Source organism: Amblyomma maculatum, chromosome 3 (genome assembly GCF_055883805.1).
Source record: "Amblyomma maculatum isolate TAMU_Amacu chromosome 3, ASM5588380v1, whole genome shotgun sequence".
NCBI lineage: Eukaryota > Metazoa > Arthropoda > Arachnida > Ixodida > Ixodidae > Amblyomma > Amblyomma maculatum.
In genome coordinates this window covers 167,336,645-167,480,823 of record NC_139346.1, presented here as the reverse complement: position 1 = coordinate 167,480,823, position 144,179 = coordinate 167,336,645, and the positions used below count along the sequence as shown (strand labels likewise).

General features: G+C 45.1%; 5 protein-coding genes, 1 non-coding gene and 1 pseudogene across 8 annotated transcripts in view; 3 read left to right on the top strand and 4 right to left on the bottom strand.

The window, feature by feature from the left end:
* mib2 (E3 ubiquitin-protein ligase mind bomb 2) overlaps positions 1–1,530 on the top strand; it is a 47,306-nt gene extending 45,776 nt beyond the window's left edge. For both annotated transcript variants that reach the window (XM_084598532.1, XM_084598531.1), the window contains exon 19: positions 1–1,530. This exon is cut by the window's left edge and continues 2,393 nt beyond it. The gene's annotated coding sequence lies outside the window, so the exon portion shown is untranslated.
* Positions 1,531–10,215: 8,685 nt separating this feature from the next.
* Snap29 (Synaptosomal-associated protein 29kDa) lies at positions 10,216–16,679 on the bottom strand. Its single transcript, XM_084598533.1, has 4 exons — positions 16,371–16,679; positions 15,707–15,808; positions 15,027–15,348; positions 10,216–11,820 (listed from the first exon to the last, which is right to left on the bottom strand). The coding sequence occupies exons 1-4, from the start codon at positions 16,647–16,649 to the stop codon at positions 11,654–11,656; spliced, it is 870 nt and encodes a 289-aa protein (XP_084454659.1). The 5' UTR covers positions 16,650–16,679; the 3' UTR covers positions 10,216–11,653.
* Positions 16,680–17,421: 742 nt separating this feature from the next.
* Positions 17,422–29,895, bottom strand: LOC146196795 (uncharacterized). The gene is made up of 8 exons (XM_084597078.1): positions 29,794–29,895; positions 28,974–29,031; positions 27,022–27,113; positions 26,236–26,265; positions 24,701–24,805; positions 23,887–23,934; positions 22,422–22,475; positions 17,422–17,643 (listed from the first exon to the last, which is right to left on the bottom strand). Exons 1-8 carry the CDS (start codon positions 29,893–29,895, stop codon positions 17,422–17,424), a joined length of 711 nt encoding a protein of 236 aa, XP_084453204.1.
* Positions 29,896–44,828: 14,933 nt separating this feature from the next.
* Positions 44,829–91,300, bottom strand: LOC146196794 (beta-mannosidase-like; annotated as a pseudogene).
* Positions 91,301–94,413: 3,113 nt separating this feature from the next.
* TRNAH-GUG (transfer RNA histidin (anticodon GUG)) lies at positions 94,414–94,485 on the top strand. The gene has a single exon. It is a non-coding gene; the product is annotated as a tRNA-His (tRNA).
* A 5,037-nt stretch (positions 94,486–99,522) lies between these two features.
* LOC146196792 (uncharacterized) lies at positions 99,523–118,069 on the bottom strand. Of its 2 annotated transcripts, none has more exons than XM_084598530.1 (8): positions 117,733–118,069; positions 111,373–111,544; positions 108,377–108,570; positions 106,110–106,266; positions 104,938–105,038; positions 103,465–103,621; positions 102,918–103,018; positions 99,523–100,608 (listed from the first exon to the last, which is right to left on the bottom strand). In XM_084598530.1, exons 1-8 carry the CDS (start codon positions 117,794–117,796, stop codon positions 100,394–100,396), a joined length of 1,161 nt encoding a protein of 386 aa, XP_084454656.1. In that variant the 5' UTR covers positions 117,797–118,069; the 3' UTR covers positions 99,523–100,393. The 2 variants fall into 2 exon arrangements, with proteins under 2 accessions (XP_084454656.1, XP_084454655.1); XM_084598529.1 differs by having other exon boundaries at positions 99,523–100,611; positions 117,733–118,062.
* Positions 118,070–131,060: 12,991 nt separating this feature from the next.
* LOC146196791 (E3 ubiquitin-protein ligase mind-bomb-like) lies at positions 131,061–142,463 on the top strand. Its single transcript, XM_084597077.1, has 7 exons — positions 131,061–131,145; positions 132,482–132,636; positions 134,262–134,388; positions 136,233–136,454; positions 137,629–137,810; positions 140,051–140,160; positions 142,255–142,463. Exons 3-7 carry the CDS (start codon positions 134,326–134,328, stop codon positions 142,461–142,463), a joined length of 786 nt encoding a protein of 261 aa, XP_084453203.1. The 5' UTR covers positions 131,061–131,145; positions 132,482–132,636; positions 134,262–134,325.
* Positions 142,464–144,179: the final 1,716 nt, after the last annotated feature.

Genomic DNA, 144,179 nt, shown 5'->3' with positions numbered 1-144,179 from the left:
CCAAACAGTAGCGGTTGAAGTCATTTTCACAGCATGCTGCGTAATACTGCATCTATACATCCAAGAGGAGTTGCTGTTTAAAAAAAAGTTCTTTGCCGATCATTTTCCGAGTCATATCCCGTTTACTTGCACTTTCATAACCTTCAGCAGTAAAGCATTCATTAGCAGTAGTTTCTTCTGTTCTTTGCGGCAAAGTCAGTGACAGCAGCTATCATCCTGCCACTGATCTTACATCACTATTGGTGGCCACTGGCTGAAAGTGATTGCGTTTAGTTAGTTTAAGTGTTTGGAGGAGGAGTCCCTACAGCGCTAGAATCTCATACTTACACCATGTTTCGTTTTCACAATATTCAAGGAAATTTTGACTATTCATCTGGGGGCTTCGGGAAGGCGGGGGGGTGGCAAGTTTTTGTGTTGATTTCATAATTTAATCGTATGCTAATCATGTGGCAATATCTCACAGATGGTAGATTTTCCAGTAAAGTACCGTGGCTAATTGAGTTCGAGAGGATGCCATGTTATGTCAGCGCATTACTGGAAATTGTGTGTTTACGGTTTGTGTTCGCATGAATTGCACAAAAGGAAATGTGCATGGGTTAAAATGAATTGTGCATAGACACCATGTTCTCTGATTGAATTATCTACTTTAATCCTGCTGTTATGGTACAGTTACATGTATCGAAAATATAACATAGTAATTGGACTTCTAAGGAGTGTTACTGCCCGCGAAAAGAGCGCTTCTTTCCTAAACATTAAGGCCTGCTTACAAAGCCTTTTAGTGTGCGTCGTGTAACACTATATTTAGTTGCGATGTTTCAGGAGCTGCAATTTTGTTAATTTATTTCAGTTTGATTGTGTCACACCAATATACCTCACACTAGATAGCGCACTTTCTTTTATGACTATTTCTCATGAGTAACTGAAGAGAAGGGGTTTGCGGAGCCTCTTCCAAGCGCACAAGCGCACACCCCTGTGAGAGCCGGGCGCCAGGCCGGGGGACGCTTGTACCCATTTTTACCAGTGGGTGTCTGGCCTATAGCAGCTGTCAGATTTATAAACATCTTTTGTGCGTACTCTGCCTGCTTTATTTAATTTTGTTTATCCCGGTAATGCCCAGGCAGCGAATTATGAAGTTATGAAGTTTGGTGTTTTGTCACTATTGGTGTATTGTCTCAACACTCTAGAGATTGCATACTGGCCAATTTAGTTATAAAAATATAAATATGCTTCATAAGTGAGCAAACTCTAATTTCTCACTGTCTAAGAAAAATATTTAACTGCTCAATGCTGCCATTACAGCAGTAATCACGTTAGAATTTCAGGCTGTGTTGCGATTAGGGTTAGGTTTAGCAGTTATAAGCCAGGAGGACTTGTCGCAGTGGCTTAGTAGCTTTGGCGTTCAACTGCTCATCCCAAAATCACACAATGAAATCCCAGTTGTCACGTTGAAATGCAAAAATGCCCGAGTAATGCTCGACATTGGCACACTTTAATGAATCCCGGCTGGTTTAGGTTAATTCAGATCCCCCCCCACTAAGGAATTTATAGCAGCCTGTTGGTTGCCTTGCGACATTAAGCCCTGCATACCTCGTACCAATACGATATACCTGGAGTTCTCCAAAGTACCTGATGGCTACTACTTTAGTACTTTGACCATTAAAAAGTATCTTGGCAAAGGCTGTTTTAGTCATGAAAGGAGGGATTTATATAGCTCTGCGCAACATGAATGAAAACTGGTCATAACAGCTTATATCATGCATCGTGCGCTGGGCATTACAGAGACAGTTTTGTTTTAAGAGTTGCTTTTTCCTCAACCCTTTTCCTTTTCATTTTCAGTGCTCAAGGAGACGTAAATGTTTTAAAGTTAAAAGCAGGCGTAGGTTTTGTTGAGCTACCAGAGCCAAGAAAACTTGTTGGCCACTTTGAAAACAAGTTGGCATATTGCATATTGAATTTCTCATCAGAGCTTATACATGCCTTATTGCGTGGAAGGATTGAGCATTATGGCGCACGAGAGAAAAGACTACTTTAACTATGGTCATGGGAAGACCCACGGCCAAAACATTTTGCAAGGTATGTGAAGTCTTAGTGTAGATGAAGATGGGAAAAAGGTGTGATACAGTTTAGCACAGGAGCAGAACTCCCTGTGCTGTTCGTTTGTGGCTAGCATAAATTTGTCCCGCTCAATAAGGGATGCGTATGTAAACCACCTCAACTGCTGCTTCAAAAAGGAAAAGTGGGGATGTGCAGCTCGCCTTTTGCAATTAGGACCTTTGTCGGTATGTACACGTATACAAGCCTCCGGCAGGCTTTTTTCTAGTGGAATGAGTGGTTTATTGACTAGGTTAGAATTCGACGGCTGGCATGCACAACTCCATGTCACATTTTAAGCAGTGCTAAGTTGCTCCAGGCCACAAAAAAAAAAAGATGGTCACACCAACGAGGCGTAATCTGCATTGTTTGATTACGTATTGCGCGTGTCCAGTCACATTGGACCACAAAATAATGGTATGTAATGGATATTGCTCAAGTTCTCTCTGTTAGAAGGTCAAACATTGCTTTTTATGTCTTAAATTGTTTTAAGCTACTGGTGTATTAAGCCGTTTTCAATCGGTCTAGCGTCAATTCTCATCCTCAGAGCGAGCCTTTGGAGCGTGCTATCGCTGTATCATTTAGCGTGCCCAGACATTTTTCTAGCGTATAAAGTCTGTTCAGCTTAGGCCTTTACAAAGTATATAATACTTGTATGCGTGGCGCAGCCTACGCATGCCAGTAACGATAGCTTCGTGGAGTCTGCACGATTTTCTAGTATCGAAGCGAGGATCATATCATGTATAGAACGAGAGCACAGTCCTGTTGTTTGCTCAGTAGAATGTACAAGAGTTTGCGGATAAAGTAGAGCGTGGTCATCTGTCCTACTTGCAGTGTCTGTCTACAACACTAGCCTAAGCCACGATTGGAGCCTTATATGAGTAGACAGTAGCTGGTAACAGAACAGGCCGTTCAACATATTTTCCTCTACGTGGCCTCAGCGGGTTAGAAGAGAGAGCAGGTTCCTGCACATATCTTACTCTCGCTTAGCTTTTTTGCAAAGGCCACTTACGCGAGGCACGTTCCTGCTAGGTGTCTCGTTTTTTGTTTTTTTTTAATGTGCCGTAATTATTATTTTAGCTTTAGCGGGCGTGTTGTACTTTATGCAGTTTTTAGCAGTATTTTAACACTTTTGAAGTATCGTGTGGTAAGAGTTTCTGCGGCTTGTTTATGCTTGCTTTGCGCATAGTTAGCCGTATTCTGGGAGCACGACAGCTCTTGGCACACCTCTACAGTGACGTGGTGACAGTTTTTTTTTTCTCCTTGGCACCTAGTTCTTATCTTTCTGTCTGTAAATAGGAAAGTTTTAACATAAATAAGAGACGTGGTGACAGAATCATCAGCAGTGTTTGTTGTGTGAATGTTGTAGCTGTCGTAAACTGACCCCTTCGGCTTAGCTTCATTTTGTATGCAAGAATTTTAGTGCCTGCCTGTGTTTTGTGGCAACATATTTGTGTGTATGTTTGTCAATGTTTGCACGCTTTTGATGGTTGTTTTCACACTTGCTGAAGTAACGCTGGATTTGTGTTAATCTTTCCATCAGTGTTTACTCCTGCGTATTTGGCAACTCTACCTATAGGCAAAACTGAAGCAAGATCATCATTGGCATGTTCGGTGGTTAATATGTGGGTTGTTTGGCAAGTTAGGCAAGTGCTGAATTAGGTGCAAGATTGTGCTTCATGACTGAGGGTTCAGTATTTTTGGCATTACACTCCACAATGCCTTCTGGCAATGGAGTGAAGGCTACAGGCACGAACCACACCCTCTCTTCCTAAGCGGCAGAATACGGTTTCTGCTTGCCATATTATTAGTGTTCAATTAATACATTGTGTATTGTCAGTATCCATTATTCAAAGCACATTTCTAAAACAGCTACCCATTTTCAATGATGAAAGTCACGTTAAAACCAGTTTTCTTAATTATAATGCATTTATTAGGCACATCTATTTTTTTACTTTGGGGAAGGCAATGCACCAGGCAGCTAGGTAGAGCATCATGCATTTGAACTGTCAAGAATAACGGTTTTGGATGCTTATTCTCCCTTGTAGCCTTCCCTTCGTTGCCAGAAAGAGCTGTCGCCAAATGTAATACTAGTGATGGCTTGATTATACATTGTTGTAAACTTCCACTTATTCTTTTTTGTTTTGCTGTTGTTTTGGCAAAATGAAAAAAAATTTTTACGCTTTAATACATTTTTAAATATTCGTCTTGAACTGAGTGCACAGATTCCCCACTGCATGAAAAACAAATGCAGTAAGCTCTTGTAATGGACTCACTGCACATATGTTGGTAGGAAACGGGCACACTGCCAGCAAAAGTTTCGTCAACAGTATCTACAGTGCTGCATTTCTGTCGGAGTGTCTTGCAGCACTTCTTGCTGTTTGTAGTGTTTAGAGAGCACAACTGTTGCTGCAAAATTATATTTGGAGCCTGATGAAGTTGTCTTTGTGGAACATTTTTGCTATCGTTGAGTTGTTGTGGTAATTTGAGCCGATGATTGTACTCGTTTCTTGGCTGTTTGCCTTTCTCATTCCTGTCATGTCAAAGCACTGGAACAGCGTGTTTTAGTCTACAGTGTTCCGTTGTACACAAGCACCGTCTGTTCTTGCAATGCACCGAATGCTCTTGCTTCGCCGTTTGCGTAAAGTTGACATTTTATCGAGGCAGGTTGAGCCATATTTCATGCCCAGACATGTGCCGTTTAGCTTCAAATTATCCAATAATCGTTTCCGAACTATGAAAACAAAGCCCAACGTATATGTGTTTTCCGATTATGAAACGCTTCTTTTTAACGGAGGTCACTGAAAGAATTTGGTTTAAGCTAGGGCGGTCTTATAGCTGCCACTTGGTTCAAACTCTTGATGTCAATTAAAGGGACACTAAAGAGAAAAATGAAGTGGGCTTGCATCGGTAGAATGCCAGCCCCTGGTTACAAAAAAGCCACTCTTACTGAAAACAGAGCTATTATAAGGTAGTAAAGAGGAAGAACAGGAATACAGGTATCGCCACCACAGCCGAAACGGCCGAGGCACGAAACTACAAATCACATGACGCGCAAGGGATCCCGGATGCTGACAAATGCGAATTACGTTGACCGTTTGAATGCAGTAGTCAGCTTTGTCTTGAATATGATATGCTTTTATCACATGTAAACGACGGCGAAAAGACGAAAAGACAACGTAAATGTTGCAAGGCAAATATAAAAATGTACTCATTTCGTCCGCTTGTCGGTAGATGCCGCTAGTCTCTCAACTAACACGGCGCAAAGGCATCCACTTCAGTTTCGGTCATGTTCCGGCTTAGGCACTTCGTGCGTGCTCAGGTAGTTTGGTTTGGGCCTGCGGCGCCTGAAATACGAGCTCGGAGCAGCAGATGCGCCTACCCTAAATGCGTATCGAACGAAGATCATGACTTGGCACGCACCTGCGAACTATTCTCTGCTCCCCGTGCACCAGCAATCACGGAGTCTCCTCTTGCGTCATAGTGTGCGTCATCCTACCCTACTACGTAGTAGGAGAAAACAGTTTGAATTCGACAGGTGGGAACAAAAAAAAACTCAAGTTCTTATCGCAATATCTCGGCAATAATTCGATTTTTTGCTGCCAAATATGTGGCGACAGTGTCACCAAATGTTGTTTATTAGATTTTGATAGCATATTTGGGTGTCCTTAGTGTCCCTTTAAGGCTTAAAAACTCCATGACCATTATCTTAAAATTAGTGGTTGTTCAGCCTGGGCTTAAAGATCTGCTACAAAAATACTGCACTGACATGCAGCAGTTTGCTTGTGATGACAGCTAGTGGCGGTAATACCCGTTTCATTTTCTTTTTTACCCTTTCTGGCCTACAAAAGCTCCATTATCAGTGGGAGCGGCACTTGTTTCTTTTTTTTAATTACAAAGAGTTTGTCAATAGAAGGCCAACTTCAGCCCTTCAAGTTTATTTTGCATACTAAGCTACCCACTCGAACCAAAACCGGCGTGAAAATATTTGAAAGAGAGTTGTGTGCATGTGTTTGTGTGCATTTTGTTGTCACAAAAGACTTGTGCGTACTAGCCTATTTAAGCGACACCCATGTGATATCCAGTGGTAAACGATCACCTTTGCGACGACGACCATTTGTACTTTGTGTAGAAGTGTACCAGTGGCTAGACCCAATTAGCCCTCGCCCCCATTTTGAGGGTTCTCTCAGGTTGTCCCCCTGCCCCCCCCCCCCCCCCCCCCGTCCTCCTGTCAGACTTTGTCACACACATATAATATTCGACAGGCCCTTATTTAATGCATAATAAACCTCAAATTACAAACTTCCTTTTGTTTCACTTCATTTGCTAATTGATGGCCTTGAAGGTTGGTGCGTGTTCGAAATTTCACGCACGAATGACTGTTGGCTGAGTCGTATTTATTACCTCAATTTGATGCCTTTCAGGCGACAGACTGTCAACCAGCCGTTACATCTTCACTGGAAAAGAGCCTCTCCTGATGTGAATAGGCACATCTCTAGTTGCATGCATCATATTTCAGAGCATTTTCAATTCTTTTCGGTGAAGGAAAATTCGCTGTAAATGTCTGGTCAAGGCGAGTATCGAGCAAGCTGACAAAGCGTTTAAGTAAAACCCCGCTATAGTAAACTTGGATATAGTAAAGTGAAACTGAAGTCCCAGTTCATTTTCCATAGACAACTGTACATTTTCCCTATTTATAGTAAAGACATTTCGGTGAAAATTGGTTAAAGTGCGCCTGGCCGCGGCGACGACTCCCATGATACGACACCGCCGCCCGCGCACTGCCAAGAATCGCGAGTGGCTTTACCACCTGGCTTAGCAGCTTTCAGGAGAAGCCCACTTTACGAAGGCCTTGGAGCCATGAAGGAAAGCAGGCAGCGCGTAGGGAAAACAAAAGTAAAGCTGTCTACAAACATGGAAAGTAGGCGGCGCAGTCTATTCAGAAAGTAAAGGAGAGTAAATGTGCAGCAACAAGAAACGGGAGAACGTTCACAGCACTGTGCAGCACGAAGCATGAGGCAGCGGAGGTGCAGCGTGTGTGGTCTTGCAGTACTTGATTGCCATGCGCATTTATCATTTATTGCCTTTTAAAAGACAGAAACGGCAAAAAGTAACACTGTTAATGTGAAGCTTTGGTTTTCACATGAAATCAAACTTGGTTGTATTTGTAGCCACAGTGTCCATGCTTAAGAAGATGTAAATAATTTTTATAGCTGAAAAAAATTGCACAAAGTGATAAGAGAGAGATGAAAGGTATTTCAGTGTTTTTTTCGTTAAGCAACAAGACATATTCAGGTAGTAGGCATTTTAATTACCAGAAAGCATCTTCAGGACCATGTCATCACCAACAACTGATATAGTAAAGACTCTGATTATAGTAAAAAAAAAAAAAAAAAAAAAAAGATTTTTGCTTGACTTTGGAGTTTAACTGACACTTGGGCTTGTCGACAAACTGCAGTTTTAATTACCGAGCGTAGACTGTAAAATACACCTTGCTGATGGAAAAAATGGGAAATGCAAGACCTAGAGTAAGAATGATTTGAAACTTCAAAATGCTAGGATTCTCAACAGGATGCGTTAAGCACTTTGTTGCAAGATGTGTCGCTGATATGACGAATGACGTGCAGTATTATTGTAGCATTACTACACAACATTTGCAGTTTTTTCTGGACTGTTGCAAGGGCAAGCTTATGCAACAAAGCGACGAGTGCTTTGCACTGAAAATTAGCAATGCTTGAAAAAAAAAAAAATTGAAGCAAACGTGCACAAGTCTGCAGCAAAGCAGCTCGTCTAGTCGCGACACTTTTGTATTACTCAAAGTGCAGATTGCAAAAAACCTTCCATGCCTATGCTATGACGGGCCATTAAAGCACTGTTGCAGGAATGCTAAATATTGCTGCATTAAAATACTAGAATGCTGGAGTACTATTACCAAGGAAAAATATCACAGCAATGTACAAAACCGCACTAGCATTGTTCAAGCGGACAAGTGGCGTGAAGCGCACGACTGAACAGTTCTTAGATCCAATAAGCCTACAATGCTAATGGACCAAGGCTAGGGGGGAAAAAAAGGGAAACTACGGGGCCGGTTTATTACAAGCACTGCCAAGGAGTGTATGCTAAGGTATATTTGCTAACTACAACCCTACACAGAAATGAGTGAATAGTGGGATTATGGCACTACGGATTAACCACATTTTAAGTCGTGCATGAATATAGTTTGACAATAACACCGTGTTTCATTCATGTTTTGAGCTATCATTTAAATGCATAAAAAAAGCTAAAGTAAGCATTTCTACAATGGAAGAATGCTCTGAAAAACCCAACTCTACACACAGGAAACGTGCAGCAAAGTGTAAAGAAGGCAACTGGTATTTCAGCTCCACTTTTTCAGTGCGACGACGGTGCATTGGAAGTTGATACAATGCGACATAGAGAAAACAGCATCGACGCAGGATGAAAGTGGAGATTACAGAATATGAATGCTCTACTGTGTCTGCCTCTCTTGATATGTCCCACCATTTGCTTGACATGAATCACCTGCATTTTACAGACAGCATTCACACTTGCGACTTGCAAAGTTGTGCGAACATTTTGATCAAAAAGCTACTGTCGAAAACGGTTGAAAAGCAACAGTCTCAGCCAATCGCGTGTTGATATTCCGGCCTAATGGCTGTTGGTCGCAAGCCACTAACCGATCAGCGGCACGGGTTAAGTGAATGGAGGTTAGTTTTACGTCCGGCTTCTTGTTGCTTGTGAACAGTCAAGATCGAAAAGCCTTGCCCCAAACAAGATTGCTCTAGTTAACCCACGCAACAATTTTAATTTGTTATGATGACAGCTGCCACAAGCCACATCTTTTACTTTCATCTAGTTGTGCTTAGTGCATAAAAAATGATTTATGAAAGAATACCTGAATTGACACAGTGGGACAAAAACTTTCCAGGGGCATTTTACTTCGAACTGTACGCTTCTCTTGCGCCTTGTAACGCCATCTCATACTCCATACACTTGAATAAGTAGCCTTAGTCCAAAATATACTCTGTTCTAATATTTTTACCAAAATAGGCTTGCTTCAAGCAATGCACAAGCGTCTTCTGTAATTAGAAAGCTATGCTGCTGCCACTCCTAGCACTGAGAGCAAAATAATTTGGCCTTTATGAATAGGGTACCATGTTCTAATTGGATAGAGACCACTGTCACCACAAACAAAGCTTTTATGGGCAAGAACAGACCTCAAAACGAAATACAGGTCTCAATACTATCTGCTTTCTTAGCAAGTGTAATGCTCGAGTTGACAACACTCTTTTGGTGTTGGTTCCAGAGACAGTCATTCACTCCAAAACGCTGTCAATCTGTGCTTTTGATTCGAATGGCGGCAAGTATGTCTCTTGCTGCTGGATGAACATCCATTGCGAAAATGAGCCAGAGAATAAATTTTTGGTGCGAGCAATGACTGGATAGACTTTTCTCATGTCAAATTAAAAACAGCATGAATCTATGGACATCGTGATTGGACTTTATTTTTATGCTGTAACTCCATTTGCTCCTTACTCAGTACATACCATCCTGTTATACTTCAGTTGCGAACACAGGCTTTAAAGAAGCTAGGTTGATGTGAACTATAAGTGTTAGTAGCTGATGAAATAACTTTACAGCGGCTTAACCACTCTCAGAATTAACCATTACTCTTGACAGTATTCAGACAACACAAGGTATTAAAAGCCAGTTTCCAAGTTGAACACATTTCTTGCTGGCATGCAACTAATATATGGTTGGTTGGTTGGTTTATGGTGTTTGTCATTTCATAGCGACTCAGGTTATGAGACGCGCCGTTGTGAAAGGCTCCGGGAATTTCGACCACCTGGAGTTCTTTAACGTGCAGTGACATCACACAGCACACCTTTTTAGGGCGCCTTGCTTTTTGCCCTATCGGAAAGCAACCGTTGTAGCCGGAATTCGATCCCACATCCTTAGGCACAGTAACCGAGTGCCCTAACCACTGCACCACTGCGGTGGGGCGCAACTAATATATGGACATTCAACAAGGCAGTTATGTGCACGAAATCACCAGAGCAAAAATGACCCAATCAATTACTTAATAAAAGGCCTTGGCAACATCGGTTCAAATAATTAAGGCACAAGGGCACTCTTTATATGCAATCTTATCAAAAGTACATTCAGCATTTTTTTTCCCCAATAACCCTCAAAATTCCTCTACCTTCTGGAAAACGACCTTATGCTATCATGTACCTGCACATTTCTTAAGGAGGTTAAGTTCATAAATCAAATGTGAATATCATAATTCTAGGCACCTCATAACTTGTATTCAACCTTATTTTGCTCAATACGCAATTTTTTTGCTGTGCTATGCCAACAGCGATATAAATTTAGTCAATGAAAATTTCCTCTTGAAACCTTTATTCATTTATTAAATACCATATTGTGGCCTGTAATCCATGCGTGTAATTCATGTTGTGGCCTGTAATCCAATATCCATGCTTGCAGAAAACAAATTTTTTTTTATGCTTTCATTTTTTGCAATAATTGCCTGCAGATTTATCACAACATTCTAGTTCATTGCACAGATAGATTAACAAAAATAACGGAGCAACACATTGTTCTTTAGTTCTCAAGTTAGCCCTGTTAGTGTGATAAGCAAAATAACTTCTGGAGGAGAGACAGTATGTTTAAAAAATTTACAGAAAAATTTTTAAGCTTTCACTAAAGCCATCACCTAACAAAATAAAATAAACATTTTTCCTTCGTGACTTGTATCACATGAGAAGATGCTGCTGAAAACAATACTCAGCTACACACATCCATGCCAACGAAAACAATATACTCATGGTCGTGTTCAGCTCAAACTACAGTGGCTAAGAGTCCACTGACTAGACAGAATATCACCATGAAAATGAACAATCAGTCGATCTCACTAGTAAACCCAATTACAACATGAAAACCAGGAACGCTATTGCTACAGCAGTATAAATATATGGTAAACGCCCTTTTTTTATTTTATTGTCAGGCCTTTCAGGACTTGTGATAGTTGATAAAACCAACAAGGGCTATTCCATCACATTGACAAGAATCTGAACAGACAACTGAAAAGGCTATTACCACCTCAAACCTCATGCTTTCAGCACAAACACAGAAACACATTATTTTCTTTTTGTACTGTGCAGAAAAGTCGGCACATGAAAACAACAAAATGACAAAGTTTTATTCTACTTCAAAGGTTGCTCTTCTGAACATCACATTCACCTTTACCCGCCCTTAAACATGACTCGAGAGTCGAATCTGGCAATGTACAAGCAATCTCCACCAACTCTCAGCTATTCAGACTATTTTATTCAATACCCACACAGTCTTGTTAACCTCCTTCGTGTTGTGAGCACAACATGAAATTATACACTGTGTATAGGCTTTTAAAGTGCTCTAAGCTTCTCAAACACCACCCATGCACTCGCGCAATGTTGTGACATTTCTTGTGCACAGCCCCGCCGTGTTTCTTTGCACCAGTCAACTTCAGCAGCATCTGAGTTATTACAAGCAAGATGCTTCACTTCTTGAGGATCCGTTTGATCTGGCTGTTCTGATGCACCACCGTTCCTTCAGCCAGGTCTGTCTTGTCGGTCAGCTTGTCCAATAGCTCATTTTGGTCATCAAGCTCCTTGCCAAGGCCTCGTGCCAGGAACTTCAGTCTCCCGAGACCGCTGTCCAGCTCAGCTGAAACAAAATGACAAACCTTCAGCAACCGCATTATCATTCATGAAGTGTCACTCCAATGTTATTTTCAAACATATTATACGGCCCCTGTTTTACTCAGTAACAGTAGTGCTGGTGTCATAAGTGCGAAGCCTCCATCCTCTAGGAAGAGTCATCCCAGAGTTGTCCGCTCAAGTTTCAACCCATATAATGCTGCAGTGGCGAAAAATGCACCAGCAAAGAAGTCAAATTCAAGGACGCAAGAAAGCCAGTTTAGAGGCATGCATGGGCCGAAATTCTGAGCCCAAGTCCGATGCTGCAAACCCGAGCCCTGCTCGACTCTGAAAAGGCCCGAGTCCAGCCCGGCACTCAGATTCAAGGCCCAGGCTCGGACCAGCCTGGCATGCTAGAATTGCAGCTGAAGCCATGATACAGAAGAAAATAATTTCAGAATAAGTTTATCCAAAATCTTGAAATGCTTGGTTCTCACTTTTGAAATGACAAACTTCCTGAATATATAGAGGCACAGCACATACATAGAACCAACTTATTCTGCAAAAACAAGTTATGCATTGAGCTGAGGCATTTCCGGCGCTCCTGGATAATGAACCCGGTATCGCTGAAGTTTCTTTCGGTGCTATAACTTGTGGCTGGAATGATTACAAGGGGTTGATTTTGCGGCTAAGTATTTGGTGAGCTCGCCTGGCTCACCGTACGCCTTTCATGTGAACTTTTCGCTACACAAGAAAGAAGAGGAAACTTTTGCACTGCAGATGGTTTGAGCTATGTCCCGCTTCAAACGAGGCCATGTCGAGGCAGGAGTAAGCCACAACAGAGCCATTTGATAGGAAACAGCATGGCGCGAATCTTTAAACGGAACCAGGGTCATCCAAGTGGAGATGTGAAACTTGAAACTAAAAAGCCCACAAGTGGCCCTCTACTCAGTCACTGACGGCTAACAAAAATCCGTTCGCGGCGAGGAAGCATGGTGGAAAGGTGGGTCGACTCCGGGAAAAAACCATGATGCTTTTGCGCGGAGAGGATGTGGGAAAATATGCATTCTAGATGCTTATCACGCTATGGCTGTATTCGCACTTTCGCAAAAGTTGCATGCGTTTGTTACTGAGTATCCAGCCTGGCCCGGTCGACCCGAGACAGATATACCTTAGCCCGGACCCGTCCTGAGTCTTAGAGAGGGCTGCGAGCAGCCCGAACCCGGCCAGATACGGGCCAGCCCAAGCCTGTGCACAGCACTAAGCCAACTGCTCGCTCATCCATCACCATCCTCGACCTGACGACCCACCCAACCTCCACGCACACACTTTACCCTCCAGAAAAACTCAATTGTGTCTTTGATGTCTTGGCTTAGAGTAAAAGCATCAAAGTAACCAACAAAGAATACAAATACCATCACAGCTTTCTCGCATCAAGTTTCACCGTCGTCATGCCAATCTGCTTTGTCCTCGGTCTCACCAAAAAAATGACATTGTACTGAAGTAGCAAGATTAAAACACACACTCAAGGTTTCAGGGTATAAAGCCTGAGCCCACTCAGCAGCATCAAATGAATCAGGCCTGAAAATTCACCCGCAAACCAATGTTTCCATGCAAGAAAGCACATTGTACGGTACCTTTGAACAACATGATCACCTCAATGAAACATAATGTGTGCTTGTTATCATATGAAGCCACATTGATTGAGCTGCAGCTGTTGACAATGAAGTGTAGAATGCAAAAGATTTTTGAAACTGAGTGAGGTGTTCAAAATAGCAGACTGCTTTATCTATGGTGGAAGCTAACTGAAACCTGAGCTTAATGGGCAGTTTCATGTGTTGTCCTATGGGTACTATTTTTGGCTAGTGCTCTTCTACATGAGCAGGCTAATATTTCCTGATTGCAATGGCAACAACCACATATCCCATTAAATGTAAGGATTACAGGAGGGAGTTTCAATGCTCAAGTTTCCTTCAGCGTAAATGGTTACTGTGACTGCTGCAGTAAGCCTTTGCGAAAAACTAAGGAATTGAAAACGTAACAAAATTTCAAACAGCGAATATCATCCTATTCGATTATTCAAACAAAATAAATAGTGCTGATTCAAAATTACTGAAAATGAGCTGGATACACTCTCAATTTTTCGAGTAGTTCTCAAATAATTGGCACAAATTTCACGAGGCCTGGCACAGTTTCTTTCAATGACGAAGGGTTTGGTGCAGCAGCGAGGTCCATTCACGTTATGCCTTTAATTCTCATGCATGACTTCTCAGATCAAAGTACATGGCAGGCCTCAGGCAAGTTCAAAAAATTCTGCCTTGATGCCCTAGAAGGCCATAGCTCATTTGTAGCTGTTTACCTGTCTCACATCCAGGTATGTGCCTCTAGTTTGTTGTCTTTTGTCAATAGCAAAAGGTAATTTTTTTCCAAGTGTAATTTGATGGCAATACAATTAATATGCTGACCAGTTGCAAACTCTCAGCATAGATTAATGCTCCAATCTTAACAGTCGTAGCTTTAACTTCATAAGTTAGCACCGTGCCGCAATTACGCCACTGGCACTTCAGTGTTTCGCACGATTGCTCATTTTGACACGACAGCGCTGAGGATCCTGCGTCACAGAAAATTTGGCAGCAACGGCTTCGTTAGCGTCCAGCGAAAAATCCAGATGTTACAATAAAAATTAGGAACAGGTCACGGATATTTGGATTGATGCCAAATTTTTTAGGGAGGTCCCTGTAAGCTGAGGAAAGTAAATAAGCTTAAAGAAAAATTCAGTCAATTTGGATGGTGAGAATCAAAGCCTTCGGACCATGCAATGGGCACAATACTCCTAAGCCACAAAGAGCCGGTGGTTTAAGTTGAATAAAGGTGAAACTGGTGAATGCATGATGTGAACTGGCCCTGATAACTGAACTGTGTTCTATATTTAAAGGTGAAGCATAACTGTCCCCCAAATTTCCATACAAATATTTTCTTCGTACTTAGTGCTATCAACCTTCAATCCAGTTTTTAGCTATGCTATTCATGTTTCATTCAGCAGTGAATTCACACTGTGCGTATTTGAGTTTGTTTGGAAAAGGTATCACTGACACCACAACATGCAGTGGTAAATTACTTGCGATTAACATAAAACAAAAATAAAGCTCCAAATCTTCAATGGTTTAAACCTCGTCAGCCAACCATGATAACACATATGTATGCACCACCAAAACAAAAATGGATTTTCCATACCAAGGTTAGAGTCCAGCTTCTGCTCAATTTCAGCTGTGCGACTTTTGTATGGTGCTTGTCGAGTAGGAGCCGCAAAGTCCTCTTTCTCATCTTCAAAGCCAGCCCCGAACCCAGAGGTGTCCAAGCCTCGAACCCGGAATGCAGGGTGAGTGGATGGCCTTGAGGCACTGCCGTCCTGTTTCACTTTGTCCAGTGTCTTCTCAAGCTCCGTTGTAGGCCTCTCTTCTTCCTCATCTCCAAAACCAGCAGTGGCACCCGCATTTCGGGAGGCATCGGCACTGTTGCCACCACGAAAGTAGCTCTTGATGCTTCCGAAAATGCTCTATGGACAATACAAATCAAAGCAGTAGAATCGTGAATTCACTGATAGCCTCTATATTAATAGCTATATTAATAGTATATGCAGACAATGTTTCAAACTATGTTCCTGCAGAGTGATAAAAGCTGCCAAAATTACCGCAGCCCATGTCACAATAGGGCACAGCCTCGGTGAGAATACTACTACATGCATTACACCGTGTTCACATTCACAAAACAATATGCACAGAGAATGTATCCGTTACGCACTGTCGGTTTATGTTGTGTCAGTTAATGTTTTTCTTTGTGTGCCACGGCAGTTATGTCGTTATACTGCAAGTGGATCCATATTACTGTGGTAAGGTCGCTGCAACGCCACTCACCTTCATAGAATTCAGGTGCTTCTGGCTGACTTTGAGATTCGTGTTGATGGTGTCGAGCTTGCGGTCAACATTCCTCAGCTGTTCACCCTGGTGCGCTAATTCCTATCGAAAGAAAAAGGTCAAAAAGGAAGAAAAAAGGCGGCAGAATGCTGTTAGAGTAAATCAGGAACACCGCTGTGCAGAGGAAGATGACGAACACACTTCATGTAACCTGAAACCGTCTCGATGGGTGGTTTAGCCATGAAGCAGAGGCGTACTTCGAAACGCTAGCTCTCTGGGAGTAGCCTTTTGTTAAGAACCCAGCGAAATCACCCATGAGCGCACAGCACTGGTTCCCGAGTACACAGTAAGCACTGAAGGCATTCGCACAGTGAAATCTGCGCTGTGACACGGGCAAGCCACAGTATTTCAGCAGCGCCAATAAAAGACGGCAGCACCTAACCACAACACACTTCTTAAGCCGGCACATAAAAATGCCACAGTGAGTGTGCGTGGCATAATGGAATGAAACACCCAACACGAAAGAATGATTCATAAGGTGTTTACAAATGCAAATGAACAGCTGACGAACATCTGCGATTGACAGCGACCGCTCCGTTCCGCCGCTCCGCCGCCTATTGTTAAACTAGATCTCAGAACAGGTGCCAACATAAGGAAATCTCACCTCAGCGGTGGCTATGCCAACTTGTTCCGTGTCGTAGAGTACACGCACGGCGGAGTTGGAGCTTTGTAGGATGCTGTCTTCCAGCTGCTGACGTTCAAGCAACAATTGATCCCTTTGCTGTTCCCACTGGCTATTCCGCGCATTTTGCTCAGCACCAAGAGAGTAAGGGGAACTAGCTTTCTTGGCGCTGTTGAGAAAAGTAAAGTCGTCCACATCTTCTTCCGTTTCATCGTCTAAAAACGGGTTTGCAGCCACCTTGCCTCGTCCAACGTTCGCCATCTTGGAGTGCACTAATCACGTGACCAATTGGCACGTGACGTTACAGCAGCGTAGCCAGCATGCCAGCTCATCATCAGGTTTCCCGACAATTCTGACGCAAACCGTTCTGAAAGATTTCTCAAGACGCGCGGAATGTCGACAGTATGTATATAGTATGTATCAAGTTCTGTGGAGTCCAGAATATTGACGTGCATATTAAACGCACACTAAGGCTTTAGCATGAAGTGCATCCTTATTAAACCTAAATTGCGCTCGTGATCAAGTGGCTTTATGCTATTTTACTTTCTACTAGAGGAAAGAGGGGTGTCCCAAAAGTAAAAAGGAAACTGGGGTGCCATTTTGTGAAGGTCTGCGGATTATTTTAGATTGCGCTGGCGGTGCGCGCTCTACACGTTTGTAATGGTTATGCCTGTGAAAAGCACACGTGCTTTGCATTATTTCAAACCTCATGCACGCCCGGGCGGAAAAAAAAGACGCATACATTTCCAGCTGGAGACCACGCTTTTCCACCTGGGAACAGGTATAATACCTGTTAAATTTCCAGCTGGGTGATTGAACCGGAAATCATCTTACAGTTTCCAGTTGGAAAACTCAAACTCCCAGTATAGCTCGAGCTATGACCCCCCCCCATGCTCTTTCAGGTTATTCCTTGTGGTGGAGTGATTCGGCGACCGTGGAATTAAATCCAAGATTGCCAAGGGAATCAATTACATGAGCAGCTTTTAAACAACACTTGTACGTAATTTACTTCAGAACGAATTGACGATGCAATCTACGATGCAAGAACAGCGGCAGGCGCCGGTTGCGACTGAGGCAGCTGTGTCGGTCGGCACGTCTGGGCAGGCTGGGGTCCACTTTTAGGCACCGCATTTTGAACGACGACCACAGCTTGCTGAAACGGCACCAACGGGTTGAGCAAAAAGATAGGCCCCCTTGTAGGCGGGTTAATCTTGCATTCTTGGTAGAAGAGGTAGATATGATACAGGATGAATCCCTGCAACAATGGAAGAAGTTCGAAACTGAAGGTCGAGAAGGGGAGCAAACGGGAAGAGTTGGTGCACGTTCAATTCACACACCGAAAAAACGATAACGCGGAAATAAACATCCCAGATGACGCAATCGACGATGTTATTTAGCTTAAAGAAAAAGAAAATGAAGAGCTCGACCCTAAGAAATGCAAGAGGTTTCGGAAAAGGGTTAGAAACGTGAATCCAGACGAAGCACTGGACGGACACCGACCATCTTCACAAAGCTAGGCCCTGCATTAAGGCCAAAACATGTTTCTAAAACTTGTAGCTGCCCGGCGAGCCTCCTGCATGTCCATGTGTTCTCTTTCCGCCTTACTACTACTACTACTACTACTACTACTAATACTACTACTACTACTACTACTACTACTACTACTACTACTACTACTACTACTACTACTAATAATAATAATAATAATAATAATAATAATAATAATAATAATAATAATAATAATAATAATAATAATAATAATAATAATAATAATAATAATAATAATAATAATGTCAAGGGGCGACGAGGAAGCTCTGTGCTCACGTGTGGAATGTGGGGAGCGCAAGGACGACTTAATTAACTGGTTCAGAGGAAGGGAAAGGCGCAGTATCTGCCACACTTGTGTCTGTGGACACCTGAACCGCGCCGTAAGGGAAGGGAGGAAGGTGGGAATGAAAATGGAAAGAGAGAAAGAGGAGCCGTAGTGGAGGGCTGCGGGGTAATTTCGACAACCTGGGGATCTTTAACGTGCGCTGACATCGCACAGCACACGGACGCCTCTTCGTTTCGCCTCCATCGAAATGCAGCCGCCGAGGTCGGGTTCGAGCTCGGGTATTCCGGACAGTAGTCAGGCGTCTTACCACTACCACCCCGGGCCCAAGGACGACGAAGTGTGTGTAATTCGTGATGGGCGCCGCTGGATGCCGCTGGCCTGAAGTTGTTCGTCTGGTCAGCTACCCCTTTGTAAATATCTGTAAGTACATCTACTCTGTGTGCGTGTATCTACGCTAATAATAATAATAATAATAATAATAATAATAATAATAATAATAATAATAACAATAATAATAATAATAATAATAATAATAATAATAATAATAATAATAATAATAATAATAATAATAATAATAATAATAATAATAATATTTCGTTCACAACGAAGGAAAGGCGTAGTATCTGTCACACGTTCTGTGGACACCTGAACCGCGCCGTAAGGGAAGGGAGGAAGGTGGGAGTGAAAGCGGAAAGAGAGAAAGGGGCGCTGTAGTGGAGGGCTCCGGAGTAATTTCGACCACCTGGGGATCTTTAACGTGCGCTGACATCGCACAGCGCACGGACGATGTCAGTGCTCAAGATGAATTCATACTAAGAAGCTGAGTACTAAGTAGCAGCGGTGGCGTAGCGGTAGAACATCCGCCTCACATGCAAGAGGACCGGGGCTCAAATCCCGGTGCCGCGCAATTCTCCACCGGATGAAAAAAAAAAAAGAAAAAAATCCGCGTGTCGATGGAATTGCATAAATAGGTTTGGGGTGCGACCTGATGCCGGTGAACACCTCCGGCAATGCACTCCCTCACCAGAACAGGAGTTGGCCACCCTGGTGCAGTAATTGGCCCCAACCTCCTATGATAAGCTCCATAAAACCCCGGCCCTCAATCACCAGCGGCTGCGGAACAACTGACCACGGCGGCGGTCAGACCTGTGACGCAGCAGGGGGTGCTAAGAAAGCCTGGCTCCGCTGGACAGGCCGCCATTGGAAACTGACCCTGGCAACGTTTAATGCTAGAACCCTAGCTAGTGAATCTAGCTTAGCAGTGCTGTTAGAGGAACTATAGAGGGCATGAAATGGGATGTCATAGGGCTTAGTGAGGCATATACTGTACTGAAGGATGGGCATGTACTGTGTTATCGAGGCTTACCAGAGAGGCGACAACTAGGAGTAGGTTTCCTTGTCAATAAGTATATAGCGGGCAATATAGATGAATTCTATAGTAATAATGAGAGGGTTGCAGGCATCGTAATTAGGCCTAATAAGCGGTATAAACTGAAGGTTGTACAGGCCTATGCACCTACATGTAGTTATGATGACCAGGCAGTTGAGAGCTTCTATGAAGATGTAGAATCGGCAATGCGAAAAGTAAAAACGCAGCATACTGTACTAATGGGCGATTTCAATGCCAAGGTCGGGAAAAAAACAGGCAGGAGACAAAGCAGTAGGTGACATGGCATTGGTTCTAGGAATAGCAGGGGGGAGTTACTAGTTGAGTTTGCAGAGCGCAATAACTTACGAATCATGAATACCTCCTTCAGCAAACGGAAGAACCGGAAATGGACATGAAAAAGTCCTAACGGAGAGACTAAAAATGAAATCGACTTCATAATGTGTTCGACCCCCGCCATTATGCAAGATGTAGAGGTAATCGGGAAAGTGCGATGCAGTGACCACAGGATGGTGAGGTCCCGAATTAGCCTAAATCTGAAGAAGGAACGCAACATATTAGTAAGAAAGAAACCCATCAACGAATTAGCGGTGAGGGGGAGGGCAGCAGAGTTTAGGATCTCGCTACAGAATAGGTTTTCAGCTCTAACTGAGGATGGCGACATTACCCTAGAGGCAAGGAACAATAATTTCAGAGATATCACTACTGAGTGCGCGGTAGAAGTAGGCGGTAGGATAGTTAGAGAGGATACCGGCAAGCTGTTTAAGGAGACGAAAGATTTGATTAAGAAACGCCAGAGCATGAAAGCTTCCAATCCAACAGACCAGATCGAATTGGCCGAGATATCAAAGCTAATCAATAAGCGCAAGGTGGCCGATATAAGGAAGTATAACATGGAGAAAATTGAGCATGCTGTAAAGAACGGGGGAAGCCTTAAAGCGGTAATGAAGAAATTGGGCATAGGCAAAAACCAGATGTATGCGATAAGGGAAAAGGCGGGCAACGTCATCACTATAATGGAAAAGATAGTCAAAGTAGCCGAGGAGTTCTATACAGATCTCTACAGTAGCCAAAGTAGTCAGGACCGTAATGAGATTGGCGGTAGGGAAAAACAGTCAGACGTTCCACCAGTGACGAAGGACGAGGTCAAGAAAGCACTAGAAACTATGAAAAGGGGGAAATCAGCTGGAGAGGATCAGATAACTACAGATTTGCTGAAGGACGGGGGGGATATCGTGCTAGAAAAACTGGCCACCCTGTATACGCAGTGCCTGGTGTCATTGACGGTACCGGAACCATGGAAGAATGCAAACATTATCCTCATTCACAAGAAAGGGGACTCTAAGGACCTTAAAAATTACAGACCAATCAGCTTATTGTCTGTTACGTATAAGGCATTTACTAAGGTAATCGCTAATAGAATCAGGACAACCTTAGACTGCAATCAAGCAAAGGATCAAGCAGGGTTCCGGAAACGGTACTCTACTATCGATCATATTCATACCATCAATCAGGTGATAGAAAAATGCTCGGAATATAACCAGCCCTTATACATAGCATTCATTGATTACGAAAAAGCATTTGACTCAGTTGAAACCTCGGCGGTGATGCAGGCATTGCGAAATCAGGGGGTAGACGAGCCGTACATGAAAGTGCTGGAAGATATATATAGTGGCTGCACAGCAACCATAGTTCTGCATAAAGAAAGTAACAAAATTTCCATAAAGAAAGGTGTTAGGCTAGGAGACACAATCTCCCCAGTACTATTCACAGCTTGTTTAGAGGAAGTATTCAGAGACTTGGAATGGGAGCAGTTAGGGATAAGGGTAGATGGAGAATACCTCAGTAATCTGCGATTTGCTGATGACATTGCCTTGCTAAGCAACTCGGGGGATGAACTGCAAATAATGATTGATGACCTAGACAGGAAAAGTAGAAAGGTAGGCTTGACAATCAATATGCAGAAGACTAAGGTAATGTTCAACAGCCTCGGGAAGGAACAGCAGTTTACATTAGGTAGCGAAATACTGGAAGTAGTAGGCGAATATGTCTATTTAGGACAGGTAGTAACCGCAGATCCGGACCACGAAAAGGAAATAACAAGAAGAATACGATTGGGATGGAGCGCATTTGGCAAGCACTCGCAGATTATGACTAGCAGCTTACCGGTATCGCTCAAGAGGAAAGTATACAACAGTTGCATCTTGCCTGTACTCACCTATGGGGCTGAAACGTGGAGGCTAACCAAGAGAGTTCTACTTAAGTTGAGGACAACCCAGAGGGCTATGGAACGAAAAATGGTAGGGGTAACATTAAGAGATAGAAAGCGTGCAGAATTGGTCAGAGAAATAACTCAAGTTACCGACATTCTAGTAGAAATTAAGAAGAAGAAATGGACATGGGCAGGACATGTAGTGCGAAGAGAGGATAACCGATGGTCGCTGAGGGTAACAAACTGGATTCCAAGGGAAGGAAAGCGTAGCAGGGGGCGGCAGAAAGTTAGGTGGGGGGATGAGATTAAGAAGTTTGCAGGGGTCAAGTGGATGCAGCTAGCACAGAACCGGGTTAAGTGGAGAAATATGGGAGAGGCCTTCGCCCTGCAGTGGGTATAATCAGGTTGATGATGATGATGATGAATTAGCTGAACGTCCCACCTTGGTGTGAGTGAGCAGAGTACTGTGTAATAAATTGCTTTCAATGAGTCAACAGAGACTGATACAAGGGATCTCTGGGCGCCACGGAGAAATTTGAAACGTGTCAGTTGGCATGCACGATCCTCCCTTGAATTTACTATACTGGAATTCTGACTCACCTTCACGGCGGCAATAATGATGTACAAGAGGGCCATCTGCAGGAACGACTGATTCTGTGAATCCAAAAAAAAAAAAAAAAAAAAGACCGAGTAGTGTTCGTGCGAATTGAAATGAAGCCTATTGCCTGTAGTGGGTGCGAAGTAAAATTTTTCTCTTCACCCCTTCTTCAGCCCATTAGCCGAAAGCCTTGCGTACAGGCCTATTCGACGCAGAATTAACACAGCTGCCCGTGCTTATAGTAAAAGTTCTCTGTTGCTCTCAGACCCCGCACAGACACATACAAGGGGGGATGTAGAAATCCTCCATTTCCAATCCCCCTCCACCTCGTTTAGAATGTAGGGACTGCATGAATATGAAACAGCTGACAACGTTCGGACTAATGTTTACTGAGCATATCGTGAACTCTCGCCGTTTACGCTGGTTCGATTTCACTCAGCCAATCGTCCGCTAGAGATTTAAAAATTGGAAATCTTTACTTATAGCCTGCCAAGCAGACCAATCTTACCGTTCAAATATTTTTGTTTCATCAACTTGCGGTGCAGTTTTATTCTTCATTATCTTTCCTGTGCTTCCATGATCGCTTGCTTCAAGTGTAATTAAAACTCGCGCTTCTTGTATAAAGTGTGATGGAAGTAAATTTCGTTGCAAACGATTTATTTACATTTGTTTACTTCTACCGAGTAACCATCGCGACAGTCCGTTCAGATTTGTTCAGAACGCTACCTTATTTGTCCTCGATGTCAACAAGTACTGTAAAATAGTACTTTCGCGTAATATCATATACTTTAGAAATTCACAGTTCCCTCCGGACTTTTCAGTGGAGCGGACACACGCGCTCGCTTTTCTACGACTCGGCCGTCCCAGCTCGCATCGATCGCCAAGTACCTCCTCCCCCTCCCATACAACATAGTGACCAGAGAGAGAGAGAGAGTTCCGATGCTTAAGCCGATTGTAAATAATTTGACATCACATGACATCCAGCACACTGCCATAGCGTGTGGATTGCTTTTTTTTTTTTCAGGTCCGTAACGAGAGCAAAAAAAAACAAAAAAAAACAAGGCATTTTAAAGTGATTTATACACCCCATACACAAAACGATGTGGAAAACAAGCAGCGGTTTCTCTTTCCCCCTCTACGTTTCCTACTTCACCCGTGCCCAGTTCACTAGAGAGCCCACTTTGATGGAGCTAAACATTAAGCACTAGCTGATAGTGGCGCCATCTAAGCCGTCCCTAAAGTTTTCACTACCGCATCATTGAATGTCCAGTAAATTTTTTTCTGCTGTACTATACTGAGACCATAGTCACTTGCCCCAAACAAATGAAGTCACTGCATTGTCAAACACGATAAAAGCGTCAAATATGCTATCAGGCTCAACATGCCATCCCCCTCCCCCTTTTTTTTCTCCCGCGGCGTGTGCATGCACTACCGTGTTGTGCAACGCTATATAGCCTTATCACTCACGCGCAGGGCCCATGCTTGGTCGGTATCCTGCGCTCCTTCCACGCGTACCTGAAAAAAGATGCGCCCATGTACGACTGGCAGGCATCAATGTATCTCAGTGAAACTGGCTAGATTAGGTATAGGTTTACCCAGTTCAACGTTCCAAAGCCACTGGGGCTCCGAGAGACACCGTAATGGAGGGCTCCGGATATTTAGACCACCCGGAGTTCTTTAACGTGAACTGACATTGCACAGCACACGAGCGCTTTGTTATTTATTCGCGTTAGCGCACAAAACCGCGACTATTCGACAAAGATATATGTAGCGGAGTGATAATTCCGCATTTCCCCCAACCTGCCGCTTTTCGTGTAGGTTTCATAAAACCGCATTTCACTCTTAGTATGCCTGCTAGCAGATATGATAGAGGATTGAAAATATTACAGACTGTTAGATTAAAATAACTCGAGCAGGCAAGTTCGAGGTTAAAAAGATTTGGCGATAGATTGCTTCGCTGATAAAGATGTCAATCTGTGCGCTCCTGACCACCGCGTCTATCTGTGCCGATATATGAACAATGCTTACTCACAGTGCCTTTATGCCGTCTCTCAGATCATTGAAGTCGCAGCGCCTTATAGAATGGTTTCATAGGGTGACAGGCGTATTATAAATTGCGATCGCGCTACGAAGTTATCATCTGTGACCACTTAAGTTTAGCACTCCTGCAACTGATCTTTGCAAGGCACTGAACATATGCACTGTTGTGTAACTAAACTTTGGTTTTAGTTCCACATTAGCAGATGTGAGTTCGAAATACGAACGGGCAATTTGGACTTACGTTAGTGGAAACGTAGCGAGCGGCCGCCAAATGGCCCGCACAGCAGACTGCGATGGTTCCGATATTCACCATTATGAATTTGCGCAGGGTATCCACCACTTTTTCCTGCAGATAAGGGGTAACGACAGGAAGCGTCTGTTGGATTCTACGAAGAGAAGAAATTCTCCTGATTCACCAATTTTTCCTTGTTACTCTCGGTTACCTAAATGGTTAAATAATATAAAAAGGAGAATACAGGGATTGGTGACTTTCGTCTTGCTTTTCATTATTGAACCGGACCACTACAGCAGTGCGGCAATCTGTTGAGGCGCTGAGTTCCATGTTGCAGTTTGGTTTATAATTACTTTTTTTTATTATCTTTTTTTTTTGTGTGTGTGTGTGTGGGGGGGGGGGGGGGGGGGGTTAACGTCCCAAAGCAACTCAGGGCACGAGAGACGCCGTAGTGGAGGACCCCGGAAATTTCGTCCACCTGGGGTTCTTTAACGTACTCTGACATCGCACAGCACACGGGCGCTTAGCTTTTCGCCCCCATCGAAAAGCGGCCGCCGAGGCCAGGATTCGATCCCGCGCCCTAACCACTACGCCACTCCAGCGGGGCTGTTGCAGTTTCGTTTTGCTGAGCTTTCCTTTTTGTGTCATTGTAGCTAACCCTAGTCTAACCAGTTGGGTTAACCTTTTATATGTTCATTTTAGTGACACCTGCTTAGCAATCTCGGCCTCGGCGGCAGCTTTTCGATGGAGGCGAAAAGCAAGGCACCCGTGTGCTGTGCGATGTCAGTGCACGTTAAAGAACCCCAGGTGGTCGAAATTTCCGGAGCCCTCCACTACGGCGTCTCTCGTAGCCTGAGTTGCTTTGGGACGTTAAACCCCATAAACCAATCAACCAACCAACCAAGCCAGCCACTTGAGCGTCAAACCTTTCGTGCTAAACAACCTTTTCAGAGCCCACGCTGTTAACCTGGCACCGCTGTGGTGCCATCGCGCGTCTCACGGAAGGTGAATACATTACATATACTGCGCAGCTAAGAATCCGAAATTCGGGCGTTTGCTTGCCAATAACTGTAAACGTCCAAATTATTCTTTTTTTTAGGTTTGTACTGGCTCTGTTCGTTTTACGAAATTATTGTGAATTTGCGTCGATTTTCGCCTGGCTGTCTTGGATTTCTTTAGCGCCCACATATCCGGCCAGAGCCGAGCACCATGCGACTGAGACACGCGCATTTGCGCAATACTTTGCCCTTTTGTCCACAAAATCCAACCAATGTCTCTCACAAGGATATATATCAGGGCAGCTGCGCGACCTATTTAACAGCTAGGGCATGTATATTAGTTGGTTAAGTTAACCGAAGAACACACAGGAGTGATACAGTAGTTTAACATGGAAGCACGCGCAGTCAAACGCTACTCAATTCCCCATTTTACAGCAATTTTTTTTCGCTAAAGAATCTCGTCAATGACTGAGAGAAAATGCGGCTATCAGCGAAAGGTATACAACAAGAAAGGAGGCAATAACATAATTCTATTCAAGCACTTACAGGAGTTGGACCAGCAAGCGCGGTGTCCGCCTGCGAAAAAAAGAAAAAGAAAAATTATTTCAGGTAATCAGTTCACTAGCACGAACTGCCTCGTGTTCATAAAGTTTTGCTTCAACATTTTCGTTGAAGGTGATAAGAAAAAGAAACAGCAGCCGATTCTTGGGTCATGAATATTATTAGCGGAGCCTACGCACCTCCCTATTTTTCTCTAAACAAAAAAAAAAAAAAAAAGAAATTAGTGATAAGCTCCCACTAACCACAAGTTTCTAGATGAGGAAAGTAGATGATGCACAAATACCCCCCCCCCCCCCCCCCCGTTTATTTTCTCTCTTTCTTCTTGGCATCCAGACTTGCAGCTCAAAAGTGGCCGTGAATCTCTTCCTGTTTGCAACTGACTGCAAAAGATAAAGTCTCGATTTACTGCTTCTAACATTTCATGGCCTTGTCAGACACCTTGCCTCGAAGCTCGCCCAAGAGTAAGTATGGTTAAGCTAGGAAGCGAGAATGACAGATTGTGTCATCGAATACCCTTCAGGACGTTTAGTGTTCGTTCGTACCCAAAACAAGCTATAAATAGTAATATCTGCGGGCGGGCAATGAGCACGCTTTTAGACGCGGACGCCTTCAGGCACAGCTATGGCTTTCTAAAAGCTTCTGAAATTTTTTATACATTAGCGCCGTCATTAATTCACCTTCTGAGAGAGAGAGCAGTTGCGACATTTATTTTTATGTTGGTTATGCCTTCTGCCGTCAACTCGCGCGTCTTGCTTCCTTTGGTATACGTACTGGCACTTGGAGCACGTTGAACAAAATGACGTCAGATGCCAGACTCACGGCCGACTCGGCGCCGAGCAGTAAGTCGTAAAAGAACCCCGCGCCTGCACGATTCACAGAGATAAAAATGAGCAGCCGAGAAAACGTACAGCATCAGAGCACGGAACAAGCACAAACAATTAAATATCACTGTGGACTCGGTACATAGCGACAGCTCTTGTCAGTGCTCATATTGTATTGGTTATTGATATTTATCTTCGCTGATAGAGCCCATGTGGCGTCACTGTAGTGACGCCACTGTGTTCGGACTACTCAGCGTTGAACATTGCATTGACGTAACTACACGATGGCCAATGAGCTTAGGTGAAAACGATACGCGAAATGCCTGCCTAACATCTGTCTCTATGAGAAATTGGCTAATGCTTATCGGCAGACATAATTGTGCAGCGATGAGATTTGCGAGACTATGGAGTCGAGGATGCCGTCACAAGAGGGAACACATTGTTGTCTCTGCCGTCAAATGTCAAGGTCGAAGGTAAAAGGTCAAGTTGTGGCACACCAGAGGTGGTACCATATGGCTAAGCTGTATATACCACAACTGTGACCTCTGGCTCGTTGAAGGATAAACGAACGCCCAGGTTAACATTGGCGATACATGCCTTATAGTGAAGCTTTTGCCTCAAAATCATTACGTGTTGAAGGAATATTTAAAGCTACACCAACTGCAATGATCCGATTGATATGAAGTGAAGAGTAATGCGAAATAATTGTGGGCAAGTTAAAAAAATATTGATACGAATTCCTCCCGATCGATACGGTTCTCCCCAGGAATCGTTCTCTATCTTCAGTAGCCAGCACAGCTAGTCTGTCTTTCACTGTCTGAACACGACCGGCAAGATTAGTCATATAGTGTGTGAAGTGTAATGTCGTCTCGCTGTCTCGAAGGACGTCTCGTACGGGTAGGCGGGACTTGAGTGTGCTAATCAGACTATGTATCTTTTTACTGGAGCAAACGAAAAAAACAAAAAAACAGCGAGATTCTAGAGTTGAAGGAAGCCACCCTCATTCCTCCTCTCTGGACGCCCATGGTTGGCTGCATAAATGGTAAGCATTAAGGAAGCTCTATAATGCATGAGAAAAAGAGCACCACTATTGCATCACAGGCGCTTGTCATTCTACCCATGTCTAACGGGAATAGATAAATTGCTGTCACCAGCATAACCTGACAGCCTGCACTTCAAAAAAAGAAGAAAAAAAAAAAAAGAAATCAAACAACAAGAAATAGTTGAGGGCCTTTTAGTATCAATTTTACGCTTTAATACTTGGTGTCACGTCCTCATGATACCTTTCTCCATTGTCTGTGTGATAAGGAAGCGTACGGGGCAACCATCTTGCCGCTTAATGCGTACTTTGGTCGACTAATATATAGGTTTTCAATCCTAGATGTGACATTACTTCCACACAATCTTAATTTTCGATACCGCATATTGATTGAGTTAATTCTTTTTCCATCCAGAAAGAAATATAGTAAGTGCAGTGACTGATGTGGTTTGGGTTTTTGTATGGGATGTTTGCCGCTTAAAGAGGAGGAGGTCTCCATGCCACTCCTAGCATTCCTCAAGACCATTCCTGGCCCTGTGTGCGATACAAAAAGAGAAGCTTGTCGTACAGCGCGATCACTCCTACTTTAGCTGTTGTTACTGCAGGCGGACGGGGGGTATTCAAGCTGAATTCAAGCAATCATTAATTTTATCACTGTGGAAACGAAGGGCATTTATGGTACCATTTTACCTGAGTGGAGGTGCCTTGAGCTCATGTGCGTTTATGTCCAGTTTCGTACGCACTCAGTGTGCTCATGGTTTAAATGATGCGCAAAAACAACAGCAACAGAAATTCTGCAAAGTTTAATCAACAAAACAGCAGCGAGTGCTTATTGTCCTATGTAGGCCATGCATTATACGTACCCGACATATTCCTGTAGTAGCCGAAGACGTAGAACGTGATGGAAAAGAAATTGATCCCCTGTAGGGATAATACCAAGGAAATAATAACAGCGGTCAAGAGGAACAGGTATAATCACTAAAAACCCTCATCAGGTTTCGGCTCTTTCGTAAAAAAAGTATGTGACTCGCGCTCAGGCAATGGTTGTCAGGCGGGCACTTAGGCATAGTGATCACTGTGCTAGCTCAAAGGCGGGAAAATATGCCTACCGAAGCAACAAAATGACTTGAAAGGTCCAATCCTGAAATCCGTTAAAACAATGCAGCAACGAAAAGAAAAAAAAAAAATGCTTGATCACCTGCTTTCGAGCTCATTGGTTGAACGTTATACTTTTGGGCTGGCGTGAAGTGACGAATCAGAAGCAAAAGAGAGAAAGAAATTGAAGTGAGCGACCTCGAAAACACGATCCTTCGAAAAAAATTTCTCAGCCCTGTAATGTCTGTGCAACGCAAATGTTGCTCGGAATAGCAGCTGGAACTCCATGATCTGGTTTATATGTCTCATATAAAGGCGTATTGATAAATTATAAATTCAGCAGTGTGTCGACTCATTCTTCCTTGTAACGGCCAGTTCACGCTTTTACGAGTGTAATGATAAATAATGAGTCGCACTTTACTGCACCAAGACAAGTTGCGTAGAGAAACACTGTGGAGCACGGCCTTATGTTCATGTTTTGTTGGTAGTGTGCACACTGTTCGAAATCTACCCAGCTATATCCTAACCAAGACTGGCATGCACCTGCGATAGCACCAATGAGTGTAAGTACTCGGTGCATACACTTACCATGCATATGACTAGAAGCCAGACAACGTGCTCTCTAGTGAGTCTCCGGGCGGTGATGTTGTTCACGACGTCTTTGATACTGCGCCCTTGAAGATTGTTCATGGTGTCTTACCGGCAGAGACGGCCCGTTTGGTTTCTTCTACGTCTTCGTCATATAACCACGCACAAGAAAAAAGCCAGCCACGCAAGTGTAGTTTCTGGAAAAAAACTGTTTGCCTGCTTTTCTATAGTATGCCTTATGAGAAGTTTGCGAAAAAAAAAAAAAGCATAGTACAATCGGAAGAAACAAATCCCTAAGTGTTCGGGATGAACAAAATGGGGCTTCACGTAAAGGTTGCCAAGAGTGCTGGCGACCGTTTCTTTTCTGGGTTGTCTGCGAGTACGTTCAGCAACATTATCAGCTTTTTTAGAATGAAGTAGGGTGTCTTTCTAGAATGACGGGTGCTGAAAAGGAAAAACAAAATGCCCTAAGAGAAATAGATGACAAGAAAGTTTCTTATCACCCACGTAATAGGAGCACTCGTCAAATCTACAGGGTCGACTTCGAGCTTCGTTTATTCTTGTTTCGGAATTTTCCCTCCTCCTTTTATGCTCCAGAACTACAGCGAACACAATAAAATTTCGGTACATACACGAGACTGCTTAACGTGTGAGAATGCGAAAGCATTAACAACTGAGTTATAGCAACGTGTAATGTTTGTGCCCACTCTATACCTTACCGTACGTTAGAAGTAATGCAATGTAAAGGGCTGAGTATCGCTACGTTGCACAAACTATATGACTCCTGAGTCATGACTGTTTAAAGCGTTATGTTTCACCGTTCTTGAGTATACATTTCCTTTAACATACGTTCTGGTGCCGTGCACCTGCGTGGTGACGTAATCCGAATTAGTGACACGGACGGGCGCCTCGGGCCCATCAATCAGCGCCCAACTGTGTCATATGCCAACAAAATAACCACCTAACAGACGCATGCGTGTGTGGAAGACCACGATATACGCTGCCCAACTTGGCAGGAGCGACATAGACATCAAGCTCCGCATTAACCCTGAGCTCTTCAATACTACCAGTTGCGAAACTTCCCATAGGGCCCGTGTATAAAAACACGGAGGTTTGATTGGTCAAAATTCAGGCGTATACGAAGAGTGGCGGCACTCGCGGCCATTAAACGAAACTGCATATAAGTTGCAAATTTTCGGATTGATTATAAATGCACAATGACCGGAAAAAAATAAATATGTTCAAGGGTTTCAGTAGACCGAATTCTTAGACATAACAGCCGTAGGGGTAATTAAGGTGAAAAAGAAGAAAGAAAAAGCGTAATTTCCAGAAGGCAATGCATTCATTCACTCATAAACCTTTGTTCATGAGGATGACCTGAGACCTAGAGGGGAAGAGGGTGGGTTAGGTGAGGATGAGGGCGCCAGACTATGACATGAATATATAGGAGCGTTGTGTAGCGTTCCACTTGGAGCTGCAGGCTATTTCTTCCATACAGCCAGGACCTGAAGGACATTCATTGATATGTAAAAGGAACCTAAATGTAAAAGGTACGCGCGTACGTACTTCGGAGGCAAGAAGAAGTAGATTGCTTAAAGTTTAGCTACAACAGTTACGATTCATGCGATGAGGCACGGGGCGTACGTATGCTATTAGAGCCAACTGCCATGACAGACAGTGCGGAGACAGGAAGAATTGTGACAATAAAGTATTACCTGAAAACTCCTTCGAAAAAGCGTCGCCTGACGTAACCCACAATTCAAAAAAGGGTATAAAAAAACTACGCTTGCGCTTGGTGTTGGTATTGGGGGCTGTCCAGTCTTCGTAAGTCTGAATGGGGTGAGCAGATGTGTAGCGTGCGCGGAGGCCAGCCGTGCCAAGACAGGTCCAGATCAAGTGCTGCAGGTCAACGGAGTCAGCAGGGCAGTTGGGGCAGCTGATCTTGGTTCGGCGCTATTGACTCAGGATGTCCGGTGTGTACGCTGCACCGGCTCGCGCCTTGTGAGTTAGAACTTGGGCAGGACGAGATAGGCGGGAAGGGATCGTAGGAGTAATATCGGGGACAAGGTCCCGCAACAAACTTCTCCGCTCATGTTTAACCCGCGTGATGACAGAGTCCGGTATAATGAGGGAGACGGGAGAACAGTAAGGGTGGTCGCAGTTGGACGGGCCCACATTAAAAGTTATGCCGCCGGTCTTCCTCTAGCTGCGCGCCAGCGGCCTCGTGAGCCGTCCTGTTTCCGGTTCCTTGTGCGTAATGTCCAGGTGTCCAATGAATCCGCACCGAGACTTGTGAGGTCTCTCGCAGGTAGCGGCAGCGCTGTTTGATGCGGTGTTGCATTGAGGTCTTGTAAGAACGGGTTTGCAGAGTTTTTATAGCCTCTTGACTGTCGGTGTAGATGTGGATGAAACGATCTGTTCCTTTGGTGTAGTGTTGAAGGGCCTCGTCGATGGTCGGTAACTAGAGTTCAGTTGCGGACCAGTACCTGCGACCACTGTGGCTAGTAGTGTGCAGCAGTGAACCCTCCTGGTAGTAGGCGGTGGTTGCAAACGTGATGCCGGTGTCATCATCATGGTATAGGGCGGCGTAGGTATAAATGCGGAGACCGATTTGCTGGTCTTGTGTATCAATTATCTGGCGTTGTCGGTGATATCTTCCTGGCCCTTTGGTGTTGGTTGGAAGGGATTTTGGATCCGTTCCTAATGTTTCTGTCCATGGTGCTGTAAGGTCGTCCAGTATGGGCAAGTGAAGGTTTGCTTCGTCAAAGATTGGAGTAAGAAGGCGGTGCCCGTTGGGTGTGTCGCAGTTGGAGAACTCCGCTTAAAAATGTGACTGGTTTTAGTACACATCTTTCGGATTTCTGTGAATTGTCGCCCCATCTAGAAGTGGTCAACAGACCCTTTCTGCTATTGCCATTATTGTCTTCCGATGCGCAGCAATAAGTGCATCCACGCGGTGCTAGTGGATGCACTTATTGCTACGCATCGGAAGGTAATGATGGCAAAAGCAGAAAGGTTCTATTGACCACTTCTAGATGGGGCGACAATTCATAAGAATTCGAAAGATGTGTACTAGAACCAGTCACATTTTTAAGCGGTGTTTTCCAACTTCACGCGCCAAAGCCCTCGCTGCGGACGCGGCACAGTTCCCCGACCAGACAGCTTTCGTGGATGCAGCGTACATACCGGGAAAGCATGCCTACTCGGTAGCAGTAGTCGACGGACACGGGCGTACGCGCAACTGACTCACACTTTACACCAAGAAGCCAGAAGTAGCTGAACAAGCAGCGATAGCACTAGCTCTAAAAGACTCGGACTTCACAACTGTATACAGCGACTCTAGAGCAGCCACTCGAGCTTTCGCCAAGGGTGGGATAGACAAGACGACGCTACGGATCTTAGGCGGAAGTAACATCACCGATCACTCCATCGTATGGTTCCCGGCACACATGGGCAGCTTAGGGGGCGGCCTGCGGAATCTCAGTGAGATCGCACACGAGGCGGCGTGAGGACTCATCGAACGCGTCCCTCCGGTTTCCCCTGCTACTCCACATACCGAGTACAGAGATCAATTATTCACGTACAACGAGCTCACTAAGCACTTTTATCTAGGCAGACGACCATTTCCCCTCCCGGATAAGATAATAAATTAACCCGCAGCCAATCAGTCACGTTACGCTTGCTCCAAACGAACTCATACCCCAACCCTGGCGCATGAAGCACATCGACCCAGACTACGACGGACAACATGTGTGTGAACGGTGCAGTGACCGTGTAGACTTAAACCATATGCTGTGTGGTTGTGCATCGAGCGACGCCTACGCCAAGAACAAGGAACGTTGGGACAAAGTTATAAAAAGGGCTTCACTACATGATCAGCTTCGGGCTGTCCAGGAGGCCCGCGCGGCGGCGGAGAGCTTCGGGCTCTCTGTGCCGACGTGGGAGCTGCCCTCTACACCTGGCGCCTAGCCGAGTGTCCTCCAGGACCCCTACTGTGGGAAATAAAGTTTTACCAAACCAAACCAAACCAACTTGTATGATCTAAAAGCTCTGGCTTTAACCAAGACACACTAACGTGCCTTCTAGTCTAGGGACAGCGTGTTTGACTGGGATCATAAGGGTCCTGGTGTGTTCGATGCCCATCTCAGAGCTGATCTCGTGACTTCACACAAACATTCAAGCAATAAGTGTCCAAGCCGTCATTTCATCTGCTCACTATCTCCTGCTGGAGGCTTGCTCGGGAGGGCGTCCAGACATACTGCCACCCAGACATGCCGGTGACAGGCTATGACATGTCACCGGCCAGACACCATCTGCCTGGCGCACGTTGTGGATTTTCTCCAGCTGCTCCAGCGGCGGAGCTAGTTACGAGGGACAACGGCGACGACGACGCGAAACGCAGGAACAGGCGCCAATGTGCTGCGCTCTAAAAGAGGTGCCGTAGTTGAAGGCTGCGGAGCAATTTCGACCATCTGGGGATCTTTAACGTGCACTGACAGCGCACAGCACACGGACGCCTCTCCGTTTCGCTTCCATCGAAAAGCAGCCGCCGGCGGTCGGGTTCCAACATAGGTACTCCGGAACGGTAGCTGGGCATCGTAAGGGAATGATAGGTAACATTAAAAAGTTTGTTTTTTCAATTTTGTCATTAAAAATAATACATCTTAACAACATGCCATTGAAATTACCGGCTGAAATGAGCAACAGATGCGGTTTAAAAGTCGCGCCAAACATACCCGTCGCCTTTGTAAAGGTGGGCTGGCTGAAAGTATAGTTTTTTTTTTCTTTAAACGATTTGCACGTAAAATTGTTATTTTGGTCCGACATTAATGAACTATACTTCTTTTGCCTAGTCCTTAATTTTGCTAGCAGACATTCTTTGAAGCATTTCAAACCTATTCAAACCGTGCTCCTGCGCTTTTCTAGCGGGCTTTCCAAGTGAGTGGGTGAGTCAACATTATTGTCCGACAGAAAAGGCTCTTTTCTACCCCAGGTACTCCCCTCTAGAGGAGAGGCGCCTTGGGGAAGGTGAGAGTCCGCTTCAGATGCTGGCCAAAATCTCCTGTATCTCGACGGCCTCTTCAGCCAATCGAACCGCTAGCAGCTGGTGTTCCGGGGTTGGGCTTTCCAGCAATGCCTCCTAGGTTTCTCTACTATCAATTTTGTTTGCCCTGCCTGGGAAATGCAAACACTCCCATAACATATGGTTCAGGGTGCCCCTCTGCCCGCAAATCCTGCAGCCCTCATCTTCAAAATTTGGGAATATATATTTATTTAACACCGGATTTGGATAAACATCTGCTTGCAGACGCCTCTATGCCGTCATCTGTTTCCCACCTAGAGTCTCGTCTGGAGGGGGCAGTTTCAAACGCTGATTGGTTGGCTGCACAACTTTTATTTCCATCGGAAATGGGCCTCCTCTTCTCCGCCCCCGGCACGCGTACCGGGGAAGACGGGGAGCCGTGCGCCCGCGGATTAGAGGCCGGCAGGTAGTTTTATAATACTGCGTCACATCATAATACGACAGCAGACGCCCTTCTCTGTTGTAGCCTTTCTCAGCTTGCTTATTCTGACCTGTATTACCTGTATTACCACTCTGTAGGCCTGTATTACCACTCCCACTACCAAAATTTTGAATTGCGGTTTTACTGTCGCTCAACACATACGTGGCCTTTGTGTCGACGCAAGCAAGAGCTATTGCAACCTCCTCTGCCACATCAATATCATCACTCTCAATCGATAGTGCCGAGATCGAGCCCCCTCTCCCGTCAACCACAACCGCTAATGTGCCTTCTCCCCTTTTTCCGCCCGCCGCATCTACAAATACGACTTGCTACCTCAGCTTCTTTGAATATATGCGTTCCAGAGCCTCAGCCCCTTTTCAGCCTTCTCTCTTTATTGTACTCCGGGTGCATGTTTCTTGGCAATGGGGGGACTCGAATACACTCTCGTGCTTTCCATCCTATGGTGGCCTTCCATGCTCCTTCCTCTAACCGGATTCAGCCCCGCTTTTTCCAAAATTACCCTCCCCAGCCTTGTGGTGCTGAGCCTTCCTAGCTGCGAGACATTTACCGCCTCAATCAGTTCCGCAAAAGTATTATGCATTCCCATAGCCAACAATCTCTCTGTGGATGCCGCCATAGGCAGAACCAAAGCCCTCTTGATGCACTTTCTGATACGCGCATCAATTTTGCTCCTTTATGCCGTCTTTAAGTTCAAGTTAGGTGTCGCATAGCTCACTCTACTCGTAATAAAGGCCTGAACCAATTTAATCAAATTTTTCTCTCTAAGATCCCCCTGTCTTAATATTCTCCTAAAGAGACCCAAAGTCTCAAAATGCATTCACGATACCGTTGTACACATATATCCACTGTGCGCCAGCTTTTCAAGTTTGGGCTTATTCTACCTATTCCTGCCCCGCCGGGGTGGTGCAGTGGTAAGACCGCCGACTACTGTGCCGCAGTACCCGGGTTCGATCCCGACCGCGGCGGCTGCGTTTCGATGGAAGCGAAACGGAGTGACGTCCGTGTGCTGTGCGATGCCAGTGCACGTTAAAGAACCCCAGATGGTCGAAATTTCCGGAGTCCTCCACTACGGCGTCTCTCATAGCCAGTCGCTTTGGGACGTTAAACCCTACAAACCAAACCAATTTGTTGCCTTACAAATATTAGAAATTTTTTAAAGTAAAATGTGGTCATTATAACTCAATAAATGTCGGTGTTCTTGATGCCTGCCCAATCATAAAACACATAGCCAAGTTTCAAGATTCCTGTCTTAGCACTAACTGAGAAACGTTAAATCATGACTACGAATGGGTTACAAATTGCCAAGTGGGAGCGATGGCAGCCGTGCAGCAATAAGACAGATGAAGACTTGCAGAGAAAAATATATTGAGGAATCCCATGTCTTGAAACGAGCAGAATTCGGCGGCACCGACAGCGGGGAATACTATAGGCGACCATCGAAGGTCAGACTGGCCTTTGCATTTGACAGCGCTGAATTTGAAAGGTGATGAAGAACCTTCGAGATAAGGCGTCTAACAACGCCTACGAGTCTCGGACATCGCAAAAAGGGTGCGAGAGGAAAACCTTTGTGGTGACATAAAAAAATCGTAAGACACGTTCCTGCAGCTTTTAGTACAAGGAACATAAAAAAGAAACAGGAAAACTTTGAGACAATAGCTTGGCAGAAAATAATTTACTACCCTTCAACCGATTTGGTAAATTTTTAGCCTTATGAAGCAACCGATAAAGTCTTTCAAACCGAAATCATGAATCTTTTTTTTTTTTTTTGCGATAGGCAACGTGAAATTTTATTCTGAAACTATAGATTTACTCGAAAGTTCATTGTCGACCCGCCGGGCATTTTGTGCCCACTGCACGTCTTTCTCTGCACAGTAGCGATGAAAAAGAGAGCTCCTTAACACACGGTTTTTACCTTGTTTTACAGCCAGCCATAAAGCGTTCGTTCTTCAGATGACGTCGATTATTTGGGAGTTTGTTGCTAGTTCACACTACTTACCGACTGTACCGCAGAGCATAATCTCACATTTGTACATATCTCCGTCGAGAGGAGCACCCTTCGCGCGCCAACTTCGGACTAATACTTTCCCTCAACAGGCACTCGTTAAGGCGCAAATTTGACTAATCTCCTTGCCTTTTTGTGGCGACAGGAAAAATTCCCAATCCCTGCCATTCTGCACAAGAATGCTCCAATCCCACCGCATTAAACTTCAAAGTCCACTCATCCCTGTCGCAGTGGGAAGTCACGCAGACTAACGCGGATCTGGATGACCATGGTGAATTGATCATCCGACACGTCCGGTTCGCCACGGCAAGTGGGACCCTAGGCTAAGAGCTCCATCCCCTGGGGCCCTTCGACCTAAAATCATAAAAGTTCTTTTCGGTATCTCGGTCTGTACAACTGAACGTTGAAAACGATTACTTTTTTTACAGGTTCTGTGGTGGTGACATTAGGGACACTTACGCCAATGTGATGCAATACTCTACAGGACAACTCAGCCTGTCTCTCTTGACCTTGACACCAGAAAGTGAGTGCCCCTCCCCTCTCCCATCTCTTAAACAATGCGAATCACGTGGCTCACAATTGTACGAACAGCATTAGAGCAGAGCAGAGAGCTCACTGTGAGAAGAATTTTAATTATTTAATGTCAGTTCGTCAGCAGCTAACCGCCTCTCGAGAAATGAAAACGATATCAGGAATTGTTATACTAAATTATATATCAGGGTGACTACTGCCCGCGAGTCGCGCGCAACTCATCGCTGGTCCAAGAGCGACTGGAGACTCTCTGCGATTTGCACACTCCCCTTCACCATCTTCTGACTTAGTTGCTTCCTACTGCAATCATCTCATTGGAGCCAAATCTCAAGCTGTTCACGAATAGGGCAGCGCAATTGAGAGGTACAGTCACTGCATGAGCTCCTGTAAGTGCGACCAAAAATTTTTCTCCAAGGATTGCTTTTTATGGGTCTTTGCGTATGCCTGTGTGGTCATCCCTGCTTATATAAGGCTCTGGCGCAGCTTCGGAAAATTGAACCTTTGTGCCATGCTGCGCTACGCAATAACGAACCGTGCCGAACAGTACTGAACCGAAATGGACATGCCGCGCCGCGCCGCAGGGCAGCGCACCTCAACACGCTGCTCGGCGCCCCACCACACTGCTGCACATCACTAATGGCCGTGCCACGCACCGCATCGGACCGATCTACAATACCACATCACTCGGCGACGGTCTGCACCACACACTGCATGCATCTCCATTCCAGAGCGACTACGGGGATAACCCTCTATAGGGTCCTGGCACTCCCCTGATGGGGCTGGGACAGGTAGGTCACCGCCGCTTGCGGCGGGGGCTAGCCTGCCCTAGAATTTTTATCTGTTATAGGCCGTCATTGCACCCGCCACCGTTTCGGTGGTGGACGACGGCTGTTGTTGCGGCGTGCGTATTTCTCTCCCTCTTCCTTTTCTTTCTTCTCTATTTTCTCTTCTGTCTGCACGAGGCAGCGGAGGTAGCTCAGCTGTTGTTGTTGTTGTTGTTGTCCAAATAACTTATGGCACATACCCACAGAGGGGGATCGGCCAAGAATTGGGTAGCAAAGAATTTTTTTTTTTAATATACTTGCATAAAAAAAAAAATGATTTGAGGGGTAGAGCAAAGGAAACAAAACGGGAGATAAGTGAAATATAAAATGAAAAGTGGTAACACTCACGGGAGATTGACACTACAATTTTAGAGCAAGTGATGTTTAAATATTTAGCAAGGCAAACGATTTGAGTCCAGTAAAAAATTTTGCATGGCAGTTAACACAGACCTGTGACTGTGCCCAAGGATTGTGGCGCCAAATGATAACAATGTCGGGCTGCTTAAACTAAGGCCAAGCTGTTGCAATGGCCTTTCCATCAACTGCTTTCTCAGCGTAGTAAAGCGGCGGCAAAACAATAAAAAGTGATCTAATGTTTCTTGTTCACCGCAAAATGCGCAGACGGGAGACAGTGCCAAACCAGACCTGTAAAGATAGAAATTTAAAGGTGGGATACGGCATCGCAGCCTTGTTAGTGAAATCTCAAGTTGCCGTGAATGACATAATTTTCTATTCCAAGAATAATTTAGATGCAGGTAGTCATCAGATCTTAAAAGATGTCCATTTTTCATATTTAATAGGACGTTTCTTCGAAACCTCGCTGCGGTGATGTACGCGTTCGCCGGAAGGATAGATAATACGGGGCCATTAAGGGACTCTTTTGCCAAATTGTCAGCATATTCATTTAAAGTCACATTGCTGTGGCCTGGAACCCATACCATATGTACAATTTTCAAATGTCTAGGGATCAGGGAGACAAAGGTTTTTACTATTGCAGAATCCACCGACGAAGAGAGAGATGAACACAAGGATAGAGAGTCGGAAATTACTGCCACTTTAGAAAAAGAGGAGTCTAATTTTCGTAAAGCGAGTACCACCGCCAGAAACTCTGCCTCAAAAATTGGGGTGAAGTCCGGAAGCCGGACAGAAAAAGACCAGTCTAAATGTGGACAATATATACCCACACCCGCCTTTTCATTACTTTGAGATGCGTCAGTAGCTACAACTAAACTAGCAGAAAGACTTCTTAAATGGTCTTCTAATAATCCGTTTAGAATAACGGATGATAAGTTTTTAGCATTATTCGGGAATATGTCGTCAAAGACAATTTTAATAGATGAACCGATGGTTTGTATGGGTAGAATACTAGGAAGGGAAACATTTAAAGGGTCCAGCAAATTTTTTGACCATAACAACCTGCGGGGTGTGAAATTTAGACCAATGGACACCGAAAAAGGAGGTCGGTTGACAGCAAAAAATAGACATAGATCGGTGAAACTCTGATTCATATATCCTTAAGTACGTCTGAACGGTTAGAATTTGTAATCTATATATCAAGGGTGGAATCCGGGCTTCAAGGTAGAGCACATTGTTGGCAACAAATTTTGGAAGTCCCAGACACAACCTAAGTGCTTCTCGCTCCAACAGAACTAGCGGTCGAATTTTATAAGTTGCTGATCCAGAAAACAAGACTGAACCAAACTCTAAAATTGGACGCACATACATAATATAAATCATTAAAAGGACATCTCTCCGCATTCCAGACCTGGGACGACTAATTCGGCGCAACATGCCCACGGCCCGAGCTCCTTTCGTAGCAATATGGTTAATGTGGGGCTGCCATGAAAGATTATCATCATAAGTGACCCCTAAATACTTTAATGATTTAACCTGTGGTATTATTTGCTGCTGATACATTACAGGCAGACTTACAGAATCTTTTATGTTAAATACGAGGACTGCGCTTTTGTTGACATTTAATGTGAGACGCAAGCCACACAACCAATTCTCAATAGAGTTTAGGTACGTTTGCAAGTGGAGATAAAGGGATTGAATATCCGATGCAGTTGCAAAAAACGCAATATCATCCGCATATACGTAAGTGCGAACGTCATAATTAACTGGTATTGAGCTGAGTAGTATGTTGAAAAGGACTGGTGAAAGGACTGCTCCTTGCGGCACTCCCCTGGCTTGCTTATATCTGCCAGAATGGACGCCATTTAGTGCACAGTAAAACTCTCGGTTTTGGAGGAATTCAGATATCCAGGCTACTAAATAATGTGGAAACTGAAGAGATTTCATTTTTTGCAATAGAATGCTATGCTCAACGCTATCATAGGCCTTGGCTATATCTAGCGTTATCAAGGCAGCGTACATTTTTTGGCGTCGCGCTAAAAGAACTCGACTTTCGAGATCAGCATGCGCATTCCAGATGGAACACTTTTGACGGAAACCAATTTGGCAAGGGCTGAGGATATTTTCTTTATTCATGAATTCCGAAACACGTATAAGTATGACTCTTTCAATTAATTTTACAATGTTTGATGTTAATGCAATTGGTCTAATATTATCAATGGACAAGGCACCGCCTTTATTCTTAAGTAAAGGAATTATTTTGGCAACTTTCCATTCTGGGTGTATCCAAGCATGTTTAATGGAATAATTTACTAGCTCTAATAACGTCTGAGGTGACTCGTCAAAAAGAATTCTTAACATTTTTGAAGTTACTTTATCAGGACCGGGAGCAGCGGCTGGTAATCTCATAACTATAGGAGAAAGCTCAGAAACGGAAATTTGGGGATCATAATTAACTGGTTCCATTGGCATTACAGGTATCGAGCCCGAAGGAAGTGCAGACGAGAAACGCTTCTCCAGTCCTTTGGCAATTGTTTCAATTGTGTCTATTGCTTCATGTGGAGTCAAAATGAAGGAATGTAGATTTTGTGCGTGCGGAATCTTTTTCCGCGAGCGTAAAAAACCAAAAAGAGCAGTTCGATTGCCAGATTTAGAAAGGAAATCAAAATGCTTAGCATCATACTCGTCCTTCGCTTTTGCAACTGTACGTTTAAAAGTAGCAGCAATGAACTTGTAATCCTGCCAGTTTTTCGGGCACTGGTTGTGGAGAAGCTTTTTCCATGCCGCCTTTCTACGTCTGTAATCTCGGGAACAATCAGCATTCCACCAAACAGCTGAAGTATTCCCCTTTGAGCTCCGTACCAAGATCTCAGACTTCTTACGGCAATCCTCAATCACCGAGCATAGGCGTTTTGATTTTTCTTCTTCATCCGTGTTAGTCAATGACTCAAGATTAGAGCGTAACGTTGACTGAAAGTTATTATAGTTGATAAATGACTTCAACTGAGAAGTCGCTGGAGTTACAGGGTGATTAACCTCAAACGCAATCGGTATGTGGTCACTAGAGGTGCCACAATCAAGTGTCGACCAATTATTAACGAAGAGACTGGGAGAGGTAAAAGTTAAATCTAACACAGATTTACTGTGTTTTCTTATAAATGTGGCCGAACCCGAATTTCTAGAGGAAAAGTTATTATTTGTTATCCAATCCCAAAGACGCTTGCCACAACTATCTGTCTTGTAGCCCCATGACACATGATGCGAATTAAAATCACCAGCCAGAAGAACTGAGTTTCGACAATTAACTAATAGTAGATCTAGAGGTTTTGTATCTTGTACACCGCTAGGGAAATAAGCATTCACTAAGGAAAACGGACAGTGCCCTGGAATTTCAAAGTCTAGGGCCAATAACTCACAATCTATAGAAGATAACTGGAAAGAAATCTTAGCCCTGTGACAGAATTTTGTACAGACAAATATAATTAAACCTCCTCCTTTTGATTGGCGATCTTGTCGGAATGAATGATAATTTTGTAAATAGAAATGCTTTTCGGCTGTTAGCCAAGTTTCTTGCAAAATAATTATGTGTGGATTATATTGAGAAGAAATGTAAACTAAATCTGTTGAAGCTGTTAGAATTGAACGACAGTTCCACTGGATAACTCTTAGTGCCCCTATGATTGTGGAATCTTGGCAGCCGCAACTGCCTGCCCCAAAATATTATCCTTTGGCTTTAATGTATGCTGATGTTTCTTTGATTTTGGTTGGGACCGCGGAGAAGAATGATTGGACATGGGAGACCCACACCGTTTTAGAATTCTCACATCTGATTCTACCATCTCTGCGTCATCAATGTTTTCATCGTCATCTGGGAGAGCAGCCTTGTTAGGCGAAGCAACAGTAGTGCTTTCAAGCAGTTGAGAGCTTTCAGAGGGCATATTTGCTATGAAAGGGGCTGTTCCTGATTGCAGGGCTTGCGTTAGCTGAACTGCCAGAACGTTAGAAAAACACTCTGTGACAGTAGCAACTATTCGGTCGACCATTTTATTCATTGATGCTTCCACTGCAGTCATTATCGCCTTTGAGATTGATGCATCCATAGGCACACCTGATCGGGCTGACACACCTGCATAACCGTGTAATCGGTCCTTAACTTCTATTACAGCGTCACGACGCGAACAGCGTTTTCTATCTATTACCTCTAGAATTTGCAGCTCCTGTTTTCGAGATGGACACTCCAAGGAGTTTGCAGCGTGGGCTCCACCGCAAAGGCAGCATTTGTCGTGTTGTTGTGAACATGATGACGAATGATGACCATCGCCACATTTTGAACACCGCACGGAGGACTTACAACCACGAGCACTGTGACCATATCGCCAGCAATTAGTGCACTGCAGTGGCTTAGAATCAAGAGGATCCACACGGAAGATCAATGGCCATGCTTTTATCTCTGACGGGCATGAAGTTCCCGCAAATGTGGCAATCACCGACTCTGTTGGTACCCGCGTATTATTAACCTCCCGGCTGCAACGGTACACCGCTACCACACCAGCCGCCGAGAGAAGGTCGAGGGTCTCAGCTGGAGTTAAAGAAGAGTCTACTCCTCGGACTAATCCCTTTGTGCATGCAAGATGAGTAGGGATAAAGCTGCTCACCTGAAGTGATCCAAATGAATTGCATTTAAGCAGATCCTTCACGCAATTGAGGTCTGGAGATCGGCACAGTATCCCGCCACGCCCAAACTGCCTCACTTCTGTGATCGAGTCATACAGGGTAGAGGCTGCCTGGAGAGCAGCTCGAACAGTCCCAGGGTTATTCATTTTAATAAATCCGCCATCCTTGGGCACCAGCGCCACAGGAATGTTTGGAACGCCAGATCGTTGGAACGTTTCCAGAGGTAGATCGTGAGGAGTAATGAAAGCCGACCAGGGGGAGCGCCCCTGGCCGGGAGACTGCGTAGACATCACTTTATAGTTACAATCTCTCTGCGAGCGTTATATCAACACGGTGAAAAGCGCAAATGCGCAGGGGAAAACAGAAAAAAGAGGACTAGCCGCCCGATTCACGCCTTCTGCTCGTAGCGGTGCCCTAATACTAAGCCTGGTGGTGGGCTTATGTTGCAGATCACCTGCAACAGGAGCTCCTGCAATCGGCGATGGGGATATTCTTCTTCCTCTATTTGAGACGCGAGGCGCCTGTTGAGCCACCAATATTCAATAGCTCAGCTACAGAGCCAGTAGCAGGCCAGTGCATTTTCTTTTCCTTCTTCCTACAGCCACAACAACAACAACCACATTGCTCGGCGCCGCTCCGCACTACACTGCATCATAGCGCTTCGCTCCATGATAACGTTCATCACTGGTCCATTTTTCTGCCTATACTAATGACAAGAAAGCTGAGACACATTCCTTGAAGTTTTCAAGCTCGTAAAAGCTCTTTTTGCAACAAAACAGAGCAACTCATAGATGCAGATGGATGAAAATTGGTCCTCGGCGCCTGCTTAATACACTTGTCTTACGTTTTAACTTTCGTCCTGCAGTCCAGTTGCTGATTATCAGATGTTTAGACTATAGAGCTGTGCGAAAAAGCTGTGCACAATCGCGAAAAAGAAATTTACCGACTGCCCTTTGCGACTCCTGTGCCAGAATGGTGTGTCTACAAAGATTTAAACATAGCATTTGCCTATAAAATTTGTTCCATACGCATGACTATTCGAAAAGAGATAGGTACATTTACTAACCACATAAAAATTTATCAACCACAAAACACTTTCTTCTTTAGCACAGTCATCGACTTGATTCATTGCGGTTCAAATGCAGCTTCCGAGCCGCAGCCACTCATGCAGTCTGCCAGAGAGTTCACCGTAAGTGTGGTTTCAAGCACGGCTGAGGTCACATTTTCACGCGTGTAGAAATTGACAGTCGTCACTGGGTCTTTGAGGACGAATCCGTTGTCGGAGAAGTGGCCGCTAATGTTGCGCGCACTCAGCCACACAAAGAGGGCGGTGCTGTTCGTCTCCACCTGCACGCTGAATAGTTTGAAGCCATGCTCCGACGCCGAAGTGTCGGGTCCGACGACAGACGTGACCTGAGAAAAGAAGTTGGTAAAGTACATCAGTCTATTCGCATTTAATCTATGTTGCGAATAAGACTGTTATTCGTTTGTTTCTTTGTAACACAAGTAGTGAAAACGGAAACGAGAAAGTGAAGAAAAGATGAAAAATTAGAAACTTTGTACGGGGCCGGTCGTCAGGTTTCATTGTGCCAGTGTCCCCATGGTTTCGTTTTTCCTTTGTTTGATGGATGAATGCAAAGAGCACTTCATTCGGACCACTTTATCTCCCACCAAGCTACCGAAAAGAACCAGAACAAAACAAAATAAGTATGAAATTGCTCTTTAGCCGCGAACTGGCGTGAGTGGTGGCTTCTATGTCATCTTTGAGTTGCGTCAATCTTTTTTGAATACATATTCGATTGATTTCTATGTCTGACGGCTGGCCTGCTTTTGAGCCACCAATATTCAAATCACCTTTGATACCGTCTATCGCCAGCATCTATCCAGGGGCATGAGAAGGAGGGGAGGGGGAGGTATAGATGTGCACGAATTGACGTCTGAGTAGATGCCGCTACAATGGGCGCTGTTGAGCTCAAATATGCGTTATTATATTACAGCTCACTCTTCTTGTGGCGGCGACCTCTATGCTTGCCGCCCCGCGCTTGTGGTACCGCTTCCAGTTCCTGCGCCTATCGCCAAAGCATAACCTCTTGCCGCCACTCCCACCTCTGTGCTTTCTACGCAGAATATGCTTTTATTTTTTCGTTTCATCGAGCACATGCCGTCTCGCCTCTTCCTTTACATGTGTCCCTTTCTGTCTTTTGTTTCTATGGCCCACACACCCCGCCCAAGACACTAGCCTGTGCTCGGTGTTCATGGCTTGCGCTTGTAACGAATACGGGTGAAGTAGGTTATACCATCTCCTGCTGTAAAAGCAGGACATTTCAAGCCTTGTACGGAGACCATGAAATGATACGAGGAGTAAGATGTGTTCAGTACCAACTGAGGACAAAGAGAGCGTTAGCACATAGGTCGTCCACGCGTTGTTGCTACAGTTTTGGTTGTGACTAGTTGCTTCAAAGAAAGGGTTACTGATCCCATATGTAGATGAGGAAATAACCCCTTTTCGGTGACCAGCAGGTTGCTTTCAAAGTTCTAGTCAATAAAACGCATTGGCAACTGGAACATTAGGTATTTTAAACTCTGCAAGGGTACCTTTGTGACATAAACATTTCTGTAGGGTCCGAAATTTTCGCCTGTTAAATACTTCTTTTGTCTTTTGAAGTCTAATTTCACAGGCAACTTTAAACCACGCCGATGAGTGCTTTGTTCGTGGCTTTGAACTCGGTTGAACGCCATGCTCTTGCAACTTCCATATCGCCATAAATATGTTTTAGTTATCTGGGCTACTACGTTTGCCTGATAGTTATAGTTAACGGCACTTTAGTCTGTTTTTGCTTAATTTCATTATAGTTGGAAAAATATAAGCTTCATTACTAAAAAGAGGCGAATGATGTGCTGCCTTTTCTCGACATCATAGTTGAATGCATCAGCAGCAGCAAGAGCCCGTGTTTATATAAATTTCGACTATTCAGTTGGACCTTCGAGGTGCCTCTAAGTGATTACTGTCACAGAGAGGAGTAAAAAAAAAAGAACTGAATTCCAGCGCTATTAATGCACACAGCATCACAATTAACCTGCCACAACATCGACTTATGGAAGGCCGCAGCGCTATTAATGTACACAGCATCACAATTAACCTGCCACAACATCGACCCATGGAAGGCCGCAGAGATAGAAAGCTTTGTAAGGAAGGCGCACGTGACAACATTGAGAGAAAGTCGTTTCACCTACTTCACCTGGAGACTTCAGAAACCTAAGTTACGAATCGCTCCTTGTCACTACTTATTTTATTTCACTGGAAGCATGACTGACTTACGGGAATCTAACCATTTTGTTTCTGTTTGCTCTTTATTTCGTGGTTGGTACCCGGTTTTTAACAGATGCATGCTACTTGTACGGTCTCACTCACCTGACTGATATTAGAAGGAATTAAATTATGTAATCATCTGAACTGCATAAACGAACAAACGCGACGAGAGAAAAGAACCAGAACAAAACAAAACAAGTATAAAATTGCTCTTTAGCCGCGAACTGGCGTGAGAGGTGGATTCTATGTCATCTTTGAGTTGCGTGAATTACCTCCGTGCGTAGTCGCCACGAATATCTGCAAACCTTCGTGTATATATGAACTCATCATAATGCATGTATCCACTTCTCGTGCCTATAAATTTTCAGGTCATGATTCATGGTTATGATTGTCTGAGCAATCGAACTCTTCAACGCCAAGGACAGTTCAGTTCAGGCGTTCAGTCGTGTCCGACTCTTCGTGACCCTATGGACCATGTCACGCCACGCTTTCCGGTCTCTCACTATCTTCTTAACATCACATAGCTTCATCTGCAATGCCTCGAGAATGCCATCTAACCATCGCGTTCGCTGCCTACCCCTTCTCCGGCGACCCTCAACTTTTCCCAACATCAAATCTTTCTCCAGCGACTCCTCTCTTCTCATCAGATGACCAAAGTAGCTGAGCTTTAACTTTAGAATTTGACCCTCCAATGAGCAGTCAGGGTTTATGGTCGACAATATCGACTGATTTGATCTTCTGGCAGTCCAAGGAACTCTTAAGAGTCTTCGCCAGCACCACAATTCAAACGCGTCAATTTTTCGGCGGTCAGCCTTTTTCACAGTCCCACTCTCGCATCCATACATCACAACTGGAAAGACCATAGCACGGGTTATACGGATCTTGGTTGGCAGACTAATGTCTCTGCTCTTTACTAGGCGGTCAAGGCTAACCATTGCTCTCTTTCCCAGAAGCAGGCGTCTCCTAATTTCATGGCTGCAGTCTCCTTCCGAGGTAATCTTGGCGCCCAAGAACAGAAAATCTGTCACAGCTTCCACTTCTTGTCCATTGATGCTCCAGGACTTGGTAGGGCAAGACGCCATGATCTTCGTCTTTTTAATGTTCAGTTTAAGCCCAAACTTCTCACTCTCTTCTTGTACGCGCATCAGAAATCTCTTGAGATCCACTTCACTTTCTGCCATTAAAGTGGTATCATCCGCATATCTAAGGTTGTTGATGCGTTTTCCAGCGATCTTCACTCCAGCTGAAGACTCGTCCAGACCGGCCTTCCTCATGATGCACTCTGCATATAGGTTAAATAGGCAGGGCGACAGTATGCAGCCTTGCCTCACCCCTTTTTCAATCGGAAACCAATCAGTAAGACCATGCCCAGTTCTGACTGTGGCCTCTTGCCCTTCATAAAGGTTCCTGAGGAGACAGATGAGGTGAATTGGAACTCCCATCTCTTGGAGAGCTTGCCACAATCTGCTGTGATCTACGCAGTCAAACGCTTTCGCATAATCAATAAAGCAGAAGTAAATGGGTTTCTGGAACTCTCTTGCTTTTTCCATGATCCAGCGAAGGTTGGAAATTTGGTCTCTAGTTCCTCTGCCCTTGCGAAACCCAGCTTGCACGTCCGGAAGCTCCCGATCCACATACTGCTGCAGCCTACCTTGCAGGATTTTTAACATCACCTTGCTAGCATGCGAAATAAGCGCGATCGTGCGGTAGTTGGAACAATCTTTGGCACTGCCTTTCTTTGGAATGGGGATGTAAACTGACCTCCTCCAATCCTGTGGCCACTGCAGGGTTGTCCAAATCTTTTGACATAATGTATGCAGTGTGTTAACAGCGTCGTGGTTGAGGTTTTGAAGCAACTCAGCTGGAATACATTAATTCCGCTAGCTTTGTTCTTAGCAAGGCTGGCTAAGGCCCATTCAACTTCACTCTTCAGGATGCCCGGCTCGAGATCAGTAATCACAACCGTCCTATGTTGGGTTTGCACATCCGGGTCCTTCTTGTACAGTTCTTCTGTGTATTCCTGCCACCTCTTCTTTATCTCTGAGGCTTCAGTGAGGTCCTTGCCTCGTTTGTCCTTTATCACGCCCAGCTTAGCACAGAAGCTTCCTTTGATATCTTTGATTGTCTTATACAGAGCTCTTGTGTTCCTTAATTGGCTGTTGTCCTCAACTGCTTGACACTGTATGTTCAAGAAGGCATTCTTATCTCTCCTTGCTATTTTCTGAAAATCCGCATTGAGAACCTTGTATCTTTCTCTTTCCCTCATACCTTTTGCCATCCTCCTTTCCTCAGCTATTTGCAAAGCCTCTTCAGATAACCAGTTTGCTTTTTTGCATTTCTTTTGCTTTGGAACTACCTTAGTAGCAACTTCTTGTATTATATCACGAACATCAGTCCACATCTCTTCGGGCTCTTTGTCTTCTAGATCTAATTCTTGAAATCGATTGCTCACTTCCACAGCATATTCTAATGGAATCTGATCCAGATCATACCTGAAAGGCCTTCTAGTTTTCTGCGTTTTCCTCAATCGAAGCTTAATTTTGGCAACAAGAAGCTGATGATCGGTGCCACAATCGGCCCCAGGCCTTGTTTTTACTGCTTGTATAGCGCTTCTCCATCTCTGCCGGCAAATAATATAATCGATCAGATTCCTGTACAGACCATCCGGTGAAATCCATGTGTACAGGCGCCTCTTGTGCTGTTGAAAATGAGTATTCGCTATGGTCAGGTTGTTTTCTTGACAGAATTCTACTAGCCTCTGCCCATCTTCATTTGGCTCACCAAGACCGAACTTGCCTGTAATTCCGGATATTTCTTCACTCCCGACCTTAGCATTCCAGTCTCCTATGAGAAAAACGACGTCTGATGATGGGGTGCGGTCTAAAATGCATTGTAGGTCCGCATAAAATCTCTCAACGTCAGCTTCTTCAGCAGCAGTGGTCGGTGCATAGACTTGGATAACTGTTATGTTGAAAGGGTGACCTTGGATCCGAAGTGAAATCATTCGGTCGTTTTTGGGGTTGTACCCTAGCACTGCTTTGCCCATTCTTCTGTTTACTATGAGAGCGACCCCATTCCTTCTCTTGGATTCGTGCCCACAATAAAAGACATAATGGTCGCCGGAGTTAAATTCTCCCATTCCGGTCCACTTGAGCACGCTGATACCCAAGATATCAATGTTCAATCTGTCCATTTCTCGCTTGACGATATCCAGTTTACCTTGCGTCATAGATCTTACATTCCATGTTGCTATGTGATATATCTCCTTGCAACATCGGACTTTCCGGTCGCTTCCCGACACATCCACAACTGAGCGTCCTTTTGGCTTTAGCCCAGCCGCTTCATTCGTCCTGGAGCTACTAGGAATCGCCCTTTGTTCATCCCCAGTAACATGTGGGACGCCTTCCAACCTGGGGGGCTCATTTTCCGGCGCCATATCGATAATGGTATTGTGACTGGCCATAGGGTTTTCTTGGCAGGAAATACTGGAGTGGGTTGCCATTACCTTCTCCAGTGAATCACATTTTGTCAGAACTCTCTGCCGTGACCTGTCTATCTTGGGTGGCCCTACACAGCAGAGCTCACGACTTCATCGAGTTTCGCAAGCCCCTCCGCCACGACAAGGCAGTGATCCATGAAGGGGAACGCCAAGGACGGTGGTTGCTATATTTGACGCCTACTTTTTAAAGTTGTTGTTTGTTTCTTTGTTTGTTTGAGAGGTCAAATAAAATTGGTAAACATGGACACCACTCGAAGTTTGCCTTGAGCTGTGTGAATTCCCTGTTTAAAATTTTTTCAATTTGAAGTTACCACTGATGGCAAATTTTGGGCGATGTCCACTTACTGAGGCCTGCATGGACGTTTTGAGACAACTAGCCTTATCACGGCAGCGAATAGATCTATCTCCAGTGGCATTCTCATAGAAGAAAGAAAAGAAGATAAAAAACAAGTGTTTCTGTCTTCCTAACTGCCTGAGTTGTGTAAAACAACCTTTTCTCCATGTTCTGCTACGCTATGCCCTATGTAAGTGACATATAAGGAAGTAGATTCCTTTACACGTTTGCAGCGCTATTTTTTTCTTCTAGAGCTGTGAGCGAACATTACCATTCACTGCTACAATTCGTCTATATTTACAAAATGTTTGCTGCGCTGTCGAACCCACGGTAATCTGAGGCAGTCAGAACGGCACCCTGCACAAATGTGTTCCTCCGCTCCCGTCATTCAACGACTGGTGTCTCTGCTGTGCGTACGAGACATCACTCGAATGAATGGACTGATGCCATAATTGTAAATGGCGGGCTGTGCTTTGCAGCAGGCCCCCGGGGTGCTGTTTTCGTACTGTGGAACGCTTGATGTACTTACTTTCCATAGAAGGCAAAATTATTTTTACAGCTGCCTAAATAATAGCTTCAAAGATGCTTCAACACCGCCTAACTCTCTGAGGGACTGCATACACTGTGCTTCTGCAGATTTTATTGGATGAGATAATTGTTGGTTCCGCATTGCTGCAAACAATTTGTTAGAGTACAGAATTGCTCTGCCAGAACCGCAGAACCAGAAAGATCTACGGCTAGATGAATTAGGTCTCTACCAAGTAGGAGGAAATCATATCATGAGAAGAAGACAGAGTTCAGCGATGTGGCTATAGTTCGAAGGCAGTAAATTTCGTTTTTCGTATGTCTTCGCACCCGAATATATTTGCTAAAAGTATCCTCACAATGCACGAACATTTTGCTTTTCCGTGAAACTTTTATGAATTAATGAATCACAATAAAAAGTAATGCTTTACTCGTCACTATACATATAATTTGTCGCCCCTTTTCTTTCGCTCGCGTTCTTTAAATGTCGGGGTCTTGCCATTTACTGATTCTTTTTTTTTTTTTCGCCTACGCATGTTGCTTCCCACTTAGGTTTACAGCTTTTGTAACCATGCTCTGCACAGGACAACGTCTCTTGAATCTGGTATAAAAGTTACGTTGCAGAAATGTCTTTGCATCAACGAACAAGAAAAATCAGATATATTCTGAGTCTAAGAGGCCTTGCTTCCGTACTTGGAGAGATGGGTTCGGCAAGCAGATATGTTTTAAGTCGGTCGGAAGCAGAAACGTGTCCGGCGCCAGTCGAAGCCCGCTCTCAGGATCGGTGAGCGTGAACCAGAGGAAGCAGGCGGATTGGTTGCAGGTGGGCTGCATCCAGAGGTCGGTCATGCTGTCGTCATAGACGCCCAGCGAGGCTGCCTGGGGCTGCGTAGGAAACGAAAAAAAAAATCAATATACAGGCTCGGTACCACATGCCAGTGCGCAGTTAACGCTGCGTAACCTAGATTTGAACTTCCTTTAAGTAGGGTAAAAGCCATTTGTGCCGAGAACTTCTTTTTCGGCGAGCCCAGACAAAGATTGCAGATGTGACTGTGGGTGCATATTTTTGATTTTCGTGCAATAGGCGTTTTTGGGACATTTATCAAAGATCCCGCAGTCGAAAAAAACTAGAGACCCGTTTCAAAAATACAAAACATTCAGTAGTTCTGTCGTAAACGTTAGATTCTTCTGTAGTTCTTTAGAACTTTTCTGTAATGGTGTAGTTTTATCTGTAGTAGTTTTCGGTTGTCCGTAATTCTGTAGCACTTTTCTGTTGTAACTGCAGAAAATTCTTATGTTACTAAAGAAAGTTGTGCTGTGACAACAGGTTTCTTGTACAAACCGCACAAAAATTGTGTCGTAACAACAAAAAAATTATGTAGTTTTTTTTTTCCGACTGGGCCGCACTGCTTTATACGGTTTAGTCACAGGACACGTGACCTGACTTGGTACGTTCAAAGAGAGCCATCTCATTCCAAAGAGAGCCATTCGCGAAGAGTGCTGCCTATCTACGCACGAACGATAAGATGTCAAGCCTCACACTTAATATCGGCGAAAGACTGGAACTCGTTGTCTAATAGTGCAGTTACCCAACCTGATTTGGGTAATATTCAGACAAAACTCTCAGCACAATTCGGTTGCCTATGGTCACCTTCTGTCCTTTAAATATGGTGTAGTTTGGTTTCTGGGGTTTTAACGTCCCAAAGCAACTCAGGCTATGAGAGATGCCCTAGTGGAGGACGCCGGCAATTTGGACCACCTGGGGTTCTTTCCGTGCACTGACATCGCACATCACACGGGCGCCTTGCTTTTCGCCTCCACCGAAAAGCGGCCTCCGAGGCCGAATTCGATCCCGCATCCTTGGGAACAGTAGTCAAGCGCCGTAACCACTGTGCCAGCCAGGCGGGGCAATCAGGTAAACATGTGCCTGATGTAGGGTTTAGGAACACCGCTGAACTATTTAAAACGCATTTTTTTTCTACTGAATGTCGCTTTCGACGTGTGGAAATCATTACACTAAGTGCGCGATATCCGTCTCCAGTCGCACAGGATAAAAATAGACTGTGATTTAGCTCCGGCTAACCCTAGTGTGAAGCGATAGCTCCGGCTCCTCTGGCTCCTCGATAGCTCCTCTATATATAATTGAGATGGACGTCAGCGACCATGTGTCTCGCCCCGAAGCTGCTCACGCGTTAAGCTACTTTCCACGTCAGCTGACCTTTGACCTTTCACCTCGACCTTTGGTGGGAACATAGCTACCCAACGTGGTTGGGACTGAAGTTCCAACTTGACCTCGAAACTGTTTGAAGGTCATCGGAAGCACAAGGTGACCTTGGCTTTACCTCGCGTAGTGAAGAAAAAACGAGCGTGGCAGCATTGATTGGACTTTCTTATAGAAGTAAAATATTAAGAACTACGGCTGTTTCAAATGCAGTGGAAGAAATAAGCATGGCGGTATCTGTTACATGTATCCGAGAATGTGTCTGGAAACAGCGGTGCCGGTGGCAGCATATATATTTTAAGAGGTAATAAAAAAAGCAGTGCACAGCATTGCAGGAAGCTGCGAGTTCTGCACAAGGAATTCTTACTTTTTAAATTATGCGCTGTATAACGTTGAGTCCAATTTAAAAAAATGCTGTACATGCACTTCAGTGACATTTACGTCTCTGGCCTCCCTTCAATTCATCTGCAGCAAGAACCCGCCGTGGCGGTGCAGTGGTCACGGCACTCGACTACTGTGCCCAAGGATGCGGGATCGAAGCCCATGGCTGCGCGGCCGCCGCTTTTCGATGGAGGCGAAAAGCAACGCGCCAGTGTGCTGTGCGATGTCTGTGCACGCTAAAGAACCTCAGGTGGTCGAACTATCGGGAGCCCTCCACTACGGCGTCTCTCATAGCCTGAGTTGCTTTGGGACGTTCATCTCCATAAACCAAAGGTTGGGAAGGTGGTAAAGGGTGGCAGTTCTTGATTCTACGGGGCGGGACGGTAGGTCAACGCCGCTTGTGGCGGGGGCTAGCCAGCCATCGAATTATATCTGTTGTAGGCCGTCTTTTCACCCGCCACTGCTTCGGTGGTGGACGACGGCTGTTGTTGCGGCGCACGTATTTGTATCCCTCTTCTTTTTCCTTTCTTCTCTATTTTCTCTTCTGTCCGCACGAGGCAGCGGAGGAGGCTCAGCTACAGTGCCAGTAGCACGCCCGTGCCTTTTCTTTTCCTTCTTCTTACAGCCACAACAACAACAACGACGACGACGACGACGACGACAACGACAACAACAACAACAACAACAACAACAACAACAACAACAACAACAACAACAACAACAACAACAACAACAACAACAACAACAACAACAACAACAACAACAACAACAACAACAACAACAACAACAACAACAACAACATAAACCAAACCAAACCAAACCAAACCAATCATCTACAGCAAGCTTTGCACGTCTTCAGAATTTTTCGCGTGCGACATGCCATACTGATGTATTTGGCGCATAAGGTCAATGTCCTATTATTGGAAAGGGCTGACAACTCACCACTGTAACGCTGATAAACGTAGTTTGAAGCGGTGTGAACGACGACCATTCATACTGCATTATGGATAACTGTGCCTGCTTGACCGCCATCACGTTGTCGTTGACAAGGAATACTCTCAGCGTGTCAGTCCCTTCCACGTACGGAGACACGATGGTGGGGCTGAAGAACTTCTTGGCGAAGTAGTGAACCATCTTCCACCGGCCCCCGTATTCTTGCCGAAAAACAAACATACGAAATAATTAGCTGCTCAGCAGATCCACTCAAATGTGAAAAAGTAGTAAGTGCTAATTTTTAGTACTACAAAGCCTAGCTTGGTGTTCCAGAAATTTTACGCGAAGAGTTAATACAGCTCGTTCCACCGTAGAGCTGCTGGCATAAAAATGGGATTTAAAATTAATTAAATTGGTTCACAGGAAAGGAAAGGTGCAGTATCTGTCACACTTGTTCTGTGGACACCTGAACCACGCCGTAAGGAATAGGAGTTGTTGTGGCTACATACCGGCGAGAAAGTCGGCGCTGTAGACAATGTAAGAAGTGCTCTGGACCGTAGGACCTGGTGCTCAGCGAAGGGGAATGAGGATTCGGCACGTATATCGCTTCCACTTATCCGCCGAACATATACAACGTTGTTCATCTTTCAGTAGGCGAGCAGAAACCGGCGCAATACAAGCCCGAAGCGAACAAACGTAGACGCTGGCTTGGTCTTCTTACCACAGCTTCCAATAAGCCTCCTCGTAATGATGGTCAAACATTTTTTTATCAGTTACAAACCGCCATAGTACAGGTGTCCGGAGAACCAGGTATGAGCTTCTCACCGATGGAGGACCAGGAAGGAGCCTGCCATATGTCATTCAGTTGCCAGTACAGAAAGCCCATGTTGTGGCCCTTGCCGTCGGAGAGGTAGCTCCTCCAACGGCGAAACGTCTCGGCGGCGGTGCGAATTGACATCGCCTGGTTGATCTGCGCATGTCCGGTGAACACCTCCCTTGAGGGTAAGCGTCTCAGCTTTAGAAAGGTTAACATGCGATGTCAGTTACATAAGCGCACGCTGTATTCTCATATGCCACCGACATAACTCAATGCCAACTTACGCCCTCGCACCTTAACCTGCTTTTCTACAGACACATAAGATGAACACAAAAAAGACACGGTTGATGGTACACTTAACACGGCCCAATCTGATCTTAGTCTTCCTTTGTCCGCGTCTTTTTCGCAGCAGTCTCTTATGTTTCGACTATGGGCCAACTGGCCCGAATTGAAATTTTCGCTAGAAAGTCATGAGGATTACTTACCGCGTCAGAACGACTGCAGGTGGGTGCGCTAACGCAAAAAATAAAGTAAATAAAATTGAAGCCTATCCTTTTGTTGAATGTAGATTTGAACCTAAATTCCGGTAAAAGAGAGGGCTCCCAGGTTTTGAAAAGTCTCACAGAATTAAATTTAAGTGAGAGCCGCAATTGATCATTATTATAGCTCGTTCCTTTAGTTTGTGGGTGTGTTTGCGCCTACTATAACAGCTTCTGTTCTTCGATCTTGGCAGCGTACACAGTATCTCTCTGGAGCGCTTTGGCTGCTTGAGGAGCTCCCGCCAGCAGTATTTTTTTATAAGTAGACTGCGCCCTCCGATTCCCAAGTTGTGTTCAATGAGTTACGTGCCACATAGTTCAGTCCTATACCAATAGGGTATATGATTCAACTATGTGGTAGTTCGTGCAGCGCCTCTCATTGCTTCAGTGCTTTACACGTGCCTTAGGATTAGTCCGTTCTCCTTCGGCCTTGGGGACAATCTCGGAAGTCCTTATTACCTTCTCCGTTCGTGCGCAGCTACATAAATCTACCGCTTACAACATGGCGAGCAATTTTCTTCCTGAACGAATCCAATGCATTGCACAGACAGCTACGCCGGAAGCAGTATTGCCTCCGAGCGCTTTGAGAGTGGGATAATGCTGATGTCCAGGATATAGCCTGCTCTCAACAATAGCTAAGCATAACTTTAACATAACATTTAGAGGCGCTGAAAGTACCAATGGAAGAACATGAAAGTAGTGATTTAGCTCCTGTCAAGCGTATCATCATCATCATCATCATCATCATCATCATCATCATCATCATCATCATCATCATCATCATCATCATCATCATCATCACCACCACCACCAGCCTGACACTAGCCACTGCAGGGCGAAGGCCTCTCCCATATTTTTCCGGTTAACCCGGTCCTGTGCTATCTGCATCCACTTGACTCCTGCGAAATTCTTCACATCATCCACCCACCTTACTTTCTGCCGCTCCCTGCTACGCTTTCCTTCCCTTGGAATCCAGTTTGTTACCCTAAGCGACCATCGGTTATCCTCTCCTCGCACTACATGTCCTGCCCATGCCCATTTCATCTTCCTGATTTTCACTAGAATGTCAGTAACTTCAGTTATTTCTCTGATCCACTGTGCACGCTTCCTATCTCTTAAAGTTACCCCTATCATTTTTCGTTCCATAAACCTCTGCGTTCTCTTCAACTTAAGTAGACCCTCTTTGTTTGCCTCCACGTTTAAGCCCCACAGGTGAGTACAGGCAAGATGCAACTATTGTATACTTTCCTTTTGAGCGATACTGATAAGTTGCTATTCATAATCTGTGAGTGCTTGCCAAATGCGCTCCATCCAAATTTTATTCTTTTTGTTATTTCCTTTTCATGGTCCGAATCTGCGGTTACTACCTGCCCTAAGTAGACATATTCGCTTACTACTTCCAGTACTTTGCTACCTAACGTATAAACTGCTGTTCTTTCCCGAAGCTGTTGAACATTACCTTAGTCTCTGCATAAAGTGTATAAGGGTCTCAGAATAGACGCTACGGGCATGAGAGAGAGTTCTGAGACATCGGGAAAATAAGCTTTTCTGCTTGCGATAGTGCTGGCGCGAATGGCGCCGGAGTTGTTACATGGCAAAATTATAGCGCGAAAGCGCTAAACAGGATGCTCAGAGCCTGTAGCAAAGCCCTCTAACATCATCTAACGTTTTCGTGTCCACAAACTGGCCGCGTGCAGTGGCAGCGGCGCCCTCTCGGTCTCGCGTGCGCCTGGGCAAGTACACCAGCTCCCGAAAGAGAGTACCCGTCCAACCGATGTTGCGGAGACAACATACAAATATCGCAGCTGATGTTTTCGCTCGTTGTAATCAGATTTAACTACGTTTAACCTCCGCGATTTGTTTGTGCTGCATACCATTAGGACGGAAAGTTTCGCGTAGTTTTGGGTAATCATCGCTCTGTGTTCGGGCTTAAGATTTTCCTTCAGGCGTTTCCTTCCCATGCTAGCGATCTGTGCGCTCGGTGTGACGGACATTTTTTTTTTCGGCGTCATTTAAAAACTTGGCGTGCACGTCCCTTCGGTCGAAATGGTACCTAATCAAACATCCAGTGTTGCACAGCCATTGGTTTGCTGTACAGCTACGGTGGTGTCCGGTAACCAGACGTAGGGAACGAACAGGCGCCAGACGGCAGCTCAGGGTAGACTGTTTATTTGCAACAGAGTGTGAGCGTAGGGGTTCGAGAGAAGAGAGAGAAAAGTGGTGATGATGATAGCACGGGCCGAAGGAAAAACGAAACTGAAACTTGTGCAGGATACAACAGCTACCCTTTCCCCCTTTATTGGTCCTGTGCGAAGGCGCACATGAGATACCATTTTAGCTGCTTATTTACTCCCCCCCCCCCCCCCCCCCCCCCCCCAATAAGGAGAAGCGCAACAAAAGTGATAGCGAGCAGTGAGGTTTCCTCCCACGAGTAGGTTGCGGCAAACTTACCTGACTGAGGTATGATATCCTGTGATAGCCTTCATCCCCAGTCCTGAAGCTTGCACACTTATTTAAAGCATCATTGCCAAAGTGGTCATGTATGGCGAGTAGGATCCTCTCGTTTCCTAAAGGAAATAGAAATGCGCCCTCATGTTTACCCTGCTTCTAGCACAAACTGAAGGTTATATTTGAAAATACTTGTCAAATATTTCTCCTTAGTGACAACAGCACAAAAATTTGTCAGCCGCTTATAAACCCGACATAAGAAAGCTGCGCTAGAATAATGATTTACTCTCGACGCCGAGGTTTGACATGCTCGACAAAATTTTTATGTAGGGCAAATGCTGGTGGAGTTGTGTACAAGGGAGGATGATGCTTTTTGGAATGCGGAGGTCTATGACTGTGAGGTGGCGGTGCACGGTGCCCCCTAGTTAGGGGGGGGGGGGGGGAGATCTGATTGGTGGTGGTGTTTTTGGAAGCCAGCCACTGCGTGTTTGAATTCGGATTCACTCTAGCTTATTCGCGTTATTGCTGCATGGTTTTCTGGTGTGCGGAGGCCTCGTGGATGTTGGAGGCAGGTGCACCATAGAATAATGGCGGGTGGCAATTTTGGAGGGCACAGCTGGGTGGGCAATGGATGGTGCTCTGAGAGGATTCAAGTCGGTGGGAGCGGGGGTACGTTCGTGGCGAGAGTGAGTGGGCCCTCTCTTACGCCTACACTATATGTATGCATATGCATTCAACACCGATAAGGGGAGACCGAGATTGATTAAGGGGAGAAAGTGAGTTTGCCGAAATACCGGAAAAGATAAAAATGCAAAGGTTCCTAAGACGAGCAACCAGTGGTTTGGTAGGTGGTCTCCCTCAAGGGGGTCACGCAAAGAGAGTCCTCGCTCGCTATTGCGCTCACACCTCACTGAGGTTCACTACACATCGTGAATATTTTTTGTATGCTGTGTTAGTGCGGTTAATATATATCCTTTACTATGTTATGTTTTCATGACTACACACCCTTCCGAGACTTTGTTTATTTTGCTTGGTTTGGCATCGACGTATTGGTATCAGTAGTACGGCGCAACTATAGAGCGTTTACAAAGGGAACCATGCGGAGAATTGCTACTGTGGGAAGAGGAGGGTTACTGCGCTATTAGCAAGATTTGACTAGAGCAGAGGAACGTGCAGTCAGAAAGCAGTATTAGCAGTCCATTATCCTATCAAAGTTGTTGCTCAGCCACTTTCCTTTCCTTGATTTTCAGCGATCGCTTTTGAAGGCCCGTTCCTGAGTTTCGTGTCTGTGTAGTGGTCTAGCTGGAGTGCGTAAGCGGATGCTGGAGGTGCAATGACTGTTGCTGACACAATGAAATTTAGGGGAAGAAGAGCGCCGGTCCTGTGTTTTTGTGTTCATGCTCGTCTTTTCGCGCTGCTTCCCCTAATCGCACTTCTAGGGTGTCAGCCTCACAAGCTTAGAAATAAAGCTTACAAATAAAGCCTTATAGATGTAAACAGGACTGAGTCTATTGGAAATAGAGAGTCATGGGAATCCTCCCTTCACAGCCAGGAAGAACAAATCCAAAAACAAGTCATCCGTCAAACCCAGGCCGCCGCCGGAAGCCAAGTGATTCCGGCCGACGTCCAGGGGGGAGATGGACGGTGAAAGGGGGAGCTGCGTCTCACCCGATTATCCGTACTCTCTAACGGGTGCAAATAAAGTGTCCTCTCTCTCTCTCTCTCCATGGACATTACAATGGCAAATTCATCGTTGAGGAGAAGTTTGTACGACGATTCCCCTTACTCTGCCACCGCGGTAGTGAGAGTTAGGGCTGCGCAATTTACATTCCCTGCTGTCTTGCTTCGTCCAAGAGCAGTGACGTGCGAAGCGGCCGTTTCTTTTATTATGTTTATTCCAAATACCTTACAGGCTTTATTGCGGAGCAACTTATACAGACTAGAATCAAACATAAAAGTTAGACACCAATGAAACACAGACAGTAAAATGAATTAATAGCTCAAAAACAATTTGAAGATACAGTTGATAACTTCACCACATGCAAAATATCAGTAAGGAGAAGTATCTATCTACCGTAAATCAAGAATTCTGCAGCAAAATACAGAGGGGAATTGCAATTGAAAGAGGTGCCGTGCACAAAAAAAAAAAAAAAAAATCAGTGTGACAGCTGAACGGAATCAATCGTAAGCCACAATCACGTGGATATTTGATAAATGGTATCATGTCCAGTAATGACCATGATACCATTATTGAAATGATAATGGCAGGGAGATATGTTCCAAATGACCTGGTCTCACAAGCTTGAGATCCAACCCACTGAGTCCAAAATGTGCGCCTGAAACTCCTATCTAATATAAACGTGCGGAACAGCAGAAATTTAATTTCATCTAAGCAGACCTCGGACGGATATCCAAGGATGAAGTAATACCCCTATCGCCTTAAGTACAAAGGAACCTTCCAGGGCAACCCAAATAGCACTGGGCCGCTGAGCACGCCGGCAACTATACGGTAAGACAATAACAAAATGCGAAATCGATCTTGTACCAGATTAGTCGCGAACTCTGAACATGCTTTGGCGGTTTAAATCATTCTGGAGACAACTATGCGCATGGAACACATAGTTCGTGCGCCTCAAAATAAGCAATTCGTTTTTTTTTTTCGGTCTGTACCTGTCTCCCTGGACGTAATATCAAGATAAGAACCCACCGGATACTTGATGTTGTCTCATCGCCAGGAAGTCGGAGAGAGGGAACGTGATGCTGTCCGCAGGTGCGACGCCCACGTACGCATCCCTGGATGGGTACGACTGCAGACCGTGTTCAGACACGAACCGGGCTATGGGAAAGGAATCAGGTATCCAGGCGTCCCCAGAGTATTCGTAGAAGTGAACTGCAGGATATGTCAGAAACAAATGTTTCGCTGTGATTTAAGTTTTGCAGATCGAATATTGCCGTGAACCGTTTGAATCTTTAACGGTTGCTTTTCAACAGCCACTAGCATGCTGACTCATCACTTAGCGCACGGAATGATCTTGCACTTTTTGTGTGTTTATGTTCGTTGTCGCGAGAAGGGGTGTTATAATTTTTTTTGGTTGTTGTTGAGCAAGATGCGTCGAAATGTATCGCGAAAGGTCTCAGCCACGCGCGTCAGTTTTTACAATGTTCTCGGCTGTGCTAATCGCACTTTGCGCCTTTATTTAGGCTTTTCTGAGCCGACTTTAAATTGAACCCTGACAAGTGCACCGGGAATTCGTAGATAGATGACTGCCGAGCACTCTTGCTGCTATTGCCACGGCGGAAGTAAATGGTGGCTAAGGCTGGGACTAAACTAGGTTTAGCGTGACTGCAGCACGCCACAGGTCGGGAGGCCGAACATTTAAATAAATGAATTATAAAACTACAAATTAAAGAGCTATAAAAATATGTTTTACCTTGTTTTATGGAAGAAGTTGTGGGTTTCCGCAGCCTCTTTTAGTGTTTCAAACAACGCGCGCTCTTTCATATTTGTATTGGTGTTTGCCCGGGCAGCGCGAGTGCGCATGAGCGAGCTGTCATTCGTGGAGGCTGCGTGTTATCGGCGCAGAAACGAGGGTAGATAAGCGCGGCGGAAGCAAGGCTCGCGGCTTTTTTTGCCCGGCGGGAGGCCAGCGAGCGTCAGGGGCCAGCGGGATGTACATGGGCGACGGAACGAAGACCCGCCTGGACGAAGACGGAAGCGGTGCCTGCAGCAATGGCTTATTTGCGTGAGTGGATGCTACGCGAGGAGCAATAGAGAGATTTAGCATACCGTGATCCGCGATCCGCCACCGTGACCCTCTACCGCTCATGGGCGGGGCGTACAAGCTGATTGGTTCCAATGCGGCAGGTCTATGTGCCGATATCCAGTATGTGGCGCCATCTATCGGCATCAAAGTTATCTGGGCATGCGCAGTGGAACGCGCGGTGGCGGATCACAGTAGCGGATCGCGGATCACGGTGTGCTAAATCTCTCTAATGTTTATTGTACCGCCGTTAGCTACCGCTCGCCCCATTCGCGCCGCAGTATGTTTTGTCTTGCTCCGGTAAAGTCTTGACCCTCGGTTTTATTCTTGACGGCCCATTGTCGCGCGTCTCGATCGCATGTTTGCAGCGTAGCGGCGCCCGATGTTCTTTCCTTTTTTTTTTGAATGCTTTTCCGTTTATCCGGAATAAATCGGCGTTTTTAGGAGAGACTGGATTTGTGAGTCGTCGGGCGAGAGCATGGCTCCCGGACTCGTTTTCTGGAAGGCGGAGCCTTCAAGGTAAGCTATTTCAATAAAACACTTTTTTTTTTCTATTTTTGCTCCACTCTTGTTGCTTCCCCATTTATTGTTGCATCGGCATTGCAACATTGCTTGCGAAGGAGTGAACTAAGCAGTTTCTTATCGCTGCTATCACGCTGTCAGCGATGATGGTCCCGGGAATGGTACGAAGTTTGCTCGCTTGTCTAAAAATGTGCCGGCTGCGAAGTTTTTTCGTCTTGCATGCAAGTTATTTCTCAGCCATTTTTGTTAGGTAGGATGCTTACCAGTTTTCGAGTCTGTCATTTTCTCTTTTTACGAGCGGCCAGCGCTAAGCCTTGTTGTGACGATGTGGCATGCGTTTTGTTTCTTTCAAAGCGGACCACGGAGCAAGTGTTACAGATGCTGCGCTTTTCTGTTTCTGTGAACCAATTATTATTATTATTATTATTATTATTATTATTATTATTATTATTATTATTATTATTATTATTATTATTATTATTATTATTATTATTATTATTATTATTATTATTATTATTATTATTATTATTATTAAAACATGTAAAACAGCTCGTGGTATGCTTAGGTCTGACGCACTGTGCAATAGCGAGGAGTTAGTACCGTCGGTATCGCACTACATTGTTTCCCCCAGGACTTTCCCACGTGAGCTCCCGTCTGTCTGCATTTGTAGTCCCACACGTGGGCGCATTGGTAACTTACATGGTCAGTGCTGGCTTTGTTGTACATTTTGGTGGTATGCTTCACCACTGTATTTGTGGGCTTAATAAAACACTAATATTTTCGAGCTGTACTTGTTCGACACTCTATCACCAATCGTGCGGCTACACCAGCACTTTACAGGTCATGCTGCACAAGTATGCTCAGCCTGTCCCTTTTGAAGAGGTGCTAGTTTGCTCCTTTCCTATGCCGTGTTCTTACTAGTGGATTCGAGCAGAATGTAATGACAAATTTGGCGAGCGCTGCAAGTCGCCCTTAAAAGAACGCCTTGAAAATGCGGCAGGGTGCATCCAGAAAAATTACACTTTATAATTTGCATCAATGATATACGTAGTCCTCACGCCATTCAACGTCACCAACTTTAGTTGCCCCCCCCCCCCCCCCCCGCCCCCCAATTTTTAGGGAGCGCTGGAGTGCCCATAAGCCTCTATGTGTTGAACGTCTATGGAGTCTTTGTTACCAGTGCATGCATACTTTGCTATTTCCGCCGCCAACTGCTTAGTTCTTTTGAAGGAAAAATCAGCCCCAATGGAGAATTTAAGTGCAACTCCACTCTCCTCATTTGTCGCCAATGGAATTGTCATCATTACGTGACAGTATAGAACACGTAAAGTGATTTCCAGGGGTAGTGAGGAGGAGAAACAAACATGACACGTGCCCTCGAAAGTTGTACTGACAAAGCGGGACAACAAGTGAGAATATGTGACAATTTTGTGCACCTTACAAACAAAAATCTCAAATAAAAATTACAGGCAATGCCGAGCAGTTTCTCGTGGCCGTAAACTGCCTTGTTGAGAACTGTCGGAAGATCGATGTTGTTCAGGTAAGCCTCCGTTTCAATGGGGTATGGTGTGTTAAACTTTACGGAAATTTAATTTTATATTTAACTGTAAAAAATATGCAGAGAGAAAATCCATGCACCAGTGAGTGCGAAGGAGTGATCCGAATCTCTTAAAAATGGCTTCAAACGCCCCTTGCCTTGGCATGTAAAAATGGAACACGCGAGCGTTTGCTAACACGCCGTTTTTCATTTTTTTTCCGCAGATAACACACACACACGCACGCGCACACACACATCATCGTGAAAATCATGGTCATCACTCAATTCCTGGCCAAACGAGATGACCTATGACTGCAAACATAACGATTAAGCCCCTAGTGGGAAACCCTGTATAGAAGGCTAACCAGTATTCTGTTGCTGCAACGCCGTTTAAAGGGCCACTGTCCAGGGAAGGCCCTTTTAAGAAAAGGAGCCCAGTGTTTCGATCAGGTACCGGAGATAGTCTGTGCAAAATTCTACAGCGACACGCGCGCCGCAAAGCATCGAAAATACAATTCAAAGCTCCCTCATGCTCTCTTTTGAGAAGCCAGCTTCACCGCTCCCTGCGCTGGCCCGACGGGACCCGATAATGACGTACGTATCGGGAACGACGTCCATTGGTCCGTCTAGCTGACTGACGGGAGAAGGATGGGTGTCTACCGCTCGCAGCGCGCTTTTCCCTCGCCACGGCCAGACTGAATCCAGCGGCGCGCGCTCCTTCGACCGTTTTTTTTTTTTTTTTTCGCGCTCGCGGAGAGCCACGCCCCACCTCCCGCCAAACGCGGAGGAGGAAGGGGAATTTGTATTGCGGAGGCTAGACGACCTCGGGCAGGAGAGTGAAAAACCTTTGCGAGGGAACGGAAGGAGAGAGGCAGGATAGAATCGGGTGATTGCGGTGGCTGTAACTGCGTTATTAGTTACTCTTTTCAAAAACATTTTGCGGCCTTGCGTTCCAGGGGCGAAGTCTCACAGTCACCGTGGAAGAAAATATTTTCGACCGGAGGGTGGACAGTGGGCCTTTAAGGCAGAAGAAGCTGCATTCAGCAATGGGTGAAATATTAGTCCATGCACTTACTGTCACCGTATCTTTCGTTGTTTGGGTAGTCAGATATCCAGCTCGGCTTCGGTGTCATTCGGCCGTTGCTAGGGCTCGACGACAGGATTGGACGCGACTTGTCGTGAGCCTGGACCTCCGGCATGATGGTCCTAATGTACAGCGCCCGGTAGTCTTCTTCGACCGGTCCAGCCGCCGACCTGCAAATGGTTACGTACCATCGACATTCTTAAGCTGTTCTAAACCACTGGTAAAATTTTGGAATAAATTGGTATGAACTTCCGAATAAAAAGCGTAACAAGATACACTGATTACAGTAGTTTGAATATACCATGCTCTCCGTGCTTTCTTTTGTGCATACCTTAAGAGCCTTATCAACGTCGATCGTCACACTGATGTAAATGCATCATGAAGAAGCGTGACAGTTAGGGTCTAGAAGAGGTAGTGGGAGTGTACGAACCATAGGCGAATTCAGGCGCGGTTGCACATTTGTTAGCATATAAAATTTTCAGTTCCTCTACAAGAAGCTGTCAACGGGTTGAAGAAGAATGACAAGGTCTACAATTTAAAGGGGAATCTCGCAGTGTTCTTCTATTTGTTGTTTACTCTATTCCTGTCCCTTTACCCTCAGTTAATCATGGTGTCAGTTCAGTTCAGTCGTTCAGTCGTGTCCGACTCTTCGTGACCCTATGGACCATATCACGCCACGCTTTCTGGTCTCTCACTATCTTCTTAACATCCCTTAACTTCATCTGCAGCGCCTCGAGGATGCCATCTAACCATCGCGTTCGCTGCCTACCTCATCTCTGGTGAGCCTCAACCTTTCCCAACATAAAATCTTTCTCCAGCGACTCCTCTCTTCTCATCAGATGACCAAAGTAGCTGAGCTTGAACTTTATAATTTGACCCTCCAATGAGCAGTCAGGGTTTTAGGTCTACAATATCGACTGATTCGATCTTCTGGCAGTCCAAAGAACTCTCAAGTCTCCGCCAGCACCACAATTCAAACGCGTCAATTCTTCGGCGGTCAGCCTTCTTCACAGTCCAACTCTCGGATCCATGTATCACAACTGGAAAGACCATAGCACGAGTTATACGGATCTTGGTTGGTAGTCTAATGTCTCTGCTCTTTACTAGGCGGTCAAGGCTAGCCACGGCTCTCTTTCCCAGAAGCAATCATGGTGTACTGGCCAACTATGATGCTACATCTACTTTTCGGAACCACGTAAGGGTGCCCTGCTCACTGAACAAGAAAAGGCACCGTTGCTACTTATGTGCGCAGTACCTGATGTCATGAGTATGCGTAAGAGGCTGGCATTTTCTCCACTGTCCGAGTCATCGTATAGTTGTCGTTGATAAGACGTGTACAAAATATACCGGCCGTTTATGGGAACTCATGCCTATCGCTCATGCCTCCATTGCATTCCGCTTTTTATTCTTTGCTATAATATATCCTGCTCCGACTGCCAATAGGCAGTTGGCCGTATTTAATACAACAAACAAACAAATAAATAAATGTAAATTACATATGTTGTGCAAATATGTGGCGACGATATATTTAAACCCTTATGCCGAAGGGCGAACTTGCGCAATAAAAAAAAATGCTTTGCCGGTTCAGTGTACACAGAACACTTACGCCGATTCGAAATGTGCAGATCCTATATCAGTCTTGGCCAGTGGTCCGTGAAATTAGAAAACGGGTTTAAAATCTTTCGCTTCTATGTATTCCTATGGGCGTTAAGCCTACATTTCATCCCCAGTCTCCTGCGGCGTCGCGAGCGCCCCCTTTGTTTGTAAACACGGTGTTAGTCTATGTATGTATGTATGTATGTATGTATGTATGTATGTATGTATGTATGTATGTATGTATGTATGTATGTATGTATGTATGTATGTATGTATGTATGTATGTATGTATGTATGTATGTATGTATGTATGTATGTATGTATGTATGTATGTATGTATGTATGTATGTATGTATGTATGTATGTATGTATGTATGTATGTATGTATGTATGTATGTATGTATGTATGTATGTATGTATGTATGTATGTATGTATGTATGTATGTATGTATGTATGTATGTATGTATGTATGTATGTATGTATGTATGTATGTATGTATGTATGCACGTGAACTTAGGATCCGCAGAAAGACCCACAGGCGGGAGCCATTAACCCTGTCACATCGCGTCATTAGGGACTAAGTTTTTCCCCAGTTCTGCTGTATGGTGTGTGATGCCGGACATATGAATAAGGTCATGTCGGAATCCTTCACCGGTAAATATACTCCAGCCTTGCGTTCGTCGCTTCTTACAAACAGTGCTTTGTGGCTCTTAAAGAAAAAACGTCGAGTTCCGTACCAGAATCTTATGGTGTCTTCATTTTCATTATTGGCTGCCCAGACAATAATGGATGGATGATGCTGAAGGCGACGCACCTGAAAAATAAAAACGTCAATGTAATGGCATAATGCTTTCTAACAGGGGGCAGTCCTGCCACTACCAAACACATTACTTCCGGAACAAGAGATTCACGCAAAATGGAAGGCAGTTAATACTAGTGATAAAGAAATATGTTATGATCAACTATACTACTTTCAATTGAAACTGCAGTCGGTAATAGCTGATCGCTTCTTTTTAGTGGCGAGAAAATTCTTACAGATGAGAGGAGTATGACGCAATGCAGAATTAGGAGTCATTAAAACATTGGACGGGGTGTCGACACGAAATCCGAACATGACAACTTCATTATGCACAGGGTCGACCACTCTTAGGTTGAGCACGCGAACAGGTGGTCGCTCTCTTCGAAGGGTCGTTGCGTCCGACACGTCCACATATTGAAGCAGAATGCAAAGGGTGTTGAGAGACCTTGAGACGTGGTGCTTCGCATGTGCTGTCATTTCGCTTCATTGTGCGAGCTGGTTGGACGTACGGGGGCTCCGAAGAGAGCGGGCACGTGCTCGCGTGTTCATGCAAAGAGTGGACGAGCCTGCACCTATGGATGCCCTGGACTAGAAATCGAGATGCGTTGGTCGCCTTGGTTAAATAGATGCCCTATGTGTCATTGTGTTGTACCACGGGGTCTGACAGGACTAGTTACGTATTATAATAGGCTGGTAATTAGTGACGGCAAAAAACCGCTTTGACATCTGCGAAACGGGTTTCCAGGGCGTCCCAAACCATGCGTAGCGATTAACGCTATCGTGTCGTACGCCTAAACTGGACGCTTTTTTATTTGCTTTGAATGTCCTCGGAGCGGAAGAAAATAGGCGATACATATGCAGTATGCGGCTACCTCATCTCACTCCGTGTGGCTCTGATAATACAATGCGCCCACACGGACATGCATATCGCACTGTCAACTCAATAACCCTCAGATAAAATTGTCACATGCGTGTTCCGGCGACAACCTTTTTTTTCCTTCATAAGAAAAGAATAAAGCCATTTAGTACGTGTCCTGTGCCATGTGGCGGCACAAAGTAATTCGTTTACTGTCAGAGATTCCTTGTAATTCCTGGTAATTAATAATAAGAAGGGGATGACGCTCCACGTGATATGTTTCGTGTATCAATACATCCATGAGTGTCGGACCAGCCTTGTGATAAGCGAATAGTTACTTATTGTTATCCATCGAAGCTCAGTCATGCGGCTACGAAAGGAAACTTATAGTTTCCACAGAGATTGTAATTGAAGAATTTGTCTTGATACGGGGTCGAATCCGGATTCACTACCTACCTCATCGGAGAATTCGCTCTACCGAATCAGTTATTAGAATAGTTCGAACCCCGAACCAGAACTAGGTTTTTTTGTTATGAAGTTTCTGTGTAGGCTGTACAGCGTTCTTTTGAGCTGAATTATTGAGTTTGAATGGGCGTCAAAGACAGGCTACTCTATTTGACAAGCCCACACATCCCTCAGGGATTCTCCAGGTTTCCCACTTGGTTTATTTGGACACTTATTACAGTTGCCAATGCAGTTCGGGTAAGAGGAACTGCAAAAATTGGGCTTTAAGGACGATTAATAACTGATATGGTAAGCAACTCTGTGTAGAAGCTCAAAATGAAGGGTGAACTTTCCTCTTCCCACAAGAAGTAGGAAGTAGCAAGCCCATAATAGCAAAGCACCCACTACATAAAATGGGCCGAAGTATGCTGCCGAAGTGCAATATATATCCATCCAAAGGAAGGCACTAACGTAAATAAGCAAATAAATGTGCTATAGGCACGCTCGAAATAAAGGAGCGCTGGGTTGTATTTCAAACATCACCGGTGCTTCAGTGCAGAGCTCATTGATGTCTTTTGATTTCCCTTTTAGTTCAGGTTACTCACATTTTGGATGGTGAAATAAATCCCTGCTCAAAGCCAATGTGACTTGGGTTTCGTTACAACCACAGCACAAGTGCAGAAAGCCTACAGTTAAGAATAATCGAGACAATCAGAAAAGCTCCGCAATATAACACCATAGAATGCCTGCACAATTCTGGGGCATGAAAGACGAACAAAACAAAAACAAACAAATACGCAGACAAACAAACGATCAAGCAAGGACAATTAAAAGCATGTGCAGGATTTTCGCAGAATATAGAAGAGCCGAAGAGCGAGAACACTTCATAGAATCATATATCAAAACGAACGAGCACATAAATGTGTACGGCTACCTCCGCACTAAGAAACAGTGCTATACGCGTGCACAGTGTTTCATTAAAAATATAAAGCCCATGGAATTTGCTTTAGAGCCTTGCAAAAGAAGTAGCTGCACATCCCAGGTATGCAATCTCGCAGGGGACGAGAAATCGCGTCCTCGCACTTCTAGAGCTGAGGCAAACACCTTGGGCAGTATAATTTTAAAAAATGCTGTACATAGCTACAGAGGAGGTTCAGGAACAGCGTAATATTCTCCTTCCGCCAAAGCAGCTGTCACCAGCCGGACGCATGTTAAACTTCTTGTCCAGGAATAATTAAGGACAGGTCGCTTCCTGAAGGGCGTCTCACCTGTTGCCCAACTTCAGTGGCCACATTCTGCAGGAATTCTTTTTCCGAGGGATATTGGCTGACAGAGAACATCATGTCCTGCCAGATGAGGATGCCCAGCTGGTCAGCGAGGTCGTAGAAGTAGTCGCTCTCGTAGATGCGTCGCTCTCGTAGATGCCGCCACCCCACACACGGAGCATGTTCATGTTTGCCTCCTGCGGTCCAGTAGTACAACTCTTGATCGCCTTTCAAGCCAATGTTCTCCCGTACAGCAGCGTTATACAGATCAGGCGAGTGGATCTTCCTCCCCTGAAGCGCTTTGCTGCAAATTTCAAGCAGCGCGCAGAGCAAGAAGCTTTCGAACTCACTGCAGGCAATTTTCTTTCACGTAACACCACGCCACAAGGAACTTAAGGCGTACTGTAGTCTCGCGATCTGAATTGGCTTGCTTATAAATGCTGCCCATGCAATACATGATCTTTTCTTCTCTTTTTTTTTTTTTGCAGGGGGGGGGGGGGGGGGGGGGCTAGAACGCGTTTACGCATGGGCTTCCTACATCTTTGCGCTTGTGTTCTCCTTGGACAAAATATGCAAGTCGTACTCGTTGCCGAACGCTCTAGTGCTCTGTAGATTTTACTGCGGGAGATGTACTCTGCCTGACGGTAATGATATCCATCATTACCATGCATATGTGAGTTTGTTAAACTTTCGCTGGAATTAGATCTAACAAGAATATTGCTTCTATTGTGTCCTGCTGGTCGTAAAGGGCAAGTTCGTTTTTTTCTTTATCCTGAGCCCAAAGTCATAAAACCGTTTCTCTTTATTTGAGCATCCCGTGCTTATCCTACAAAACTTTCCAATTTCTTTCACGTCTCCAAGAGTGCTTGGGGCGTCTCCAAGAGTATCTCGAGACTTCCTCCACGTCTTTCTCTGCTTTTTCTTTTTCTTTTTTTCTTCTCCATTTCTCTTTCTGTCCGCACGAGGCAGCGGAGGTGGCTCAGCTACAGAGCCAGTAGCAGGCCCGTGCATTTTCTTTTCCTTCTTCCTACAGCCACGACAACAACAACACTCAAGTCGTAGCTGTTATGGCGAAGAAAAGCAAAAAGCAAACCTTCATAGACCAGTGTGGGCCAGGGGCTGGACCACAAGGACGACCTTTCTTCACCTTTAGTTCCCGAGTTCAAGTTAACTTACACTTTACTACTTTGATGGCCCATTTCGGAAGTTACTACCAGATATCAATATTGCCGCAATCGAGTGCATATACTGACAAGGTACACGTAAGTCCACATGGCGCCCAAAGGAATTCGACGAGAATGGCAGCCTGGCTAGCTGGTGGCGGCTCATTACGAGGGTAATCAATGCATAAACAGGAAGGGAAAGAGAACACTTATTAGACGATAAAACACTGTTCACAAAACTTCAATTTCGGTGGTCAAAATGAACAATGTAGCATAGCGTTAGCTGCTCACGACATAGTGAAATATAAAGCAATTCCGGGGATGCAACATCTCGCCCACCTAACTTTCTGCCGTCCCCTGCTACGCTTTCTTTCCCTTGAAATCCAGTTTGTTACCCCAAGCGACCATCGGTTATTCTCTTTTCGCACTAGATGCCTTGCCCATTTCTTCATTATTTCCACAAGTGTCATTAACTCGCGTTTGTTTCCTAACTCGATTGCCACGCTTCGCGTAGCTTTTTACACCCATCATTTTTCGTTTCACATATGTACAAGAGTGTAACACTCTCAAAATGAGGCCAGTCATCCTACGAGGTACAGCGCTTCCTCAAGTGTGTGCGTGGTTTTTTGCCAAGTAAGAATCACTGTTTTACCGGGAAGACAGAAGGAAGCCTCAACTAAATAATAATAACAGGTTCACAGGAAGGGTAAGACGCAGTATCTATCACACTTGATCTGTGGACACCTGAACCGCGCCCTAAGGGAAGAGAGGAAGGTGGGAGTGAAAATGGAAAGAGAGAAAGAGGAGCCGTAGTGAAAGGCTACGGAGTAATTTCGACAACCTGGGGATCTAACGTGCCTAAACTAGTTGGCTCGGTTTTTGAGGAAAAGAAATGCGCAGTATCTGCCTGCCTTCCTGGTAGACACCTACACTTACGATTAAAGGCATATAACCTGACGTGAACATATCGTCGGTTCGAATCCTTATCGCACACTAGCCTCCAACTTGACTACCAGACGAATGACCAGGTGGGATTCAAACGCACCACTACTGGTTAGCGAGCCAGCCACTCTACCGTCTAGGCTACGCAAGGTTTTCCTTAGCATATATATATATATATATATATATATATATAGCATATATATATATATATATATATATATATATATATATATATATATATATATATATATATATATATATATATATATATATATATATATATATATATATATATATATATATATATATATATATATATATCATTAAAGCGGGACACAGGCCACAGGCGCGTCATACCTAAAGGTGGAGCATAAGTGCCGCCTTAGTTTCTTCTACTGCCCGTTAAAAGGGAGGTTTTTAAGGGGTATAACGTAATAAACTTTTTACAGCTCCCGAAACAGAACGAAGGTATTGGAATAGAGCGGTTCCTGAGCGCGCAAAGGCAGTGTTATGAGGTCAATTTTGATGATTACTAACCAAACTGCTTTCTTGCCATCATTCAGTACTTGGTTCTGTTTATAATTTTGGACCAGTGGGTGTATTGAAATGCCGAAAGTGCAAAATTAATGGCTGCCTGCAAGCCCCAAAAGCCATCCTGCCATAACACAATTCGAAGTCATTTGTGTGTTACTTGTTTTATATTCACATTACAATAAAATCATTGCAATTGGCAATAAGAACAACTTCGGCTTCGTGATCATTCTGGGTAACACACGGCAGCCACATTTAAAAAAAAAATAATGCATCAGCAAAAATAGATGACGTACAGTGGTGCTATGAAGGAAATGCAAAGATCTTACTTTAGCAGAAAGCAATAAGTCTTGGATGTAATCATTCGTAGCTCTTTCGGGAAAGATGTCAGCGGGTATCCAGTTGGCTCCTTTGGCGTAGATTGGGACGTCGTTGACCTTGAAGTAAAATTCGGTTCCATCACCTAATGCTTCCGCTGTGAAGCAAATAAAATAAAAAATTCCAGGACTGCAGTAAAGTCTGCTTAGGTGCAGTAATGCGAAACCATTACGACTTTTGTCAGCTTTGTGGATTCGCCCTACACTATAGCTATAGCTATGACTGACCTTTGGCTAGAATCGACCAGATGGCCTTTGTGTATGGCGTATTCACCTAGGGTAAATGAGGGAGCGGTCGAGATGGAACTTGATGAAAACGACGATGCTTACTGCATAACGCGAGAGTGTGTTGCAGTTTTACACGAGACATGATCAGCTGCGGGGACAGTATAGTGCTGTCGTGCCCGGGCCAAGGGAGCTGGTCTGTTCGGATTATGGTTCGATTCCTGGGGTTGAAAATGTTTTTGCTCCAGTTCGTGTGGACGCCCTCTAATGACAGGCTGGGTTGACAGGGCCTGATGACAGGCTCTAATGACAGAGTATGATGACAGGCTCTCTACACACCACTCATTACTGAAGATATGCTTTCGCATTAAAAGGTATCAGTCTGTTTCGAGAGCATGGGACTGATCACCGTATTAAAGGATCTCACTAAACTGTGTGCGACAATCTGTAGGTTTTCCTCATCTGAAAAAAAAAAAAGAAACTTTTTTTAACAGCATTTACAAAATATTGCAGTTTTGCGGAAACGCCTTAAGAGAAATCGTCGAATGGCAAAGTAATACAGAAGACCTAATATAGGGCATAAAGCACATTTTACTAAGGTGGAAAATCGTATCTCAGGCTGACATCAACAAGTAATACATAATCCCATCGCCAGTACTCAAATCGTTGACCTAGTTTAGTTCGAGTTGATGTTACGTGGTGATATAAGCAATATTTGTGACGGATGTCGAGGATGGTTTTACTATCGATGCTCTCTGACCAGAAGTATGGGCGCCGTACGCTCGGTGGGGTTTATGAGGCGCTCCAGGCGGTGCGAACGGGACATCACAACGCTATCGAGACCTACTCAAAAAGGCATACAACTTAATGTCCCCCAAGTCTTTGTGTGTAGAATCCAACACATTCATGTTTGTTCCCGACCCTTGCGGTAAGAGCGAAGCACCGTATTAGCTAGCATTAAAATCGGCAGTGTTCATATTATATCACTCGAAAGACCTCACTGATTTCTTTTTAATAGAGTGGGTTTGATGAAATGTTTCGTGACTTCACAGTATGTTTCGCATATGTGCTTGCCTAGGCACTGTACTTGGTTAGGTAGGACTGTACGCAACAGTATTAAAAGCCACAATCACGAATAAAGTTAGACTTGACGCAACCGCACAAGACAGAGGTCATTAAGCCAAGAGGAAGGGACAGAGGCGTGTACAAGAGAAATCATTAGCGAATGAAGTGTTTGTGTAACTGGCCGATACACGTGGAAGTCAGAAAACGAAGAGGGAACCGATACAGGAACACAGGCAACAATGCTGGCTTCGACTCGATTGTACGTTACATATTAGACTGCCCACGTATTAAGTTGTGCACTTAGCAGAATATTACAATAATGGACCTCGTAATTTCATCAAGTAACCGCTCTTTTATGGTAAAATTTTTACAATGCGGTGCTTTTCTATCCTTATTTCCCGGGTTTGTCTGGACGTGTAGGCAAGCGATCATCGACGAGCACTTACGGATATCATCTTCATTCAGCTCCACGGTCCTGAATCCGATGTTGGAAACTTTTGTAGCTGCTTCCCCATTCACAAAGATGGTTATGTTTAAGCTGTACAGCTTTTGAGGACCATAACCCGATGGCCACCAAGGTGTAATGGCGAAATCCTGAAAGGCAGGCATGATAAAGAGTACATTTAAGCTAAGGGCTGCATTCCTAAGTATAACAAGCAAGCGATATGGAAGTGAAGCAGGTTTAAACCTAGACTTTTATCGCACATGTTTTCGCGTTGCGCGACAGACCGCACATTTTTTTATATAAATGTCCGAAATGCCACAACGACAGAATATTATAGACTTTAAGTAGCACCCATATTGTGTAATTAATTTGTAATCAATGAAAATCAGCTGCTTTCTTATGGCATCCTCCATGAAAACATGGAGATAGTTTGAACCTTTGTATGTGCTTCACAGTGTCGTCAATACGAAGTGCGAACCCACGAGCAGGTGGTCGCTCTCTTCAAAGCGCTATCGTTTCTGAGATGGATGACGTGCTCTACTTTCCTTTTAAATGCGGGCCCGTCAGACGCAATGGCGCTTTGAAAAGAGGGACCACGTGCTCACATGTTCGCACTATGCGGACGACCCTGTGCAACCACCCTAGTGTAAAAAAAAAAAAGCATACCATAGCACCACACAAAATTTCTTGCCGCAAAACATAAAAATTAGGTTCATAACAAGTGAGGCGCACCGCGAAGTCTCAGAAAATTTGTACTGTTAAGACATATCTGAAAGGACAATTCTCAATAGCTGAGTTAATTACTAGAGCATCGGAATACTGAGCAAGAAGACGAGGATTCCTTCTCGACCGTTGCAACCGCGTTTTGGCGGAGCGGTACCGCAAGTGACTTCCCTGAGCTGTGCGATGTAGTTGCATGCTAAAGATTACCAAGGGTCGGGAATAATCAGCAGTCCTCCACTGCAGCGTCGCTTTCACTCTTGCCTATTTCGTTCCCTCTCTCAAAGCAGAAATTAGTTCGGAGGAAAGGCAAATTGAAGTAAATTTGGCACACTCCGTGTAAACTTCAACTTGCCATCAGAGACTGGATGAAGAGGCGCCGAGAGAAAGAAGGACAAATAGGAACAGTGGGCGGCATATTAATCCCCCCCCCCCCCCCCTCTCTTCTTTAGTGAGTACCAATGCTTCACAGCACAGGGACATCTTTTCAAATCCACTTCAGATAAAACGCGACGCGGCATATTAATCCCCCCCCCCCCCCCCCCCTCTTTTCTTTAGTGAGTACCAATGCTTCACAGCACAGGGACATCTTTTCAAATTCACTTCAGATAAAACGCGACCACCTGCAGACCACTGAGCCGGGATTTCGGCTATATATACTAAGCTTCCCGACATTTAGCCGTGCGTGTTCATAGCGTTGTTTGCGTGTGTTCTTTTCTCGTTCTTTAATTGTGAAAAAATCTCAGCGTTCCTTTTATCAGACACCAGCAATGAATACAATAATAGTTATGATCTATTTAAACGCAATCAATTTCTTTTACTTGAGCAGATAACACTGCGCGTGTCTTATTACAGATAATAGCGTGCTCAAGCCATCGTCATCTTTTCCCACTTCGACAGTCCATCCTTCGGTACACACCGAGTGGCCGAGTGGCCGCCCATCACATTTGCTCGCTTTTCGCCAGCTTGAATTTGAGTCCAGCGCTGAAATTTGAATTCTTTGGCTTGCACTGCCACTGTAGAGCACACCGGATTCTTCGCGCTTCTATCCCTTTACACTCCGGCTTGGGTGACTGGGATTCACTCTAACTTTCGACGTCTTAGCAAAGGTCGTGGCCCATTTTAACACGTTTATATTTTGTCAATGTGGTGGTGATGGAGGCGGTGGTGCAGTGATTGCGCTCGACTGCTGTGCCCAAGGATGCGGGATCGAATCCCGGCCACGGCGGCCACTTATCGGTGGAGGCGGAAGGCAAGGCGTCCGTGTGCTGTGCGATGTCAGTGCACGTTAGAGAGCCCCGAGTGGTCGAAATTTCCGGATCCCTCCCCTGCGGCGTCTCTCATAGCCTGGGTCATCTTGGGACGCTAAACCTCGTTAAACGAACCTAACCATTTTCTCAAGGCAATTGGTGCCACATTACGGCCGTGACCGAAAGAACAAAACATATAAACAATGGTGCAAGACGCACAAAAGCACTAAGGCGGGAACCACAGAGGTCTTGCTCCATGTGTCGTCGGGCGTTGAGGTCTCAAGAAACGCAGTAAATCTCGTCCGTTCGAGTGTAAATATTTCTGGCGAAAATGGGGCACTGAAGCGGTAGGGTGGAAGTTCGGTACTGAGATAGTTCTTGAAGCCTGTGTATTCTAAGCATGAAGTGTATGGTTCGCCTCTCCTTGGAGGTGATAGGAGTACAGTATTTTTGAGGATATATGCCACAACCGAAGGAACAAGTACATCAGTTCTCTATGTGACACTTCGTGTGAGAACCCCTCCAAAAGAGCGGAGCTGGCGCTGGGATTAATAAAAATTGATGTCTGGCGGGGAATGCCTCATAAGCGTGCTGGCTAAAACATGGATTTCACTGCGACTGTTGAACTTCTCCTGCGGTAGAGTCAGGAAGGCTAGTACGATAAAAGCTTCCTGGTGACGTAGTGCCACCTACAGAGTCTTGATACGGTTAGCACAGCAATTCGGGCGCTTGCAGAAGGATTCCAGTGATTGACTTAGGGAAAGAGACGCTTTACTACTTACTGCTTTAAAGTATCCAAATATAAACTTTGCTATTATGTCCTGACAATGGTACCTGCATCACACATAGTGGGAATGAACCCTTAATGCAGCAATAATGACACCGATAACACCATGAAGAAGCCGACCATTCCTCTTCGCGATATCTGAAAACTTTATTGCGGTATTACAAAACTTTATTTGTGGGAAGATTTGCTCGTATGAACGAATTACGTCTCACGAAGTCGCAAAGAACTCTGCAAAGGCATCTGTTCCTGTGGTGCTGGAGAACTTCCGTATACTTTACAGCGAATTCCTTCTAACATGTGTATAAGGACACTGTGGATCTAAATATATAAACCTAAAGAAATGCGACAGCAAATTTATGCAGAATAGTGCATTGGACAATTCTACGTTCACTAAACTCTAAGATGGCCCATTTAACAGTGACTGTTGTCTTTTTCATGACAGAAAAGTAAAAAAAAATAGTGTGCGATCCAATTACCACCAGTGTTTTGGGGACACATATTACAACTGAAGCGAAAACAGAAAGCAAATATTTTGCTACATACAAAAATAACTGACTGCTCCGTTACCAACTTCCTTTAGGCTCGCCATTTGTTCGTTATTGAATTCGCTCAGCAATACAACTTGATTACCGGCAAAAGTTTTTTTAAATATTTCGTAATCACCACTTACATGAGGCACTTCCACGGAAAAATGCACTGTGGCTTTATCTTCTGTAGACGGAGAAAGTGTCACTTGCGCCGCATAAATAAGGCGTCCATCCAAGCTAACCCAAGCAGTTCCGGGGCCCATCTTTGGCAAAGATGAGTCGTAAAACGCGGTAATATTCAATTGCCATGTCGAGTTCATAAGAGAACCTGAAATAAAGGACGGCGATTTTTTTTTTTTTTTTTTTTTTGCGCCACGCATGTCTTCTGCAACCCTTACGCAGTACTACATCATGCTAGAACGGCAGTCCCTTAAAATGACTAGAAGTCTCCACATTAGTTTCTTATTCTTCAACGCGTGTGTCTGCGCCAGAAAACTTGAGCCACTATATGGGTTGGCTCACAAGCCTTCTTCACGCCAAGAGTAAACAATGCGGCAAAGCAGCAATTTTAAGCCGACTTCCTACTACAGACATGAAATATAAGCTATTTGAAAAGAGGTTTTTTTTTTTTTTTCACCTTTTTTTGCGCGTGCGGTGACGACTGAAATAATGTCGATGAGGTTAATAAACCTAAAAAGTATACATGCCATCAATTAGCTCCTAAGATATGTCCGAGGCACGGGGTGGGCATCGCCTCACCAAGTGATCCTTGCGTTTATAGCTCGCTATTCTACTTCTGATTAAGAAAAAGTCAAGCACAAGCGTCTTATGCCATTTTCGTAGCACGCGTTTAGGTGAAAACCGAAATTTTCTGCACGAGATGAGACGCCAACGCATTCCGCAGGTAGTCCCCGTCTCTCCGTCAGATCTTCTCAACTGCGTTTCTCTCCGCTCGTCACGTATTTTCCCCAGATCTCCCGTTTCATGCTCTTCAGTCACCACGGACCCAAACTAGGCATTAATGCAGCTAATCGCCGTGCCATAAGGCTCCTTTCCAGTAAAAAAAAAAAAAAAAAGGTACAGTGTCAAAAATACAAAAAATATTCTGTAGTTATGTCGTAAACGTCAGAATTTTCTGCAGTTGTGCAGTACTTTCTGTATTTCCATAAGTTTTTCACAGTAGTTTTCTGTTGTCTATAGTGCTTCTTTGCTGTAACTACAGAAAATTCTGATGTTACTGCAGAAAGCTGGGTTGTCACAAAAGGTTTCCTGTAAAACAAAAACGCACAGAAATTCCGTTCAAACATAAAATTTTCTGTAGTTTTTTTTTTTTTCCGACGGGTTCTCCCGGTCGCAGCGTTGGTCCAGGCTTGGGGCTTATTTGGGAATCCCACCTCGATTTCGCTGGTCGAATCATGGTGTAACGAACTGCATTTGCGAACCTCGTTGCTTGCCCGTCATCGGTTATGAGACGTTTCTTGGAACTTCCTGGAAAGATCGTTAACACCTGCTGCGTAATCCCTAAAAGAAGTCAGCCCTGCGTCGGCGTGGCATCCTCTGTCGCTGTTCACACCGCATTACGGTTGCAACAAGGGGTCCTCACGCGCGGTCATTCATCTCAGCGGCGCAGGAGACTTGACGCTTCACTACATGATCAGCTTGGGGCTGTACAGGAGGCCCGCGCGGCGGCAGAGAGCTTCGGGCTCTTTGTGCCGACGTGGGAGCTGCCCTCTACACCTGGCGCCTAGCCAAGTGTCCTTCAGGACCCCTACTGTGGGAAATAGTTTTACCAAACCAAACCAAACGCCTGTCAAAGTTGAGGTACTTGCGTGCGTTGTCTTGTCTCCGTGATGAGGTTGGGGCGCTTTCAGGCACCGATAAATCTCTTGGTGAGAAAGGTCCGGCTCCTTTTTGAAACACTGCTTTCGAGGGTCAATACACGTGTCACCGCATTGGAGGGGCCAGGTATATAATAGGACAGCCGCCGTGCGCGCCCGTTACGCAGCTTCTAGCGTCATGCCGACGGCCCTTATCTCTATAGTCAACGCCTACGGTCATTTCATGTAGACAAAGACACCTACATATAAATAATACAGGCTTTAAAGCCACAAATTCAAGGCGAAACATCGCGGCCGCTGCAGGCTCGGATATTTTATATCTTAGTAAGCCGCAGATGGCATCACATATTCAAAATATTGTTACGACGGGGGTTTGACGTCGGAGCGCTACACAAGTCGAGGAGGCAGATAACTTAGCTGGTTAACGGCTGCGAGTCCAACACGGGCACGAGAGTCTCCAAGGACGTCTTTTTCAACGTCTTTGTTCATGTTTTCTTCTTTGCTTTTCCTCTTCTTCAGGATTGCTACAATATCTCCGTGACGTCTCTTGGTCTCTGCACTTTGCCAAATTAAGTATTTGCACATTAACGCCTAATAGATTATGATAGTATTTTAACACCGTATGAAAGGAAGCGCTTCTGCTTCACTTAGAACAAACAAAATCATCTTTTTCCCAGGAAGAGGTTTTTCGACTCTATTCAAGCTTGAGCCATGGATGCAACACATGATGTACGCAGCTGGAGTTAGACATCTTTCGATATGCGCTAAGGTTAGTTTTGAAATGCTTGCGCTTCGTTAACACCTCCCGCACAACAGTGGTCGACAGAAAGATTGCTCAGGAAATGGCGGTGTTACAAAAAAGCCCTCAGACAATTGGTCTTAAATCCTACCTTTCGGTACAGTCGTCACCAAAATATCGCGGATCAGCACGCCGCTGTACCCCTCCAGTGCGATCGACTTCCTGCATAAAAAAAAAAGGAAAAGAGTTACAGGGATACCTAACTACATTATGTGTTGGCAGTGCAGTAAAATTATAATTCGTTAGTATCTCTACGTCGAATTTAGAGCCATTCTCTCAAGCGTGTGTTCGGAGAATCCTACACGTCTCTCTACAAACAACCAGACATCTCTTCGGGTCAACTAGCTGAAGGCTAGAGGTTGCTCGAAAGTGCCTGGAGGTGGGAACATGGACGCAATGAAGATGCATCGAAACGTATCGCTGTTACTTCTGGTTTAGTAGCGTTACTTCTGGTTTGGTGACATCTCTTCTCTCCAACTAATGGCAATTATCTGGTGCCTGACCAAGACATTTGCCTACATCCTTTAGAATTTTTATGACCAGTGAAAACATTTTTCTCGGCGCGGTGTGACTGCTACCAAATTTCGAAAATATAGGCGACCTAAGTGATCGATACGTCAGGGTACGCGTTAAAATAAGTGTTTTCCCCTGACAGGGCAGCAGCTGGCGCAAACGGATTCGGGCCGTGCGAGTATGTGAAGCGATCCGGCCTATCAATTACCATGTGACCTGCGGTCCCTCGGCTCCGCACTTTTGATCCAGTCTTGCAGTCACAGTGGGACAAATGAGAGTTAGTCTTTCCACTCTGCATGATGAATCTCATACCACCTCCTCTTCGTCTCCTTTCGTTTACCTTCTTTACAAAATAGAAAAGAGGAATACTCTATTTCTACTGTCGCATTTCATTCTTCTTAGTATGTTGCGCACTGGTGTAAGATGTTCGGAGTGAGGACCCTTTGTGACGGTCAAGGCACAAAAATCATGAAAACAGGAGAGAAAGTATAACATAGTCTTCTCTCGGAACTGATTTATTTCGAAAAGAAAACTTGTGCAGCCTTGAGCCAATCGATCTGTATTTGTGGTGAGAATATTAAAGGGGAGGGTGGGGGGGGGGGGGGGATGTTCTAGCACTGCCTTACGTTTTCATTCTGCGAATATATATATAGCTAAACAAATAAACTGTTTAGGGGAAGAGAGGAGGCGGAGGTAGTGAAGGGTGGTAGTTTCTGGCCTTACAGGGCTAGGAAGGTATAGTCAACGCCGTTTGCGGTGGGGGCTAGCCAGTCACCGAATTTTTCTGTTGTAGGCCGTCATTGCACCTGCCACCGCTTAGGTGGTGGACGACGGCTTATGTTGCGGCGCGTGTCTTTCTCTCCTTCTTGCTTTTCTTTCTTCTTTAGTTTCTCTTCTGTCCGCACGAGGCAGTGGATGTGGCTCAGCTACAGAGCCAGTAGCAGGCCCGTGCATTTTCTTTTACTTCTTCCTACAGTCACAACAACACAAACCCTGGAAATCTCTAACGTGCGCTGACATCGCAAAGCACACGGACGCCTCTTCGTTTGCCTCCATCAAAATGCAGCCGCCGCGGTCGGGATCAAACCCGGGAACTCCGGCATAGTAGCTGGGCGTCTTACCACTGCACCACCGCGGCGGGACCCACTGTAGTGGGAAGTTCGCTTTTGGTGAAAGGCAGGCGCAGTATCTGTCTCGCTTCTCGGTGGACACCTACACTTATCTAAGGCACATATGTCGTCGATTCGAATATTTATCGCAAACTAGGCTCCAACGTGACTATGTAGGTGGGTGTTAAGTTGGAAGCAAAGTAGTATGATACCACCTTGAACGCTTGAACAATTTTCATGGGAAAAAACTTGCGTATTTTCTCCGACACCGTTTTCCTGAAGCTAGGTAGGTAGGCGAAATTTTAATTGATGAACCTTAAAAACGGCGCTACATCCTATGGTTGGTCTGGCTTTGTTTCCGGATGGTGGTCAACAGCCCGTGACGTGCACAGACCTTTCAAGCCCACTCTACCAGCCGCCTTTGTGAGGCCGGTTCGGCCCACCGTAGACCAGACTTTTTCTCAATGCTGAGTCAATGTGACGGCGCCACCTTTTCACCTGAACGAAAGCTTATCGTAATGTTTGCGATGGATTGGTGCCAAACCAGCTAATGCACTTATAATATTATAACTTACTGGGGGCCCATGCAGGTATATGCGTGCATATTTTCGACGACAATGAACTGTCTCACTACACATCATTTCTTTTTTCCAATCAACCTGATTTTATGGGAAATCTGGCATGCCAGAAAAAAAAAAAAACACTTCATAGCCAAAATCAATAAAAGAACGTTCAAAACTCTTGGTTATCATGCTTTACACTTGTAATATGTTTTTCTGATAGCACACCTCAATATCGGTTAAGACGTGTGCTTTGCTCAAAATGCTCTAATAGCAATCCTATAACAACCTTCCTTCTATTTCAGTGCAGGTGATTAAATGTAACTATAAATGAAATCCGCCAAGGGATGTTTTTCAAGTTAGAGCTATCAGCGCCATGTTTCCTGGTTTGGTGGAATCTGTTAACTTAGCTTAAGGTTCTCTAGAAATTGAATTACGGCAGTGGCTGTACGATCTTCTCCTTTCGTCATTATTTGCATTGTCTGTAACTTTACCTCGACTAAGTTCGCCAGCTCCACCCTTGTCCTTAGCGGCTTACATGGTACGTGCCTTAATGGCACATGTTACTTGAGGAACGCGACCGAACGAGGAAATCGGCAGGCGTGCGAGAAGTGCTATGCTGCTTATGACATCGTGGTTGCGAGAACAGAGGCCCTTGTTATGCTACTGAGCTTAACGAGAGTAATGCAGACACGCTTTCCACTTACAGCCGTCAATATGCTCAAGCGCCTAATTTCGTCAAGAGGAACAGATCCGCTGACGACTCAGAATAAAGTCACGCTTGTGGACGGACTCACTGACCAGATTCCGGTGGATGGAAAGGAAGGCCCCCAGTCCCAGCTGAAGGAGCATGGCATCTTGCGGATGAGGTTGACGTGGCACTCTCCGTGCTGCTCTGGGGGTGGGCATTCCTGATACACAGGGTACGAAGTGCGTAGGCGCTCCTCGTGGGTGCGGTGCGCGTACAGCACCGGCGACTCACAGCTGACTGCCAGAGCGTTGTCCTCCGGCTGCAGAGAAGAAGGACTAGGCAAATATATTATGCAAATATGTCTAGTACGTGCAGTCGCTGAAGCCTGGTGGTAGCACTGACCCATCAAGTGACAAATTATTCCTGCATTCTTTTCGTCCTTATTGCTTGCGTTTACCGAGTACTCATGTAGAATTTAATAAAGAAATGCGGCCATCATTTTTTGAAACCAAATAAGTAGGCCATTCGATTTAAACAACCTGTATAGGTAGCGAAATTGAATTTTCTTGAAGCACTTTTGAAAACTCTGAAGGCATTTAGGCGTACCCTGCAGTCAAGGGAAACATCAATGACAGTAGGCGCATGTTACGTTGCCAACTTCCTTCGCAGGCGCCAGATAAGTGGGCGAAGAAACAGCGGGGAGCCGAGGTGCTAACTCACTGTTTATTCATATCTTATAGTTCTCAACCTGCCTTACTCGTATTTTCGTTGAAAACGCAGCACGGAAGTTGCTTCTAAGCACTACCGGCAGCAGTTTCATCGCTTTCAGAATTCCAGAAGGTGGATGAATTTGCGTGCTGACCTGCTTACATTAAGGAAGTAATATAGGGTGCTGGATACTCGTACATAAAGATGTCCTGGAGATAGCTTGATTAGGCCGGAGATAGCACACATGACAGAGAACTGGCTGGCATAGGGGAATTTGGTAACGTTGTATAGGACCGAATTCACAATGCAGGATTCAGATTAATGATGGAGAAATATAATACAAAAACTACAGTTGTGTTTGGCACTGATGAAGATGAAATGGGAACAAAATGCCAGGTGGGCGAAGTCCAAGTAGACAAAGCAAATGCATCAATAAAATAACCAACAACTCATGATCTATTGGTTGTTTGAAAACAATATTATCAATCATATAGCGACCATTACGCAGGTTCATTACTCTCAGTAGTTGGCTTTGCCGTGACTGCATGACCTATATTTTTCTGTATTCATTTATTTCCCGCAGTGAACTGCGACAGGTACCATATACCTTGACGCTATTTTCCAGATATGCTAGATGTTGCTAGTAAGTATATTTTTCTAAATTCTTTTGGGGCTTGGCCCTGTCTTTAACCATGGCTTTTAACACCGGTTACCATTTCATTTAGACATATTTCATCTAAGTGATAACTGCTGTGCAAATTTGTTACCGATCAAAGGCTATTTTTTTGTTTTAGTTCTATCGGCCTGCATTCTTCGCAAATTTTTATTTATCAGGGATCCCCATACCATCTGCTGATGGGGAAATAAAGGGGCTCACGAGCTTACCAGCGAGATGGGCTGGGATCCCTCACATGATAGAGACCGGGGCCAACTACGTAGATAAATAGACGTCACACAAGTCGAGCGGTGTACCCACACGTCGACAGGTCACTAAACAAAGCTCAATGAATAGAGTACTTGAAGGCTCTATGAAGTGACAGTGTAGCGCAAAAAGTCGAAAGACGCAGAAAGGGTACACAACACAGGCGTGCCCTTTCTGTGTCTTTCGTCTTTTTGCGCTACAATCTCATGTCATGGATCACTGTTACCGAATAGCCCAAGTTTCCACGCTTGTGAATTTGAAGACTCTTACAAACAAGAACATACCCATCCCCATGATCATGAGCAGATGGTAGCCAGGAAAATAAAATTAGACACGTGAAAGTTGCAAGAACTCTGGTGAAATAGTTCACATCACCTAGGCATGCCCGCGCATGCCCTAATTTCAGGCTGAAGATGCAGCCCGGACCCATCAGCTCCGACCCGTCGTCTAAGCGGATAGGTAATCAACCCCATCCTTATCTGTTAGACAATTAAGTTAATTCAATTTCAAAAATCAATCCTAGAAAACCCATTGAACATAGTCTGTTCTGAACTCTCTCAAAATCAACACACAAAATGACAAGTTCACCCAGTTGAAAAAAAGGCAGCAACCCTTCCCTACCCACTCAGGAAGCTTACCGACAAGTTGACCGCCACTTACCCGAAGCATGCCTTTCACATCCGCTGAGTAGCGGACGAACATGTTGAAGGTGCGGAATAGCAGTCGGCCATTAAGGCTCACATTGCACACTGTGTCAATGCCGTGAGCCACCAGAGACACTCGGCGTTGTTTTAGCAGGTCATCAGCCACTGGAAGAAGGGCAGAGAGACGAAGAGTACGGTTTAGCTCACGGCCTCCACCGTTGCAGCAAGAAGCTCACCGCAGCCTATTTAGAACATTGCTTCAGAAGGAATAACTATAAAGTGTAGGTACTTCAGCACTCCTTTACTGTCATCTATACATAAGAAAGTACAGCTTCTGTCAGACGTTTAGAGTCCAGCAATATTCTTTTCGGTGCCACGGATGGTTTGCTCGTTGCTTATCCCCAGTGTTACAGGTGTCCAGAAGGTCAAAGGATGCTTTATCTTCACTCCTGCAAAGCTTGAGAGTTCCATAGATGCTATAAGAAGCCTGATATAAAGATTTAAAGCAATCTCTACCTCTTTAAACATTTGAGAGTCTTTGAAAAAGCGTTTGAGAGTTTCTCAGTACCTTTCCGCAGGCCAAAGGTGAAGCAAGGTGAGCGGTATTCCTTAGAAAAATGTGCACGCAAATAATCTAGGAAATAACCGTAAATGTCCGTTTCATATCTAAGCCTGTATTTTGCGATTATGGGCTATATACAACATTCAGCTCTCGACTCAAGTTGCTCTTACGTAGGAGCATCAGGTAGTGCTTCACAATCGCAGGCCTGGGAAAGTACTACTGATTAAGTATTTACCTTTTGTTTCCCACTGGGCGTTTGCAAACAGATAAACTCATCGCGGAGTAGTTTGATAAAGTTTGAAAGTGACAGCATTTAGGGTTCTGTTCATAAGAAAACCGGCTGGCCGCTCATATGATAGCAAAAATATCCAGTTGTCGAGAGGTTGCTGATGTCACAAGGTCACGCAACATGGCGGAGCCCTAGTTAGCCGGCAGGGCACGTTACGTCATGAGACAACGTGGCGCCATCAACCTCTCGACCAATCAAAGTTTCGTGGCCGACTTGTCTAGTGGTCTGGCATGTGGCAGTTTGCTGGAAACTTGGCCGAGCGCTGACTGAACCGCGGAGAATCAGATACGCGTGGGAAGTGTATGCCTGCCATTTTTACTGACCTGCATCGCCTTTCGCACAATATTTTAAAGAAAAATGGGGGGGGGGGTCTCTAAGGCTCCCTCTTCAAAGGTATGGCTCTAAACCGTCATTGGATCCCGTCTGCTGCCCCCTTGTGACTCTTTTTTCAAGTACTTACACCTTGCTACTAACTTAAACACTTAATTTGCGTCTTTATTATTGAATATATACTCATTGAGACACTGTTGCGCGTCCGGTGGCAAAGAGCAGACAAGTTCCGAGTAGACGAACTTTATTATCCCATGCGTGTGAGTTGGTTGCTTCGACGAAACAGCGGCGCTAACCAGATGACGCTCTGATTTTAAGAATTTCAAGCTCTCGTGCCCCATGTTGACATCAGTGGCGCTCAGAGACACGACACTTACAATAGTATGCTACCACGTTAAGCAAAAGACCGCCCGTTATAGATAATCCCCACTTTAAACGAGCCGTTAGAACCTTTCTGCATGCCCTTGGGATAGCCTCTTTGTCTCGGGATGCAAAGGTCTCTGGTTCGGCTCTCTTCTCACCCTTCTAAAGCATCTGTCAACTCGGCCATGTTGAGAGGACATGTAAATCCACAAAATCCTCCTGCCAATCAATTAACCTGTCAACAATCGCCTGTCAGACACATACGTGTACGGGATTTTGAAGCGAAAAGCTTCACTAGGCTGGTCAACTTGGAGTCTGGCGTGTGCTTCGTCGTTAGAAACACATATAAAGCCCCGCTTTAACTAAGCCGTATGAACGTGCCTTAGTGGCTTATGGGGTAACGCGAATGCAAGGTTCCTCGCAGGCTGAGTCTAATATAGCCGTCCCATGTGAAGCGAGAGATCCAAGTTGGCAGCTCCTTCCAGGGGACCACGGTCATGGACACGGACACGGCACGCAGCGACGAGCGGTTAGACCTGGCGTAGTATTGCTTTCGCAATAAAAGCCACAGCTGCGCATGCGCAAACCACGTGACGTCACAGGAGAGGCGCAGGTGATTGGAGCCGCCGCTGCCGCCGCAACCACCGCCGCGACTCCGTCGGTTGACCTTTAGCCGGTGCCGCGCGCTTTCACCGAGCTGTGTTTATGTCTATACAGAAGTGTAACGGTGATGATGATGTGGAATCGGAATAAAGTTTAATCTTATGTAATGTAATCAATGTTTCACCGTGATGATAAGCCATGGAATATCTATAAGGTGCAACCGTGAACAACAAGGTAAGCCACAACTACGTCAAGGAACCACAAGCTAAGCCATGGCATCGCCGAAGCTTTTCACTTCTGAAATCCAGGCTTAACCATGCTAAGCCACCGCCAATTTTTTTTTCTTCTACGACACCGACTATTAAACACCGATGCGGGAGCTTCCGCTGAGCCTCGAGGTTATAGTATATATAGTTCTCGAAGCCTGATTCTGGTTGGCTGCCTGGAGCCATACACGACGGCGAAACACTAACCGCTTGTGATCTGGCAGTTGTTCATCCTTCTGCGATGTTCCTGCGGTGTGCAATGAAGTAGAACCGGCCGGTGGGACGCTGTTTAAGAAAGTTAGATTTATTCGATACGAAGTTTACGTCGGTATTCTTGATTGTGATTGTGAATGAACACACACGTAAAAAGGATGGTATAGTATGGCTTAGTTTATGAGGTTTGACGTCCCAGAGTGACTTAAGGCTATGGGGACGCCGTAGGGGAGGGCTCTGGAAATTTCGACTGCCTGGTACTCTTTAATGTGCACTGACATCGCACAGCACATGGGCGCTTTGCTTTTTGCCTCCATCGAAAAGCAGTCGCCGCGGCAATGATTCAATCCGCATTTTTGGGTACAGCAGTCGATCGTCCTAACCACTGTGTCAGAGCGGCTGGTGAAAACAAGAAAAAGAGCAGCGCGCTAAGTACTGCAGTGATACATCAGAGGTTGCAAGGATTCGTGATAAATACGTGGTAGAAACATTGAAAGCATTGAAGGGGAGAAGGCTGGAAAATTTGAGCATTAGCAGCTGCCGCGTGTTGACGAAGCATAATCATTCTCTTGAACTCTCTATCAGAATTTGTCGTAGAGGTTTCTTTTGCGTGTGATTCGTCCGTTCTGCACTCGCTTTGGCGTCATCTGTGTATTTATACATGACGCAAAAAAAAAAAAAAGTTTGGTAATCAACTGTGTTTTCTCGGTTCTTCGGCCCAACGATGTTCGTTTGAGATTACGCTGTTCCATTCATGATGTTCCTGTGGGCGTTTTGAATAAATATTGTATTGCTTCCGGCTAGACAAAGAAAACCTGAAGAAATCAGAACTTCCAGACCGAGGCTTTATATACATAAACTGTGGATTTCGTTGCGTTGACTGCATGCTATAGGTCGCCTGTTTATTATTTTTTTTTTTCACGAATAGAACAAATGACATACCAGTCAAACGACAAGTTATATGCCGCTCAGACTCACTGGCAAAAACATTCACATACTAGATAGAATACGCACCTGATGCAGATCTCGAGAAGGTCCAGTTTTGTCTGCCGACCCAGGCGTATTCCAGGTCGTTGAAGCCGTAGTAAGGCTCCCCGATCACTCCTGCCTCCGCCAGAGCCGTGTATATTCCACCAGGGACGGTAGCGGAAATCTCGGGAGCTGCAAGGGTCTTTCACGGTCATACTGAAGCCTCAGGCAGGAGCCCTCAACAAGTTAAAGGGTCACTGAGGGAATTTAAAGTTGGTCTGTATCGATAGGACACCACGTTGCAATCACAAAGACGCCAGTATCACTGAAAAAGAAATCCTAATCAGCCAGAGGACACCGCAAAATGAAATGCAGGCGTCGCCATCAGTGGTCGATTCCCCAAATATAATGCATTCGTCGGCATGAGCGCATCCCAGATGCTAGTCAGCTCATCCGTTGACTTCAGAACGGCGGAAAATGCTCTCTATTTGCTAGCAGCGCGCGAGTTTGAATTAAGCAACAAAGTTGTTTATAAATTATTTTCTCTCAGTCCTGAATGCGTCATTTGACGACGTACAAATTTCAGCGTAGCCTGAAAGCGCGAAAGAATCAATGTTTGATCAGAAAAAGTTGGAAATAAGTTGTCCTTTATTATTTATTCATTTACTGATTTACACGAGTAACTGTAGCTCAACAGGGGCATAACAGCAGCAATAAGAGAGCGTAGTCGTACAAAAACACTGACAAGAATGAGCATGTTCAAGAACATTTATACCTCCTATGTTGCGGTGAATCCAGCTTTCTTTGTTCTTTTTACATAGTAATTTGCGGTCACGAGCTTTTACCTTCTGACAACTGGGGTTAACGCATCAGAGGATTCAGATCCCCTCACACATCCATATGGCAGATAAATTCTCGTTACTGTAGGACGTGTTTGTGACCACAAAAATCGCGCTCACGATCATCTTGCCGCCATGATTTTCAGCAGTGTCGTTATATCCCTGACTTGGAGTCGTCTGATCGGAGCCATCTGAGCCGGAAGTGGCTACCACTTGCACTCAAGAGTGCAAGGGCATTTTGAACTCAGAGGTGCCGACCTGAAACCGCCCGTTATTACAACGAGGACAAGGAAGACAGCAGCGGCGGGGATGAAATGGTTCTAAGATATCAGAGTGAATACGAACACTTCTCCGAAGCGGTGACATTCCATTTGCCGTCCAAGGACACCTGAAAAACGGCTTCGATGGCGCGGAAGCAGGAACACAGCAGGAAAGCCGTACCCGCGGTGAGAAGCGGCGTGTAATCAATCAACATGTCGCCTCGTCAACTGCCCTGCACAGGAAGATCTTTTGTCGAAGCTCTGCACCATATTAAAAAGAAGTGGCACAGAATGGAACATAGACTTTAGTGTGAAGAGCCGTAGGTAGTCGACAGAGAACCTAGGTGGCAATTAAAAAGTGGTATAATGTCGGGAAGCCCCAGTTTTATGCGAGGCAAAGGATCGGGATTAAAAAAGGAGAAACCAAGCGGAAGCAAAAAAAAAAAAAAAAAAAAGTCAGGTCTTGTGAAGTACACAGATAAGATGCATGGTAAAAAAGAGCTGAAAATGAGACAAAAAGAGCAGGAGAAATAACGCAGCAGGGCAGCAAAGAAGAAGGACGAAAAATAGGAAAAAGAGGGAATGAAAATAACAATAAAAATATAAGGAAACCGGAGCACGAAAGTAGAAAAGGCGAAAATATAGACGACAGGAGATAGGGGAGAAGTCACCTCCATTGACGCTTAGGTAGAAAGCCAAGGGCAGCGCAAACCTTTGCGTTCTCTCCACAGAGGCGCTGCCCCAGTTGGCCGTGGCGGCTCTCGTCGCTTTGCGCCAGTGAAAGACAGGTGCCGCAGGCACTGTCGGCTTCCACCTTTCCTTGAAGCGACAATCCGAGGCTGGAGACCGAGGCTTGTTGCTTTTCAATGCTGTCTCTACCCATACCCCTCCTCGAGTGTACGTGCAGCGGATGGCAGTGTCTGTTTGCGCACCGCTCTCTTTCTCTCGCTTTGTTCTTTCCATCTTCTTTGTCTGCGATTCATCCCTTCTGGCGAGCAGCTGCTATTAGTTTTGTTCTTCTTTATTATCACCCTCCTCGCCATTTCTGTGGAGAGGCGATGGCTAGTTAACCCGTTTACATTCTCGTCGGCGCTCTATGGTTAGATTTTCGAACCTCGAAACACCTCAATCCTGACTGCGATATTTTCGAAGTAATAATGCTCTCACAATCTCAATTATGTTAATCGTGCAGTAAGCAGTGTTTTGCGTCATATATATTTCAGTGTATCGATTACAAGCTTCTCCTGAGGCGGGAAAGATTACCGATGAAAAGTTGGAAAAAGAACCTCTGGTAGAAATGAACACCGCACGAGCTGCAATAAATAACAGACTAGAAAAAGCGGTCCTGCAAGTTCTAGACCGTGTGGGTTTCTCTTATGCTAACATATAGACGAACGGAAACTAAATAATAGTAATTATTTGTTGCTTTCTTATTTTCATTTATTTTTTGAGGGATAAAATTGACTACTGAAAAAAAAATAACGTCTCCGGTTCCTTACGGAAAATAATTTACACGGGTTTTTATAATATGCCTTATGACAAGCTTGCTTAATTAAAAAAAAGAAAAGAAAACGTCTGAGATGAAGTATTTGTAATCATTTGGGTGGTTCCAGCTAAGACCTTTTAAAAACTGGGTGGTTGACTTCTAAAACATTTGGCATTTTGTAAGTCATTGCCTGATGACGCAAATAAAGTGTTTTCCAACTGGTTTCGCCCCTAAAGCGCACACAAGTTTCGACCACTAAGGGCGCCACAACTTGTGTGGTTTGGTCAATTTAGGCTAGGTGTAATAACAAGGGGCGCTTCAGTTTTTGTAGGATGTCATGATTGGTTTAATGTGCTTGTTATTTTTGTCTGCTTCGAGAACTTAGTATGTTTCTAAATTTTTTCAAACTTTGCCCAAGTGAGATTTTTTTTTTTCGCGTACCTTGAAGGGGCTTATATTGAAAGAGCCACAACTTCCATAATTTCACACTGTGTTCTACGTAATCATGTCTGTCAACCTGAAGAGGTTCATATTGACATGGCTGATGAATAAATATACATGACGTATATAACATTATTTCTGAAACGATTTTTTTTTTTCAAATTCAACTACTTTTCCTAGTATATAATTTACTTCTACTTTCTAATCAATTATCACCAGAATTACATTGGTACTTCCTCAATACCAGAACCAGGGTGTACATCACGAAACAATGATTCGTTTGGTACAACCTGCACCTCTACATGTCCGCTGGTTCTCCTGCCACGGCCTCCAGAAAAGTCTCATATTATCAAGGTTTCGAGGAAGGAAAGGTCGTCGTGCGAATACCTTGCAGATGTTAGGACTCAGCTCCAAAAACACTTCTGTGCGCCATATTGTGCCGATTTGTTTGACATCATTCAGAACCCGGGTGGACCACAATTTTGCTACCAGTGATGGTTCTAAGTGGCGACACACGCACCCATTCCCGCGAGGGTGTAGAGAAGGTCAGGCGATAGTATAGTAGGTAATGCAGAAGTGGGAAGGGGGGGAGGGGGGCTCGGTCACGTGGTTTTAGGGAATCATGACGTCACACATGGTGGAGCAGGTGGTGGACTCTATTGTATGGATGTAATTATTTGCAATGCTGCAGTTATGCACACGTGACAATTGGCCCTCCAGATTGAATCTTAGAGTGACGGAGAAATAGACGAGAACCCAACAAATGTAAGTAGTAAGAGATTAAGCTCCTCCTAAACGAGAAAAAAAAAACAAAAAAAACATCATCTGTGCTTTCCTTTTTGTCAGTGCTAGTCGACTCTCGTCTTATGCTTCCAACCTGGTGGTGCATCTGCTCCCGTTGCATATCGTAGGCCGCTATCCCTTTTCAAGATGAACAAATCCGCAAAAACTGTCGACTCTTGACTGCATACATTTCTCTGCCTGACCACAGCGTCCGTCCCTATTGCACAATGTAAATAAACGGACGAATAAGTCCTAATTTCTGTATTTGACATTTCCGAAGATTTTGGCGTAGGAATAATAATGCTAGACGATGCATTTGGCACCAGTGTTTACCCCGATTCATTGCGTCAGAACTTTACCGGTAGCTTAATTGCAGCGTGGGAAATACCGAGGCAAATTTGGCGACCAAATGAATTTCCAGAAATTGCAATGAAGGGCAGCGGAAATTGATAACGATAGAATAAGGAACCCGGAAAAAGAGCGCTTGAATAAGAAGGCACCTGTATACGAGCTGCGCTCTGCCGCAACACAGCTGACCTACTTCGCACTGATAAACGGGTTTCTCGCGCCTCGAATGTGTCATACGCGACCGGCAAGACAAACCGTCCTTCGGGAATAGCCGTGATCGTATAGTGGTTAGTACCTTGCGTTGTGGCCGCAATAACCCAGGTTCGAATCCTGGTCACGGCAAATGTTTTGATTTTTTTTTTTGCTTTTTCTTTCCACAGCAAAACAGACTTGCTTTTTTTTTTTTTGTCGCGCAACATTTAGGTTTGCACACACAAACTGCGTTATTCAGGACGCAGCCTACAACATAGCTTTCCTTTTATTTTTGTCTCCGCTCCTGATTTTCGTAACAGCTTTTACCTCCTGTTCTTTCATTAATCTGAAAGAAACGGAAAGCCGAGTTCGTGTGACTCGGAATTGGCTTTCGGGAAGTGACAGCTTCGATAAGTTTACATTTATTTAACTATTGACCACCTTAAATTGGATTAATAGGGGCGTTGTATGAAGAAAATTATAGCAGTGCGCATAATGAGCTGGAAATTGATGGCGCTTAGTTTAAAGTATATTAAAAGCGGTGGTGCTGGAATGGAGCACGGCGCCGGCACGAAGGCCATTCCACTCGGTTGCCTTTAGGACAAACGATTATGAAGACGCACAGTTGTGCGTACGTTAGAAGAATAAGCGTGAATTGTGGCAAGGCAGACGAAATATGAGCTGGCTTAAAATGTGCACAGGATGAGTGATAAAATATGTGAAAGAGGTTCATACATTTGATTTTTAGAAGTTTCTCGAGATACAACAGGTAAGCTTTAAATATGTCGATGATGCTACAACGTGAAGAACAATCTCAGTGGATGAACGTAACTCCGCGGATTCAAACGTTTGAATCAAGCAAAACATATGATGCTCCCATATACTGCGCATACATATTCTAAATTAGGACGAACTGCCATTATATAGGCGAGGGACTGCGCATAGGAAACTAACGGTACATTACGTCATATGACGGAACATAATTACCTTCATTGGTAATAGCTGTATTATGGGCGGACGAATAAATATCATGTAATATTTTCATTCTCAGGTACTTATATGCTGATATTCGAGAGATGTCCGTACCACAATTACTATGCATTAAAAAATTACTACATATTAGTGACTTACATTTTCTGTTAGCTTAAAGCAAACAAAAAAGAGCGGTATAGAGCGATGGTTGCTATTGAGCTGTTGCACACGCCGCCATTTTAGAATATTACGTATGTAAAGAACTACAGGAGTAATGTCAATGCGCAAAAATTTATGTGCCCGAAATGTCTTAAAAAATTGGCGCTATCGTTATGAGCCCAACTACGCCCATTCCAGAGCAAACGTCTGTCCCACGTTAAAAGGGTGGATAAGTGAGCTAGTTGTTACGTACTACATCAGGTTTTTGATGTATCAGAATAAAAAAACACGGGGACGTAGAAAGAAACAGATCGAGGACAAGCTGCACTGCAAGCTGCGAGTACTGAAAGACAGCCTCAGCGAGTACTGAAAGACAGCCTCCGCCACTGGTCGGTGCAGAAGTGACAGAACTGCTGGTGGCGTCCAAGCTGACATTACCCAGAACCCGTCGTGCCACGGATGGTTTCGGAAGGAGCGAGTGCAAGATGAGCTGTTGTGGCTTGATGGACATGAGCAAAGACCGAACCACATGACCACGAGGATAAGCAGACTGGCGGCGACTAGCACAGTGATACTGGATTTGTTCAGGCGGCGCGACGCTGTCCTATGGTTCTGGCCCCGAAGCAGCAGTTCAGCGAACACCGATGTTCGGCGCAACATGGAGGAGGCCGCTGTATCGTTTCCGAAGGCGCCTTCGTCTCGGATAGCTCGGAGGCTGCGGTGATTCGGGCGCCTGTCAACGGACCAGCGACCCGCTCAGTCCAGGCTTTGAGGTCCAGGTTACCGGTGGCTTTGACGAGCGGCGCTAAAGGACCTGTGGCGGCCGGAACAGCAGCTTCTTCTTCTGCGGCGGAATTCTCGCGGGCTGTGCCTCGCGTGCTACTGCGCTTGCTTTCTTCTTTGACAGCTATGGTTGCTCCAGGCAGTGTTAGAAGTAGAAACCATTTATTCAACGAAATGATTTACGGGTTAAAGGGTTCATAGCACGGACTGTTGTACGAATTGTCACATTCTTAAACACAAGCACACACGCACGCACACACATACTTACACACAAGTATTAGACACGAAAGTAAACTGCTGGCGGAAGAACGTACGAGACATATGCAAAGGCGCACTATGAACTGGTAATTTCTTATTGCACAGAATAAATAAAAGAAGCGGTTCACAAGGAGAAAATGTGCACCATCATATACATGAGGCATACTTCGCGACACAGTTAACTTATCTTAAAAGGAAGAAGGAATTGACTGTATCGCGAATATTTTTGCCTATATTGTGCGAGGTTGATAAGGAAAGAGATGACGTAGCTCTTTGACGTGCGCTGCCATCGCATAACCCACGGGCATCTGCATCGATGGTTGTTCATTCTAATTCCTGAAATAAATGATACTGAATGGTTGTGCACAACGTAATACCTTTCCTTATTTTCACAGCGATCGCCTCACTCTGCTACTGATGGCTGAATAGGCCCCAAAAGATAAGCTTCCCTATCGTACAGTCTTTTTTTAGACGTCTGATGAGTTCTGATTCGTCATACTTGAAGCGGCGGCTTTGAATTGTGTACAACTGAAGGGGGGTGGGGGGGGGGGGGGGGGGGGCAGTCGGAATGACTACTGCGAAAACAAAAATTGGTATAATATTTGCAATTTTCCATTTCGGTACCTTGTTTCGAATAAAGAAACTTATACAGAAAGTATTTTATTTCTTAAAACATCTTGTAGGTTTTGAACTTTTTAATATATAAAATGGCAGCTATGGCAAGAAATTATTTTTTTCACCAATAACAAGGTGGGGTATGATTTCACTACAACGCCAAAATAAACTATGCTTTTTTAAGTACTTATACGATGGCACACGCAGCAAAGTGAGTCTGTGTGTGTAAAAATACCCATCAATGAGAAAAGATATTCGCAAAGGATTTCCACTCCTCCTAAATATTTGTTGAATGCCTCTTTAAACTCAGTGTGAGCCTGACCGGTACGCATAGGAGAATCTCGCCGAAAACGGTGACTATAAGCTAGAAGACAGCAAAAGCGGAAATACAAGTGTCTCGTAGTCCCTTCGGGGTGGCGCAGTGGTTACGGCGCTCTTCGATGGCCGCTCTTCGATGGAGGCGAAAAGCAAGGCGCCCGTGTGCTGTACGATGTCAGTGCACGTTAAAGAACCACAGGTGGTCGACATTTCCGGAGTCCTCCACTATGGCGTCTCTCATAGCCTGAATCATTTGGGGACGTTAAACCCAACAAACCAAACAAACCAAAGTGTCTCGCCCACAGGCCAATTTTGGAAGTTAAATACGTAGTTCTACACCGATTTGTCCTTAACCACAGGTCTCTGAGACTACACTGTAGCATGTTTCACTTCAAAACAATGGAAGCCAGCCCTTTTTGGGGGAGAAGTAACGAGTCAGAAGCGAATGATTGCATCTATTTTTGTCGACAAGAATTCCGTGTTTTCGCTAACCCACAAGAATCTATTTTCGGACAGTAACCGTTACACGTTGCTGTCCTCTCGATCAGTGTAAGAGCTAGCGCTCAGTAACTTGCTACGTTCGTGATACATCATTTCATAGAATAACTTTCAGGACCAATTTCGTAACACAAGCTGCGTTCTGACTTCAGCCAGAGCTTCTTCAGAGAACATAAGAACTCGGGCATCCAAACGGGCTCCACTTGAAACCAATTGAGGGATCCTCACCGGGGTGGTGCAGTGGTAGGGCGCTCGACTACTATGCCCAAGGCTGCGGGATCGAATCCGTGCCACGGCGGCCGCTTTTCAGTGGAGGCAGAAAGCTAATCGGCCGTGTTTTGTGCTATCTCAGTGCACGTTAAAGAACCCCAGTGGGTCTAAATTTCCAGAGCCCTCCACTACGGCGTCTCTCATACCCCGAAGCACTTTGGGACGTTAAACCCCTCAAACCAAACAACCAGCAAGCGATGTGGATGGCACTGAAACAGAGGAACAGTTGATTTCTTCAACGCAAGAACAAGAGCTCCCTGCTTTTAGAGAGCTGCTTTACCAGGATGATTTCTTGGAGACAAACTAGTCCGGGTTGCCATTGGCTTCGTAATCGATCTTTCTGACATTATTTATCGAAATCTTACTCGGGTAGAATTGGAAGTGGCGTATTTTCATATTAATGGCCCGCGAAAAACCACGACGTTCGTAGACAAAGTTGACGAAAGAGACGGAGACGATGCAGTGTGGTTTCTTTCCACCCTTCGCGGTATAGCGAGGTGAAAAAAAAAATCCATCCGGATTATGCTTTCAGTGGAGGAGCGTGGCATCGGCCTGGCATCTTTTATTTCTGGCTCTTTTCAATGTACTAGCGGGGAGGAAAAATGAGGACAGTCGTTTTTAATAGCAGATACTTATGGGGCTATACAAGTCGGATAGAAAACATTTGTTTGCGGGAAGATGATTCAGTACACCTTTAGCATTGCGCGAATTGCCACTGCTACCGCTAACGCGCGCCATCAGCGCGCATGCGCTTGTTTATTCCGATGGGACAAGTGCGTCCGCAGATGGCGGGTACATCAGCTGGCATCACCTAGCAGCCTGAGGACGACCTGCAGGCGCGTGTGCACTGATGGCGTTCGCTAACTGTGGCGGTACGTGTTACACTAAGGGTATATCCTCTTTTTTTTGTCCACGGTACTCGCCGGTGTACACAACGCCCAGGAAGTTTGTTACCTTGGTTTGGTTTGGGTTATAGTTTATAACGTGGCAACGCTATTGAGCGATGACAATCGCCGTAATGGAACATTTCAGAAATTTCGGCTACCTGATCTATGATCACAGCACACGGGTACTTAAATCGAGTTTCGCTTCCGTCGAAAAGTGGCTACCGCATCGGGAATCCTCCTGATGTCATTGAGGTCAATAGCCGAACACCTTAACCACTGAGCCACAATGGTGAATATGTACTCTATTACCTGAACCCCTAAGGATCTCCTGGTTTTCGATTTGATGAATTACATTCTTTGTTATGTGCTCTATTCTCGTGATTTCAACATCTAGTGTAATGCAGGAAGAAGACAACCAATTAGTTGCAAAACAGTCGCATTTTTGTTTATTTCAACAGGACATTATTCTCGCGCGAAAATTAAGAGCTGCATGCTGTATTCGTGGCAGCGACTACAAACAATTTCAGCAATGCAGCAGAAACAGTGGCCACTTGTCAACAAACACTTCACTCTGTAGGGGGGAAAATACTTTTATATGTTTGTCCTTGAACAAGCAATTGTAATCAACACTATAAACAAGTTGACAACACAGATGCATTGCAGTCAGTTCATGCTCCAGAAAATGTTTCACAGGCAGCGGTGTAGGCAGACGCAAAATTCTGGCTCCATTAATGGCTTTGTTCACTTGACTTGAAGTAGCGACCGTTGAACTGCTACATACATTGTAAAGCGTTTGCACTCTACTGGAGCCTGTACGCGAAAAAAAAAGATCGCTTTTTCGGGCACCACGTATCATATATATGCTATTGCATATCACAAAAGAAAAGACTCGGAGATGTGAACAACCAAAACTACTTGCGAATATAGTGGAGAGGCGAACAAGATGCATGCTGTGTAAGACAACATATCACTCAAAGTACGAATTAACGGAGCACTGTTGTACTTCATATAACCATTTCCCGTTTCGGTACCCCAAGTACCGCTAACCATAGGACTACGACATCGCAGCACCTGTTTACGGGCAAGATGTGTTGGCAGGCTTAAGCCGGAATGAAATAGCTAAGAGGGTAAGAAAATTGGTCTCCCGCACTTAAGGCCCAAATATGTCAAACCTGAAGGGAGAACTGGGAAGGCTAAGCTGTCCTAATTACATCAGGAAAAAAAAAATAATGTACATAGCTGTTGTGTAAACTCATGTAAGACATTGTAAATGAACAGAAGGGTCTTTTTGCTCTGGCTTAATACACGGTGATCCTCTGGGTGATGGCCTGGCGACATATGTGGCAGGTCCTGATGTTGCCAGCGCAGGTGGCGCAGGCACCATGACCGCAGGTGAATACCACGTTTCGTCGACGTTCGAAACAGATGACGCAGTTGTGGATGGCTTCGAGCTCTCGCAGGCGGGACTCGAGATTTCCTTGGGTATTAGCTTCAGCGCTGCTTCGAACGTGTGCTTCTGGCAAAAAAAAAAGAAGCATGTTACGTACGAGTAAGCGATGGTGACATCAGGACATAGGGATTGGATAATTTATGTAAAATAACGATAGCGATGTCTTGATTTAGGTGCCTATATCAAAAGCAAAGCCTACTATACCACACAAAGGTGCAGCAGTACGGGTCCACAGAATATTTATGGAATCATTTACAGGCGCATATTGTTAGGGAGAGGTACACGGAGGTAACCGCAAAAGTTCATTGTCAGGGACACACCGCCAGAACTAACCCAGCTTATAGTTTCAGAGTCGTCTTTATTTACCAAATGACATCAGCATTGAAACATCATGAGAATAACCTCTTGCTTATTTTTGCTGCATGTCTTCTGTTGAGAGACTTGTGTCGCGAGACAATATCTGTCAAGTGCTTTGCTCCCTTCTTGATGAGAAAGTAGAAAATTGCTTGGCAGAGTGCAGAGATACTGTATATGATGAACTGTTTTCCTTGTTCACGCGGGTTAGGCTTCATTAGTTTTCAAAAAAAAAAAAAAAGAGATACCGAATTTCGTAACGTAGCTGCTCATGCAAAGGGCAGGACACAGGTTCAAAGACTAAATATACTTGAGTCTATTCAGATCTCCGACGTTTTATTAGAAGGGTTAGTGAAGCTTTTCTGCGGCATGCATAAATTTCAGTTGCGCAATATTTGAGTTGATAGGAATCTTACCACCTTGGCATGATGCGTGCAAGCTGACTGCTGTTTGTAAACGAAAAATTTCATCAATTACAATGCGGTCTGATGTAACAGTGCGTTTGCACAGAGCGCTGTCATTAATTGTGGCAACGCCCGCGTGTTGGTTTCTGTGCGGGCTGTTCTTCATTTGTATGTCCCGAGAAGTGTAGCCTGTGGGTACATAGCTGCACAGAAGCTTCATCCTGGTTATAAAATATTAGCTTTAATAATGGGTTTTATGAAGCCTTACTCAACGTTCTGCATGTTGGCTGCGAGAGTGCAAGGCCACATTACTCGTAGCTGGATGCCAAGCATTTATGTAATATTGCAAGTTATCTTGTAAATAAATATACACACACAAAAAAAGATGTGCATGACAGTACACGCTTTTTAATGTGTTTTTATCATCTTCAAGCTTGTTTGTATATGCTGCAACATTGTACTTTGAGTTATTAATCGAGATGTATATTCCACCTCATTTTAACGCCTTTTGTACCATTTACAGTACCATGTTGCTGCTTGACCACGTCCAAGAACTGACATACTGCTGTTGCTTCTCCGACACTCCAGACTGCCTTTGTGTTTATCGTGGTGTACAAGCACTACCGTGTATTGGTCATTCATCAGGCCAGCTCCATACAGCGAAGGTAGATATATGTAGGGGAGTAACGCACCATGCCTTTGCATAACGCCCACAGAAAGACAAGGCCAGCGTCGACGGAGACGGAATGATGCTTGGACAGAGTTCGCTTAACTTGGCAGTCAAACTGCCTGTCGAGTTAAAATGCGTGAATGCGGGGTCAAATTCTCGTCGTCCTAGCCGATCGCCGTTCCATCTTCGTTGTCGTTGAACTTGCCTTTCGTAGTATACAATAATAAAGTTTTCAAAATTTAGCATACGCCATCATGGCGTCATATATTTTTGTTTGTTATTTGCACTAGTACTATGCACATGGAGTTCCCAGGGTGGCGAAGTGGTGGAAAGAAACTCGTGCCTCGCTCAGTTGTCACTATGGTGTCACTATACGAGTTTCGCTATCATGGGATCTACCTAGGCACAGAGACAAAGAGAGGCGGGTGGAGCGAAGCATGCCGCAGCTTTCGCTTTGCTTACTTAGGTTTAGCAGGGTTAAACCTATATCTATTTTTTTTTTCTACATTGTTAAAGCTTCCTCTTTCTGTTTCTCGCGATGAAACCACAAGACCCCGGTAACCAGCCGTCACATGTGGCTCACCGTACTGCTGAATAGATTATACACAGCCCTGCAGGAAAAATGCAAGCTTTTAGATACATTTCCGACTCAAGTACGATAATGCCAACAATTATAAAGCCAAATCGACTCCCAAGGCGCTAGAGAGTGCAAGTGATTGTTCATAAGCAAATTATCTTCCTGACGATGCCACACAGATGCCGAAGCACATAAGCCAAAACACATATTCCCAAATGAAGCGCTATGTTCCGAAAGGAGAGCCCTATTGATACGTGCTTAGTTACTCACACGATTGGTCATCAAGATCGTCAAAGTCAGATAGAGTTCCTTCTACTCGCAATAACAACAACATCACGCCCAGAAACACAAAAAAAAAAGCGCCAACCTCTATTGCGCTGTCTTTCGTCTTCATGTTCAGCTCGCACTTCGTTATATATATCCCAGACTCTGGAACGGGTAGATGACAACCTCGGCACTGAGCTTTGCCTGGAACAAGAGATAAGGATCATTTGCAAGTTGACTGTGCACTAGCCACCCATTGACAAGGCAAAATCACGTAATAAGAAAATTAAGCTTGAATGTTTGGTCCAAAAGAGATTCCCTCGGTGTCGAGGATGTCGCAAGGAACATAAAAATCTTTCTATATTAAATATTACAGCTTGACCACAGCACTGTTCTTCTGCGATCAAAAAAAAAAAGAAAACTTCAGTCATGCGCAGTGAAGTGCATGACTGAAGTCGGTTTTGTTATTACAGCCCAGTGCCACCTGAGCACTTTGTCCTCTTCAAGCCACACGTTCTTTCCTCTCGTATAGCGGCGAAAACGAAAGCTCTAAAAACGAGGCTATATTATCGGAACGCAGCGGAAGTCAGTAAAGGCTAGGAAACGCAATAAATGGTAAAGAAGGACAGGTTTAGTGAGAATGCACGTGCCTTGTTTCGTTGGGAGAACTGTGGTACCAAAGATGATCGTCATCCATGCTACGGCTTGACGCAACAGAACACGCAGCGCAGAGTACTCCGGAACCATCGCACTCACATTCCAAGCCTGCCCCGCAGAACGGGTCCTCGCTGTCTGAATTCAAGACAGCTGTAATGCAGGAATTGGATAGTTTTTGTAAGCCACCAGCAGAGACGGTAGTGTGCCTCTTTCAATTAGCTGCTCAGCTAAACGGCCTTATGAGATCTGCGAAAGGGCCCTAAAGTGGTCGTAACTGATAAGGGAGGATTGCTGTTGCTAATATCTCTACTGACCGACTCAATTATCAGTGCATCTATATTAACTTCCAGTTTAGCTTATAAACATGTGCGTTTATATTCGTCTTAAGAAGTGGGATTCGCTTTTTTTACTATATGACCCCCCCTCCCTCCCCCCCCCCCCCCCCGAAAAAAAAAAACAACAACAACAACAAGAAGCAGTGATTTTATGCTTGTTATCACTCTAAAAATTGTTCAAATTGGATTTATATCGGCGTTCTTGTCGATGATATACTACACTAAACAAATGATGAGATCTGAGGATGGAATGATAACGTATAGATAGGGCGCTTCATTTTAGACTCAAAATTCGGGGGAGGCTCGGAGGCTGGGCTGCAATTTGTGGACAAAATTCAGGTGCAAATCGGGTAACTTGTAGATGATGATCATATTAGAGCTGTTGGTATTGAGGTGGCGAAACTGGCAGTTCTCCCGCCACGCGCGCTGCCGCCAGATGCCGCCTACAGCGGGCTCCCTAATAAATTTGAAGGATTTTAGCGCGGTGGTGTGTCCTTTTTCTTGTCCTCCGTCTATTAGCGCTGTTTTCCGTTATGCTCTACCAACTCGCCCAGCAACATATATTGCTTTAGCTCCTTAGGAAATTATGCACACCAGTTCTCGTGAGCATTTAAATCATTGCTCTGTACAGCAATAGAATGGATATTTGAGCTAGTTGGTGCGACATTCTAATTTTCTGTGACTGCCTGTCTATACTCTCTTGTCTTTTGTCCGCTGCGCTGTGTCTTAACTCTGTACAGCGTTATGAACGGCTAGCGTTTCCTGCGCAGACTGCCACTGTACGTGGACTTAAATGCAAAATTTCGGATTGTGTTACGAGAAGCAATGTGCAATTCATTTTTTTTCCACTTGCAGCCGTACATTATGGGCGAGTGGCTTCGCCCCGCAGAGCAATTATAGTATACGGGGCCCTTTGGTGAGGCTAGTGAAATCTGCCCGGATGTCCTGCTTTGTTGGACACTAGCGTAGACCTGTATGTGCGTGAGTCCGAGCGTGTGTGAGTGTGCGTGTGTGTGTGGGCTTGCGGGCTTGTGAGAGATATAGTTGGAAAGGGGCAGCTATTAAAAAAACCGAGGACATGTTCCCCCTTTGCGTAGGAAACTAACTATATGCTACTGAGAAACATCCCACCATTTCGTTCTTGCCATTCTTCGTAAGATGCGTCCAGCCCAGCGAAGGGGCCCCCGCGGCTTTGCAGGTCGTCGTATCCTCGCCTGGTGGAAAGCCATGTCCTGGAATCACCATGGACTCGGTCATTTGTACGTGGTGGGTAAAACTTTACTCATTGTTAAAAAAATGGCGTTGCAGGAACTGGTCACCAAGGTTGGCATATTTGCAAACTGTCACAGGTACAGTGCACCAGCCTTCCAGCTCGTGTTAAAGTGTTTTAAGCGGCGCGATTTGTTGTATAGCACGCATAATTGAACCTAAAGGTTATTAACAAGCACCTACTAGTGAAACAATTACATCGGAGATGAACTGTTGGCAGCGAAAAACATTTTTTTTTCGATGAGCCTATAGAGTTATTTTCACTTAATTATTTCAATATGGGATCTAACATCGAAAATACCTTAAAGGGTAAATTAGTAATGAGTTGCGTGGTGAAAACGCACAAAAAAAGATTACAATTTAAGGAAGAATGGGGTTCGAATTGCTCTCACACGCTTCCAAAAGTTAACCGCTAAAAAATGACAGCACAGAAGCAACGATGCCGAGTGCCGGTAATTGAGCTTGGGCCTGTTAACATAAGTATTTTATATATTCGCCACAAGGCGGTGTAGCGGTACCTGTGCTGCAATGCTGGCTGTTTACAAATGCGCTTCATTGTGTTTTCTGGCAGTAACTGTCAGTAACTGGCTCCTAATTTAATACTCATATCCATCGCCTCCATATGCAATATTTTGTGTATTTCAACAGATAAAAAGAACGATTTTTCTATACATAAGTTTTTTCTATACATTTCAGAAAAATTGCCTCGGGAAGGTCTGTCTGAGGATGCGTGAAAGATGTGGACGAGAGGAGTGACTGCATGACTCGTTCGTGGGAGAACCGAAACATTGGAGTTATTTTACGGACTCTTACGAAGTACGCCTCCTGGTATTAGAATTGGTCCAAACCAAGTAAAAATAATCACTAGGGACGTAAGAAAGGACTAAATAAATGGTGCTGAAAAGTGCCACTTATCCCATGATAACCTGCCCACTGGTGTATCATTACGTCTTGTTGTCAGATACCGAGGGCATAATGTATTTAAGCAACTGCACGCGTTCAAAAAAGCTCAGAAAATATTGCTCATTGCTTACTCTCCATCGGCGGTCGCTGCAAAATCGAGGTCACCGACGGAAGCAAACGTGCTAACAGCGTTGTGACTATATCGGTCGAAATGCCCGTCGAACCCCCGCAGTGCGTTGGATATGCCACTTCCAATGTCGTTCCAGATGCTTCCAAGGGCCTGTAAGCCTATAAAGTGGGAAATAAAGGTGGGCTCCAAGAACGTTGTCATTGAAACAGCATCAAATAGACAATACATTGCATGAAGCCTTTATCTATATTGCTCAACATTTTACAACGCTGCTTAACCAAGAATTCTCGCCATTTTGAAGCCGGTGCCGGGGAGGCTATCAGAGGCCGAATATGGTTGTACATGGAGTGGAACATTCTAAAGCTGAGCGCACTAAAAACTACGGTGGGCAAGGCTATGAGAAATTCTGACCGCGACATTATGGCGTTCTTCAATGTGCATTGACAACGAACAGAACATGGCAGTATTTTTCATTTTGCGTGAATCAAAAGGCTGCAGTGCCAGGATTAGATTACTCGAACGACGCTACTGCTGATTAATTGGCATATTGGCATACAACTCGGCAAGACAGCTGGGCAAGACAGCTCGAACATGCTTCTGACGACCAAAATCTTATCTTCTACAGAAAATTCATTGCGCTATCCTTCATGTCTGATTTGGCATGCTTTTTTGTCACCTTTGTTCTTCTGAGCATATGAAGCTTGATTATCTGTTCGGCCCTGTCAGTTCTGGTAACTTAGGTTTAGTGCATTAGTATGTGCAGCAGATTGCTGTAGTGATTGTTGCATTGAAAGCATCCATATATGATTACACCATATGATTACACCAGCATCGTATATAGCGCAGGTGCGGGATCGTTCATTCTTAGCGTGAAACACTTGGCTGCTCTCTCCGAAGCATCAGTCCATCCAGGTCCATCAATTTTCAGGACTTCCAGGCCCATCTCAGTGCCACTTTGGTTCGATATGCGGCCGTGAAAAACGCAACGCGCCTTCAAAGATCGACGGCTTCTTCGCATGCTCACCTCAAGAGAAGATTAGCTTGTACATACAGCATTGTTTTATTGCATTAAATGCCGTTTCTAAAAAGCGCGTTGCGTGAGTTGCGACAGTGTTTCTGGATCGCAATTCTAAGGGCGCGGGTACGCGTCCCGCCCACAGCCGAAAAATGTTCGTTAAGTGAATTCAATTTCTTTTTAATGTTGAATTACTTCATAATGTTGAATTACTTCATAATGTTGAATTACTTCATAATGTTGAATTACTTCATAATGTTGAATTACTTCATAATGTTGAATTACTTCATAATGTTGAATTACTTCATAATGTTGAATTACATTTGGTTTGAATAAATTCGATTTTCAATAACGCATTTAAACACTATTATCGTGCAAGCATTTCCGTACCTTGTCGGCGCTGTATGAGCGGCTCGCCACACAATGCGTCGTCTCCGAGAAATTGATTATGTATCCTACCCACAGAGAGTGGCAAACCAAGTCATCTACAAGAGACGCCATAGTGCCCGCAAAATAATTTCCCCGCCGCTCCACGCGTGCTATTGCACCGTGTGGACCTAACCTTCCCGGTGGTCTAATTCCCCGTGAGGAAGTGACTTTGAGGAGAATCCGCGTGGGATGCGGCTTTAACACCGGCGATCAAATCCTCCTGGATATCGCAGACTGCCCTCCTTACCTGCCAATTCTGTCCCGCTCCCGCTACTGAAGCGACTCGGTCATTTCTTAACAACTTGCCTTGGACTTTGGACAGCGTGCAAGCTACCCCGTCGAAGTGATAAATAATGTTTTCCGAGGTCTCATTAAGTGAGCGTAACTTTACTACTCCCCTGGATCCGTTCATAATGCCGCGCCTTAGCATCACACTGAAGTGTCAAAAAGATGAGCGTGCGTCCTTTTCCTTACTTAAGACAATCCATGATGTAAATGTGGGACTTAAAAAAATTTCCCTAGAATAAGCAGGGCCTAATAAAAATGGAATAAGATCGGTTTTATATTTGCAAAAATGCCATCGAACATGAGTTATTCACCATTAATTAAGAACTTGGTTGTGAATACCGCTGCAAGCAGATGTAGTTAGTTTGAGCGCTACTGTGTGATAAAAAGGACGGAGGAGGTAATGACAGCACAGGAACATTCTCTCTTATACCCCCTTTTCGTATCCACGAATCAGTGGGCAGAAATGAACAACTTCGAATTTGAGTAATTGTCGTGGTGATGCAATTTGTAATCTAACCGTAAAACACATGACTCACTGTCCTGGAATATCCATCGATCTCTGTCAGTCAACTCTTCATCGAAGATGGATCTGCAATGAAATCCGGCTGCTCCCACCGGAAACATTTCTCCTTGATTCAGCCGCCGACTTTGTTGGAGGTCACTATCTCCTTGATATAAGGTGTGTCGGCGTCGCGAGCTGGTTGGTCTTTGTCTCGGGGGCACCTTAAACCTGGAGTTATTGAGAGGCAATGATAAGTTATCCGTTGCCCACGCAGTTTCATCGTCCCGAATGTGGCACCCGAAAGTTCTAAATCTTCATATAGGTCACAAAACGAGGGTATTCCGGTTTGGTTTAGTTGGTTTGTAGGGTTTAATGTCCCAAAGCAACCCAGGCTATGAGAGACGCCATAGTGGAGGACTCTGGAAATTTCGACCGCCTGGGGTTCTTTAACGTGCACTGACATCGCACAGCACATGGACGCCTTTCTTTTCGCCTTCATCGAGAGGGAATTCCGATCAAAACTACCAAGGGCACGTATGCACAAGAGCAAGATACGAAGTTTTGTGCTGATGTATTATTTCCAGACAGTGTGCACTAAGCCCACAATCGGCCCCAGTGGCAACCGCCTTATCAGCAGACGCAGATATACGCTTGCGTATGGCATCTTCGTTTTTACACACATCCTTTTTAATTTCTCTTAAACATCTAGAAGGGTCTTGACGAAGTTTGTAGTGTTGGGTACATTTGAAATCCCTTGTGGACTCAGCGATGCTGTAATTTTGCAGCAAAATAGCTGTGGCTTAGCTTCGATTAAATGTGTCAAGAGATAGCTGAGGCATGGTTACACATGGTGAAGATCTTTGTTCAGCAGAAGGTTTTTAGTCGGTTATGACTATGAAGATACTCCAATGACCCGTAAAGATGTTCGTCTTGGTTTGAGCTTAGCGTACCCACAGATTCGACTGGACAGTTTGCCGCTGTAAGACCAAGTCTATGTACACGCTCCCTACTTTGTAATGGAACTTGGCTGAGCCGTGCCTAATTCCAGGTCGAATATTTCGTTTACCCTTAAAATGAACTTATGGTCCCATTTCGGAGCTGCTCACGCGTTAAGCTACTTCCATAGAGTTTCTTACTCTTACCTAGAGGGAAAGCTGTGCTGCCGTCTATGTGCGTTTACATGGAGTTTCCAGACGGCCAGTTCAGCCACCATGGGCGCTCAAAGCATCATGGGCCGGTGAGCTACCGAGTGCAGAACTACAACTTTTGGCCAAAACTAATGCAAAGATAAACGTTGTTCTACCGTAAATAATGCCCTAAGATTGAATATTGTGACTATAAATTGTAAAGAGAGAGAGAAACAGCATGTCAATGTGATATTTATCCAATATAAGCGATGGCTCTTTCTCCTATTGGCTTAGTTTTGAGCAGCACAAATACCAATATTTCGCACTTAATATGCAAACTTTGAAATAAAAAAACGTTATAAAAATATTTATGGTTGCGCAATCACTTCAGGAAGTTTTTAGTGGCATTTCGGGAAACAGAAACCATTTATTGGCGACGTCTGCTTTTGAGCCTTCGCTACTATGGCTTTCGCGGTCTATGTACGCACCTTCAAATGATGATGATGACGAAAAAGAAACATCGCAGTAACGCCACTCCACGTACCCGAGAAAAACCGACTGTCCCGCAACAAGTAGCACACCGGCCCATGATTCTTAGCGCGCCCATGGTGGCTGAAGTGCAGCGCCCTCAGCTTTCCCTCTAGTTAGTGTAAGGAACTCTATGGCTACTTCCCCCTTCAGTTGACCTTTGACATTTGATCTTGACCTTCACTTTTGGTGGGATCATAGATACCACAAGTGGTTGTGGCTTAAGTTTCAACTTGACCTCGAAGATGTTAAGGTCACATGAAACAGACGGTGACCTTGGCTTCACCTCGCGTAGTGAAGCTATGGCTTAAAAAAGTGATTTTCACAAGAAAAATAGACAATCGTTCTACTGTGCGCCGAGGCAGCGCTGTCTATAGGGGGGCTGCGAGCTAGTTTTTTGTCATGCTATGAAGTCTTCTAAAGCGAAATCATCACTAGAGGTCATGTTCTCTAGAACTTCCTGCGGTATGAGCGAAAAATTGGGAGCACGGCTCTGGTATCTAATTGGTAGCTGGCAGGTGACGTGGAAGGGCCCTGATTGGTGACAGAGTTGAGCGACGTGGTGTGACCATATACAATGACAGGAGTTGCCAACTCGGGTAGCGCTTTTGAGAGGGGCTCAATCGAAATCGTGTGAACCTTTAAACCCTGTGCCAGACACTTCTGGATCATGCAAGCACTTTCGTACGGCTTGGTTAAAACTGCGCTTTAAATCTGTCTGGCGGTCTTCCTCATGATACGTTAGTTGACAATTGCCGGCTAAAGATTATGTGTAGGATAACACATGCACAAATTAAGGAAATAGTGATTAAGCGAGGAGCAATGTGCTGTACGAGAACGAAGATCGACCAGGGCAGCCTCCGACGGGAGCCATTAACGTGGCCGCATGGTATACAATTAAAAGGCGGAACTTGAGTGTCCCCGCTAATTTTTTAAAAGAATACTCTAGCTGAGTTCTCGTTTCATTAAGAGCTTCGGATAATGGAGCAACTAACTAATTGGTCACAGAAGTGTTCTCTTGGAGGCTAGATCTTCGATTCTGCAAGTGTGGAGGTGCCTGCTGTGGCTTAGGCCTTCAGAATTTGAGCCATTCATGCTATATGTTTTTAAATATGGGCTTCTAAGTATATCTGCACACAAATGTTTAGATTTGCTTATGACAGAATATATATGTGAAGGGTCTGTAGCCCTTCCGAAGCTATGTCCGGAATCAGTACAGCCCAGCTACATCAAAATGAAAGCGCTACGCAGCATACACGGTAGCGTACGTTGGGGTGCACATACAGGCGACTTCTAACGGCAGAATAACATCCATATTCTCAAGTCCCTCGACGTCACTGTTGCTATCGAATGGAAGGTATGCATGAACACTCACCCTGTGGTCTCGGGGACGTCTATGCGCCAGAAGGCGTGTTCCTGGCTGTGCTCGCTGCTTCTGTAGCAGTCGTTGCACAGGTCAAAGTCCCGGCACACGTCACACTTCCAGCGAGTGCCGACGATGCCGTCCTGACCGCAGTCGTCACACGTTATTCCCCAAAAACGGAGAGCTTCGAAAAAAAAAAAAAGAAAAGACGTGCGGAGCACAAGAACAATTGATTTGTAGAATAAAGACAATCCCGCGACCGGCACTTTATTGGCGTGTAAAAGAAAATGGCACTTGTTTAGCCACAGCTTTGCGAAGTTTTACGCGCGAAAGCAGGGAGTACTCGCGCATTACCTATAGGCTTCTTCAGGCATATTAGACTTAACTAAGCCTAACAATTCCTAATAGGCTCAGGAAGAGGTATTTGTGACCAAAATATGTTTGTGTGGCAACGTACTACGGTAATGTGGTTTTCTAGCCCTATGGGCTTAACGAAACGGCTAGCGAAGTTGATCTCTTTGGCATGGCCTGGGCTCAAAACACACCGGCGGCGAGTTCATAATTTTGAGCGATTGCTGTAAGGAAGCTTCGCAGCCGCACCGGCGAATTCCAAGAATGCGGGTAGTAATGCTTCCGCATTGAAAACAGCCAGCCAACAAAAAGTCCACAACTAACACTTGGTCGTCAGCCCGGGGCTGCTCTAAGCGCTCGAAAGGAGTACGTCGAGCTTCGCGGGTGATGCGTGCCGATTACCCATCGTTTGAAATAACCTGCATTTGAGCATGCGCCGCTGCACTGATGACAATTATCGCAGCGCTCCTCCGCAGCAGCCTCTGCGCAGGTTGCGTGGCCTGCGGTGATCACTGCAATTGCGGTCGGTGGCTACGGACAGATTCGGCGATAACGACGAAGATCAGGTCATCCGTGCAGCGATGTGTCCTCAGGTGCAGGCTACCTCAATAGTTACTGATAATAGTCGTCGGTGCCAACCCATGCATGCATTTCGAGAGCTCTAGCAAATGTGCTCAATTGGGAATAAGATTAGCAAAAGTCAGACACGCCTTCGAAGGAGGCAACGCGCCGTTTATGAATAAGTTGTTTCAGACAACCAGCGTTCCCCCCTCCCGAACATGCCCAACGAGGCGCTTGTATACAACGGTGGACTGGTACCCAACATAGCGTAATTTTAAGTTCTAATTGACGACTGTACCAGCATCAGTAATTTTAATCAGAAGGCTCAACAGCGTGGCTTAAAACGGCGCCAGCGCCGCGATGGTCTGTCCGCTGGAGCCAAGAAACAAATTATAACATTCATGCCCCGAAGTTTAACAAAGGCGCGCGGCTCCTACTGAAAATGCTATTTCGGAGAGATGTAGCACGAACGGTCGAATGCTGGCACGCTTACAAATACCGCTATTGTTGAGTACAAAAAAGTTTCGTTTGGTTTATGAGGTAAACGTCCCAAAGCGACTCAGGCTATAGAGATGACGTAGTGGAGGGCTTCGGAAATTTTGACCACCTGTAATACTTTTTTGAAATGCACTGACATCGTACAGCGTACGGGCGCCTTGCTTTTCGCTTCCATTGAAATGCAGCAGCCCCACCGCGGTGGTGCAGTGGTTAAGGTGTCCGACTACTGTGCCGGAGTACTCGGGTTCGATTCGGACCACCGGCGGCTGCGCATAGATGGAAGCGCGAAACGAAGAGGCATCCGTGTGCTGTGCGATGTCAGCGCACGTTAAAAATTCCCAAATAGTCGAGATTATTCCGTAGCCATCCACTACGACTCTTCTTTCCACTTGCACTCCCACCTTTCTCCCTTTCATTACGGTGCGCTTCAGGTGTCTACAGAGATAAGTGTGAGATACTGCGCTTTTCTCTTCTTGTGAACGAATTATATTATAATTGACGAAAAGCGGCCGCCGCGACCGCAATTTGATCCCATATCCTTGGGCCCAGTAGTCTCTGCCCTCTGGCGTACTTCTTGCAAGACAATCCTGGGAAAATTTGGAATGTGGTAAGCGGAAATAAACCGAATACATTCGACCTTTCAGTAAATATCAATGCACCGATACCTGAAAGAGACTGCTGCAAAGCGTTCACTGAATTTTCCGCCTCATGCTTTCGTCTACATCCCAGAACTGTTACCCCAATTTTTGTGCATCTTGCTACACATGGAACCGATAAGCATTGATTGTGTGAAAAGAAATTTCAGCTTCCTCAGGTGTCGACGGCGTAACAGCAAACTTCTTGAAAATTGCAACCACATCCTCATCCTTGATTCTTCATGAAATTTCGTACAATCGTTGTAGAGTTTCTTCATGCCCAGTGATTGGAAGGTGGGGAAGGTGGTTATTTTACATAAATCAGGTAGCACTGTTTCAGCACTTGAATATGCATTAATTGCATTAGCCATGCAGTTTACCATGGAAACTTCTTGAACACATAATTTATTCTCACCTTATTACTTTCCTCAAATCTAACAACTTTTTAATTCTTGTCAACATGGCTTCTGAAGGTTATTTTAATGTGAAACGCAACTTCTTTCTTTGAATAATGATTTATTTCGAGCGCTGGATGCTAGCGTTACTTTGACTCTCTTTAGATTTTGATAAGACTTTGGACACTGTTTTGCATGACTACTACTAAACTTTCTGCTCTTACTATAGACGATCAGGTGTTAGATTGGATTAAATAATTTCTCAACAACCGAAGCCAATATGTGCAGTTAATGGTTATCACTCGCCTCTTAATTCTGTAACTTCTGGCGTTCCTCGTTCTGTGTTAAGTCCTCGCTTGTTTCTAATTTATGTTAAGGACCTTCCTAACAATGTTTCTTCTCAAATTAAACTTTCTTGCGGTTGATTTTGTGCTATATCCTAATTAATAATACCTTTGACGTGACGTGTTTGCAGTCTGACTTGTACGCAATTTTTACATGGCTCAGTGACAGATAAGCACTACTAAATGCAAATACATTCGTATTTCTCGCCGAACTCAGATAATACCACTCGCTATCTACCTAAGTTTTCGTTATCGCCTATATTATTGTAAAAATATCTAGGTGTTCACATAACCTGCAAATGTTCTTGGAAAATGCACGTTAACTATAACTAACCAGGCTAACCGTACACTCGGTTTCTTACGTCGCCATTTCACAGCGGCGAATAGTTTCGTTAAGCTTCATTCATATAGGACGGAGCATAAGTGAAACTTATGCTCCATATGGGATTCTAATCAAATAATTAACAATTTAAATTCCTTTCAGGCCCACGCCGCGCGTTTTTTGTTTCAAATTACTCACGCCCAGCAAGTGCATCTAATAAAAACCCTTGGTCTTACAGTTCTTTCTCTGCTCGTATATATTTTCGCTTATGCATTTTCTACTCGATTTGTTATGCTAACCCAATTCTGAAAGATCAGTTACCGCTTCCTCCATCCTATATATCCTCTCGCACTGATCACGGCTTCAAAGTAGGGATTCCGAACTACCTAACCACCCTATATGCTTGAATTCATTTACTCCTCGAACTGCAAAGACTGGAACCGGCTCCATCACTGCCACCACCGATGCCAAAAAGATATAGGAAACTCCCAGTGATTTTGCATGCCCCTCCTCTCTGTAATGCCTCCGGGCTTTTTGAGTATACAAAGTAAATAAATAAATAAATGCTATCAAAAATGGAATGCTATGCACCAACAGAAAAGGAATATATGTTAAGACATTCTTTTACGAACGAGTAAGTTATTTTCTTAAACCACTTAAGCACTTCGTTGTTTCCTTTTATATTTGTTTGACACTATTGCGAATCGTGCGGTTACCCAAGCTCTTTACAGGTCATACTGTAATAATCTGGGCCTGTCCATTCAGAAGAGATGCTGGTTTGCTCTTTGCTGTCTTTTCCACGTTTGACAGACGTTAGCGGGGCCAACGAAAAAAAAGACGAAAAATAACGTTGCCCTGCCCACACTGCCATAAGCACAACGGTCTTACACCAATATTGGGGAGTGCTGAAAGGCCCCCTCCAAAAGGACTACCTCGTAAATATGGCAAGGTGGCTCCAAGAAATTGCCACTTTATAATTCGCAACAACAGCATACATAGGCGGAACATCATACAACGTCCCAAAATTAACTTGCCCCAATAGCTAAGGGGTGCGGGAATACCCATGATCAGACATGTTTTGAACCTATGGGCGTCTATTAGTGTTATAAAATCGCCTCCTAGAACACGCTAGCTGCAGCCTTCGCTATCATGGTAAATCTACCTTGATGTTAGCGGTGCATGACGATATCAGTAAGAGTGTTAATTTTATCCGCCTTTCACCTCGGCGCACGCCGTGGCCGCGGTATCAAGCGCGCACGGAAAAAAGTTCAGCAGTTTTCGTATCTCGGCCACCTTACGTTGGGTGCGGCAGTTTGGGAAAATTTCATGTTTGGCCCTAAAGCTGCCACATGAAAAGTTCAGCAGTTTTCGTATCTCGGCCACCTTACGTTGGGTGCGGCAGTTTGGGAACATTTCATGCTTGGCCCTATAAAGCTGCCACATGAAACAAATTTCAGGAAAAGTACAGCGACAACACTGCGATGCGCGCTTTGAGAGAACGAAGAAATCAAGAACCCCCAAAACTCTACATCGGTGATTTACGCGAGAACACCGCTTAGGCGCCATTCCTGGCTCGAGCGGCGTCGCCATCGTCATAACCGGTGGACAGCTACAGGGTATTCTGTGGTGAACCTGGGGCGCAATATTTCAATCTGATTCTCGCAACTCGTCATTGTCATCAGAAATATAGCCGCCTTGGACAGTGCAGTGAAGTGGTAGCGTTGGGATCCCGAAGTATCTCTTAACGCCATCGAGTACAGTACTCACGGATTGAAATAGGACATTCGGAGCGCGTGGCCGTCACTGAATGCAAGGCAGTGTGGTAAACAGGCCGGCTTATTGGCGACCGGAAGGAGCAGTTCTGCTTCTTAGATGTTCTCCCCCTCGAGCTATACCACAATGCAGCACCTTGGTTCCATGAGCATCCCCGGGCGGCGCTGCATGCAGCGACGGCCACGCGCTCCGAGTGTCCTATTTCAATCCGTGAGTACTGTACAACACTTTAAAGCGAACCTTAAGCGTACTGTGAATTGGAATCCGGGTGGCCACCCTATTGGATGCGGCAAAGGCCGACCTGGGGCACAAGATTCTGCTCTTTCCCTGGTGACCTTTAGTGTCCATAACCAACATTGACGCCTCGGACAGTTTGATGAATGGTAGCCTATGGATCTTGAGGGACTCTTAACGAGAAAACATTAAGGGACCCCTCGAAATTGCAGGCTATACCATTACTCTAAGGCGCTCGCTGGGACCATATCAAAGCGGCGAGAAGGGTTTGTCTGTAGAACTGACCCAAGTGTTTAGTACTTCGGATGACGTTCGCGAACTGTGTTGCGAATTTTTGCACCGGCTCGCTAATAGTCGCTGTCCACTTCTCGCCTGCCGCGTTCACCAAAGACGTCGTACACTTCCTACACCGCTGGTTAACCGCGCACAAACCCACACGAATGATATAGTAACAGGGAACCTCAGTCTAGTTAAAGATAAACGAGAACTTCATACCACTTACGCACGAAAAAATCCTGTTCCTCTCCCTCGTAACTGCACCCACTGCTGTGACGACCTCGAGAAATACTCGTCTATACCCGCTCTTTCAGTACCGGCCACTGGTGCCGCAAGTAGAACATTTCTCCCCCCTTTTCTGCAACCACTAATCTTCCTTTATCATTGTCAAGGACTGAAAAGGCCATGAGTAGATGAGGTATGCGTGGAAAATATGCTGCGTTCGGTAAATTTCCGTACTTACATGACTCTAAAATCATTTATCTCAATATAGAGCGGCATAAAGCGTAAGAATCTATGCTCAAATTTCACACATTCAGTAGCGTATTCGTCTTTAAATTCTCATTTTGTTTCTGTCCTTGCTAAACCGAAAATTACGTCTCCTCTCCTTTTCTCAATCTTAGTTTAATTCGTAGCTCAGACACAAGCGAAAGGCACGCAAAATCGGGTTGCGTTCCAGCTATAGTCAGCCGTTGCACACATGCCAGATCATTGTCTGTCCAAGCCGCACTGTACAGCGTTCGCGTTAAGCATGCCGATGGCGGTACGACTTTTGCATGTGTTCGTGTTTAGTCCCTGCAACTCTACAATAAGCGTAAAAGTGAAACTTCCCATTTGCCTCACCTCCCACCCGCCCCTCATTTTTCAAACAGCGACAGAAGGTAAATATTCACCGCCACTGTAGAATCGAACCCGTCTGTATCAGCCATTTCCCCCACTAAAAAAACAAATTTTAGACATTGCCACAGGGTGGGCGTACTCACCTGCATCACGCTGTCTTCCTTGCCTCGGAGCAGCCCTTCTCGACGAGCTGCTGTAATAAGCCATTCCGACACAAAAAAGGTGCGACAGGTGCTTGTCCAGCGAATTCGTATCCGTTGTGCGCGTTCACTCAGAAATGCAGGGGTGCGACCACAGGTGTCTAAGTATAAACCGAGGTTTTTGCAGCGCGACTTGTTTCACCAGCGAAATCGCTGAGAAACAAGACGCGTGGTCTACGATCGCGTGGCCACGAAATTTAAGCTTTTTTTCACACAGCTGTTATTTTCTTATCAAAATGTCGATAATGCCACACACCGCAGATATACGTAGTTTGGCGATGATGTCAGAAAGTCTTCAAATCGTCCTAGAAGCGCGTGCGCACCTTTTGTAATTGTGACTGTTGCTTGCTCATGAAACAAGGGGTAGCTCAAAGACCATATCAAAAGTAATCGGATCGCAACAAAATAAGAAAGAAAGAGCGAAAGAAAGGAAAAAGGAAGGAACAACAACAAGAGAATGTTGTTGTGGCTGTAGAAAGAAGGAAAAGAAAATGCACAGGCCTGCTACTGGCTCTGTAGCTGAGCCACCTCCGCTGCCTCGTGCAGACAGAAGAGAAAATAGAGAAGAAAGAAAAGGAAGAGGGAGAGAAAGACGTGCGGAGCAGCAACAGCCGTCGTCCACCACCGAAACGGTGGCGGGTGCAATGACGGCCTACAACATAAAAAATTCTGTGGCAGGTTAGCCACCATCTCAAGCGGCGGTGACCCACCTGTCCCACCCAGCCCCATCAGGGGAGTATGTCAACAACAAGATAAAATAGAGAAGAAGGAAAAGTAGAGGGAGAGAAAGACGCGCGACGCAACAGCCGTCGTCCACCACCGAAGCGATGGCGGGTGCAATGACGACCTACAACAAATAAAAATTCGGTGGCAGGCTAGCCGCTACCGCAAGCGGCGGTGAACTACCTGTCCCAGCCCCATGGGGTGTCCTGTCCTGTTGTTGTTGCGGCTGTAGGAAGAAGGAAAAGAAAATGCATGGGCCTGCTACTGGCCCTGTAGTTGAGTCACCTCCGCTGCCTCTTGCGGACAGAAGAGAAAATAGTGAAGAAAGAAAAAAGAAGAGGGAGAGAAAGACGCGCGCCGCAACAACAGCCGTCGTCCACCACCGAACAGGTGGCGGGTGCAATGAGGGCCTACAACAGGTAAAACTTCGGGCAGGCTAGCCCCCGCCGCAAGCGGCAGTGACCTACCTGTCCAAGCCCCATCAGGGGATTGTGCAACAGATAAAATTCGGTGGCGCCGGGGTGGTGCAGTGGTAAGACGCCCGACTACTGCGTTCCCGGGTTCGAAACCGACCACGGCGGCTGCGTTTCGATGGAGGCGAAACGAAGAGGCGTCCTTGTGCTGTGCGATGTCAGCGCACGTTAAAGATCCCCAGGTGGTCGAAATTACTCCGCAGCCCTCCACTACGGCTCCCCTTTCTCTCTTGACACTTTCACTTCCACCTTCATCCCTTCCCTTACAGCGCGGCTCAGGTGTCCACAGAGCAAGTGTGACAGATACTGCGCCTTCCCTTCCTGTGAACCAATTATTATTATTACTAGCCCCCGCCGCAAGCGGCGTTGACCTACCATCCCTGCCCCGTAGGGCCAGGAACTGCCACCCTTCCTCCTGGCGTCCTATCCTATCAATCATCCTGACAGCCACGCCGGGCACGTGAGAAACGTGTTCTCCTTGCCTAGTGTCATGACAGCGCGGTTGCCATCGAGACCGCCGCCGTTAGTTAATGGTAGGTAGTGACCGATAGTGATATTTAGTGGTAGTTATAGTGACATCGATGATGATTACAAAAATTACTATGACGTCATCATCCGGTGTCGTCATGACGAGTAGTGACGTCATGACCGGATTCCGGCCATGTTTAATAACAGGAACTGGTGTCTTTATGACGTCACATCCGGACATGACGTCCTTCGAGCATATGCGATGTCTACCTCACCTGGCGTCCGATGCAGGCATCCGAGTTGCGTCTTTAATTTGGCGCTGCCTCGAACGCCGTACCAAAGATGTTACAGAAGACGCAGGAAAGCAAGAATCAGGGGCGTTGAAAATTGATTTGCAGGAATGAAAAGGCGCAATATTTTATATATATATATATATATATATATATATATATATATATATATATATATATATATATATATATATATATATATATATATATATATACATATATATTCATCCTGAGCCGGTCGCTTGGGCAATGCTCCCTTCGAAGAGAGGCGTCAGGAAGAAACCAATGTCAACTTTTGTGCCACGATGGCCGCCGAAACAGCCTCCGCTCCACATTATTTCCGCTCAAAACGTGACGTGCTTTCTTTGTGGTACAGTATAGAAAGAAGGCCGTTGCGTCTTCCGAGCGAAAATGAACCGTGTTATCATGAGAGCTGCGCGTCTGTAACGCGAGCGTTGACCAGATATTGTAAACGGCTGATAATTCCTTTTAATCTCCACACCAGCGCGCGCCAACATCCGCATAGCATCAGTACAGAAGTTGGTGTAAATCATTCATTTTTCAAAACTGCGCGAAAAAGTAAGTACAGTACGCAATCACATGCCCAAAGTGGCGCTTTGGCCTTGGAAATTTTCTACCTGATAGTACGCGCATTCATGCCCTTGGTCATGCTTTGATAATAGCAGTGATATGGAGACATATCTGAGATAAAAAGCGATGTATACGCTTTACCACTGGTCCACACGCTCAACAACGATTTCAGACAGAAGCATCAACTGAGTGAAAATCATCTGACTTCACAGTGTATGCGGCAGAAGTTGACAAGGTATGTGTTCCTTATTCTTTTTTTTTTTTTTGGGGGGGGGGGGGGGGGTAATCATCCTCGACTTTCGCTGTGCAGTTGTTTTGTCCCGGTCGATGCAGCATGCGCGTTTCTAAAACTTGAACGTTCAAGAGTTTCATAAAACGTGTTCTAGAGAATTTGTTTCCTGTATGTATCCTCTATTCCAGCACGCTTGCACGAATGCCATGGCTACAGCCCGTATACTATTTTGCTTGTGGTCAGTAAGTTTCAAAGATATCTTAAGGAAAGTTCACATTCTTCAGCTCGACTGCAGTACGAATGGTTTCTTTGCGGCAGGTGGCCTTTTTTTTTTTATACAGGCTTACCTTCCGCGCCATCAGTCGATCTCAGAAAAGGTTGACTTGTGCGGTTTACCGTCCCAAAGCGACTCAGGCTATGAGATGACTCGGTGGAATACCTATACTGCCATGATTTGTGGAGACGTAAAGTCGTCGCATGTCAGCTTATGTTGTTCATTTACTTTGGTGCAGCACTTGTCAAATATATGCAAACAGGTCCCGACAGTCCAAAGTTGAGTGCTACCAGCGGTGATGTTATTACTTTAAGCGAAACGACCATAGAAATTTTTTTTTTCACTTACTAAATGCCATTTTTGGAGTCAATGAAGAGTGGTATTTTAAGTAAAACGTATGTGCTTCCTTAATGAACCGAGGTTTCCGGGAACGCTCCGCGAGTAATGCGATACGTTTCTATGAGCTATCGTTGCTTCGTTGGGGCTCCGGTCTCGTGCTTTCTTCAGAAAAACTTGACTAAAGGACGCATGCGTGCGCTTAGCCACTTCCAACGGCCACTGAAACAATGCCCGCTGATGTTCACGGGCGTTTGTCCTCTTCGCCGGTCTCAAACTGCGGATTTGCATTCCGCCACGAAGTTTTGTACGCAGGTGGCCTTGCAATTATGAATCTTTGCACTCGCCCCGTTTCACCACGGGACGCAGGCTGAATCAGCATGACACGGAACCATTTTAAGCATACAATCAACGATTACTCCACAAATTTAGAGTGCGCCAAAAGCGCGGTTTCTTTCGCATAAAAGCATAGCTTTTAAGGCGACAGCCTTTAATGGCTCATGCTGTCGTGGACAAAGTGTGTCCCGCTTTTGCGGCGTTCTGATTGGCCGAGGAGAGATGCGTTCCTGCCATCTACAATGCGCCAAGGAACGCCACGCGACAGGAGCGATGGTGTACCGTCCAAACTCACACGTACTCTCCGGAGAAAGTGTAATAGATACTGCGCCTTTCCTTTCCTGTACATCAATTATAATTGTATGTAGCACCGCAACTAATACTAAGAGGCTAACGATGGGAGGCAAATTATAGGATAGGAAGAGTAGGCTATCGCTATTCTCCTCCTAAGAGACATCTAAGAGACTCTCTAATTTTTGTTCTTTTTCTTTTTTTTAGGTTCTTTATATATGCGCAGAAGCAAAAAAAAAATCACGGCAGTGAATGCGATTCAGGGGGAGAGAAATATGTTACAAGTGGGCTTCGATTACGTCAGTGCTCCCTGAGTACTCATGGCGCCCTCTTTGTGCAGATACATAGGCTAGCGGGGGTGGATTAGGTGAGTTTGAGGGCGCCAGACTCTGACATGACGTCTACTCAATACCAACACCAAGCGCAAGCTTAGTGCCCCGCTAGACATCATGTCAGAGTCTGGCGCCCTCAAAATCACCAATCCACCCCCTTCCCTACTAGGCTTCAGGTCATTCTCATGATTAAAGGTTTATGAATGAATGACTCGTGGTGCCCCCCTTGCGAAGCTGCGCCGACTACGGCCACAACGCTTGCTCAGGTTATTGATCTATGAATGAATGAATCAGTTAATAAGCGGACAGGAAAGCTGCTTTTCATACCTTCCAATTACTGAAAATTATTTAGGATACTGCCCACTTCATTAAAATGAGATGTCAAGGTGAATGGAGCGTTTGACCAAGTGCCATCAAGGCTTTATGCCGGACACGCGTTCGAGTTTTTTGTGACAATAGTAAGTGACCACATGCTGTTTCATTTCCACTGTATGAAGCGCACTAATCAGAATGGGTGAAGATAATTTCGACAGCACAGCGTCAGAAGCTGACAGTGTAACGTGAATATAGAAAGCCAAGGGACACCGCCGGGATAGCGCAGTGGTTTCGGCGCTCGACTACTGTTCTCAAGGACGCGGGATCGAATCCCGGCCTCGGCGGCCGCTTTTCAATGGAGGCGAAAAGCAAGGCGCCCGTGTGCTGTGCGATGTCAGTGCACGTTAAAGAACCCCAAGTGGTCGAAATTTCCGGAGTCCTCCACTACGGCGTCTCTCATAGCCTGAGTCGCTTTGGGACGTTAAACTCCACAAACCACCAGAAAGTCAAGGGCTGACCGGTCCATAGAGGCGAACAGAAAAGAAAAAAAGTAAACCTGTTCCCTCCCCCATATGGGTTCCCCCCTCCCCCCCTCTGTGTGCCGGACGCAGTGTTTTGGTTGAAATAATTGTAACAGTGCGTTCAACCAATTCTTTTGCGCAGAATTTCTCTTTGCGTCCAAGCTAAGGATCCACTCGCCGCGGTGATGCAGCGGCTAGGGCGCTCGACTTCTGTGCCCAAGGATGCGGGATCGAATCCCGGCTATGGCGGCCGTTTTTGGATGGAGTTGAAAAGCAAGGGGCCAGTGTGCTATGAGATTTTAGTGCACGTTAAAGAACCTCAGGGGGTCGAAATTTCTCGAGCCCTCCACTACAGCGTCTCTTGTAGCCTGATAAGCTTTGGGACGTGAAACCCCATAAACTAACCAACCAAGCAGTATAGGGATGATATCTCAAACGCTTCGTTCCTGCCCACCTGAACAGGCGAAACCTCATTTTTCAGTAGCCTGCAGCTCTGTACTGCATTTGCAATGGCTGGCAATAGCCGCTGAAATCGTTTGGCCATGAGCTCCAAGGAAGTGTATGTGGCACGCATTATGGGCTTTAAAATGCGAGTCTAAGTCTCTCCCTGCGTGTCCGTGACCTCAGTGAATCACGCAGTCATAATTATTCAATGCTGAACCAGGTTCCATGGTGCAACATCGAAAAGCACGCACTCTTCTTCCAAGCGGTACTGCATCAAGCAAGCCGCTTCCGCCCCCCGATAAATTCGGCTCCAGTGAGACGTCCGCAGTGAGTTGCACTGTTTTTGTTGTGGCTGTAGGAAGAAAGAAAAGAAAATGCACAGGCCTGCCACTGGCTCTGTAGCTGAGCCACATCCGCTGCCTCGTGCAGACATGAAGAGAAAATAAAGAAAGAAAAGGAAGAGGGAAAGAAAGATGCGCGCCGCAACAACAGCCGTCGTCCACCACCAGCGGTAATGGCTGCAATTACGGCCTACAACAGATAAAAATTCGCTGCCACGATCCTGGCTCTCTGAACCGAGGCCTTGTGGGCTGGAATGTCTGAGCAGCCAAGCAGGGCCGCCTCTCAGTCCTCTCGTGTAGGGTTGGGGCTTAAAGCTGAATTTTGCTGGCAGGCCTACACCATGTGGTAGATATCTGCTACCCCGCCACAGTGCTTATACGTACCGGTGACCATGGGGTCAGTGTTTCATAATAGCCGAGCATAACATTGTGTTGATAAAAAGTCGCAGGAGCACACGTTCGTTCGCCTTCCCGAGACCCTCAGTGGGTGTAGGGTATCAGCGATGATAATCTTTGTAATAATCTATTATTTCTTTATATTTGATAAGGAGTTGCCGCTCATCCTATTTCATGGTGTTGCCGCGCAACTGGAAGCAACCAGTCGTCCGCTCGAGAAAGAAAAAAAAAATGTAAGATGGCTTAGCTATGCTATGCCTCGACATACGTAGCGAAAAGCAGTGACTACCTCGGGATCGGAAGAAGTTAATTTCTCTAGTCTTCTGCGCCGTGCGCCAGTAGATAAACTCTCCTTGGCTTCCGTGTCGAGCGCGTCTAAGTTCACCGGCGTTCTATAATTCGTTTACAGGAAAGGAGAGGTGCAGCATCTGTCACTCGCGGAAGGCAAAAAGTGCCGCCCGGCGGTGTTGGAGCGCACTCGTTCACGCTTGGTCTTCATAGCTGATGGCAGATGGGTGACGTCACGTCTTTGACGCCACTCTAATTGAGTGACTTAACTATTTTTAGTCTATTTCTGTATATGCTCTGTGGTGCGGCGTTTGAGGAAGCCCCAAATGGAAGGCGCCGCACGGACACAGGGATGGAATGCCCGGCGGGGTCAGCTTCGTATATGCGTGATTGATTGATTGATTAAACTTTATTTTGCACCGATTTAGGAGGCCCTGTACTCCCCGCTCCTGGCACGCAGGCCTAAGGAACGGGGGCTGGAAAATCCGCGTCTAAGGACTGGCGAATATGCATTGGTTATTCGCGGCCTCAGCCGCTAGGCAGGCGGCTCTTTGCTGGTCAGCGGGGACGTCGCTTGATAGCATGGTCACCCAGGCTCTACTTTTAATGTTGTCCCTAGCGCCCGGAGACTTATAGCATTCCCAAAGTATACGGTCGAGGGTACCCCTCGCTTCGCAGGCTTTACATTTATCATTTTTTATCTCATCTGTCTGGGTGTGAAACAACCAGACAGGGTTTGAATCTCCTGGTGACGTCACCACCAGTCATGAAGTCATGACCGATTGTGAGGTCATTATCACACCCGGTCATGACGTCACTGCCGCTGACGTCACCATGTGACGGCTATGGACGTCTAGAAACGTCTAACCATCACAGTTGGTTAGTGATAGTTAACCATGACTTGCACTTTCTGAGTACTAGTTAATGTCTGATTAGTGTTGATTAAACACCCCTGAACTAGTAAGTGATGGTTAGTGACAGTTACGATGACCTTCAAATGCATGGGTTCCTATGGGCATCTGCAACGCCGCCAGAGCTTGGCGAAGGGGCTGCGCAGCTGGCCTTGGCTGTTACGTCACTCAGTTACGGCATATGGCATACGGCATACGCGAAGCTCGGCTCTGACCCTCGTAGTGAAGTTTTTCGCTTCAAAAGTGTGGTCCACGCTCCTTTACAAAGACGTGTGTCCACATGGAAAAACAAAAAAACAAAAATAAACAAAGGACATATAACACTGCTTACGTGCTATGAAGGGGAAACATGAATGCCTCATCATTAGTTTTGTCGCTGGTTAGAATCCCCAATCACGAGCTACAAGCCTTCGACTTGGCCAGCAGCTGTATGCAATGTGCAACAATCGTATGACGCCACCAGAACACTGAACGATGAACGGTGGCGTCAAAACTGGGAAGCAGAAGCCGGAGAAAGGCACACCAATAAAGGCACTAATATGCTTCCGGTTGGAATCCCTGCCGTGAGCCATCGATAGACGACCGTTGTTTCGCGTCTGTGTATTTGTTGGGGTCAGCCCAACAAAAAATTACAAGGGATTGACTTTAGCGACAAAAGTAATGAAAGGCGAAAGCGTGAGTGCAGCATTCTGCCACGCAACTGGCATTAATCAGTAATAAATTAATTGGTCATTGATCAACTATTTAATGAATTACTTAATTAGGCATTATTTAGTATAATTATTATTTAGTCATTAATTGGTGATTGTTTATTGATTGCCATATGGCCATATAAGGTACGCATTCGTGCATACTGTGATTGGTCGAGACCTATGACGTCATCCCGCCTTGGCCAATCAGAGCCGCCGCAAAAGCGGGACACATTTTGTCCACGACAGCATGAGCCATTAAAGGCTTTCGCCTTAAAAGGGTCGCTGACGGAATTTCATCTAATGACGCGACTGAGGTTTTCGTCTTGAATGTTCCATATTTCTGGACTACATTAGCATCAAGCGTAAGTCGCTACTTCCCTGCGTCGGAATTGACATCGTTACGCGAGCCATTCTTGACGTTTGGCGTTGAGCTGCAGCCAGTTTTTTTCCCGGCCCTTCCTACTACTCTGTTTAGTAACGAATATTAATCATTCAATTTAGGCTGGTTTTTTTATCTATAAGGATCTATAACCTCAATTTAGTGTAATTTTATAATGGAACGATTCCACTTTTCATGACCATGGCGCTATTGCATTGTTTAACCAGCGCTAATTAAGCGTCTCGTACCTGCGGGCTATTTGTGACGTCATAGTGGACGATACCACCCTAATTTAGACCTGAGCAGTAGCTATTAAAGCTGCACTGACCTCACAGCGCGCTGAGTTCCCTCGGTGGTTCGCTTGCATGAGTAATACGACTATCAGTGCTGTAAGCAGCCGAAATAGACAAACAAGAACAATGTTGTTGCGAAACGGGCGCGAACTTTGTACACGTCGAATCCTGGTGTTGTTTGCAATTATTGACTGTGCAGAATTAAACAGCACCACCCGCTCAGAGCGGTAGCGATCAGATAACGCTTGATATAGCGCGGACATTGGCTTTATATCGCGACTTGCACAATCAATGACCTAAAATAAGCATAGCTGCTTCGTGAACAATGCATCATTACGCGGGTCTGAAATTCAACACACCTGATTAAAGGCTGAGATTAGAGGAAAAGAACTCGGCGGCGTATGCTAGCAGTTCCGTTTTATTGTGTACACATATTGCCACTTCACTTGAACCACATTGTATGCACAAAACAAACAAATAAAAAAAGAAGCACCATCTCGGTCCTAGCGGGCAGATCTGTGAAGGGTGGGGCTGGGAAAGAACCGCGCCTTATCTGTATTACTAATATATTTATTGTTGATAAGAAAGTACTTGTTTCATTGCGCGGAAACGCGCAGTGCTGGGCTGACTCCAGTCTAATATATGGCGCTGTCGAATTCTGATAATTCGACACTGCGGTGTATTGGGAATCGGCGCTCCGCGGGCACTGCTGCGATAACGATTACCGACATCGTATTCGTTCGAAACAAACGCACGATTATATGAACCAAATCCTGAAAGCGCATATTTAGCAGCGTTTCTTGTTTAGGTACATTGACCCAACGTAGGTTATAGTCATCTAGACGCACATTGCATTTGCCTTCCGTACAGCCAGATCTCTCATGGTTCTAGATGCACAAATGGCGTTGTGAAAGCGCTGTAGTGCGTTTTCATCAAATCGTCTTCCCTTACCATTCAGTGTGTGCCGGCGGTCTCCAGCGCAGGTGCTCCGGTAGTAGGAGCCGTGCATATTTGAAGGCTTTCTTACGAACGCGCTGACTTCGAACGTTATGTGAGATGGGCTGTTTCGGATCAGGTTTGGTTTATTTGGTTTATGGGGTTTAACGTCCCAAAGTGACTGACTATGGGAGACGCAGCAGTGAGGGACTGATGAAATTTAGACCACCTGGGGTTCTCTAACGTGCACTGACATCGCACAGCACACGGACGCCTTGCTTTTCGCCTCCATCGAAAAGCAGACGCCATGGCCGGGATTCGATCCCGCATTCTTGGGAACAGTAGTCATTGCGACTCCTGACAACTAGCAGCTGTGCACTCCGGCGCCTCCATTCATTTGGTGCAAGGGCTGAACATAACGGGACCGCTTCGCCATGACACACTAATCACCCCCTACTACAAAGAAATGGCACAAGCCCTCGAACAGCTATAAAAAAGACGCTGTACTGGGATCTCGTGGGTAAAGTAATCTCATCGGCGATCTACCGTGTTCCTCCAGGGACAGTGAGTCCGACCGTCGTCCTGAGATGTGTGCGAATCCTCTCACTGCCCAAGAGCTCAAAATAATGTTTTTTTTTTTTGTTTTCACTTTCACGCGGGTGTTCTGCCATTCCGGGCATGTCAAGAGGAGCGGGGTTACCTTCTTTCATGTATACGTGCCGTGCCAACTGCACCTTGTGTCGTAAGCGGGATACAGCGGAACATGTTTTCCTGGAATGTAATACCTCAAAAATATTCTAAGACAAACTGCCATTCTTATTCTGTGAAGGGTGGGACGTCACATAGGACGGTCTTCGACGATCGGATGGGCTTTACGGGTCCGCCATACTAAGGGACTGCGTCCTGATGCTGGGGCTCCACTCTCTCTGGACGGTGCGGACGAATGCGACTGAGTGCGTGCGCATTACTAAGCCAGCCTGGCGACACTTCGTCGACAAAGTTGATTGGACAGTGTGTGCCTTCGGGACTCCGGACTCGGACATGGTACTCAATGATATGATCTGGCGCGTGGCTGAAAGGCGGCAGTTGAACTCAAGACGTGCCAAACCCAACGCTTCAACACCCACTGAGAGAAGAGCCTGCCTTTGTCGGGAAAAAGTTCACTAATATCCCTCCGTTCTTTTATTTCCCCAAAGGCCCTCCCTTGACTCATTCCGTCCTGCATTACTTTTTCATAGTTCGGTATCTCCCTTTTTTTTTGTTGCTTGTATGTTTCTCTTTTGTCCTTTTCCCACCCCCAAGTAAAAAAAAAAAAATTCCCTCCCGAAGCATCGCGGGTTTTCTTGACTAAAATCCCAACCTTGCGTATCCCCCGTATTACCTGTTCTCCACTTTTCTGGCCAATATTGTCGTGCACTCTACGGGACGCAGCCCACTCTTTTTCCAAGGTACCCATGTCCACCTTATATCCCCTAAACACTAATCCTCCCTCATCATTTCCGCTCCTCCATTGCTACATGCATAGTCTCTTTTTCTCTTTGAGATACCTTCACTTGTGTACCTATATATGTGCAGTCACGAATTACTGTCTTGTCCAATCGTACTTAACATCCTTGTGTTGCTATACGTACAAACAAAAATTTTATATTTTTAAATGTACTTTGTCCTTCTATTCCCTGCATTGTATTTATTTTGTATATAAATGTGTTGTTTGAAAAAAAAAAAAAAACCGGCGCGTAATAGTGGTTTGCGCACTCGACTGAGGATTAGGGCGAAAGTTTTGAATTTTGGTGGAGGTAGATTATTTTCTTTAAGTGTCAATTCTTGCGGACATTGCCTACGACGATTTCCTGAGGACATTTCCGCAGCTCCTTAAGACAAGGAAGGCTTTTGGCTTAATAAATATTGAACATGGCGCAGCAATGTCTTCATATATTTTTAAGTGGTCTCGGCGAATAGAATCTAAAACCAAACACTAAATCACGCAAAGCTGTGCCAAACTCAACTATCGCTCATCTAACTCAGTGCAACCTTGGTTGAACCGCTGCCATTTTTATACGTGATTGTTTTTGTGTGTCTGGTCGGCTTCCCACGTGCATAAAATGTCTATGATTAGGTTTTTGCCAGCGCATTAGCTTTTTCATCGCTTGCATCTCCCAGCCCTACTTCAGATGAAACGCTTCACGTAATTAGATAGCAAAACAAATAGAAACAAGTGCTTGCGCCGATACATAAGTAGTAGATGACGATTCTCTGTGGTGCCCGCTACGTCATCTCAGCTGCCCTGTGTGTGAAGTGGCGTGACAAAAAGAGTGCATAAATGTGTCTTAGTGGCAGCCTTCTTTGTGCCGTTTCTTGCGTATGCATGCAATCAGACGTTTTTATAATAGGGTCATTTGTTTAACCTACACCAGCTACACCAGTGCAGCAAAAATCCATTGTAGGTATAGGAGATTTCCTACACTCGTGTAGCTGGTGTAGGTTAAACAAATGGCACTAATATGAACATTGATACATTCCTGCAGAGGGTTAATCTTGGCGTAGCCAGGACTTCACCACACTTTTTAAAATCTCCCTTTAGTCGTTACAAGAAAAAACAAACAAAACCAAACTTTCCATTACAGCTAAGGCTGAATTACATTGTGTTTGTAGAAAGAACTGATTCATGACATCACTCCAATCTACCTGCTGCCTGGACTTTGAAGGTATTGTGAGGAAAATGGCCGCAGAAGAACAGTGCCTGGAAGAGGAGGACTGTAACGGAAACCGGGCACTCCACCTTGCTGTTCTTAGGTGAGTTGGTTCGGACTCGTTAGCAACACACGCAAAAACGAACAAAACTAGATTGAGGCACGTGGGTGCAATTTTTAAAGCCAAATAGTTTTAGCACTTTTTGTTTTCAAGTTTTGCGCCGCTGTGTTGAATTTGCTACTTTACGAGTCTTCTTCTACATGGTGGGCGGGCAGCGTTGTACAGTTTCATTTTTTTTTTTTTGCGTCATAGTTCACAATTTTCTTGTTCTCGTAATGTTGTCGCTTACTTTGTGTCGAGGTTAACGAGTCGTCGCCTTCAGCCGCTCCGAGCCATCACCTCCTGACTCCCATCGGAGGTTTCGACGAATACGTTACGCAGAGCCTGGTGATAATTTACCAAAACTCGTGTTTGAATACAACTCGTTGTTCCAAATACGTCCTGTAAGAACAATTAAATTTTTATGTCACGTGACCTACAATTAGACTTTTGCATCCCTCGATGTGGTAGGTACTTACACGAAAAATATTAGTATTGAACAGTGCATTTTCCCTTTTTATATATACCTACGTTTCATTTTTTTTTTAACAGGAACCATTATGAAAACGCGGACGAACTGCTGAGTCGTGGAGAAGATATTAATGCTGTGAACGACGGCATTGTTGATTGCTGTCCGTGAACAATTTCTGAACTGCGTGCGTGTTCTCGTCAGCCACGCCGGCCACTTGCGTGTGAACGAGCAGGTAAAAGCTGCTGTTATTCACGCACTTAAGCCTCCAGCTCATTTGTCTCATTCAGCGTGAGTGTGCATAATTACTATGACAATCGTCATTATTATCTCCTAAAAACTTTGGGGACCCTGTGGCAATTAAGCCTGAGGAATACGGATTGATTATGGATGCATGTCTGGGCAATAGCGCTTCTCGAAGATGCTATAGCGATTTTTTTTTATTTCCACTCAGTTTAGCGAAATGTTTGCCGTAGACTTCATTCTTAATGGCGCATCCATGCAGAGCTCTTTTTTTTTCTTTTTTATTTAGCGCTAGTGAATTTCAATACTTCCCGTTTCGTTACATCAATGCGGTCCCGAGGCAATTGTGGTTTGTAGCTTCGCGAACTAAGCGCCAGTCAGCACCCCAGCGGAACAACAAAACGTGAAACTTCGTTTGCGTTTATCACTTGTAGGGACTATTTAAAGCGCGCAAAATTATCCGGTATTGTTTATGACGAACTGTGTTGGTAGAAATCCGCCCTCTTTTTCATCTTTCTTTCATTCTTTGTTTCTTCTTTGTTTGTTTGTTTCTTCCTTTCCTTTCTTTTTTTGCTGTTTTCTTTCTTCTTTTATTTCCTTTTCTTCCATCTGTTTTCTTCTTCCCTTTTCTTCTTTTTTTCTTTCCTTTTCTTTTTCTCTTTTCTTCTTCCCTTTTCTTTCGCTCTTAGAAACAACTGCATTAAAAAGCATCGCTTTACCAGCATACCGTACAAGCAAGCGTCCAGCGAGCCATTAGATTACCCTTGTATGCCATTTGTAAATGACATTAGTCTGGGATTGTAAATTAGCACCTCTCTCATGTATTTTTTTTAATTGAAATTGATTGCCTCGGGGCATCAGCAGGGTATGAGATGAATGATGAATAAATGATTAAATGAACGGAAAAAGGTTGGCACCCCGCCGGGGTGGCGCAGTGGTTACGGCGCTCGACTACTGTTCCCAAGGACGCGGGATCGAATCCCGGCCTCGGCGGCAGTTTTTCGATGGAGGCGAAAAGCAAGGCGCCCGTGTGCTGTGCGATTTCAGTGCACGTTAAAGAACCCCAGGTGGTCGAAATTTCCGGAGTCCTCCACTACGGCGTCTCTCATAGCCTGAGTTGCTTTGGGACGTTAAACCCCACAAACCAACCAAACCAACCAAAAAGGTTGGCTGATTTTATGAAGTCCAGGAGTGAGCTATGATGAGGTCCCTGCGTCCAAACGATATATGAGGCAGGATTGGTTGCTGAAAGACCAGCCATCGTCAGGTGCCGGATTCGTGTTGGTTTCAGTGCTGGGCAGTCCATTTCTGACTTCCCATTTGAACAGGACAAGTGGGGATACACAGCCCTCCACGAAGCCGTGGAAAGAGATAGTTTGGATATCGTGGATCTCCTGCTGAGCTTTCCGTCTGCCGATGCGGCAGTGAGGAACAAGAAAGGATTCAACGTGCTTCATAGTGCCGCCTTCCACGGAAACAATTTGTGAGTACAAATAAAACCTCCTCACTCGTCTTCTCTAGACGTGTACATCATGCTAACGCTTGATCTCTTGCCTCGTCTCACGCAATATACACCTCGGGTTCAAAACACTCAAGACCAGTCAAAGTAAGATATGAGGAGGAATTTAATGAGGTTATGGGGAATTTTATTTTTAGTTTAGGGGAAGCTTATTGTTCAGAGGTGTATGCGAGGATAGGAGTTAATAATCCTTTATTGTTGACCGCACTGGTCGTCATTTAATTACCGACCATATTGCCGATGGCACCAAAGGGAGGTGTATGACTAAAAGAGACTTCCCGCTTTTAACTAGCGTTGCTTTCCTCAATGCATGCTGTAACTGCTATCTCAGAAAAATCAACAGCATCTGGTTGATTTACGATATGGTGCTGCACAGACTGGAACTTACGTTTACGTATACACCTCTCGGATCGACGTCGTAACGGCAGGCGTACAGGAGGGGCAGGGACCGAAGTGCAAGTGTGCGCTCTCAGCTAGCTATCGGCAGGCGGCTGTTTGTTTTGATTTTTGCTATGGCTTTGCGTGCGCCAGTGTCATGTCAGCCCTGGCACAGTTTGCAAATGATATATAGCGGACGAAAAAAAATGCAACGATATATTAATTTGGTTCTGAAGAAAAAATCATATTGAATTTGTACAGACCGCTCTGATTTTAGTAGGGGTCTGCTTTGAGCGAGCACACATGCAGATATGCTACATTGCTGGCGATGCATAAAGGCGAAATGCACATTTCTGATCACAAACTGAGTACCTTTGGGGATCGCGTAACCATAAGAAGGGTTGAATTGTTAGTTTAGCCAAAAAGCACATTGCTTTAAATTCTCGCCAGACGAGGCGAAGTAGATAATAAAATGATCATCAAAGCGCATGTCCTTACGGCGTTTAACCGCTGATTTTAAATAACAATGCATTTTTTTTTTGCGTCGACACTAACTCAACTTTCGAATATTGCAAATAGCTTGTGCAGGTACCGGTAACTTCACTGCTGATAAAACAAAAACGCAGTAATGAAGAATTTAATCCCGATTTTCATTTTAGATTCATGAAAGGTCTGCACGACAGCTATGTACAGTCGTGAGCAAAAGTGGTATACAACACTCAGTCGGTGGCGGTGCTCGAGAAACCTGCATCCCAACTTTATCTAGCATCAGCTATCCAAGATCGAGACAATAGTGGTGGTGCTCCAATCATTCAACGTGCATATGTTGATGTCGCTGTCCCTTACGCTGTAGCTAGATTGCATTTCTGTGCAATTTTCCTGAGCTCTGTCAATGTCTAAGTGTTGTATAACACTTTTGCTCATGACTGTACGTAAGGCGCACGACGCTTTTTTATTGGAAGCCTGCATTTTTGTCTAGATTTAACCAGACGTTTGGACACTTGTTCATCTTCTTCCAGCAGACAAATAACTTTTGTTTATTGAATATATAGAATTTATAAACGTGAGCTTCACGAGACGTTTCCATGGCACATTCTTTTCTGAATGCACAGTTAGACTTAAAGCAAGATATATTTACTTGTTATAATGTGGTAGTGCATTTATCACTGAAAGTTGAATTTACCCTCTGAGTATGATCTACGTCTGGGAAGCGCAACAGAAAAAATTCTGCTGAGGTGGCCTGGCCTCGTGGATGAGAAGGATGACAACGGGGACATGGCGCTACACCTGGCTGTTGTCAGTGGCCACTACCGTGTCGTGGAGACCTTGTTGATTCAGGTAGGATGAAGAGAAATACCAATGTTTATGCATTGATGAATGCTAATTGCGTTATGATAGCTTGACAAAAACATACTTGCTCGCCAAGGTAGGATGAAGAGAAATACCGATGTTTATGCATCGGTGAATGCTAATTGTGTTATGCTAGCTTGACAAAAACATTCTTGCTCGCCAAGGTAGGATGAAGAGAAATACCAATGTTTATGCATTGGTGAATGCTAATTGCGTCATGCTAGCTTGACAAAAACATTCCTGCTCGCCAAGGTAGGATGAAGAGAAATACCAATGTTTATGCATTGGTGAATGCTAATTGCGTCATGCTAGCTTGACAAAAACATTCCTGCTCGCCAAGGTAGGATGAAGAGAAATACCAATGTTTATGCATTGGTGAATGCTAATTGCGTCATGCTAGCTTGACAAAAACATTCTTGCTCGCCAAGGTAGGATGAAGAGAAATACCAATGTTTATGCATTGGTGAATGCTAATTGCGTCATGCTAGCTTGACAAAAACATTCTTGCTCGCCAAGGTAGGATGAAAAGAAATGCCAATGTTTATGCATTGGTGAATGCTAATTGCGTTGTGCTAGCTTGAAAAAAACATTCTTGCTCGCCAACTAACAGACAGACATAGCAGATATTTTAGAAACAAGCGAGCTAGTGGGTACTGATGCTTAACTACAGATTTAGAATAAGCAACCGTTTGCTGTATGCAAACAGTAAAAATGGCCGTTATTATGTTTCAAGCGGTCCTAAAGAATGTTTGGCAAAATAAATTGCTGAAACATGAAGTTTTTGCACGCGGTGAAATAATTGTGCTTTTATTTTTTATTTCCACGCTGTCGTAGAACATAAGGTTGATAGACTTCTGAAAAGAAAAAGCAAAGCAATAAGAAACCATTATTTATTTCCGTTGTGATCCGTTGTGGCTCGCGCTTGGAAACGTCACATATAAGGGTGGTCGCACTGCGTGAGTAATGATGTGCTCAAAGTTAGATATTGATTCATCCTTCCGTATGCAAAAAGTATCGCGAAATATTCACCTATGGGCTGTCGTTTACGGCAGTATAAATATGATATAAGGGATAATTTACTCATTCGAATCCATTTAAGCCTAGCTATATGATTACTAAGAAAAGACATACAGCTTTCACACAAACTTCGTAGGCGGCAATTCATGGGCAGAAAACCACTTCTCGGGAGCTGGCAAGGTGAGGCTGAGTTTATTAACAGCAGAATGTGCACAATGTACCAGTCTAGTTTCTTTGCGCCATTCCCACAACTTAAACATATTTGAAATGATTGAAATCATTCCTCATCATCCATAACTTATGGGAAGGCATACCTCACCGGCTCTCTCTGACACTTCCCCTCCTGGCTACGCCACACATCGAGGGAAAGGCGCGCGGCCTCTCCTCTCCAGATCACGTGGCCACCTCGTTCCCCCTCTCTCTTGACTGCTCCGGCGGGGTGCGCGCTTGGCTGGCCCCGTAGGGGTGGTGCAGTGGTAAGACGCCCGACTACTGTGCCGGAATACCCGGGTTCGAACCCGACCTCGGTGGCTGCGTTTCGGTGGAGGCGAAAAGAAGAGGCGTCCGTGTGCTGTGCGATGTCAGCGCACGTTAAAGATCCCCAGGTGGTCGAAATTACTCCGTAGCCCTCCACTACGGCTCCTCTTTCTCTTTTCCCCCTTTAACTCCCCCCTTCCTCCCTCCCCTTGCGGCGCGGTTCAGGTTTCCACAGACACAAGTGTGACAGATGGTGCGCCTTTCGCTTCCTGCGAACCAATTATTATTATAATTATTATTATCAACTGTGGGTGTTTCCAACATTTTTTTTATATTAGGGAAAATGCGGGGTCAACGCACAGGGCAGCCAACAGCACACTGCTCTCTTACTGGCCACGATCGGTGGGCACTGCGACCTCGTCGAGCTACTCGTCAGGGAAGGCGCTGATGTGAACATGCCAGATCAGCACGGCCACACGCCCATGCACGTGGTCTTGAACAAGCGGCCTACACTACGCCCGTCCGCAATCGGTGCCCGCTGCGCCCCGATAATCACAGCGGTAGGTTGAATTGTTCAACGCATTCTCTACGAACCTGTCACTGCCACCTGTATGCTAAGCCTATTCACAATGTACAGTTATGAGTTCCCGTGTGTTCAGTTAAAAAGCGAAACTCCTACAAGAAAAATACAGACGTTGGTGCACTGAGGTGACTCCACAGGTTCAGTTCCATATAGATATGGCGTTGATCTGTTGAGTGGAAGTTCGCGGGTTCAGTTCTGACCGCGGTGGCTGTGTTTTGATGAAGGTGAATGCAACAACACCCCTTTGTTGAGCTTTCGCTGTCATTTAATGTGACCCTCGCGGTAGTTAAATTAACCTTCTCGTATTAATTATTTCCACTCATAAGCCAGATAATTGCTTGAGCAGTTAAATGAAAAGGTATTAATTTGAAGAAATTAACAAGGCGCGCTAGGACACTTGCCTTCCGGACTGTTTCCCCAGTTGGCCAGCCAAGGTTAACCGCTCTTCCGAAGGAGAATGAGTGGACTGTAAGATAGAGGCGAGACGGGAGGCAGAAGAGGAAAGTAGGAGGGGCATGGTAAGGTGGGAGAACAGGCGGTGCTACTTAGAGTTTGACAAAAAAGAAGGGTACTTTGAGTGCACTGCAAACCTGTAATTGAGAAACGTGAACGTTGCTGCTGCTGTTGTGACACTAGAGGCGTCAGCATCATTTTATTTTTCTGTTTTGTCGTGCCGCCTGGTGGAGTCGCATGAAGCGACGGACTTTCCCTGCGTTCACCCAGATGGCGTATATGCATGTCATATTTGCCCTGATTTTATGAAGGAAAGCGGCGGAGTTCCATGAAGTATTCGATGTTCACTGCACCTTGGGGCAATGTGTTACATCTGAAAATTTATAAATACGAGGAAGCCTATGCATGGTGTGAGAGTGTGTTACAATATTAAACGAGGCGTGATCGGCTACGGGGTTAGTATAAGTGCTCTTGTGCGTGTACCATGAAAGCTGATCTGTTCGTTGAGACGAAGGCTCAAAACCTAGTGACGGCAGTTTTTAGTGTCATTTACTGAAAACACGATCTGCCTACACATTCTGATAACAGCTATTGGTCTACACGTACTGCTGCCTCGACTTATTTAACATGAAAGGCATTATTTGCCTTAAAAAACAAAATCTCGTCGATCATAAGTATTCACAGCTTCCGCTTTGCAGATCGTCGAACGACTTCTCAAGTGTCGTGAGCGCGGAGTGGACAGCAGTCTAGCAGTGGCATGCTTTCTGGCAAGCAGAGGTGGCGATCTTGAGCGAAAGAACAAGGTCGGCGTGACGCCACTACAAATGGCCGGGAGTGATGCAGTCCGTGGGATGCTTGTCTTTTGGAAGAACCCTGAACGGTATTGTATTCACTGCCGTGGCTCTATCGAGCGTTTCTACTGATTCTAAAGAGTCATATCACAAATAAATTACGATGCCTGGAAATTTTACAAAATTGGCATCCAAGTTAAAGTCACTTAGTTTTATTGATAAACGTATAACGCTCCTCTTGGTGTAAATAATGTGAACATCGTATTGCTCTCTGCCATTTAATTGGCTGCAAAGGGTCACCTTTATACGGACAGCTTGTGCTACGTGTGGTATAGTCCCGGTAGATTTGAGAACAGGGGGTGTACACTTATGGGTGATCATCAGGCATGACCGATATGGACTGTTTGCTTTTTGCTGAGAGCAACTTCTGAACAGCTGCGAACACTTTTACGTGAAGCGTATGAAGCTCGTTCGATCAAAAAACCGTCGCCATCTTCGTACGTTAGGCTTGGGAAAGAAGTCTGAAAAAATACGCATGTGATTTTGTATTCAAATTGTGACGCAACCGTTCTGTATGCATCATTGAGGGTTGACGTCATATACTACTTTCCTTCCCATTTAGCATCTATCTGCCCTCGGCGGCTGCGTTTCGATGGAGGCGAAACGAAGTTGCGTCCGTGTGCTGTGCGATGTCAGCGCACGTTTAAGATCCCCAGGTGGTCGAAACTACTCCGAAGCCCTCCACTACGGCTCCCCTTTCTCTCTTTCCACTTTCACTCCCATCTTCCTCCCTTCCCTTACGGCGCGGTTGCGGTGTCCACAGATAAACAAGTGAGACAGTTACCGTGCCTTTCCCTTCCTATAAATAAATCAGTAAATCAGTAAGACGAGTTTGCGACAGGCATTCCAACCGACGACATGTAGGCCTCCAACTGTATGCAAGTTCTATCCAAGAGTAGGTGTCCACCGAGAAATGAGTCAGATACTGCGTCTTTCTTTCTGCTCAAACCAAATCAACTAAAGAAGCTTAACACTTTTCCATACGATGTGCCAATCTCTTTGGCAAACATTCTCGGAATGAAAGGCTGTGTTAAAAGCATTATAGCGTCTACATTTAAGGCGAAGCTGAAGCTTACTGCTGTTTTTTTTTTTTTTTTTTTTTTTTTGCGTAGATTTTGGAGGCTTAAACTTTTACGTTGTGCTGCTAGACCTTCAATAAGGGGGTGTAATGTCTGCATCTCCACTCGTAGATGTTAGATACAGAATTTGGAATTTGTGAGTTGAAGAAAATGCATAGGTTTGTTCACCATCAGCCGCGAGTTAGTAAGAAATGCTTCAGAATTACTGCCAATCAAACTTTGTTTCACCCGGGGGTGCCCCGCGAGGCACCCCTCCTTGAACTTGCTCTACCACAATAATTGTCTAGCCTCCACCCCCTACCACAGCTGATTAATAGTGCTGCCTGTAGGCGTATAAGCTACCGCGCACAATTAACTCAATGTCTATCATCATCCTGCTTTTCCTGGGAGTGCGCTCTGTTATCTGCTAACACGAAATACTGAGACTGATCGGACGAAGCTCCTGGATCGCTGGGAGCACTTCCTGGTGTTGCAAGACCAACCATCGTTCAATATTATTTTTATTCTCCTTCTCCTCCTCTACTCGCACCTTCGGATATACACTGTAACATAAAATGCGATTACAGTCGTGAAACATTAGAATTTTAAGGTAGTATCACTGAGAATTTAGCCATCTGCTTTCTTTCATCTGAAAAAACGCAATGTATTTTATTATGTTTTAATCGCGAAATTTTGCCAGCGTACACTGCCAGATACTTGTCGCATTTTTGCAAACATTTTCGTACGGAACTGTATAGCCGTTCAAATCTCTTTGCATTACCATTTCATTTTTACATGAATTGGTGAAACAAACTTTCGCCGAACGATGCAGACCATACTAAAGGAAGAGAACAAGATACAGGTTTTCTTCCTTTCATGTGGTCTGAATGGTTCAGCGCAATTTTTTCATCAATTCAAGCGTGCACCAACTAGCCCAAAGAGAGGTGCCAATAACTTCATGTATAGAAGGCCTCGCACAGCGTTACACTTCTGTACTTTTTTCTGCATCGGATACATAATCTTTTTGCTGTCAATACACTTTACGAGTCAAAATGTAACAATTTTCACTTTCTTTCATACTTATCTGCATCGCCTTCCTGCAGGGTTGCGGTGGCTCTTGGAAATCGTTTGGCAAGTCATGGATTGGCCGGCAACACGATAGGATGGCTAGCTGGACGAGTTGGTATGCATTCATTTTAATCTGTTTCCAGCTATGGAATGAAAGGGACGGACATTGAAGAACAGAGGACGCATGCGATTTCGCAGAAGGCAGTTTTGGGGAGCTCTGCTGTAGAATTTGACTGGAAGCCGCTGCCCCGACGTATGTTTCAAACTGCGCTGCCACAGTTTGCAGAGGTAAAAACTACGCTGCTTAAGAGATGTTGCCCAAGCTTAGATGAGATGACGTAGACCTTTTTGACTTGCATGAACTGCAAACGAAATTCTTTCCTCCTGTTTTAGTGCGGCTTTTAGCCTTTAGACTATTTCATCAGGCGAGAAGGATGCCGAAGTTTCTCCTCTATGGGCTGTTGCAAACCAGATCCGCTTCAACCGCGCCAGCGCCAAGCGCACATAACAGCCCAACGAGTAATGTGGCGACGCCTATGGAGAAGAAGTGCATACAAAACTAGCTATTTCCGCTTGCATACGTGCGATAGCAGCAGAAGACCAAAGGTAATCTCCTTTCCTTACACGAAAGAAAAATTGACGCCAGCAGGACAACGTTTGTCGCGAGGAAGCTGAAAGTCACCCTGTGCCTCCAATGCCGGAGCAAATGGAGAGCAATGGTGCCATGGTCTTGCGCGGTTGGAACTTCTAAACGGCGAGAACAGCGCGTTTCAATGTAACACCTGGGAATTTCTTCTGTGGGGTGTGGCTGCTCTTGGTCCAACGGAGCTGGGACAGGTAGATCAACAAAAGGAAAAAAATAAGCAGAGCGGCAATGAAATTAGTTTTTAACGTGTCCATAGACCACAATATATATGATAAGGGGAGGGCGCACTGTTTATAGTCGGGAACTCAACCCCGATTCTAAGAACTTCAGGAGCGCCTTCATCGCTTTCCTTTGTGACAAAGTTTTGAAGCGAAATCTTTACTACGCCATGTAAAGCCAAAGTCACCGGAGCGGGCGGACGCCACAACTGCGCATGCGTCGTTGCCACGACAACCAGTTGCGCCGAACCACAGGTGTGCAAGAATACTTTGGTTTGGGCTATTTTGTTCATAGCTGATGTTGATTCTGAGGGGCGGCGCACAGATCATCGTCAGCTGAGCACCTTACTGCGCACGCACCGTGCTCTTTCCGCAGTAAAGAAAACCCGCGGCGCGTGCGCGCGCTTGTCAGATGCGCAGTGGATGAAGAAGTGGCCTGCAAGCGTACCGATGTGCAAATAAAGAGCGTTAACCACGTGTAACCATAGGTAACGAAGTTTTCGCTTACACACTATGATTAATGAAGCTAAGCCATCAGCAATTTTTGCTCAATGTCCCATAATCTTCGCTTCTGCAAGAGGATGATAGTTCAAGCGGCGGTGTCTAACAACCAAGAAGGCGTGCTCTCGCTCAAACCAAGGGCATTCATAAAGTGTGCGCCCAATCATTTCATCACATCCGCACTAATCACACGTTAAAAGGCTAGCTATGTTCAGTAATTTTTATGCGAGGCATATATAGCTTGTTAGGGCAAAAAAAAACAAAAAAAAAAACGTCGCCGTCACCGTACCCTAGTTGTAAGAAAACCGTTATGGTAAAATAAGCACGTGATTTTGGATCAAAATTGTGACAACCATTTCACCAGTATTTTTGTTTTCGCCAGTATTTTAGAGGCTAATGTTAACCTCTCGAATGATTTGGACACTAGACCACCCTCGTATGACTTACTGCTAGGCGTTTGGTTGGATAGTTAGAAAGGAACACGTACCTCTGTTTGCGCTTGTCATGGGAAGTAATGTGCATGTTTATGTTTCGATACTCCTTCAGATCCCATCGTCGCCCATCCTTACCTTCTTTCGCCTCGTAGTCCTCACTCGCATCGCAGAGTAGCACCCCAAATACTCAGCTTTTCCCGCCAACTCTCTTTCATTTCAATCAATACACTCATCTATCTCTGTCCGTCTTATCTTTATTATCTGTCTCTACTAGGTAGATCCGCCGGCGCAGCTCGATCTGTACACGTAGAACCCCTAATGCAGTTCAGTGGCGACATCTTTAGGTTTTGGTCATAAATGCACAGGTTCGGCACTGGCGCGGTAGATACATTTCGATGGTTACAACGATTTTTAGTGCCAACCCATAGTGTTTCGTTGACATGAAAATGTCCTCCAATAAAATCAATCAAGTCCTCCTAAATAACAGCACTTGCAGGCTCAGATCTCTTTTTCCTTGCTCATTCATTTCCATTGTTTAACTTCCACAGGAAACGGCACAGCAGGCAACGCCGATAGCGATGAAGTACGTTGCAGGCTGGAGTGTCTTGATCCGGTCCTGGAATGCAGCATCTGTATGGAACGACCGCGCAATGTGGCCTTCCTGTGTGGTCATGGGGCCTGTCGCACATGTGCTGCTGCTCTGGACGCCTGTCACCTGTGCCGGGCCACCATCGCTGGGAAAATTAACCTATTTTAGAGGAGTGCTGAGGAGAGGAGTCTTTTTTTTTTAATACCATTTTACGGCGTCTGTGTTAACTCGATGCGCTCTTGTTTCGTTTCAAATCCAGCTGTGTACACTACAGCTACAACACGTCGCAGTGTACAGATACGAGTGATATAAAATAGAGCGGTAGGTTTTATTCAAGGATGAAATCCATCTACATTGGCACTTTCAGAGACGATAATTCCGCTCAGACACGTGTTTAGAAAGTACGCATAATTATTTCGGAACCGTGCAAAAACAGGTGATTGTGCCTTTTTATTCCATGTCCTTTTCGTCGAAACGTCGAGAAAGTCTCGAATAAAAAAAAATCAAAATTGTAATAAAAATAATTAAGATTAACCAAAATGTACAACATTATCTCTTTCCCAATGTAAAAATTACGGCAGTCTTTCTTCATGTTTCTGTGGTGGTATTTGGCGTCGTCCAAGAGTGCGTCTTAGAAGCACCAGTAAAGCTATGCAGCGGCTTTGCGGCATGTTCTCGGGCTGCAGGAGACTGCTGTAGAGACTTCCCACATTTCAAGAAACTCACTAGTGGGACCTTCGCTATGCCCATGCATATCAACAGATCAATGAACTAGATTGTTGACTTTTACTGCGAGAGCGATACTGCTTTCACTTTCAAGCCTTTGCGGTGCGACGGCGGTGCACATGAAATGACCTTTCGCATGACCTCTGTGTGACGTCACGCCTCAAAGCTGGGCGACCAACTCGCGCCGTCCGTGAGAGACGGCGGTGCGCATGAACGGCGGCCTAACTCCCGCTCTCTCCGCCAGGAGCGCGACAGGTGTTGTGACGTTATACAGCTGTATGACAGTAGTATTGATAATGGCGGTGCATTTAGTTGATAATAATGATGAGAGCAAACGTAATGCACCGTATGCAGCACCAAAACTCCAGCTTTCGCATTTCTGCAGTGTAGATTCCACAGTGCTCTCAATTTTTTTTCCCACCACCGTCTCAATGAAAATGAGTTGTTTCATCCGAAATGCGGGTCCTTGTCTCACTTATTCCCGTCTTTGCAAATAGTTTTAATGGTCGAAGGTGAGAAACGTCCCGAGGAGCACCCTTGGGCTGACAATGTTTAAGAGCGTCAGCTCTAGTGCGCTCATTTGGCGAGTTTGGGGTGATTCCCCAACCGACCCTTGACATTACCGTTACAACGTGTGCTTTCCTCAGGGCTGAGGCACTGTACACTCACGTGACACCATACACACCACGGGATCACACCATAAACACTAAACAAAAAAATCTCAAGTCACTGAATTTAACCAGCAATACTACCATCGAGATGGGCTCTCAGCGGTGGTGTTTCGTGAGTTATAACACTCGATATCCGTGTTTTGCAGTATCGAACGGCTTGCATTTTTTATCCTCTTCTCAGTGCCACGTCCATGGGCGCCCATGTACAAACCATCTTCCAGTCGCGGATGAAACTCGATGTAGTTCTGCGTCGGCATCAGTTAATCACCGCCATAGGTTGTTAAAAAGCGAGAGCTCACAGTGAGCACGTGTGAGTGCGGATGAACAAGCTGACACTGCATGCATGTTGACCTTGAACCACTAGTTGAACTGCAAGTGCGTCTCTCAGGTTCCAGGAGAGAAACTACGCCGTACTTTTGACCGCGCGCTGGCTTCGTTTGCCACGGAACCAACGAAACCAAACGGCCACTAAGCGCCTGGACCGGCG

Coding starts and splice junctions, on each gene's coding strand:
- Snap29 (XM_084598533.1), bottom strand. CDS start 16,649: ATGGCGAACGTTGGACGAGGCAAGGTGGCTGCAAACCCGTTTTTAGAC. Junction 15,809..16,370: donor TTGGCATAGCCACCGCTGAG/GTGAGATTTCCT, acceptor TTCTTTCGATAG/GAATTAGCGCACCAGGGTGA. Junction 11,821..15,026: donor GAAGCTGGACTCTAACCTTG/GTATGGAAAATC, acceptor ATTTTGTTTCAG/CTGAGCTGGACAGCGGTCTC.
- LOC146196795 (XM_084597078.1), bottom strand. CDS start 29,895: ATGAACAATCTTCAAGGGCGCAGTATCAAAGACGTCGTGAACAACATC. Junction 26,266..27,021: donor TCAACGTGCTCCAAGTGCCA/GTACGTATACCA, acceptor TTTTTTTCGCAG/GCGGACACCGCGCTTGCTGG. Junction 22,476..23,886: donor ACCAAGCATGGGCCCTGCGC/GTGAGTGATAAG, acceptor TTGGATTCACAG/AATCAGTCGTTCCTGCAGAT.
- LOC146196792 (XM_084598529.1), bottom strand. CDS start 117,796: ATGGCTTATTACAGCAGCTCGTCGAGAAGGGCTGCTCCGAGGCAAGGA. Junction 108,571..111,372: donor GACGTCCCCGAGACCACAGG/GTGAGTGTTCAT, acceptor CAATAACTCCAG/GTTTAAGGTGCCCCCGAGAC. Junction 106,267..108,376: donor TCGATGGATATTCCAGGACA/GTGAGTCATGTG, acceptor CCCACTTTATAG/GCTTACAGGCCCTTGGAAGC.
- LOC146196791 (XM_084597077.1), top strand. CDS start 134,326: ATGGCGCTACACCTGGCTGTTGTCAGTGGCCACTACCGTGTCGTGGAG. Junction 136,455..137,628: donor GCGCCCCGATAATCACAGCG/GTAGGTTGAATT, acceptor TCCGCTTTGCAG/ATCGTCGAACGACTTCTCAA. Junction 137,811..140,050: donor TTTTGGAAGAACCCTGAACG/GTATTGTATTCA, acceptor ATCTGTTTCCAG/CTATGGAATGAAAGGGACGG.